This window comes from Urocitellus parryii, chromosome 5 (assembly GCF_045843805.1).
Source record: "Urocitellus parryii isolate mUroPar1 chromosome 5, mUroPar1.hap1, whole genome shotgun sequence".
Taxonomy (NCBI): Eukaryota; Metazoa; Chordata; class Mammalia; order Rodentia; family Sciuridae; genus Urocitellus; species Urocitellus parryii.
The window spans coordinates 29,940,284-30,084,462 of record NC_135535.1 but is presented as its reverse complement, the minus strand read 5'-3'; the positions used below and the strand labels follow the sequence as shown (position 1 = coordinate 30,084,462).

The 144,179-nt window shown below is 38.2% G+C and overlaps 2 protein-coding genes and 2 pseudogenes across 2 annotated transcripts; 3 read left to right on the top strand and 1 right to left on the bottom strand.

The window, feature by feature from the left end:
- Positions 1 to 34,373: 34,373 nt before the first annotated feature.
- On the bottom strand, positions 34,374 to 116,728 carry Poc1b (POC1 centriolar protein B). Its single transcript, XM_026397263.2, has 12 exons — positions 116,663 to 116,728; positions 115,916 to 116,000; positions 94,886 to 95,057; positions 90,806 to 90,985; positions 74,965 to 75,072; positions 74,462 to 74,577; positions 72,978 to 73,111; positions 70,958 to 71,026; positions 69,843 to 69,995; positions 63,819 to 63,899; positions 39,748 to 39,966; positions 34,374 to 35,774 (listed from the first exon to the last, which is right to left on the bottom strand). Exons 1-12 carry the CDS (start codon positions 116,675 to 116,677, stop codon positions 35,670 to 35,672), a joined length of 1,437 nt encoding a protein of 478 aa, XP_026253048.2. The 5' UTR covers positions 116,678 to 116,728; the 3' UTR covers positions 34,374 to 35,669.
- Positions 81,520 to 82,571, top strand: LOC113188794 (nocturnin pseudogene; annotated as a pseudogene).
- On the top strand, positions 103,350 to 103,477 carry LOC113190031 (U4 spliceosomal RNA; annotated as a pseudogene).
- Positions 115,911 to 117,409, top strand: LOC113188797 (uncharacterized). The gene is made up of 2 exons (XM_077798669.1): positions 115,911 to 116,584; positions 117,278 to 117,409. The coding sequence occupies exon 1, from the start codon at positions 116,133 to 116,135 to the stop codon at positions 116,559 to 116,561; it is 429 nt and encodes a 142-aa protein (XP_077654795.1). The 5' UTR covers positions 115,911 to 116,132; the 3' UTR covers positions 116,562 to 116,584; positions 117,278 to 117,409.
- The last annotated feature ends 26,770 nt before the right edge of the window (positions 117,410 to 144,179 follow it).

Genomic DNA, 144,179 nt, shown 5'->3' with positions numbered 1-144,179 from the left:
TTGATGGACCTTGATTTTATTCATATATTTATATGTAGTGCTGAGAATCGAACTCAGTGCCTCACACTTGCTAGCCAAATGCTCTACCACTGAGCCACAATCCCAGCCCCTCTCTTGTACTTTTATATAAAGCAGACTCTAGCTTCTTCTTCTGCTCTGTGACTCTAGAACCTTTCAATACTTTTGTTTGCTTAACATATCCAGAGTCTGCTTCTGTTACTCACATTCCAGAATTCTCTTCTCACGTGCTTCTGGCTCCAATGTGCAAGGCTAAAGGTCAAAGTTCAGGGGTGGGGAGAGGAGTGAAACATTAACTAATGCACCAGACTCAATTTTTCTCCAGCCATTTGTCTCTCCAATGTTGGCTTTACCATGTGCTTTACAGAGTGGTGGCCGCACAAACCTGGGAAGAAAAAGGAACCCCTGAGCTAATTTTCCTGGGAATAATTCAGTTGTAATAGCCAGATTTCCTGGTTCTGCCAATTCAATTATAATGAGACCCATATTCTGGAACAATATCAGTGATCAGTCCCCTAGGTAGGTAAGTTTCAATAAGTCTTGTAAGAGGCAGTGACAAAGTTACACAGTATTTATAGAACCAATTATGATGGAGAATCAACCACTGTAGTCAGACCAACAGACATTTAAAAAAAATCACTGCATAGGAAAATTTCAGATTTCAACCCTCCATGAGGTTTCTACATGTTCCTGAAGATCCTCATCCCTTCATTTAGGTGGCAGTTTTTTGTTTGGGGCAGCAGTTTTTAAAGTCAACTAAAATTACCGTCTTTGTCAAAGCAACCAAAAAAAAAAAAAATTAGAATGTTTTTTACTTTTATTTTAAGCAGCAGCTCAAGGTTGTACTACTTTGTATTCCTAGAATGTCACTGTCTTTGGAAGTTATTTTCAGTTTTGCTTTGAAAAGTATCCTAAATCAGCAATCTCCAGCCCTCTCCCCATGGAGTTTGGGGAATAAATGGGAGAGGGGAAGGCACACACAGGAATGGATGTCCCCCAAGCATTCGTTAGAATTTTCCTTCATCTTTGACATTCCTTCTTCTTCCTCTTCTTTGTTTTTGCTGTGAGCACCACTCTAGCTTTCTGATGGGGAAGACACCTGTGTATAATTTCACTCAACAAACATTTATTGAATGCTTATTAAAGGGCGGGCACCATCTCTTGTGCCAGGCACTGGTAACCTAAGCAGGCAAAGTCCTCGCCTTCGAGGAGCTTCCATTCCAAGCAAGGGAGACAGAAAGATCATGATTATAGATCTGCTCATCCCACAGGCGGCCCCTGGGCCTAACCCACGGGCAGGGGATTCTGACATTCTTACTTTCCAGGTAGAAATGTTTGTTTGTATACAATAGCAACTAGACACATGCTTCAGACAAGGAGAAATCAAATCAGGAAATTGCAAATTTCAAGTAAGTTCACAGAAAGAATATCTTTTATGGAAAATTTCATTTCTGTGGACTTCAGTATTTCTTTCCTCTTCTCACTTGGAATTTTTAATGAATAGCTTGCATTTGTGCAATACTCTTGAAAGGGTAAAGTTTCTAAGCTGGAAAGCTTGAATGTAAAAGATTAGGTATTATTAAGTTCCTCTGTTACACCCAGAACCTGAAATTCCTGAGATAGTTAAAACAACGCCCTACTGGCCATTTAGCCTAGGGCCCTGTGCAGTTCGTCACAGGGCCCGGACCAATCAGTTTGAATGTGTAACCCGCTTACGAATGACCAATCACCCCCTCCCGACCTGTTCCCGCCAATGAATGTGCCAATCACGTCTCAGAGTTGTTGTTCAATTTCCCCGAGCCTCATGATGATTTGTTCTGATGTATGCAAAGCCCACCGCCCTCTCCAAAAAGTGTACTTAAGCTCTGCTTGACCTTTGCTCTGGGCTCTGGGCTGCTCTCCCTTCTTGAGTAAGCACGGAGCCCCAGTGCGCTGGAATGGATCCCCAATAAATCCCCTTTTGCCAATTGCATGGAGCCAGTCTCTTGTGTGGTCTCTCCCTCCTACGCTCCGCCGGACCCCCCTTACACTCTATGATTTCGGAAGGCCCCTTCCTGCACATAATCTTATCTGGTCCGGTGAGAAGGTCTGAGTAGGTATTATCCTCATTTGACGGAGGAGAAAAAAAGACTCAAATGACTGGTTCAAATGCACTCAGCTGCCTTAGTATAACTAGAAGCTCTTTCCACTTACTTCTTCTCCATCTTTTTCATCTATAATTAAGTGCTCTGCTGCTATGAATTTGATTGGTATTAGTTATCATATTTTGCATTTTGTAATTTTTTACAATGTTAGGGATCAAACCCACGGCCTTGTGCACACTAAGCAAGTTCTCTACCCTGAGCTATATCCCCAGTCCCCATAATATTTTGATTAGGAAACAAATAGACATACACATACCTATACAAACTACACATGCGTGACATTTTCTACCATCATTTTTCAGAGATTATTATTTGTAAGAGAAAAATTACTGGTGAAACTGGGGCTTGAAACCAGGACTATCTGATCGCAGAATCCTCTTTCCTATTCATTTTCATATTAGAGTCAAACTTTGTTATTTTTAGATATACATGACAGTAGAGTGTGTTTTGACATATTATACATACATGAAGTATAACTGCCCATTCTTGTGGTTGTATGTGGTATGGAGTTTCACTGGTCATGTATTCATATATGAACATAGGAAAGTTATGTCCAATTCATTCTATTGTCTTTTCTATTCCCATTCCTTTATTCTCCTTTGTCTAATCCACTGAATTTCTATTCTTCCCTCCCTTCCCTCCTCCCTCTTATTGTGTGTTAGCCTCTGCACATCAGAGAGAACATTTGGCCTTTGTTTTGTTGGGGAATTGGCTTATTTCACTTAGTCTCCAGTTCCATCCACTTACTGGAAAATGCCATAATTTTATTCTTCTTTATGGCTGAGTAATGTTCTATTGTGTATACGTATCATATTTTCTTTATCCATGTATCTGTTGAAGGGCACCTAGGTTGGTTCCATAGCTTAGCTATTGTGAATTGAGCTTCTATAAACATTGATGTGGCTCTATCACTGTAGTATACTGATTTTAAGTCCTTTGGGTATAACCAAGGAATGGGTCAAATGGTGGCCCCATTCCAAATTTTCTGAGAAATCATTCTGCTTTCCAGATTGGTTGCACCAATTTGCAATGTATGATTGTACTTTTGTCCCATATCCTCACCAGCATTTATTGTTATTTGTATTCTTGATAATTGCCATTCTGTAGGGTCAAACTTTAGTTTGAATCCCTATTTTATACACTACAGAGCAGAGGAACTAGCTAGTGGGTAAAAGGTCTACTTAAAGTCACATGATATATCTTAATCACCAAAGAAAGACTGGCTTCTACATTACCTCTCCCAACCAGAGGGAAGCTACAATGGGTCTTTTGGTTATTTGCCTGTAAATGTACAGAGGAATATTTTCTGAGAATTTGAGTAGAGAATGTAGAGTAGAATCTTGACCAACTTGTACTCACAAACTCAATTATGAGGTTATCTATTTAATCCTAGGAAACATTTCCAAAGGACTAAAAACTGGCCATATTCCAGTAGAAGCTTCCAATTCCACCTGGGCCTGTTCTGATAAGAGCAAACTTGGAGAACGATTATCTGTTTCATAATAGTGTATTTATCTCAAGCTTTCAGGGGAGTCATCGTTGAAAAACTCATAAGCAGGAAGTTAACTGCTGTAATAAGCTGATGGGGATAATTCAGGTTTTTATTACTTTTGTTTTGATTGTTTTTTTTCCCCTTTTCTTCTTTTTTTAACAGCTCAATAAACCACACTGAATGTTAACAATCCATTAGCTCTGAAGGAAACATTTTTAGCCCCAAGAAAATTCCTGTATGTTTTCAAATCTGAATCTGTCAGCACAAAAGGTCTTGTATGGGTTTTCCCACAAGATTAACCCTATTGATCGGAAGCACCTATCCTTCTAGAAACGAAGGACATTGTCAATTTTTACCATTTGTTCAGAAGCTGTGCTTGGACTAATGTTGTTTATCCAGCTGGGTATCCTGACTAGGACAGAGAAGATCAAAGTAGTTGGTGATTGTGTAACATCTAAGATAGGCCCTGATAACCAACCAAGCCTGGACCTGATTACAAACTGCTATCTTATAAATTCTTTTTGGATATTGAGTGGAGGACAGTGTTGTCTGTAATGGCCATAGTACACTTCAAGGATTCCTGGAACTTCTGTTTAGGTCATTCAGTTGTTAAGCTTGATTTTCCAGAAAGTGAGCACACAGACAGCATGAGATGGAATCCTTGCTGGGCACGGTGGCACATACCTGTAATCCCAGTGATTAAAATTGCAATATAGCGAGACCCTGTCGCAAAATTAAAAAATAAATAAATAAATAAATAAATAAGAGCTGGGGATGTGGCTCAGTGGCAAAGCACACCTGGGTTAACAACAACAATAATAAAAACCCGTAATGCAAAATTTGCATCAGTAAGTCCTGTGGAGTTGTTAAAAGAACAAATTCAAAAGGATGTGATAGAAGGCCTGCAGAACTGTGTGTGCCTCCCCTTGATGGGACTGTTCAGCCCTCTCCAGGAAGGCTGCCCCACCACATGCCAGCTCCTGTCCTTTTTTCCCTGCACTTATTCCCGTGGCTGGAGGACAGCAGAAAGCACACAAAAAGACACTCCTTAGGGAAACGGCTCTTTCAGTCTCAATGTTTAAAACTGAACATTCAGTGAAAGGACTGGGGGTAGGAGAGAGAGAGAGAGAATAGGAAGACGGGGGAAAAATACAAGGTGGTTTAGCCAAAAAGCAAAAATAGAAAACAGCCTCCCTAAAATGGAAACATAAAAATAAAAGACGAGACAAAATACCATGGGCTGCATTTACCTGGGAAACAAGAAAGTAAAGGAAGCAATTTAAACTAGGAGGGTATAAAAGTGGCAGGCGGTCCAGGGAGCCCCCATCACTTTCCCCAGTGGGGCTGCAAGCGTGGGAGGATCCATTCATACCAGGCACCTCCAGGCCTGGCGAAGAACTGCTCTCTCAATGACGTCTGGCCCAGCTGCTTGGAAAGGAACTTGTGTGAAGGTAGGAGGGAAAGGATTCAGAGAACCTGCTGGCATGCCTCTTCCCTCTGAGTTGGAATGCTTCTTAGAAAACTTTAAAGGCTGACAGCTAAATTTAATCAGGGTTAAATCACTGAAATGAAGATGATGTTCTTATGCAACAAATGGAAAGCAATTCTGCCAGTGCTTTCCCTACAAGGTAATGAATGGTGCAGGCTCCTAGGAGCAGCCCAGCCGTTTGGAAATGTTATGAATTCAGGGGAGGCAGGAAATGTGAAAGTCTGGTTCATTGCTAAGATTGTCTTCCGGGGATTTGGGGCCTGTAGGTTGAACAGGCAGGGTTCCACAGCTGGTATTGTGCAATGACTGAGCATTCGTTCCCTCTCGGTTCAGTAAAATTCTTCATACATGGCCTCCTAACTACATTCTATATTTAAGACAGCCGTTTTCTCTAAGGAACTCCAAATGTTTTCGGTAAAAGAAGTTTGCATCAACCTTACAACCAGGGACTTGGACTAAATGAAACACGGGTTGTTTCAAGATAGTTGGGCAATCTGATTTTGTGCCAGTTCAATTATTGGAGAAAATGTACAGATCCAGTTCTGGCTCAGACTGGTTTGCTCCCATGATTTTTTTTTTTTTAATAAATGTTAAATCAACAGTGATAAGAATATACACTTGATAGGATGTGATTAGAAGGTCACTTTTCCTCTGTAGTTGTCCTTCCAAAAACCTATAACCCCTGTCTAACTGTGAGGAAAAACATCTGATAAACCCATATGGGAAAACATTCTACCAATTACCTCACCCGGGTTCCTCAAGGTCACCCAAAACAAAGGAAGTCTGAAAAACTGTCACAGTCCTGAGGCGCTTTAAGGGCCTGACAATTGAGTGTAATGTGCAGTCCTGGATTCGATCCTGGAACAGAAAAGGACACTAAGGAAATCTGAATAAAATATGGGCTGTCATCTTTAATAGTGTGTCAGTTTGGGTTCTTTAGTGGTGTCAAATGCACATATACTCATAAGAGGTTAGCGATAGGCAGATTGGACGTGGAGATATGGAAGCCTTCAGTGCCAGCTACACAACTTTTCTGTGAAATCTGAGGATTCTAAATTAGGTGTTTATTTAGTAATAAGTGCCCAAGTTGGTTTGCCTCAAGGTTCTACAAAACCAATAATTTGGGCTCATTTCAGGTTTCAATTTATGGTCGGTTAATGCTCCTGTTCCTGATGTCTCATTATTATTGTATTTTATCAAGAGGAAAATTGAATCATTAAGTTCGGCCTCAATACAAGGTGGAGAATCTCTTTTCTAGAACTCACTCCCCTGGTTCCCCACTCAAACACCTGGGCTATAGTCACCCAACTGTCTTCTGCCAAGTCTCTGGGTGGAAAAGAAGTTTCCAGTATTTCCTTTTAAAGGGTTTATGTGTTTCAACAGGCTATTTTGAAAAGGGAAAAGTGGGTGCTCAGGAATGATTTTTAATGATGGAATTTCCAATAGAGACACAGTTAGGGATAGAGAACAGTGCCATTGGTCCTCAAGCCCCTTCTACTCCTGGGGGCCAGTCCCTACTCACACTACAGGGGCTCGGCCAGTAAGGACTAAGGCAGAGGCCATAAATTCTGATTCTTAACCTTATGACTTCCTGGAATCAATCAGGGATGACAAACCTTTTCCTCCCAGGTGTATGAGATACGGTTGGGGAGGGGGTGGAATCCGGAGGCTATGAGAGCAGGAACCAACCTCTGAGAAATAACCTGGACCTCATTTTTTGACGTTTTATAGCCTGAGATGTTGCTGTCAGCTATCTAACGAAGCTCAGCAACTGCTGTCATGAAAGACCATGAAAGACTTTGGACTCATAAAGTCCCGAGTTCAAGTCCTCACTTCCAGGTGTGCCATTTCCTGCCTGTGTGGCCCAGGTCAGTCCACTTAATCTCAAGGATCTTTACATTTTCCATCAGGAAACACAAGGGCTAATCATAATACTGCCTCGAGGGATTGCAGGGAGAATTAACTTCCTGAAGAATGTGAGAGCCCCTGGCCCAATGTCTGGAATGCAGTGGGTGCCCAGTGAGTGTTCTTCCCCCTCCCCCTTCCTTGCTCTCAGAGCCAGGACACTGGGACCAGGCACAGCCTGGCAGCTTAGCTCTTTTCCTAAATGGTTCTCTCTGTTCTCACGAGATTAGCATTTCTGGTAGGATCAGGAATTCTTCTAATTCATTGATTATTAATCCTAAAGTTTGCAAATAATCTTCTCTGTTTTGTGCGGAATCAAGAACTTAATGCTCTTTTTGGGTATACCCTTCTTATTATTCTGTTATTATTCAGTGGAAAAGTTCCATTTTATCCCACTAGAAATGATCTGGGTGGATTTCTTGCCAGAAAAATTAAGGTTAATTGAACCCAGGAACTATGCAAAGTAGACACTTAAAGAGGATTGTTTAAAACAAGACAGGAACTGTCTGCTCACAGGAGGCCCTGCAGTAAAGGATGCCAATGGATCTCAGGAGAATTGTGGGAAACAACCAAGCAAGAAGCAAGGCGCCTATGAAGTCTAAAAGTGGTGGGGAGACAGAAACAGAGGGAAAAGCAAGTGACCAGGCAGGGCAAACAGGAGTGCCCTTCACTTCAGAGGTGGTCAGGAGGTGAAAAAGCTAGAAAAGTTCCATAGGGAACCCTGAGTGGAGACTTTCGACAGCTGCCTTCATGCTAAATGTTTTACTGTTAATTCTAAGTAGATCAAATTTAGCTGTTAGGTCTAACACTGTGGCCTGGATTGTACAGCTTACAACAAACAGATGTAAGAAAGCTTCTGCCTCCTATAAGCCAAACCAGCATTAGAATTAAATAACTATACTTTATTGTTGCTTTAATTATTCACAGTCTGTCCTGCCTCGTAACCTAACAATGATACCTGTCAAATAATCCATCATTTGGACCAAGCAAGATCTTGAGCAATTCCATAGAGAACTTTCTATATTTGACTCAAAGGATCTTCTAAACCATGAGGGTGTGGTGGTGGTGGGGAGACATTAAATTTATTTACTTATTTATTGTAGTGCTGGGGATTGAACTTAGAATGCCATCCATGCTAGGCTAATGCTCCACCATTGAGCCACATCCTGGTCCAAGATGTGAATTTTAATGGTTCTACTGCCAAGTGTTCTTTGCTCTGCTATTTTAGAAAATTTTGGGTTTTTTCCTTTTCTTTTTTTCAGTGCTGCATATTGAACCTAGCCTATGCATGCTAAGCATGCACTCCTCCCCTGAGCTACCAGCCCTTTTGAAAATGGAAAATGGAAAATGTGGAAAGGAGGAAGAAGAAGAAGAAGAAAAAAAGTCTTCTCTTTAACCACTATCAAATTTGGGCATATTTTTCCCCTCAGGTTATATTTCCATCTCTATGAATAATATTCCTTCTATTTTATAGTGTTGTGGTTTGAATCTGAAATGTCCCCCAAAGACCATGTGCTGAAGGCTGGGTGGCCAGCCTGTGGGGCTGTTAGGAGATGGCGTAACCTTTAGGAAGTGAGTCTGGCTAGAGGAAGTAAGTTGAGAGGATTGGGCCTTTGAAGGGTATAGTTTCATCCCCAGTCCCTTCCTCTCTTTCTCTCTCTGCTTCCCCACAGTCATGAGGTAAGCAATTCTGTTCTGCCATGTACTCCCCACCATGATTCTGCCTCACCATAGGCCCACAGCAAGAGGGCCAAGCGTCCATGAACTGAGACCTCTGAAGCTATAAGCAAAAATAAATTCTCCTGTAAGTTGTTCTTCTCAGGTATTTTGTTGCAGTGACAGAAGGCTGACTACCACAAAAAAAAAAAAAAAAATGGGACAAGGTGTGGGGCCATTATTATGAATATATATAACCATGTGGTTCATTAGCCTTTGGAACTGGTTTGCAGAAGAATTTGGAAATTTTTAGAAGCTAGAAAAAGTTTAAAATGCTGCAAGCAAAGCTTAATGGGCAATTCTGGTGGAAACTCAAAAGATCACAATCCTGATAGGAATATAAACAGTAATGACTGTGTGGATGAGGTTTCAGAGGGAAAGGAGGACTCTTTGGGTAATTGTACTAGAGGCCACATATGTTACATTTTGACAAAGTACTTGTCTATATTTTGTCCATGTCCTGAGATTTTGTGCAGGACTGGTTTTAAAGGTGATGGACTAGTTTACAGGGCAGATGACATTTCAAGGCAGCACAGCATTCAAGAAGTGGCCTGGATATTGCTGACTGCTTTTTACCAGTTTCACAATGCAAATCATGAGCAAAAAGCATTTTTGCTTCAAAAATTTGCCGTTTGGTCAGAAAAAGAAAAAAAAAAAGAAAAGAAAAGCATATTTAAAGTTGCAGTCAAGGAGCGTGTAGTTGCTGAAGAGATTAGCACCCGTAAAAAGAAGCCAAGTTCTTTGCACTGGGTGAATAGCAAAAATACCTTGAGGGCATCCCAGGAATTTTCCAGAACCCACCCTTTTGCAGTCTCAAGGGAGTAAAAGTGTAAACTCATTTAAAAGAGATTCTTTGAGAAGAGAACTTGCAGGTTACCTGCTCCCTCAGAGCACCTTAGAATTTGTTTCCCCAGGATTTGTTTTACTATGCTCAACCACCTAAGTACTCAGAGGTTGCTGCAGCCATGGTCCAAGAAGACCTAGATCCTGTTCACATTGGCAACAGACCTTAGCATTGTCCACACGAGGCCGGTTTGAGTTGAGGGGTTACAGGAGATTCTACGCAGAGTTTCAAAGGAAGGCCTGGGTGACCAGGCAGTGTGTGGGAGATTTGGAATCTCTGTAGGCAGAATTAGAGTCTCTGTGGACATCCCCCAAGAGAGTAGGACATAAAGATGTGGAAGTGAAGTCAAAGCTGCCATAGAGACCCCAGGAAGTTGGAGATGACTGGAATGCAAAGTGTCTGCCAAGGAAGGCTGCAGGCAACGAGAAGAAGCAACTGAAGAGAGTGGCCATGTGAGCTGTGGCCTGCAAGGCCAGAGGAATGGGGCTGCCTAAGACCTTTGAAGATCACATCTCACCACCATATGCCCTGGATGTTGGGCAGGGAAATACAAGATTTAATCTTTGCCCTGCTGTTTTCTATCCAGTTCTTCCTTGGTATCCTCCTATTCCTTCCTTTTATAATGGGAACGTTTACCCTGTGCTATTGAATGTTGGAAGTATATAACTTGGTTTTTGGTTTTATAAAGGATCACAGTTAAGGGTTTGCCTTGAATCTTAGAGGAAACTTTGGACTTGGACTTTTTGGCAATCCTTGAACTGTTGACACTTTGGGGACTCTTGGAGATGTATTAAATGAATTTTGCATTATAAAGTGGACATGAGCCTTTGAGGGCCAGGGGTAGAATGCTATGGTTTGTATCTGTAATATCCTCTAAATTCCAGGTGCTAAAGGCTTGGTTGCTGCCTGAAGCACTAGTAGGAGCTGGTGCAACCTCTTGGAAGTTGGGCCTATTTGAAAGAAGAAGGTCACTGGGGACAGGCCTTTGAAGGGCATATTTTTTTATATAGTCTCTTACTCCTTACTCCCCCCCCCCATATCCTTTCTCTCTGCTTCTTGGCAGCCATAAGTTGAGTAGTTCTCCTTTGCCAGATGTTCCTTATCATGATGTCTGCCTCATCATAGGCCTATAGCAATGGGGCCAAGTGATCATAGACTGAAACCATGGGTTAAAATAAATCTTTTCTCCTTTAGGTTGTTTTTCTCAGATGTTTTGTCACAGCCACAGAAAGCTATCACACATGGTTGCAAACAAACTGTATATACAATATATTATTAGAAAACACTGTTACAAGGTCTTTCAAGGTTACAAATTTTCTCTTTAAAAACCTTCATTGTTAGCTTCAAACTAATATCACATTGAGTAGTTATATTGTTGCTTATGCCAAACTGTTCCCCTATAGTTGGAATTTATTTTGTGTCTAGATTTTGCTATTAGAAATAACTCTGAGTCAATAGTTCTACCACTGTAAACTTTATTTAAGATCCTGGAATTGCTATGATTTTGTTATCTCAAGTTGTTTCTATTTATATAACATATTTATGGAGCACCTGACAGATATAAAGTGCTGAGATAACTAAATGAATGAGATATAGGCCCTGTGAGACAGATGTTTATACAATGTATTTTGAGTCACCTTGAGAAGTGCTATAATAGAAGTATTAGATCCTATGAGCTAATGTACAAAAGTCATTTGAACTGTACTTGACACTTTAGTAAGAAACAAAATAACATTATAATAATAATATGATAAAGAAATGATAATAATGATGATGATTGCAGACATTAAATTTTTGATAGAATTATTTAAATCCATTCTCTATGGTTCATATTTATGGAAAAACAAAATCAAGAGAGCAACAAAATTTTTGCCACAAACTAAAAAATCAGTGATACTTCATATATATCTAGGCTATGCCAGGAAAGAGACTATCAATTTCCTTCTAATCAGTAACACAAAGTTCCTTCTAGGACAGAAACTCCTCCTATAGTGATGTTCTAATGGTGTGATATCATCCCAGCTCAAATGCTGTCAGATAGAATGACTGCTTTTCTGATCATGGAGATGGGTCAGATAGAGCTATTTTCAGATAAGAGATATGTCAATTTAGCTATACTTATATTTAAAAAAAATACCACTTTGGGAACAGTGCAGAGAAGGAAACTCTAAAATTTTCCATAGGTAGGACTTTTGGCATATCATTCCAAATACCCACCATTGCCTTTGCAGCCAGGTCCACAGACTTGAACAATGGTTAATGTTTAAAAAGGTACAGCATGTTCTGGTTAAGGACTCTGCTCATTTCCTCTTCCTGATGGTGCTGCTGTGCTTGTAGGACTCAAGAAAAAGCTTTTCATTACACATGAATGCATGAAAACGATGCTCAACTCAAAATAAATGTGAGATTAAAGTCACTTGGAGATAAGGAAGTTGCAGCCTTAAGGAAAACCCAGAGTTTGCTTGGACTTCTGTGGGAGGAGGTTTACTGTAGTTCATGGAAGTAACCCACATCCATGTGTACAGATTTCAGACAGGGAATGAAGGAAATACTGTGTTAAATTGAAAGCACAGTGGGATTTAAATAAGCTGAATATAGACTCTCTGGTGAGAATTGGATCATGGCGCTGCTGGCATGGGCTCACCATCTCATCTACAGTAGTAGAAAGAATTACATGGTCTGCCTATCAAATCCAGAATTCAATACACTTTCAGTGCTCAGCTACTCTCCTTCCTCTTTTATTAATTCCATTTCTCATTAATCCCCTGTAGGATGTTCTGTGCAAGCCAAATCCAAGCAGCTACTTACATTTCCCATAAATGATGTACTTGATCTTCTTCCTACCAATCCAATTAATTTCACTTCCTTCCAACCTTACTCCAAACTCCACTCATCTGAAGCTTTGCCTGATGACCTTACAGTCATTTCTTGTCATTGCCAACCCTCTGCAGTTATTTGTGGATTGATTTGTTCACTATGACTGTGCTTGTACTTGTGCCTGACATTGGGCTTGGTGTTGGGGCCACACCAATGAGTCACCTGTAGTCACTGCCCTGATGGAGGTCACAGTTCACATGGAAAGACATCCTAATAAATATGATAAGAGGAATGGATTCATCTTCTGGGGAGTCAGGAGGCTTCCTGGAAAAGCTGAATTTTCTGGGAAGAGTAAAAGTTGGGGAGGTAGAGGAAAGTTGGGCAGGCAAAGAGGGTACTTGGGGTAGGTCGTACTGGCTAGAAACAGATGAGATAGGTCTTTGTCCCATGTTATGCTTGGGCATGTGAATAATTTTCTCTTGATGAGAAGTTCTCTGAATTTGGGTTCTTTTCCTCTGATTGGATTGGAAGCTCTTCCAGGGACCATTTTTTTTTTTTTTTTTTTTTTTACTTATTTTGCCTTCTTCCCCATGGATCTATTATAGTTCTCAGCAACTTTTACAAGAGTGTGTTTCATCATCCTGGGAAATGCATTACCAATGTCACTGCTCATCTCCTAGCCGCACTGGCCACCAGTGCCAGTGAGACTCTGAAGCCATGCTCTCAGCTGCACACCTTTTATCAGCTGTCAGGATGGACCCAGGACAACATGCAGGTCCTATGTGAAGCAGTCATTTGAAACATGCACTCAGAAATCCCACAAGTCCCCATCACATACCATATTTCTACTATTTCATATTCTTTTAGCCTTGTTGTGATAACTTAAATTTTGTATTCAAAAAAAATCTGTACCACTATTTCCACTAAGATTTCATTGGGCTGAGTGCAGTGGCACATGCCTGTAATCCCAGCAGCTCAGGAGGCTAAGGCAGGAGGATTGCAAGTTCAAAGCTAGCCTCAGCAACTTAGCAAGACACTAAGTAACTCAGAGAGACCTTGTCTTCAAATAAAATACAAATAGGGCTGGGGATATGGCTCTGTGGTCTAATGCCCCTGAGTTTAATCCCCAGCATGCCCCACCAAATAAATAAGTAAAAAATAATAATAAATAAACAAATAAATAAATAAATATATTTATTGAATAATTTCAAGATGTCAGTATGCAAGTATGGAATGGAAGTTCTAGCCATCTTAAAGAAACAAATTAATCGTTTTTAAAAATTAAGATCTTTAGCTGGGCATCGTGGCATATGCTTATAATACCAGTGATTTGGGAAGCTGAAGCAGGAGGATCAAAAGTTTGAGACCAGCCTCAGCAATTTAGTGAGACTCTAAGCAACTCAATGAGACCCTGTCTACAAATAAAAAATAAAAGGAGCTGGGAGTGTAGCTCAGTGTTTAAGTGCCCCTGGTTTCAATTCCCTGTACAAAAAAAAAAAAAAAAAAAAAAAAAGATTTAAAATTGATGTGGTTGGTACTTTATATTAACGTGGTGGTTACCTCAAAAGTTGCCAATGCTGGGTGATTAGTGATCTTTCCTTATTTTTATCTGACTTTGCAGGGGGAAATACTTAATAGGCAAGAGGCCAATGCCTCATGACTTTGAGAGCTTTGAGTCCTATGCTTCACAATGAGAAGGTTGAATCCCTGAGATGGAGGTGGAGGGTGGATATTTGGCCCCTAATTAAACAGACCTCCACATTCCAAGGCTGCCAAATTGCCATCTTTCATGCCTGGATAAATCCCAATCTCCCACTGCCTGGGGTCAGGGGTGCAGGGCAGGGGGAGGAGAGATAGAACAACAACAACAGGGTAAATTCGAACAGAAAAAAAGCACTGAGCAAGTTTTTCAGGCTTTGCTACTCCAAAGCTGTCATTTCAAGGTTATGGATTTAAAATAACAGAAGGCAACTTTCCACCTGCGCCCTCCTTAATGGAAACAGCCAGGCTCCAGCCTGCCTCTGGAACGAAGAAAACCTTGGAGCCTAAAGCTACGTGGGGAACTGTGATCCTTGGGCCCAAAGCTTTTAGAATTACCAAATAAAGGATGTGGGAGCTTTGCTTCTAATGACCCAAAGGAAGGGCCTAAATAATATTTTGGTGTGAAAATGAAATTATTGACTTGTTTTCAATTTCTTCAGCTAGTATTGCCAAACCCCGGCAGTATCCTAATAAGCAAACAACCCTGATGAGATGGTTAAATAAAAGCCACTTAAACCCAAGGCTGCGTCACTGAGGATGAAAAAGGGCAAGCAATATTTCGTTATTTGGTTAAGTTTCACAGCGCCCCAGTCGAGTGATCAGTTTCAAACATCTTAGAAGAACTTGGATGCAAATACTTTGGGAAAGCAAATAGTACTTTCTGAGTGACTTGTACTCTAAGCCTCTGTGTCCTCTTAATCTGAGATATTAATAATTAACTCCAAAGGTAACTAGAAAGATTATTCAAGCCAAGCACAGTGGCATGCCTGTATTCTCAGTAACTCAGGAGGCTAAGACAGAAGGATGGTGAGTTCAAAGCCAGCTTCAGCAACTTAGTGAGGCCCTAAGCAACTTAGTGAGTCCCTATCTCAAAATAAAAAATAAAAAAGAAGGGTTGGGGATGTGGCCTAGCAGTTAAGCACCCCTGGGTTCAATCCTTGGTACTGAAAAAAAAAAAAAAAAAAAAAAAACCCTCAAGAGAAGATTCTCAAGTCCTCACACAGTAGACACCTGAAGGTAATTTCATTTCTCCTATGCGGACTCCTTATCCCCACCATCTTGGAAGCTGACTATATAACCTACTTGTGGTGCCTCTTTACTCATCTTTTTGCTTCTGGCAGCATCCTGAAAACTCACTTATGACGGAAACTGTCTCCTATGCTGCTGTTCCCATGGAGAGCCACACACAGGTGGACAGTGGGTGCTTCATGGACACCTGTTTCTGTACCTGCAAGGAATGCTCCACTCTTGTCTGACTTCTCTTCTCCCTCCTCCATATACAAGGGATGTTGGGAAAGCCTGAAATGCTTTCCCAGATTTCAATGGCCTTTTCCCACCTTTGAAGACAATAGACCACCACAAATGGAATTCCAAGCAATGATGGTATTTCTTAACATATGTTTAGATAATTAAAAGACAATGCCTGAATTTCTCAATCAGGACAGGATTACTAGTGAGATTATCCCCTAAATGGCTTTTGAAGTACAGTCCCAGCAAAAAGCAATTATCTGGCCAAGAGTGCATTTTACAGATAACTCCGTAGTTTTATTGTATGTAGTTCTCTGATCTGTTGCAAAATACCAGCACCTTGCACGGGCCTTGTTGATACCATCAACCACCAGGCAGGGAACTTTTATAGATGTATGAATTCCATAGAGAGAAAAAAAGGCATTGAAGATTTCCCAGTCTCATTTCACAGATGAGCAAGCAAAAGTCAGAACTTTAATCTGCCAAAGGTCACATGGCTAGGTGGAAATTGAGTCAGCTGAATGGATCCACATTTAATGGCTTCTAGTCTGATCCATTTATTTTCTTAAAAGGAGTGTATTAAATGTCTGTTACATGCTTAGTGTGTTTGAGATATAAAGATGAGTCTGACATGGTCCTTTCACTCAGGAACCATACATTCTAAGAAGGAATGAAAAATGAGCAATAATCATTTATATAGCAATGTAAGGTGATGAATTTAGAGGACACCGTGAGGGCCAGGACTAGGGTAAGGAGGGTGAGGCACCTACAGTGAGCCCAGAATTTGAAGGGACACCAAAACTCAACAATCAAAATAAAGAATATTATCCCAACAAAGACAAAATCAGCATTACTGAAATTTTCCTGTTGGCTCAGGCTCTCATCTGGCTCAGCAAGATACTAGTTCCAATACTGCCTTTTATTTAACATTTTAATATTTCATTCTGATTGCTTAAAATAGTGCAGTATTCTTTATTTTCACCTGAGGTAGGTTTTTTTTTTTTTTTTTTTTGGTTGTTGTTGTTTGTTTTGTTTGGTTCCTCAAAACTTTGTGACTTAGGCCAGAGCCTCCCTCTCATCTCCAGGAGAACCTAACAGAGGCTGGGGTGAAGCTGGAGGAAAGTGAAGAGGTGCCAAGTTTCAGGTTCTGTTTCTAAGAGGCCTAAGAGCAGCTCAGCCTTGACTTATGTGTTAACATTTTGTGTAAGGGTTTGTTATGTTCCTTGCTTGCAAGAATGAGGTTCTCAAGTTTAAAAAATATTTGAAAAATTCTTCTAGTCATGAGAAAAGATCGGATTCAAATACACAAGGCCATCATATGCAGCATGGAGTTCAAGTGTGCAAGCTGAGAGAATGATTACATGAAGTAGGCGAGGCATAAGTGTCTGAAGGGGTGTACTTGATGCTGACTGTCCCGCCAAAGACGTGACAGATTTCAGAGCTCAGCTGTTTGCTTTCCTTCCAAGCTTTCTCTGCAGAACTGTCAGCAAACTCATTTGAGAGATATATTTGGACATTTTACTGGACCAAATGACTTCCTTGTGTCCCCTCTTTGTTCACCACAGAGGAGAACAAAAAGGAGAATTTTTAAAATTTGACTATCACAATAGTCTGTTTTCCTTCGACAAATGCTTAATAAACCAGGAGGGAGAAGAACAGAGTCAGAGAAAGAAAATATCTTAGAAAAGATTCCTAAAATTGAATTAATCCAGTCAGACATTTCTGGGGACTGCCACATCGAACAACTCCAGGGGGTAGCCTAGGTAAACAGTATCCCTTGGAATCATGGAATACACAACCAGTTGCTGGCAGGTGGCAACAAATCTTATGATAGCCCTGTAGGTATCTAGCAGCAAATACTAGCTTGTGTTCAGATTTGGCCGATTGACAGATCCTAATTCAAACCATTAGGATTGCTTATTTTTAACAAGCTGTCTTCTCAAATTTGGGAAACTGGCAGTTTTTTGAGAAAGAGAGAGGTTTTTCATTCCTTGAATCCTTGCCTTTGTTAGCAGAGAAGGAGATGCATGTGTATATTGATAAGTGATTAACGTGACAGGGGAATTTGGAAAGATGCCCAGAAAGTAAAGTCAGCTAACAAAGATTTCAAGATCAAATTCAAACATAATATTAGTTAGATTATATACAGAACAAATCTCATAAGACCAAGTTTTGTGAAGAAGATGCAAAAATTTACTCTCATTCAGTGTCAGCAAGAAGTAACATGGAATTTTTGAAAGGCTATTTGGAGAGTGGGGTATGGATTCAAAGTCTAAATTATGTTTGTATCAAAAAAATGTAAATAGGGTTTAAAACTATGTATACAGTGGTTCCACCTAAATACATATGAATGTAGGAAAAAGAACGGCAGAGAAGGAGGCTGGCCTGGAGAGTATGTCAACACATCTATGATATTAAAGTCACGAACCCAGAGGAGATAACTAAAATACATAGCTTAACAGTGAAATGGTGTCAAAACCTCCCCTGGGGTGTTCTGGAGTTAAACCATGGAGTTGAGGAGGAGCCAGCAAGGAATGCTGAGAAGGACAACCACAAACTCATGGTGTTATGCTGCTTAGTGGGGAAAAAAAAAAAAAAATCAAGGAAGAAGAATTGAAAGCCCTAAGTCGGCTGCTGATTGACCCCCCCCCTTTTTTTTTTTAACAAATGTGAGGGTTTTATTCCGAATGTACAGGTCTATTCCTTTAATCCACCTATTTTTTTTAACATTGCTTTAGTTGTTAATAGACCTTTATTTGATTTATTTATATGCAGTGCTGAGAATTGAACAGTGCCTCACACATGCCAGGAAAGTACACTACCACTGAGCCCCAGCCCCAGCCCCTGCTGATTGACTCTTCAAGATCAGACTGAAGGTCATCTGTTAGCTATAGGAACTAGGAGGTCACTGGTGACCTCTACAAAAACAGGTGACCATCTAATTGGAATGTGTGTAACAAAGAGTGGGAGGAAGCGGAAACAGCAAATGAAGACTCCTAGTTTTGTTGCAAAAAAAATAAAAAAAAAATAAAAAGAGAGAGAGAGAGAGAGAGAGAGAGAGAGAGAGAGAGAGAGAGAAATGAACCTGTAGCTCAAAGTGGAAATGGGGCCAAGTGAAGGGTCCTATCTATTTATTTATAAAGATGGGAAAATAAGAGTTGTTCGTATGCTGGTGAGAAGGATCTACAGGAAAGAGACTAAAAAAGTGATAGTTTGGAGAAGAGAAAAGAGACTTGCTGGAGCAATGTCCTTGTATAAGCAAGGGAGATGCATTGGAGCCAGGGAGAAGGGGGAAGCCAGTTCCTTCCACCTCCAGAGGAGGGAGGTGGGGTGTACAGTGGCAGACACTGGAAGGTGGGCAGGAGCCCTGGTGGGGATTGTGGAAATTTCCATTGACGTCAATTTTTCTCACAGAAATATGAAGCAATGCCATCAGCTGAGCGTGGGAAGCCCGAAAGAAATGGAAGAATGAATCCACTGGGGAAATGTGATGTGATTACTGGGAAGTCCGAAGGAGTCGATCAGGTATTACCTAAGGACAAGGAAAGAAAAAGATGCAAGAACTTTCACTTGGCAACACAGCATCGGGGAATTTTTCTTAAAGAAATAATTAAGGAACTTTGTCCTGTTCACTGGCAGGACATTTTGTAAAAGCAAGAATTAGAAACATTTGGCTAATCAATTTATTAACCAGTGCAACCTTTCCATTGTATTTAGTACACACATTGATATTGAAAGCTATTGGTCATACATTTGGAAGAAAAAGTCCCTGTGTTTGTTAAAAAAAAATGAATATTTATATTTATTCGTAAGTATCTACATGTTTAAAACAACTAATTTTGTCAGGATGGATTACAGATTGTCCATTCTTTCTATTAATTATATTTTTTGATTTTTCTATAATAAGCAGAATGAGAAATCTGTTACGAGAAAACAACATTATGAACCTGCTCAGGGTTCTGTGCTGCAGGCTTCATTAGGTTTCGGTGATCCTCAGATGTGCTGTGGCCTGCCTTGTGCACTGCCTAACTGGTAATGCCCTGGTAATGCCAAGATGCCACACCATTACTGCTAAAACCACCTTGGCAAAAATAATTCCATATTTTACCTGTGTGATTATTTATTTTAAAATGCTGTAGAATACCTGGTTATAAAGTGTAGGCATTGCTGAGCTCGGTGACCCTCGCCTGTAATCTCAGCAGCTCAGGAGGCTGAGGCAGGAAGATCACAAGTTCAAAGTCAGCTTCTTAGAAAGACTCTATCTTAAAATTAAAACAACAACAAAAACCATAAAGATAGGGCTAGGGCTGTGGCCCAGTGGTTGAGGGCCTCTGGGTTACATTTCTGGAACCAATAAATAAATAAATAAATAAATAAAGGGTAGGCATTAACTCTAATCAACAACTCAAGGTGTAATTAATTAGCGTATAAAGTGACAAAATAGAAATCAACTTCTTACACTTGACTATTTTACATATGGAATACTCTTACGTAAATCAACACTTGAGAGTAGTTAGTTAGCATCAAGAAATATTAGAAACAGGCCAAGTGCAGTGATGCATGCCTGTAATCCTGGCTACTTGGGAGGCTGAGGCAGGAAGATGAGAAGTTCAAGGCCAGTCTCAAAACCCTATATCAATTTTTTTTTTTTTTTTTTAAGGAGACTAGGGATGGTGCTCAGTGGCAGAGTGCCTCTGAGTTGAATCCCTGGTACCACACACATGCACACACACAAAAGAAATGTTAGAAATCTTTTCTGGGTGAGTTAGCAATGATGAGATAGGACTCTACTGCCCTTTCTTGGGCAAGGGCACAGACTGGCTAATTTCAACAGCCCGTACCCACTCAGGTCTGGGGTCTCTTAGGTCTGGGTGCCTCCACTCTGGAGGTACTCCTTGCTTGATCCAACTCATATGGTCTACAAAATCCTGCTGGGAGTACATGAACTAGTCTGCCTCTGGCTGTGTCTTTCCTGTAAGGTGCTTACACAGCAGGAGAGGGAACTGTCTAGAATCATAATGTGTGCCTGTGCCCACCTGCTTGCCGACAACCTTCATAGGTTGGACGTATCTGATCTGAGACTTGTGTGGATCATGACACATCCAAGTGGTTTAGATCAAATAACACCTACTGGCCTAGTAGAGGGACCTTCCAAAAGTTACGAGAAAGAACCTCATGACTGTCTGTTGACCAGACGGGTTTAGCCCATTTACTGCAAATAAAACAATGATATTCTTTAATATGTGTAATTGACAATGTCTTAGTGGTCTGTAAGTGGAGGTAAAATTATATTCAGAGAATTTTGCTACTTTTATTGGCATGTTATATATTATTTACATTTCAATGGTGTGCCACCTATGACATAGTTTTTAGACAGTCCTTGGCCATCTCTCCTATAACCAGATTGATGCCCCAGGTCCCTGCTGTATAGTCTCTGGCACTGCCCGTCCCACAGGGATTCTGAGTGTTCTGCAGAAGGCCATCTGCCTTGTTTCCATAATGTGCCACTTCCCTTTGAAACAGCTTCTCCAGAATTCAGATTTCCAGCATTACATTGGCATTTCTCGGATCCACTTGCTGCTTATGCACTATTAATGTTTGGATTGCACCAGATAAACTTGGAGGTTAAAATTGATTCATGTGTATGGATATCTGAGTAAGAAGTGGACATGACCTAGAGTAAACCCATGGTTTGATATTGCATAAACATGTTTTATAATCTGTTTAACAGCAAACTCGATACTTCCTGAATGTGTTGACCATAGCACACCCTTTTCTATTAGATGAGAAAAAAAATCTTATTTTTCTTCCTATTCATAAACAAGGAAATTATTAAACTGAGAAAAGCTGGTTGCCCACAGTAAGGTTCTTTCTTGGACTGTTCTTTTCACCCTCCATTTTTTTTTTTCATCTTCTTGTGCAGGGCTGGAGAAAAACAACTTTCATATTTGGAATGGTGGCATTTAACCTTCAGTTTATTGTGTTACGTATACCTGCCTGATTCTGACCAGAGATCAAAGTGAAAAATCAGCAATAAGGGAACAAATCGACATTATATGTTCTCTGATATAACACCCGAGAGGAACATGGCACAGATTCTCTATGATTCCTGGACAAATACACATATCCATCATAAAGAAACTTCACACAAACCCAAACTGAGGGAGATTTCTAAACAAAATAACTGGCATGGACAAAAATATTGAGGTCATAGAAGTCAAAGAAAGATTGATGAATCATTTCAGGTTGAAGAGAAATCAAAAGTAAATGCAACACATGATCTTGGATTAGATCCAAAAACAACAATAAATTTTTTTTCTTCCTGTACATGTTGGAACAACAGGTGAATTTGAATGGATGTGTGGATTAGATGGTGACAGTAGATGGTGATACTGTAAATGTCAGTTTCCTGCTTTTGATGGCTGAACTGTAGTTATGTAGGAAAATGCCCTTGTTTTTTAGGAAAGGTCTAGAGTATCAGGTCTACAACCTTCAATTATTTCTGGAAGAGGAATAATACTTAGGTAGGTAGGTAGGTAGGTAGATTATAATAGAGCAAACATGGCAGAATGTTAACAACTGGGGAACCTGGGTAAAATGTATATGACGGTTCTTTGTATCATATTTTAAATATTTTCTGTGTGCTTGAAATTATTTCAAAATAAAGAGTGAAAAATAGAGAACTTTCATGTGTTTCTTGGAAGAATCATTAGATGACTAAAACGAAAATGCTCATGACCGCCATTAAAAAATTGCAATTATCTATGTCTATAGATAGTAGATATCAATAAATATATGATATAGATAGGTGTATTATATAGATAACTTATTTATCTACATCTGATATACGTGTATTCATATACTTTGTGTGATCCTGCAGACTTGCTGAACTAGAATGTGGCTGAGCTCCTGGAAGTCCCAGAGGTGATTTGGTTCACAGCCAGCGTGACAAACAGCCCTTTAAACCAGGCCTCTGGGTTCCAGAACTCTCTAGTAGAACTGGAAGAGAGGAAATTCTGCTTCTTGGCCTTGTTTCCCTCTCACATTCCATGCCCACCGTGTACTATCTTTTCTGTCTTGATGCTTCGCACACTAAAGTGTAAAATACCTGATAATGATTCAGGGTAGCTTCCCAACCTGTGTCCCTCAAAATACTAATGTGTCACCAGAAAACAAATGAAAACAAAAACAAAAGTGCTCAGGTGGTTCTTGGATTGACTAAGTCTGTCTAATACTTCCCATGGTAGCTCCTAGGGGGGAATCTGTAACACACATTAGTTTATAAATGGCTCTGAAATAGCCTGTTTTATCTTGCTTCATTCAGTACTTTGCAAACAAAATTTTTGACCATGGAACACTTTCCCCAGTTAACACCCGTCACATAACTCCCAGTGACACTTTTGTTCTCCAGGGTTACATCCCCCAGAAGGCTGCAGGGATCATGTAGCACAGGCAAGGGAACCACCTTAAAGGGGATCAGGCCTCCGGTGAACTCTGCCAGGGGCCCCTGTTTGAGTCTCCTTTCAGTGTCAGCTCTGTTTACGGAGCGACTTCCCTATTGAGATTTCAGGATGCTGTGAGCAATGACAGTGTCTAAGGCTTCACCCTTCACAGCCAGGGGTGGTGGGTGGGGGGGGGTAGGTGTTTGTATTGCACCCACTCTGGTCAGACGACTCCTCAGAAGACCACGGCCTCAAGGGAAACAGGACTACCCTGCTGGCTTGCGCTCATCTGGGCTCCTCCCGATGGCTTCTAGGTTCCCTCCCAACATGGTGGCTACATAACAGGGAGAGGTGGAGTGGTGATCCGAGTGCAGTGGTGATCAGAATGTCTTCCACCAGATGACACTGAAACTGGCCGGGCATCATGCTCTTTTCTATCTCACTGGTTATCTGTCTTGGAGCAAGGAAGGACTCCTGAGTAGAGTCCCTTCCTCTTCTGTGGGAATATAGAGGATGAGGGCAGAGGTGTGGGCAGAGTACCAAGGAGGACACAAATGGCAGTACACTGGGATGAGGTGGAGCTCAGGAATAGGACATTTGCCTGCCACGTGTGAGGCCCTAGGTTCAATCTCTAGCATTGCAAAAAAAAAAAAAAAAATAAAATAAAATAAAAATGGAGAATACCAGTGTACTAAGTTATTTATATGTTATATATAAAATATATAAAAATATTTTAAATTCTGGTGTTTTTCTCATAACTGGCCTTTTCTTTTTCTTTAACCCCACCCAGATTTCCGGTAAGCCCTGGCTGTGTAGCACACTGGTCACTTTGACCTACATTCAGGACACTTACGAAATGAACAAAGATTACTCACCAATTCCTTCACTGGAACTTGCATTCCAAAGGTTATTTTCTTATCTTTCTTTTTTCTTTTCTCTCTCATTTTTTTTTTTTTTTTTGTATTACTGGGGGTTGAACCCAGGGGAACTTTTCCCACTGAGCTGCATAGTCCCTTTTTTATTTTAAGACAGGGTCTCACTAAGTTGCTGAGCTTGCTGCTAGGTTGTGGAGGCTGGCCTCTTATTTGTAATCCTCCTTCCTTAGCCTCTTTAGTTGCTGGGATTACAGGTATACACCACCATACCTGGTCCAGAGATTCTTTTCTTTAAAACTTTTGCCTTGTACTTCTATAGTTAAATCCTTCTCAACAGGTCCTTTCAAAGTGCTAAGAACTGAATGATGCACCATAAAGACACTTGCAGTAATTTCCAAATGGCACTGGTGAATATTTGAATATTTGTAAGTAACTTTGCATGGGTCAGCCACACGGTAAGAAAACTACAACTTTAGATTAACACTGGAGCTTTAGGTTGATCGAATGTAAACAATAAGCGGAAATTAATGCAAGTCGAATGTTCCCTCTTTTCCTGTGAAATGGTTAATGTCAATGTCACATGTATGGTGCTCTCACAGGACCACAGCGGTCCCTGAACATGGGTCATCACTCATCCATCACCCAAAGTAGATGTGAGATTCTTAGAGCTCAGTTGCTTACTATAGGAAACCTTAAAAAGCACTAGCTCCTGTCCTAGAGCAGATGTCCACTTAGGGTCCTCTCTCTCCTTCTTTCTCTTCTTGTTTTTCACTTTCTTTCATTCCCTCAAAGCACTGCCCCAGAGGAGAAGATCCAAGCCACTGCTGACGAGTGTAACTAATTATTCCTTGTAACTACTCTCCAATTGCCCTTCTTGAAACCATCAGCCCTGGTTATTAGGTTACTGTCTCATTCATTTGATAAATTATGTGAGAAGGCGTGTTCTCTCTCTCTCTCATGAAGATATGGGGTGTTTGACACCTTCATTCAAACAGTGACAAACACTGAGAATTGCTACTCTTTTCAATTAACCCTAGAGAGGAATCGGGTTTGAAATGTTAGCAAGTCCTTCTGAAGTGCTAGTGACCCTCCAAGCCTACCTTCGAACAAATATCTGCCTCGGGGAAGAGTCAGACCCTGACATCTCTTGGAGTTTATTGAGGTTCAATATTCTTCGGTGCCATTGTCAACTTGTGAGTCTCCTCTGGTCCTAGAATTCCTTCTACCTTTACCAGTTGAGAAGATGTAAGTCTCAGGCTCCCAGAGGTAGAAGATGATCACAAATATATATTTTTTAAAATTTATATACGACAGTGGAAGACATTACAATTCTCATTACACATATAGAGCACAATTTTTCATATCTCTGGTTGTATACACAGTATATTCACACCAATTTGTGTCTTCATACCTGTACTTTGGATAATAATGATCATCACATTCCACCATCATTAATAACCCCATACTCCCTCCCTTCCCCTCCAACCCCTCTGCCCTATCTAGAGTTCATCTATTCCTCCCATGCTCCCACTCCCTATCCCACTATGAACCAGCCTCCTTATATCAAAGAAAACAACGACATTTAGTTATTTGGGATTGGCTAACTTCACTTAGCATTATCTTCTCTAAGTCCATCCATTTACCTGCAAATGCCATGATTTTATTCTCCTTTATTGCTGAGTAATATTCCATTGTGAACTGATCACAAATATTCTATCTTCTCTTCCACATCATAATTTTCCTGCCAGGTAGCAATCTAGCCTTCTCCCAAATCATCTCCAGGAATGAACTGCCCTTGGCCTCTAAAGAGGTCCATTCTGCTTTCAGATAATACTAAATGCTTGAACGTCTTCATTAGGTTTGGTTAAAGTCTTCATTTCTATAACCTCTACCCCCCTTCTGCCTACTGAAACAGTATTTTTCCATTTCCAGAGTTTCTACATGGCAGCCTTTCAAATACCTACGTCAACTATTTCCTGTACAGGAATTTTACAGTTGAGCAGGTGGGATGCCACGCAGGTCCTTGTCCCTAAGTGGCCATGTTCCATGTGCTCCTTCCTGCTCGATGTGGGCTGTTGCCTATGGGGACACTCAGCACAAGTGTTTGCCTTGTGAGGGATGATGGTTACTAAATTCATTATGAGATTCTTTTCCTCAAGAATTTGGTCTGGAAAAATGGAGAGAGGTCAGTTAGATAGGCATGTTAGCACAGTAGGGGCAAAAAGAGCCAGGCCGTGCTGATGACGCAGCACGAGGAGCAGAGTTCTGCTGCTGAGCATATGGAGTAGGAACCATGTGACCTGTATTTTTGATGGACTCTGTAATAATTTTCAGTGGCTTCTGGTGTTGGATCTGAGTTCCAGGCTCAGTTGGGCCCACTTAGACCACAACGCACAACTTTCCCACAAGTTTCCATCGCTGTTCCTGGGTTGCCACAATCAAGATCTTGCCTTCCTTATTTTTATGTATATTCTTCTAAAACTTTCTCCTTCACCCAAAGTACACCAAATGGACCCCTGATCCTTGAACCCTTGAATCCTTGATCCTTGAATCTAACTAATAGTTCTCATATTCTCTGCATCTTCTATTCTTCATGATGAAGCTCTCCAACCTTTAGACCAGGGTCTTAAGGTGGTTTCCAGCATCTGCACCTTCTCTCTCTCTCTCTCTCTCTCTCTCTCTCCCCTATGCTCTCTAAATTTCTGTATTACCTCTTTTCCCCCAATAATCAGCATGACCCATGAAGCAGAGCAAATACCAACCTGAACGGAAAACTTCTTTGAAATCAGACATGTATCTTTCTGTTTTGTGAATGATCAGAGTAAAATCTTCTTTTCCTAATCAGATTTATGGAACTCAAGAATTGTTAGGACAAGACTTATGAAAATAGATAACCACTGGTGTGTTCTTGGAGGGATATGATGTGATCATCTACTGATCGCTTCACTAGCCTCCCTCCTTGGACAAAATAATCAAAAGTACCGACTCTGATTTCAAGTTACAGAGGTAGTACTAGAAACAGAATGAAAGGAAAATTCCAAACTTGTGATAATGTAATTAAATGTATTATCTGAATGAAAATGTAGATATTCTTATGTATATTCTTTTTTTAGGGGGGGTGCAAGTCATAGAAAACAATGATTTCTTAAATCATAGGGATAATGTTTAATGAGGTATCTGGAAATGGGTACAAGTTTCATGTTTTGTTCTTCACTTGAGGTTAGAATCTGTAACTCTGCCTCCAGAATTCTGCTTGTCATTTTCACACAACTATGTTTAAGACTGAAAGTCCTGGAAATCTTCTTGAGCCACCAAAAGACTTCCCCTTCTGTTTCAGCCCGGGTGCAGGCACATGGCCAATCTGAGCCACAAGGGTGGCAGAGAAGTACAGATCTGGCAGAGGGAAGTGGGACTGTCATGACTGGGCAAAGTCTGTAGCAGCCTACAGTGTGTTTGGGACTTAAAAAAAATAAAGTTCTATTTTATCATAAAAGTTAATGCATAATTATTAATGTTTGGAAAATAGAAGAAAAGGATTCCCTAAGGCCACTACCCAAAGACGTTCTTGATGCATTAACACCGTTCTAATCATATTGCACGTAGGTGATTTTTCTTTTTCCATTTGACTACTTAAGGCTCTGTGGTTTTTGAAATAGATTTAGAATTTTGAAATAAAATATGGACTAAGGGAGGCAACATGGAGAGCAGACTGGCCAGAGAGTGAGAGTTGGTACTTGCAGCCTAGGTTCTGCACAAACCCATCACTGTATTTCCATTTCCTCAAAATAAAAAAAAGGAAGCTAAAATAAGAGGTAAGTTTCCTTGAGTCTTTCTCAAGTCTGCAAGATGTTGAGATCTGTGCCTTTGGGATGCTCCAGTCCCACTATTCAGTCACTGACTCAACACTGCAGGGCAGGGCCACAAAGACAAGCAGGCTGGGAGGACTGTAGGCAGTGGCCATGTGAAATTGGATGCCCAATATGTAATAATAGATAAAATATGATACATGATGCTGGATCCTGCAATGTTTTAGAAATCTAGATTTTCATGTGAAATTGTTTGATTTTCAAAATTTAGAATCTAACTTGAAAACCAAAGCAAAATGAAATAGTGCAGAGGCCAAACAAAACTTGTCTAGTTAGAATCAGTTTGTCACTCCAGCTAAAGCAGCAACCGAATTATTTTAATGAGTCTAAACCATCTAATGCTTATATTAATGGTGAATAAACGCAGTCTAGGGTTTGATCATCTCTTCTTTTTCACATTGACAGTATAATTATTTCTCTTGTGGATTCCAAAATGCCCCTGGGACCGAGCTAGCTAAGCTTTGATGTGCTCTCTTGGATAAGTATGTACTGTATTGGAAACAATGAAGTCAGGATCCTCCTAGGCCTCAGCTCCTTTTATATATATTTTTCATGACCACATCTGGATCCATATCAAATCCTACGTCTTCTGCCTTAATCACTCAGTTTAAGCTGAAAATAAAAACGAAAACGATGAAAGTCTCAGACAGGTGTTCCCTTGAGTGAGAACTGCCACCTCAAGCAGTTTACTCTTTTCCTCCTCCTCTTTAATCTCTTCAGACAAAGAATCATCAACATCACCAGATACCAGATTCTGACTCACTTGCTGAAAGCGCTGCAGAGAGGGGATTTAACAACTTTGAACTTCTCCTGTGATTTTCGCCTTTGACATAGATGTTATTAGGGTTCTGAAGAAGCAGCCCCCTGTAAGAACACAGGTTGCTAAATGATTCATCTCACAGACCTTGATATTCAATCCAGGTGTAGGAATAAACAGCAGAGCCCTCGGGCTCTATCCTGGGGCTTGGAAAGGCTTCAGTGAAATTCTATAGCAAGAGGCCAGGAGCTTCCCTTTCTCTTTGTTCTACTAACGTTTTTTTATCTCTGAAAAGCAAAGGGATTTCCTCAGAGGATTAAGCAGAGGAAACAACCTGAGGTAGGGATAGTGTTTCATTAGAATTAAGAGTCACAAAAGTATCCCCAAGCCTGAAGAAGTCCTTTTTTTGTGACCTAGCTTCCAGAGTCACAAATCCTTGCCCTTTCTCCTGGCTGCAGGGGGTACCCCTGGCATGCAATCCTGGTTTCTTCCTCTCTCCCTTCCTCCTTCCCTCATCCCTCTCTTTGTCCCTCCCTCCTTTCTTTCTGAGGATAGAGCCCAGGGCCTCCAGTATGTCAGGTGTCAGGCACTCTACTACCAAGCTGCATCCCTAACCCTTTTCTTTTTTTAAATTTTGAGACAGGGTCTCACTGAATTTCCCAGGTTGGACTCACACTTGGGATCCTCCTGCCTCAGCCTCCTGCTAGTAGCTGGGATTACAGGTATGTGTGCCACTGTACCTGGCAGTAGTGATTTCTAAAGCAAGGCATGAAGGTGTCTCATCTAAAAGTGAAACATGCTTATTTTTCTTCTTTGTATTTTGCAAAAGTTTTTACATGCATTACTTTGTTAAACACTATATATAGTTTTGAAATAATTTAAAAAATCAATAGATGACTCTTCTCAATCCTGCCATGTCTTAGTTCCAGGGCAATGAAAGGATAAGAGGGTAGACACAGATGATTAATTTTCTTAATGATAACTCTTAGATGCTATCGAACAAAGAATGAGAAAAGAGCAGGCAGTCTCCTGTTTACAGATGGCTTCTGGGTTTTCAAGATGCCCAAAGTGCTTTTCTATAAATTTGTCTACTCATACTTTTTATTGCAAACCAGGAGTCTTCAGAAGGATTCAGTATTATGCTAAAGAATAAGAACTTACATGAAAGCAGCTCCACTAAAGGCATTCTGACACATTCATCTCCTGTCAACGTAAGACTCGATAAAAGGTACATATTTAGCTACCACTCAAAAGTCACTACAAATTCTTGGAATAACATAAATCACATTTTTATTAAATTAGTTTTTCAAATTTTTTTTTATCTTGCCATTTGTGGCTATATACTTTAAAAACTTCAGTGATAACCTGAATGACCCATTTCTAAAGTACCCATGCTTTTAGTCACTTTCAAAGTGAAACAAGGTTTTTATTGACTTTTGATAAATGATTAACGTTAACATTTTCAGAGTCCATTATTTCCCCACATTTTTTATTGTAGCATTGTTATATTTTATTATAATCATTCTACATTTTAATAATCACTCTACATTTTTAGAGAGATGCTTGTTAATACATTTTTGCTCTGGCAGTATCCTATTTAATTTGATATGCTGTGTTTACATGTTTGAGATTTGACCCAAAGGAAAATACAACTGTTGTACTTTACAGTGAAAAAAAAGTAGCGGTGCACACACCCTCCCCATACACCCTCCTCATTAACCTCGGCCTCTTGGCAAGACATTGACCTATTTTCCTAGTAAGTCCAGGCTCCAATTGTGTTACCTGGCTGAGTCACAGTTGGGGCTTATGGAGGACAACCTGGCAATTACACTGTGTTCCTGGAGTCAATGTGCATTCATAAATCCTCTGGTGCCTGAAGTCTAAAACCTTTTGACCTGCTCACTGATTCTAAGCCATGAGGCAAAAATGAAACCTATAATGTATTTGTGGTACCATTTTACCTAAAAATCTATTATAGACCCATCTGTTTTAGTTATTAAATTTGCTCATGACTTAATCACAATTATTGGTCAATCACCTCCACATATTCAAATCACTTTTTTTCTCTCCGCAGCTAAATATTTCTATCCAGGGACAGATGGTTTATCTTCCAATCCTCTTAGATGCATATAAGAATCTCCAAGTGTGCTTCATACATGAATGAAACAGTAAGTGAGGATACAGGCTGTTTTGTCTTTAGAGAAAAGGCAGTAAAGCAAATTATATTTGTTCTCCAAATGGTCAAAAGGCCAGGAGTGTGTGAGTTCTGTGCAAGACTTTTTCTTAATGACACTTACTTGATTCACATTCCACTCCCCTCCCACACACTTCCCCTGCTTGCCTAGCCTTTGTTTAGGATAATCATGGCATTAGTATTCTTGGGTAGAATCCTCAGAAGTTGCTCAATGGCCTGCATTTGGCCAGAACCCTGAGGTTTTCTGTGTATGAAAAACTAATTTCTATCATGTAATTATCCCTTTTGCTAAAAAATTTTTAATGTAAGATTAATTTTGTATTAAATATCACACTTTCATCTGCTACTACTTAATACTAGCTTCTGCATGCCATTCACAGTTATAATTGAAATCATCTTACTTAGTAATGCAGTCCAGACACACAAAATGATTAATAAATTGCAATGATAGCCACAATTTATCCAGCATTTACTCTGTGACAGCTATTGAGATGATCATTTCACAAATCATTCACAGGATTATTTTTACTTTTTATCATTAAAGAAACTAAGCTTTGTGAATGCCTTCTCTAAAGGTCATAGTACCAGACAATGCATAGGCAGAATTTACACCTAAGTTTTTTTTGGTTTCAAGGATTATGCAGGGAGCTACTGAGCTACACAACAAATACCAGGCCACGGTAATGAACACTCAGTCCAAATATCACACATCTAGATTTTTACCCAGGCTCATCAAGTCTGCTCATCCTAGTTTTAACTGCTTTGGGGTCTAAATGAAGTGAAGAGCCATGTTTTAAAAACACTTGAAAAAATGAAAATGTTCTTTTATGCAACACTTGGTTGAGCTTCTCCTGTGAAAGAGGCACTATGCTTCTCGGAGGTGGTAATCTAAAGGTGACTGTGCCTGCCTTTTGAGTTTAAATTAGAGTAGAAGAGGAAGAACTGAAGCTGTATTGCAATCTATGTTGTAGCAGAGATGAGCATAGAAAACCACGGAAGCATGGCGGGAAAAGCACGCAGTGACACACTAGGTACCTTTTAAGGGGAAAAGAGGGGTTTTCCAGGCAGAGAAGAAATAGGTTGGGTGACAGGAACAATATGCTCACTGTGAGCGGAGGTGGGCAGAGGGATGACATGTTTTATCCCAATAATGTTGAAAAGTTCAGCAGAGCCAAGGTTAGGATGCACCATGATGGGACAGGAGGTAAAGAATGTTCAGAAAAAGGCATGCAGTGAGAAAGAGCCTCTGAAAGGTGTGATTGGGGACAGAACGTGACAGCCTGAGAACATTATGCAAAAGACCCTAATATCTAAAGGATCATGAGTAATGTACTGTGGAGAAGGGTGAAGACAGCAGAGGAGGGGTATGTCTGCCCCACAAGGGGAACTCTCTCTGCAGCTCTTGGACATTGATGCTGTGGAAGAATGCAGGCCCAACATTTGTAGATCTTCTGATTTGCCAAGACAAGCCAGAGATCTAAATCCCCAATTTTTAAATATCAGGAGTTAACTCAAAAATAAAAAAATTAAAAAATCAGTGACTTCAGCAAAACAACTTAGCAGCTGGATTTGAGTTCTTCTCATAGACAAGAGCCTTGTTGTGTCTCTGAAGGCAACCAGTAGCTCATTTATCATTAAATTCCAAATCCTTGGTAAAATCTAGAGATACTATCATGTAAATAATCTTGTATAATTAGGAAGGTAATACATAAATTTACCTTCTTTACGGTGTAGTTTTTAAGTGTACTGTAAACAATATTTATTGAGCAAATAAAAGTCTTTCCTCAGACCATGTTTCACCAAGTTCACTAATTGAACTTCCTATTTTCTTTTGTATCACTTTAAAAAACAATGTTCTAGAGTAACATAAGAAATAATCCATTTGTAAATGAGATGCAAACTAAATTTTGGTGTGTTAAAATTATTAGTTGGGATGCCATTCAACTAAGGCAGTTCTAGCACCCTGAGAGTCTCTGATAAACAACTGAGAGGGGAACCCTAACTCTGAGTAGAGGATCATGCAGGGAAACCTAATTTAAGCTTAATTACTATCAAACTACCCTCTAACTGCTAACCAGGCACTTCACAATTACTATTCCACTTTAATCAAATATTTTCCATTTGTTTCCTCATCTACCTTGTAAGTGTCCCCTTGTGCTCCTTGGTGAAGCCCAGACAACTTGTAGTTTAACAATGTCTGATTCTTGAATTGCTGTCAGCTTGAAAGAAATAATAAATGCTTAAGGTAAAAGATGTGTTAATTACTCTGATTTGACATCACACATTGTATATTCATATTGAATTATCACTGAACCCCATAAATATGTACAATTACATGTTAATTTAAAAATAGTCACAACTTTCAGAGGCTCTTTCCCACTGCATGCCTCTTTCTGAACATTTTTTAATGTTCCTGGTTTATCTTTTAACAGATACATCAGACTAATGAGAAGTTACTTTTTAAAAAGGCCTGCGAAAACTTTAACATCTACTTTGCAACCTGAGTAAGTCCAAGGGAAATTTTTATGTGCATGAAAAACAAATCCTGTCTGCAGCAGCTAGGAAGGCAGGCTTTGAGAAACTCTACTGGATTGGGTTATATTCTGTTGGTGTGTGTGGGTTACCACTTCTTACAGGGGAGTCGGGGAGGACACCTCTGAAAAGGCAGGGAGCAGTGTTGACAATGTCAGGGAGAGGGCAATAAGGAGGTCCCTATGACCAGAGGGCAATGAGTGAGAGTGACCTGCAGGGAAGATCTAAGAGCAGGGCAGGGGTAGGGAGACAGATGATGTGTAGACAGATGATATTGGAGCCATTTGCTCCAAGTGAGGTGGGAGGTCCTGAACCATGGTTCTGTGATGGGGAGCCATAGAACCACAGGCTTTGACCCAGGCTTTTCAAGAACCACTCTGGCCTGCTGTGCAAGGGTGGCAGAGGGAGACCAGTTAGGAGGCACCTGTGGTCAGCCAGGCAAGAGATGATGATGGCTTGAACCATGGTGGGAAGAGGGAATGGTGAGAAGTGGTTGCGCATTTCATAGCTTCTGAAAAGATTTGAAGGAGTGAACTGTGGGTTTTGAGAGTGGGGTGTTCAAGGATGTCTCCAGGTCTTCACTTGAGCAACTGGAAAGAAGGTTGCCATTTTTTTTTTTTTTTTTTGAGATGGGGAAGACTAGGACAGGAAGTGCTGCTGATGCTGGTGGCTGAGGCAGCAGAATTAATTTTGGACATATTTAGAGATGTATATTAGGCTTCTAAGTAGAGACATTAACCAGACAGTTGGATATTCAAGTTAGGAAAGAACATCTGGGGTGTGATGATGACCAAGGAGAATCCTCAAAAGCTAGGAGAAAGGGGTGTGGGGGGTGGTATACAATGACCCTCTTGAAAAAGTTTCAGGTATTTTCATTTGTATCATGATTATAAAGTTCTGTGATGACTGTAAAAGTATGTGGTAAGAAGTGGCTAAAGATTCTTTAAATAATTAATAATCCTGTGATTCCTACAGTGTGGACCTCGGCCCAAGAGCAGCAGCACCACAGATGAGCTTGTTAGAGATGTGAGTGAAGGGGCCTCCGACCTGGGAGGTCATAAACTTGAGGTAAGGCCCAGGAAATGGTGTGGACAAGCTCTCCCACAGATTATTATGTTCACTGAAGCCTGAGTGGGCTATATGATCAGCAAACTAGTTACTTTTGGGTTTTAAATATTAAGAAAAAAAATGAATTTTTTTTTAGAAAAAACATCTTTATTATTTGATGCATAAAAAAGAGTAAACAAAAATTATATGACATTTCATTCCTTAGTCTTCTCAATAAAGTTATAAAAATACAATGTCACTTGGTCTTTGTAAGCTCTTGAGAATGTCTAGAGGATCAAAAGGCACAACACACAATGAGATGGTAAAAAATAAAACCTGCTCACAGGTACTATTGAGGAAAGTTTCTAAAAATAGGCTCGCACATAAATAGGGCTTTATTTTTTCTTCCTTCCCAAAACCCAGATAGCATCTCCCCCATCTTATAGATCTTACACATGTGACCTGCCTTCTCCCACCTTAGCTCTTAATGCAGGTTAACAGAAAAGCCAGCTACAATTGATTTGCCTGCTTTTTTTCATTTTAATTTCCAATTTGTTTAAGGTAAAACAGGATTCTTAAATGGTGCTCAAGATCTTTTAGAATGTCTGGCTCATTTTCATTTTATTTCAAATCACAATTCATTAAAAATAGATGATGATGCAAATTTTTTTTATATAAAAAAGGACTTATTATTCATTTGCTATATATGTCTATATTTTTAAATACAGCTGTTGCATCTTTGGCTTTTTAGTATGTTGAAATCATACTAACATGATCTTTGTGAATCGTGACCATAGGTTCAGTACAACCCAAACCATTCATTGCATTTACCTGTGATAGGTGCTTTAACTCTTCATTTTCCTTAGGTTGGCCAAACGAAACACAATGTCCATCATAAATCAAATAAAAACCCACTACTGTGTATGTCATATATGTTCTATTGCTAACAAAAATAAGTGTATTCTTGCTGTGGAAATTCTGTGGCCTGGGAATTTTTATTAGATCATCTTTTCAAGACATTGAGGATTCTTCTTTTTAACTGAAAGAAATGCAAGTCAGATCAATAATTCATCCTCTCCATTTAGGACGCTGTTTTAGAGGCAAGTGAATCATTTCACCTCAAGAATGTCCACTAAAGAAATACATTCATTACTTTAAGGAGTTGCCTAAACATGGTCAATCTGAAATGATTTAGCAATGAAATTCAGAATTTGATTATTTTCCTGGCAGGATTTGTACTATAAATGAAAACTGACATTTAAAATAACATGTGGGAAAATACAGAGTCACTTGGATGCTTCCACTTTATTACTGCAATCATAACTAGTAGTGATTTAAATTAGTCCTTGACATTGATTTGTGTGTTTAAATTAGTCCTTAAATATGCCTTTTTGCCTTTTGTTCTGTTGCTCACCCTTTGAAGAATGCCATGATAATCAGTGCATGGTGTGTTGTGCCGAGCACCCTGCACGGCCTTCTTGAGGACGCGTCCGCTGATTGTGCCTTGCTCACACATTCCTATTCAGCTTTTCTGTTGGACGACACTGATAAGCTTGTGTTGATTTTCAAGGCAGTCTTTCAGCTTATCCTCTGTCAAAGTCAGTCGCTGCTCCAAAATGGAAACTGTCTACAAAAGGGAGGACAGAATAATCAATGCCCAACGGTAACCTGGAAGGTAACCTGGAGATAGGAGGACAGTGGACCTCTGCACAGGAGATCCTTTTATGAAGCCTCAAAGCCAGGGAGGAGGCCCCATACAGCATTCCAAGTGGAGTCACGGACCATGCCTGGTCCCGGTAGGTGCTTTTCAATCATCATTTTCATCATTCTGTCATGATCCAATCCATGATGCATCATACCCATCACACCCCAGAGAGATGGACAACTGGAAGACTTTGAAAGTACCATGATTGCCATCAGTCCCTCACGCAGTACAACAGAAGCTCACAGCGTGGCTGGAAGCATTGAGTAAAGACACATGTGTGCAGTGGGTAGGCAAGTGCTGGGCATGCAGGACCCGGGCCTTGGCTATCCCTCCTCCTTTGGGGAATGATGCATATGTTCCATTTAGAACAGACATACATGTGTAGGTTACACTTAGGACATCTAATTTCTCTGTGATATTGACTATTTTCAATCTTTTTTTTTATATAAAAAACTTCCTTAGAAGCTAAAATAGACTATTCAGGAAACCACATAAAACACATGTGTCACTAAATGAATGCATATTAAACAATGCCCTCCTAGCTATTACTCAATAACTAGAACTTTGCCAGCTAGCCCAGAGTGCCTTCCGTGAGCCTCCTACAATTACCAACCACCCCTCCCTCCCTCTGTAACAGCTACTACCCTTGACCTTCATAATCACTGTTATGTATTTCCTTATGGCTTTATTTCCCTGATACACACTTCTAGACAGTGTAATTTCTCCTTTTCAAGATCTGATACATGACTTTCAATCGGCAGGTGCCCACTTTCTCCCTTTCTTTTCTTGACAGTTTGTCTGCTGACAAGCTCGGACACTCTAATGTGTGGAGTTTCCACCAAGTCTGGATTTTAGGGATTGTGTGTTCAGCCTGTTCTTCCATCCTCTGTATATTCTAAAAATCGGCAGCTGGATCCTAAGGCTTGATCAGGGTAGATCCCTTGCTAAGACTTCGTGTGGTAGTTTATTCTTTTTTTAGAGGACATGTTAAAAATGTTTGGTTGTTTCCCTTTCAGTAATGTTATAGTAACAACTCAGTGCCTAGATCTATTAATTTGTGGGGAATGTAAATGGTAATACTGTAATTCTATCACTTAAAAAAGTTTATTAGCCTGGGCAACTTAGTGAGCCCTATCTAAAAATAAAAAATATAAAAGTTCTGAGGATGTAGCTCAGAGGTAGAATGCCACCGGGCTCAATCCCTAATATGGCAAGAAAAAAAATTATAAATAATTTATAATAAGAGTCAGTTTCATCATCTGCTAATTGGTTACCCAGTGGTAGAGTTCACATAGGAAAAGCAGGATAAATGCTTGGTTATTTTAGTCAACAAATTTCATGGAAAAAGTTGATTTCTCATCATACTTTGAAGGTAATCAGTATATCATTAGTTAAACCTTTTGCTTTCATATTCCACAGAACAGGTGGCAACTAACTAAAAATAATGATGCTGATAATACTTTCTCCTATTTCTTGAGTGTGTACGTACTATGTGCTAAACAATTTGCCAGATACTTTATGCATGCTATTGACATCTTTTAACATTGGTAAACTCTATCTGCTATATAACATATAATTTCATTTTTATTTATTTCTAATTATAGTTCAGTTATAAATACTCTGAACCTTAGGTGGTGTTAAGTCACCTGTAATTAAAGTGAATCAAAGCTTATTTGTTTGTTTGTTTGCTTATTTATTTTGTAGGGCTGGGAAACTCAGGTCCTTGCACATGCTAAGCAAATGCTCTACTGTTGAGCTATATCCCCAGCCCTAAAGGATATTTATTTTACTTGCTACTTGCCCACAAATTCACTGTTGCCCTTTTGTAAATGTGCCATCTACTTTTAATTTCTTTCATATGTAGAAGGAATAAAGCCCTTCAAAATTAAAAATCATAGAGAAATTTAATAATGCTTAAAATGATTCATTTAACTTTGAATCAAGTAAAAGGAGAAATGGGTCATGAAATGGGAATGGAAAGATTCATTTTGGAGAGATCCTAATGCTCATCTGACACTGATGATAGTTTAGATAGGGAAGTCATGGTAATGTGGGAAACAAACCAATTATAACTAAATTTGCAACAAAGCTGGCTTTTGAAAGGAAAGAAATGTCTGATAAATACAGGGAAAGTCACCTCCTTCCTAATATTATGAAATGAAAATGGGTGATTTTAATATGATTTTTTTGAAACTTCAAAATGGATAGTTTCATCAGAATTTTTTTCTTTCTTTTTTAATTTATTTCTTACATACATGAAAATAGTGGAGTGCATTACATTCATAATATGATTTTCATTGAGCAAATCCTACAATGACTCCCAAGTTTTCACATGACTCTTTCCCAGAGTCTGTCAGGACTCTGAACCTACAGATATGCTTCTTAAATTCAAAGCCCCTGAGATGGTATACCCAGGACTGAAATACTCATTTAATTAGTGGTTCCACACATTGGCTGTAAGAGAGAATCATATCAGGTGCTTATATGACTGATGCCAGGGTCCCATTCCAGTCTGGAGGTAAGACCTATGATAGCAGCCCCAGTAACAGAATGCTTGGCCAGATTTGAGAACAGACTCAGGTAATTTCTATGAAATAGTTATTTCAACTTGAAATACTTATTCTGAACATCTCTCTAATTGACATCTCTCTAGTTCATACTTTAGTCTCTCTTATAACTTGGGACAATGTCCACTCTGACAAATATTGCAACAGATATTGTACATATCAAGGAGGAACAACAGAAGCCTTCTCCAACAGAAACATGGTATTAGCAGAGCTGTAGGAAACCTCTGGAATATCCATTAGGTTCTCCTTATATCACATCTATGGTTCTTGATAAAGGGTTGAAAGACTTTGGTACATCATTTAAGGCCCTCTGTATTCCTTTTCTGTAAAGATGAATTAGCCTGAAAATACTGGTTAAGATTCCAAAATGGGAATGCAAAGCTAACACCCTGGAAAGAAAAACTGTATTCAAATAAGTAGCTTTGGAATGAGAGACTGCCCCATAGGACAGACAGAATGTTTTCAGAGTGAAAAACTGTAAACTGGCAATATTTCATATTAACCATTAATGTTTGTTCCAATTCATTTTTCTTATGGCCCTAAATATTTCTTTATGAGTGGCTCAACGTGAACAAACTGCATCACAAATTCTAAGGGCAAAAGATTACTGCCTATGGACTGGGGATGTGGCTCAAGCGGTAGCGCGCTCACCTGGCATGCGTGCGGCCCAGGTTCGATCCTCAGCACCACATACAAAGATGTTGTGTCCGCCAAAAACTAAAAAATAAATATTAAAAATTCTCTCTCTCTCTAAAAAAAAAAAAAAAAAAAAAAACCAGCACAATGATTCACTAAAAACATATCATTAAAAAAAAAAAAAAGATTAATGCCTAAAACCAAACACACTCATAGGCTCATAGCCTGAAGTACTGTTATTGTTCTTAATAACACACACTGCTTTTCTGGCCTCAGTATGTTTATGTATACATGTGTGTATGTGTTTGCACACACACATGCATTCATGCACATGATCTCTGAGCTTCTCCACATGATCTTACTTGTTACATGATTGCCACCTTGGGTATGCTTGCTAGTAAAAATTTCCTCCTGTTCCATTTTTTCTTTTTTTTTTTTTTTGCGGGAGGAGGGTAGCAGGCATTGAACTTGGGGGCACTCAACCACTGAGCCACATCCTCAGCCCTCTTTTGTATTTTATTTAGAGACAGGATATCCCTGAGTTCCTTAGCATCTTGATGTTATTGAGGCTGGCTTTAAACTCGTGATCCTCCTGCCTCAGCCTCCGATGTGCTATTCCATTGGTTTTGCAATCTGCTCTGACCAGGATTGCTTGGTGTATCTTACCTCTGAGGCAAAGCATGCCAACCCACCTGTGTCAAGACATTGAGCTGTTCCATGATGTGTTCTAAAGCGTCTGTCACAGCAAGCGGTATGCTTCTTTGGCTCTCGGAGGGAAAGTCACTAAATTCTTCTGTTTTATTTTTCACAGCTATTGCTGAACAGTCTGCTGACATTAAGGAAGGGTTCAAGAAATATCCACAGATATCTTCACCCTTGTCTGGCAGATTTCGACCACTATTTTCTGTTATCTTTAATGTCATAGAAAAGATAGGAAGAGTTATTTTTCCAAACTTTAAAATGATATCTGTATACAAAAGTTTTAAATATTCTTCCTTTAAAATTTCCAAGCTTAGGTTTAATAATTTATCCTCAATTATAATAAATTAAAGAAACTACAACAAGGATACAATGCTAACAGTGAACAGAAATATCACATCTTTCCTTGTCATTGAAAGACACTGTACATATGTCTGTCTGAAAGATCAAGTGTTATGCCATTAAAAAAAAAAAAAAAAAAAAAAAAACTGCTGCAAACTTGGGATTCAGCTCAATAGTAGAGTGCTTGCCAGCATGAGTCCCTCAGTTCAATCTCCAGTACCACAGTGGGGCAAAAAAATCTAAAATACCTGAGAGAGAATGACTTTTAGGGTATGAATAAATTCCATACCCTTTAAGCAATCCCATTATTATCATTTTGAACTACTCAACTTCATATGATAAAGAAAAGCTAAAACTGTACTGAAAATGTCCAGAAGAAAACCTGGTAGTCACAGATGCAAGAACAAGTTACTGTAGAGGACTTTTAATGCTATTCATTATCTGTACTCACAAGCATCTATGACCTACCATCTATTCATACCCTGAGCAGTGGATCTGGGAAGAGACATACAGCCCTTATGTTTATGTACATGGGCCCCCAGCCCCTGGGCTGGCAGCAAAGACTGGGATGAAAGCCATAGCAATGTAAAGGTAAGTATAGAAACACAAAGGACTCACCAGGAATTCCTCTCTCATGATCATAGCCTACAATCCTGATCCTAGGAAAGCACCTTATTCACTGGGGACAATATATGGTTGCCCATGCACACACTTTCTCACCCCAAAGTAAATAATTTCTGCTGAAAGAACAAACTTTTCTTTCTTCCTTGCTTCTTCTCTGTCTGCAATGAACATCTCTGGTACCCTAGCATGGCTGAGCCCTTTGCAGCCTCCATATCTCAGCATAATTGTCACATTTTCAGAAAAGTAATCTTGTCTACTCTAATAAAGCTGGACTATCTGTTTGCTAGCTGGGCATCCTGATGATTTCCTCAGTAACCGATCAGAGTTTACATTTATATATCTGTTCCTTGTTTACTGTCTTTTACAGTAGGATGTACCATGTCTACTACTCTCACAACTGTATCCCTTGGAGCTAGTATCATGTCTAGTACTTAAAAGAAACTTGAATGTCTTTTACATGCAGATTTTATCACTGTTCTCACAGATAAAAACCAAATTCTCTATAACCAAAGAGTTTTATTTACTTTTTAACACATATCACAATATACCTAAGTACATACACACATGGCCACAAATATCATGGGTCATACTGAAATCACAGCTCCAGCCCTTTGTGGAAAAAGGACTCAACCTAATTAACAAATCAATCTTCAATCTCTGGTGGTTTGTAGTCAAGGTGGTTAGTGAAGAAAGGGCAAAATGAAAATGGGGGCAAATGACTTAAGACCATAGACTGTCTAAACGATAAAAGAGCTCTAACGGCCTAAACAATAAACTTCTTGTTTGGAATCAGCCAGCAAATACATTGCTATCAAATGACTTATGGAGATGAACAAAAGATAGAGAACGGTAAAGGCTGAAAAAACCAGTACCAGATCTCCAACTGACAGTATCAGTCAGCCGACATATTTGTCTTTCTGTCTCTCAAAGGTACTGGGACCTGCATGTAAGCAGATTCTTTCCCACCAACTAACCCTGCCTTTGCATTGTTTGTACAGGGGAAGAGTGAGAGGCATGACTTGGGGAAGTTTCATTATTCTAATAAAATTAAGCCACTATATCACTATATTATAGTGATATCACTACACTCATAAAAAAGTTACTGGTGTTTAATTAACACTTTGGGCTGACAGAATTCCAGCAAATGAGTTGGTCCTATTTTAAAGTTGCTAGTATTCATTTTTTTTTCTCTTTTTGAGTACACATTCACTGAGCACCTACTTCACAGAGAGCACCTACCAGTTGTACCTGTGAGTGTGGTATCTTGCCTGCCCTCAAAGGATTCTCTACTGTGGGAGAGAACCAAGATAGAACAGAGCTAGATTCCCTCCCAGCACCTGCCACATCTCTGTCACTGCTGAGCAAGCAAAACAGACAATTGATGACTGGGCTACAATGAAGATTTGCAGTCCAAACTATTATTACTTATGTAATTAGCAAAGGAACATTCAACATATTGTGGCACTCAATTACTTCTCTGTATTCTCAAAATTCACCCATTATATATTTATTCCTTTTTCTCCTCTCTTCCTTCTAACCTTCCCACCCACCCACTGTCTGGACCAGTAAGTCAGAATTAATCACTGGTGCGACTTCACTTTGTTCATGCCATGAGTAGAACGTTTGTCACTTCTTGATGTATTTGTGTCTACATGTTGGCATTTCCTAGCAGATTGTGAACCCCTTTTGAGGGACAGAGTCATAACTTTATCATCTTTGCTCTCAGGTGTCTAGCACAGTATATGAGACAGTTCAGTTCACAGCATTTGTTGAACTGAATTCAATTGACTGTCCTACATGCGCTGAGCCATCCACATACAAAAAAAAAATATTAATAACATAGTATTTGGAGAGAAGTATAAACCCAAGGTAAAGCCAATGCTACTCTCTGCTAGAAATTCCTATCCTTAATGGCTTAGAGCACAATGATAGAGCAATGCATGCATCTATTACCTAATTACAAATCACTTCATGATTTTTGACTGCTAATAGCATATTTGATGGCTTCTGGTGGAATAACACAATGATTTTTCCAACAAATGTGAAGGCAAAAGAAAGCATTTCACTTGTAAAGACAACCAGTGACTTAACTTCAGATATATCTTTAATAAACTAATTAGAATATATCAGTTTTGTTTACAATCAACATTTCTAGATTTGCTTTCATTCTGTAAGTAGAGAACAAAACAGACAAAAGGCAGACGAGTCTATCTAAGAGTGGTCTTGACCCTTCTACTCAAAGTGAGTTTCCCATCATGGATGATTTTAATAGCCTAGGGATGGTCACTTGTCAGGGATATTGTGAGAAAAACACAAACATCAGATCAGGAAATTCAACTGAATGTCTTTTTGAGTCTACACCTAAGGAGCTGATTTTGCTTTCATTAGAACTTTACATAAAATCATATTATAGTAGAACCTTTTGGTATTTCCTTTTAATTGACATTGTTATATTTATCCCACGGTGATGCATGGGATTCTAGTTTACTTACTTATATTGCCAAAATAGTATTCTTCTGAATACTCCACAAACTATCCCTTCTACTGTTAATTAACAATGACTGCTATAGTGAGCACTTTTGTAAATGTCTTGGTATAAGACTTCTTGCTAGTGTGGTGCTGCAGTCTGGCTGGGCACAAATCACGAGCCACTGAAGCAGGAACAAACTCTGTTTCTGAACTCCACCAGCACACTCCACACACGCTCCCTGGGAACCCTCCCAAACGCCACTCGGCTCCTCCAGGAACCACCAACCGGAAATCCCTCCTCTGGTACGTCCCCAACCAATGAGAACTCTTCAGGAATCCCTGCGAGAGCTCAACCGGAACTCTTCAAGAACTCAAAAGTCATCATCTTAATGGCTTGCTGGGGTCACCTCTCAACCACTACTTCTGGCAAAAATGCCATGCGTCATCCCGACTTGGCTGTGGCCCTCAACAGTGTGGAATACCTAAATCATAGTTTTTATAATTATTGCTCAAATACTAGAATTAACCTCCTACTAGCAGAAGTCACTTTTATCTACAAAGTCAGAAATAATTGAGTATTATTACACATCAAATTTTAAAAAATTATGGGCAGAAAATCCCACCTAATGGCTTGAATTTCATTGTGCATTTCTTAGATTACCAGTAACTTGAACATATTTTATGTGCATATTGGTAACTATACTGTAAATTGCCTACTTAAATCTCCCACCCATGTTTCAACTGCTCTATTTCTCTCATTTCTAATTTGAGAGTTCTCTATATATTCTAGACAATGATACTTGTTCTTTATGTGTATGATACATTCCCTCCTCTGTGGTTTGTTTTCACTGTTATTTATGAAATTTTAAAGTACAAGTTTTGTTTTTAATGTAGCCAAACTTATCAAACATTTTCTTTATGATTTGTGTAATTTGTATTTCTTTTAAAAGAAACTTTTGCATACCCAGAATTCACATTGCCCCTTTTTTTTTTTTTTTGAGACTTTAAAGTATTACTTTTCACATTTAAGGCTTTAACCTATCAGGTATTGATTTTTTGTTTCTGGCTAAAAGTACCGCAAAGAATAGAATTTTAATTGATTATTATTTTTAAATGGATGATTGTCACAGCAACAATCAAGGAAGAGTGCATTTGGTCTTTCTCTACGGATCTGCAGTCACCTTCCACACAGCGACTGTCCACACCTGTGTGGTTCTGTTATATGCCTTCAGTCATGGATTCTTACTTTCTCTTTGCAATATCATACCTGGAGCTTAAGAAGTCTTCAACCTTCAGAACTACCCTGGACATTTTTTTTTTGGTTGTTGTTCTTTGCTTTGTCAAGTAAGTTATACAATTAACTTTTTAAGTTTTAAGTTTCATTAAACATATTACTGAGATGCTTATTGGTATTTTCTCAAATTTATAGACTTCTAAGAAGTAACACTTTTATGATGCCAAGCCTCTTTATAAAAACAGCTCCAAAAACATTGACTACTTGATAAATTTCATGTTATCCTGACACTCTGGTATCTTCTATATCTCAATTTTAATACGTGTGCTGCAAAATCAAACATTATATCACTAGCTTTTTATGCTAGAAAGTCAACCAAGTGAATAGTCAAAGAATGTCCTCCATAACTATCAGGTTTTTTTTTTTTTTTTTTTTTTTGGTACTAGGAATTGAACCTAGGAGCACTTTACTACTGAGCTACATTCCCAGCCCTTTTTATTATGAGACAAAAATCTCACTAAGTTGCCTAGGCTGACCTCGAACTTGAGATCCTCAGCCTCCTGAGCTGAGATTACAGGTTTGTCCCACCACACATGGCTCAAAATTTGTATTTCAAAAGGGTGCTGTGTTGCTGCAAAGGCTTTTTTATTTTTTCCTTTAGTACCTAGGGATTGAACTCAGAGACACTTAAACACTGAGCCACATCCCCAGTCCTTTTTATTTTGAGACAGGATCTCACTAAGTTGCTTAGGGCTTCACTAATTTGCTGTGGCTGGCCTCAAACTTATGATCCTCCTGCTCGATCTCCTGAGTTGCTAGAATTACAGGCAGCAACACTGCACCCAGCTCATTGCAAAGGCTTTCTGACTGAAGAATGACTTCAGACCCCTGAACTTTTAGCCTCGTAAACAGAACCAACCAATCACTTAAGAGCTTGCCCAAGCCAGACTACCCTATTAACCCAGAATTTTCCTACCTTGAGCAGAATGTGCAGGAGGTAGAAGTACTAAAGGACAATCACAGGAGGGAGGGGATGTTCTTTCTCTCCACCATCCACCTGTCTTCATTTTTATGAGACATAAACTTACCACAGAATCAGAAGTGTTACTTAGAATACATTTTTGAAAATTATTTTCCATGCTTGCTTATTCTTTAATATTATTACTTAGTCTTTCTTAAAGGTCCTATTTTCTGTTCCTCAAAACTCTTCAAGTGCCAAGTTCAAAAGAAGAGAGCTATGTGTTAAAGGTCATGATTTAATTTTTAAAAATTATATGGAGAAAGTAAATCATGCTTTGCTTGCTTAAGACTTCAACTTCCTTCTTGTACTTATTTTAATACTACAAAGAGGCAACTTTAAGGCATAAATTTATCCAACAAAGATACATTCAAAAAGCTGGCAAGCTGTATAGATCATCCTTTAGAGGACAAACATAACATTTGTTTATTGTTCTGTTCATCATCATGCATAATGTGAACATTCTAGCAGGATTAATGATAACTGTGGTTATGGAGTAACAGTAAAGTGCATTCACAGCTTGGTATCGAGTCAGTCTTCTGTCTATTTTTCATTAAGTCATTTAAAAACCAAAGAGCCAAAGCTTTCTGTGTGGATTCATTATACACACTTTATATTATGTTAGTTGACTTCAATTTATATCTATAAAACAATGATGTCTTTATTCATCTTTATAAAATAAATGAAATTTACCCCTCCTCCAAATCTCTATTACAATTCAATTTTGCTTGTTAAAGCAAATATTAATTCTTACTTGCATTTCTGTTATGATTATCTGTATAAATAGCATGATTATCTGTGACATTATATAATATGAAGGTTGTATAAATGGGATATCAAGTCACTCAGACTTGGCTTAAACCCTTTCTCTTTGGTGTATTAAGAGTACAACCTGGGACACATTACTTGACCTAAGCTTCAGTTTCCTTTTTGCAAAATGGAGATAATAATATTGGGTTACACTGCATGATTGTTTTCAGAAGGTAGGTAATGATTGAATCTACAATTGGCTTTCATTACCCATCATCATCAACATCAGTATCATCACATCTTGTCCTCCTTCCCCTGCACTGAAAGTCAAAATACTTTGACCTGTTGAGAGTCATAACTTCGGACATGCTGATGACATGCTAAGTATCTACATAAAGCTTACACACAGTGTAGTAAATAAAACTCTTGCTTTAAAGATGTTTCTATATCTATTAGGTTCCACATTTTAAAAATCTTTCATATATATATATTTTTTAAAGGGGGGCAAATTATTATTATTACTTTGAAATTTGATTACAAACAATTTTGTTGGCAGTAAAATTAGAGTAATTTTAAATTTGAATAATGGCTTATGTACCAAAACTCAGAAATTAAGTTTGGCAAAAATGGGAATAGTTTTCCAGTAATTACAGATCAGAAGGCAAAAATCAATTTTGGGGGGCTGGGGATATGGCTCAAGCGGTAGCGCGCTCGCCTGGCATGCCTGCGGCCCGGGTTCGATCCTCAGCACCACATACCAACAAAGATGTTGTGTCCGCCGAGAACTAAAAATAAATATTAAAAAAAAAATCAATTTTGGGAAACAGACAAAACCCATGTTTACAATGATTGTGCCACAGATTTAAACTTCAGTAGTGCATTAGATTTGAGAGTTGTTTCTTGGAAAAAAAAAAAATCTCAGTACTTTGTGCAAATAAATCAGTTTTCCATGTGCCTTAGCACACACTTAAAATTTCTCCACTGTATGTGTGTGTGTGTATATATATATATATATACACACACAAAACACTGACCACATTGGCAGGTCAAAATACATTTCTTGAATTAAATACTAAGCTATTTAAAGGCAGATAGGAATTTAATTAAATAGAACTATACTTAATAAATTCTGAGACATAAATAGTATTCTAAGTATACGTTTAAAATGAAAACTGCTGTTAACAAACCCCAAACAACAAGAAGAAAAAGAGTAAATGATTTCAATTTCTAGGCAGCTAACTAAAAAAATGTTTATAACACTTTGGAAAAAGAAACTTAGCAGGCAAAATTCAGATATTTATATAGAAATTTTGGTTCCATCATCTTAATGAATGAAAAATGATTTTCTGATAATTGCAAAGAAAGTCAATCTATCATTGAGCAGTTAGATATATAAATTTTATCTCAAATGTTTAATCCTTTGATAAAGACTAAAGATCATATAACAGGACACAGTTGAAAAACTATGGCATAAAAGTCTCCAGAAAAAAAACAGAATTCTTAAATGGCTCATGAGTAGAGTATCATCATATAACTGAAAATCAAATAATAACACTATGCTGCTTAATAGAGAGAGATTTTCCCTCCATACTTTATGTGTATGTTTGGAGGGGTGGGGGTACTGGATAATGAACACTGGGCCTCAAACATACCATGCAAGTATTCTCCTACTAAACTTTACATTCTATTTTGAGACCGTGTCTAAGTCGCTTAGGTTGGCCTTGAACTTGGGATTCTCCTGCCTCAAAAGCTTTTTGTATGTAAAAGGATGTGTTCTTTTCCTTTCTTATTTTGCTGGTGAAACCAAAGACAATAAAAATAATGACTTTGGCTATTTTTTAAAAAGACTATTTTCTTAACAATTACCATGGGGGAAAACAGCTCAGGGAAAAATGACATTTAAATACTAAATATAAACCTCAAAGAATTCTTTTCACAGATGCCAGGAGTCAGAAAGAATACGAACAGGAAAGCTATAGAATTATGACAATTTATCTTCATGCTCAAACTCAGATGAGTAAGCAGGAAGTTTCAACGAGGAAGTCACGACACAACCCAAAGCATGTTCATTATGCACAGCCGGTTGTAAACATAAGGAATTTCTTTCTATTTCATATTTCAGTCCCACGATTTACCAAGTTATCAGTATTATTCAAATAAGCAGTCGTATAATGATCTTCCTGATAAATAAGATGCAAATAATGTTTATCATAATCATCTCATTTACTGTGGAGTTTAGGAGTCATCATTTGGGATCCAATGGCCTGACTGATCATATAAAGATTCTTAACTCTCTAATGTCCAACTAGAAGCTCATATCCAAGCCTCATCTTTATCTCTTTCTTTCTTTTTGGGGGGTACCTGAAACTGAACTCAGGGGTGCTTAGCCACTAAACCACATTCCTAGCCTTTTTAAAAATATATTTTATTTTCAGAGAGGGTCTTGTTAAGTCGCTGAGGTTGGCTTTGAACTTGTGATCCCCCTGCCTCAGCCTCCCAATCTGCTGGCATTATAGGTGTGTGCCACTATGCCCGGCTCACTCTGTGTTAGCAAATTGTGCCATTATCTACTAGCAGCCCCAAATTTTGGGCATCTTCTAGACTCTTACTTCTCCTCCCATGTGTAATCAGAAAACAACTTTATGAACTTTCTCTTCATTATCTCATTTCCTATGTTATACTCTAGATCAGGCACTTACTACTTTGTATCTAGATTACTACCACAATATTCTAACTCTCTACTTCTCTGGTCTCCTTCCTTCAAACCCTTCTTTTTCACTAGAGTAATTGTTCAGAAATCCAAATTTCCTTGTCATGTTCCTGGTTTAAAATCCTTCTCAGGTTTTCCCAAAGTTCTTAAGGTAAATCCAAACACCTTCAAATGGTATTCAAGATATTCATGTTTCATCTTCATCTTCTCTCTCCTGTCTCATCTCTTGCTATTCCTTAACTCCACTGAGTGCTGGGGCCAACAGGAAATGTCCACGGTTCTCTGCGTTCATTCCCCTCTCTTTGTCTTTGCACTTTCTGAATGCTTTCTGTTCCCCTCATTACAGGCAAATTCTTACAGAATCAGCTTTTGTATCAGACCAGTGAGGTCTGGGATGCTTTCTGTCCCTCACCCTCATTCTCCAGAGCTCATGCATGTACCCCCAAACACATCACACCTTTTCCTTATTTAATTACTCCACTAATTAGTCTCATAGCAATTTAAGCATATATCACTATTATTGGATTTATTTATTCTAGCTGATTCCTTAGCTCACCCCTTCTCCCTTCAAAAGGTTACCAATAGGGCAGAGTTTTTAGCTCGGTGGTAGAGTGCTCATTTAGCAAGCATGAGGCACTGGATTTGATCCTCAGCACCACATAGAAATAAAATAAATATATTGTGTTCACTTGAAAGTAAAAAAAAAATTTCTTTTTCTTTTTTTTTTTTTAAGATTACCAATAGCTAATGCTGGGGATACTTGCCTATAATCCCAGCTATTCCCAAGGCTGAAGAAGGAGGATCATAAGTTCACAGTAAGCTTGGACAACTTAAAGAGTCCCTGTCTCAAAACAAAATAAACATCTGGGGATGTAGTCCATAAGTAGAATGCTCCTGAGTTCAATCTCTAGTACTGTGCCAGAAACAAACAAACAAAAAGTTACTAATAATCTTGGCTAAATTCAACAAGAGTTTTTCAATCCTTCTCTGGACTTTGAATCATGTTGACTTTTACCATTTCTTCTCCCTTGGCTGCCATGACACCATGCTCTCTGGTTTCCCAGCTTCTTCCTATCCTTTCTCTGACTCCTTTGAAAACTTATCCTGTTTTATCATACTGTTTAATTTAAATTCCTCCAGGTCCAATCCTAAATATTTTTTAAAAATAATTTTATTAATACACATATTTTTAGATGACACATAGCAAATCACACATTTGTGTAGCATTTCAATGCATGTATACAATGTACAGTCAGATTGAAGTTAATTGTATCTATTTCATGAGACATATATCATTTATGTTGCTAAACCCTCTTTCTTACCCTGTACTCTCAATCTCATCTAAGCCTGGTGCTTTCATTACCACATACCTGCAGAATACTCTCATTTTTTTTTTTTCCAGTCTAGATCTTTCCCTTAAGCTCCAGATATGTGTGCATTGTGACATACCTACTATGTACTCCTGGATATTTCAAAGACATATACAACTCAACATGGTCCAAATTGAAACTCATGATGGGAAATTTTGGAAACCACCTACATTGATGTGAATGGTACATCACTGTCCAAGGTAGAAATTTAAGAATTATCCTTAATAATCCTCCTTTCCCTCCAATTCACTACAAATCTTATTATACCACACACACACACACATATATATATATATAAATATATATATATATCTGTTAAATGAATTCCATTCTCTTGATCTCCACTAAAATAATCCTAATTCCAGTTATCTTCAGTTTTTGTCTGGACTACTGACTTTAATTCTGAACTGGTTTCCACTAGTCTATTTTGTTGCTGGGAAGATATTTTCAAGCTGAAAAGAACCAAATGGTTAAAAGGCCTGTATGCCTGGTCGCTACAAGCTTTTCCAGGCTGGCTCACTATAATGTCCTGTCCATCCCTGGGCCCAATTCCTAGACCATGCCAAGCAGTACAGCCTTTGCATGCCTGTCTTCTCTAATGAGAACTTTCTAATACTTCCAATCCTCTTATTTCAACACTATGGAAGCTTGAGATTAGCACTTCTCCTAACTTTAATATACATGAATCACCTGGGGAATCTTACTAAAATGCAGGTATCTTGTGGTTGGGTCTGGTGTGGGACTTGAAAATCTACATTTTTTACTAAGTTTCCAGGTGGTGCTCTAGCAAACAGGTCACATTTGGAGTAGCAAGGTTTTAGATCTCAGCTGTATCCCCCCTCACAGGGAACCTTTTTCGGAGCCCACCTGATGCACTCTAGTGATTATTAGTCAGTCCTTCAATTTATATTCTCCATATACCAGATGAGCCTTCATGATGGCTTTTGCAAATTACATCAGCCCACTCACAGTCTCCCCACCCCCACTCTGACCTAGAGTCTGGCACGTTTGTTTTTCACAAGTGAGCAGTGTCCACTGAGCTGGCCCCTGACTTAGGCTGAGTCACTTTCCTTCATGATGCTGACACCACAAAGTCCATGTCCTGAGCTTTGCTCCTACAGAAACCCAGATCATCTCTTGGTAGCATTCTGAGTGTATTTCTTTTTTTGCCAAGATACACTTTTTGGGGTTGAAAGTGTAATGGGCAGAAGAGTAATTGATTCCCTATGTACAGTCTTTCCAGTCTAACCAGCTGGTTGGCCTCAATCTCCATGTAGCAGTCTATGAGTACTCTAGATTCTCTTGTGCTAGGTATATAAGAAACAGAGGAAATAAGCAAATGCCAACTATTGTGGTCAAATACAAATCTCCTCCCCTGAGGTGGAAAACAGTTCAGGAAAGAATGGCGGCAAGAGGGGATATACAAATTTTTAGTACATCATTTTTTCCCCCTTTAAAAAACTGTTTAAATCCTTAAAAATTATCATTTTCCTTACATTCAGGGAAATCTGACTAAAAATACAGTAAAAAAATTACCTGAGTTAATGGTTGGACATAATAGCAAGAGCGATTGTATGAAAGATATAATGGGTAGTAGTGGGGAGATAGAACGAAAGAGCAATTAAGCACAAACCACACGACAGGCAGAAGCAATATTACTGTTGCCAAGAGAACCGCCTGGAAAGAGTGCTAAAGTAGAAACTAAAAATAAGCAAATATATTCACAAACATGGTCATAGGGATGTAAAACCTGTGACTGTCATTTCCTTTGACTAATAAATACATAAAAATAATCATAGCACTTAGCAGAGATAAACATATCTTAACAATTAAATATTCATAATATAATATCTGTTCTCTAAATCAACAGTTTCAAGTACTCTTGTTGTGAGTAACAGTTTATTTTAAAATTAAAACTTTTTTCCCTAGTCTATGTGGTAAACCTGTCCACATACTCAATTAAAACAAATTTTAAAGACAATCATATGCTTAAATTTTCTTATGTCATTGAATTGTATATGAGACATAGATTGCTTTTCCCACAGGCGAGTTGAGAAGGCTAGGATCCTTAATACATCAGTGCCACAAATGTATAAACAGCCATGTATTTATTACTGTTGTAATTCACAAAACACTTTATAGAAATAATTTCTATAAAAGGAAAGAACAAAATAAAATTAAAATAGTGTTAACATCTTAAATTTCTTTTAGTAATTTTATCAGCTACTCAAATGTACAAAAATTATATAGAATTTTCTAAAAGTACAAACAGGAAGAGCACATTTCTTAAATTTCTCAGACTTCAACTGATATTCCAAAGCACACAATTGTCTTCCCTTAATCTTAATAAAAAATTTACAATTCTATTTAAAAACAAAGAATTATTTTAATTATGTAACATTCTGAAATTTTATTAAATCATTATCTTCAGAATGTATATTTCTAAATTTAGAATATCATGGCACTTCGCCTGATGCTGGATTTAAAATAAGTTTAAATTTTATAGCAATATTACCCTTAGAGAATGGGAAAAGTAGGTTAAAAATTATTTCACTGAACCTGAAGTTTCAAATAGAAGAACTGCCCAAGTGAACTACAAAATTTCTTTCAAAGTTCCAAATAGGACAAGGCATTACACTGTAACACACACAGTTCTGCCACATAATCAGTCCAAGACATGTAAACTGAGACTGAGAAGCTGTGAACATGGAGCCTGGGTCCATTGGAAAAATGGCCACTCATGCTCTGACCAATAGAAACAGCCAGGAAGAGAAAGGCTGGAATAAATAGCCTGAATTCTGCAAACAGTTACATAATTGTAAAAGCACTTCAAATCACTAGGGGAAAAAACCCAAAACAAAAACAACCAAAATATTATGGGTTTAGGCATGCTTTTGAGTCCTGCCCACAAGATTTCCAAAACAATAAGCTGGGGATATTTACCAAGAAAACATACCTCTGTTTAAAAATAAAAACCAATGGAAAATAGGGTTAACTTTATAAAAATCACACTAACTAAATCTGATGTAAACTAATATTTTCATCTACTCCATACAGGAAATATACCTGCACCCACCAGAACTTACAGCAATAACACCACCAAATAAAACTTAAATACACACACGTTCCTGCCACATAGAATTTCCTCTTCTAAAAACTGAACAAACAAAAATGAAACGCCGAATGTCTTCTCTGATATAAGGAGAAGACTCAAAATGGGGTAGGGAGGAAGAGCATGAGAAGAAGATTACCACTAAATAGGGAAGAGAGGTGGGAGGGAATGGGAGGGAGAAGGGGAATTGCATGGATGATGGAAAGAGACCCTCATTGTTATATAAAATACATGTATGATGTTGTGAGGGGAAAAAATAAATGTGTCACATTAGATTGGGTAGAGAAAAGTGATGGGAGGGGAGGGGAAAGGAAGGAGGGATAGGAAGGGCAGCAGAATAAAACAGACACTAGTATTGCTGTATGTATATACGTGTCTGTATGACCAATGCGATTCTGCAACCTGTACATTTGGAAAAATGAGAAATTATACCCCATTTGATTCAAAATGTATGATATGTCAAGACCATTGTATTTTCATGCGCAACTAATAAAAAAATAAATAAAATAAAATTAGTGATGGACAGGGGTGGGAAGCCAGGGGAACTACTAGAAGAGTAACAAATAAGCCTGCCAACATAGGTAAAGTCATTTTATCATTATGATATAGATTAAAGATGTGATCAATTAAATAATTATTCATATCAGGAAGCTATATCCATGTATCTGGCTTGAGTACCTGTAAGAAACATGCCAAATGGCACATCTTGCGGAATATCAATAAGAGACAATATCTTATACACAGTTGTTTTTTTTTTTTTTTTTTTTTTAATGAGAATTTTAACACTATGCTAAAGATCTGTGCCCACTAAAGTACAGTGCATGTCTAGGGCTTACCTACTTGGCAAATGGGAGTAGGCAAAATGTAAAATCTCAAGCCTCAAGACAAATAACTTACTAGCGATGACTTTGGGGCTGGTTTCCCCACTTGTCTCCTCACTAGAAGTCCTTAGCACTCCTTCTTTCTTTCTTTTTCTCCTGTACTGTGCATGCCTCTTTAGCCACTGTACTATAGTGAAGAAATATTTACTTGGGTTAAACCACATTGACCAGGGCAAATGACAAGGGCAAGTGGCAAGGCATGTATGCAGACTGGGTGTCTTTACCTGTTTGGTGGGGACCGTCAGTTAACCTTGATGCTAGTCAGATCCAGGCCTTGCTTGCCTTCCTTACTTCCTCACTTCTGGAAAGGGTGCCCAACCTCTTGAAGGCTAAATTATAGAGTGAGAGAATCTGCGTGCATGTTCAAGTGAGGAGGTAAAATGCTAAGTAGAATATGAAAAATGGTGGCTATTTCTATGGGAACCACAGGTATGTGATGAGAATGTTCCTAAATCTGATGCAGTAAAACTTAAAAAGACTGATCTATATGCTACATTCCTGGATGAGCAACTCAAGATGGTAAACTGGGCAGTTATCCTTAAATTATTTTATAAGTCTAATGACAAGCCAATCAATATTTCAATGGAATGTTTTTTGAGAATGGAATATTTCTCAAGTTCACATAGATAAATAAAGGGCAAAAATATTTTAAAATTGAAGGCAAAACTGCATATTTTAAAGAAATATTCTAAAGCTACAACAATTAACAATGTCTAAGAATGGATCAAGGACAAACAGAATAATAAGATGGCAGACAGTCTCCAATAGTATATAATGTATAATGAAGGTAATTCACATTGGAATTTAAGATTTTATTGTGGGCTGGGGATGTGGCTCAAGCGGTAGCACGCTCGCCTGGCATGTGCGGGGCGCTGGGTTCGATCCTCAGCACCACATAAAAATAAAATAAAGATGTTGTATCCACCAAAAACTAAAAAATAAATATTAAAAAATTCTCTCTCTCTCTCTCTTAAAAAAAAGATTTTATTGTTAAAAGTAAATTCTTAAAAAGAATACCTAAGGTATGTTTGGGATTTAGGAAGGGACTTTCTTTGCATAGAAACAAAATATATTGTTTTCAAATAGTTAATGCAGATAAATCTATCAATGTTCAGAAACAAAATTCAAATAGAAATGACAAACAAGAAAAACATATTTGTAGAATATGGCCAACGGTTAATGCTTTGAATTAAAATGACTTGAAGATCAAATCTTTAAATGCACAATGCAATAGGAAAATGAGAAAAGTTAAAATTGCCAAGTAACTAAAAAAAATGGGATTCACTTGATACTATTTCTTACTAAGCTTTTGAAACTTTTAAAGTACATTTAATAATAAAAATTAAATACAATGCCTAGTATATTTAAAAGTGTAGGAAATAGAAAATTTCATGTGGTACTAGTAGGAATCAATATTTATTTGCTCATTCTAAAGTGGAGTTTGCCTTATAAAGCTTTTTAAAAAAATGCCTACCTGTAATACAGAATATGTCTCTTGACTCCAAATTTACTCTACCAGTCTCTGTTCTGTGTCACAGAGACTTCTCCTGTCATTTGGTTTCCTATCAGAATCTGCCAATGGGAGGTATGAGATGGAGACCAGAGGCCAGAGAAGAGAGGGGAGATTTGCTTCTCCCTGTCTGATTGCTGTTTCCCTCAGCCCCTTCCTGCAGCAGCTCTTAACACCCTGGATATTCCAGCATTACCTGGCTGCTGCCCCTTGTACATTTGGTTTCAGTTCCATAGAGTCTGAGTTTGTGGGACCAGAGGACAAGGCCTCTTGTCCTAGTTTCTAGACTCTAATAACCCCCACCTCTTCCTGGAAGACTACATTTCAAAAGTTAATAATGGTTGTCTCCTGACAATACTTTTTTTTTTTTTTCATTTTGTAAGAGGATATGTGTATGTGTTCTCATTTTTAAAATTAGCATTTATTCTTTGTAGAATTAAGGAAGTTACTTCCTCAGAAACATAACACACAGTAGTTAAAAGCACATATTCCAAAAACAAATAGAGTTCAAAACCCAGCACTGTTACTTATTGGCTAGATGAATTTGGACAAATTCCAATGCCCGGGTAGTAGAGGAATTCCACTGAATGATTAAACACACTTTCTCTTTAGAAAATTGTTATATACTTTTTTTTTCATATGATGGTATATATATTCATATGTATGGGGTATTTTTACCTGTGACATAGGGAAATACAGTTTTTGTTTTCTTTAATTTTTGATTTTGAAATAATTGCCTATCTAGGTAATTTTTTTTTTCCTGAATCTTTTGAGAAGTTGCAGACACCATGCCCATTAACCTCATATACTACAGTGGGTATGTGCTCAGGACCAGACCATTCCCTTACATAATCATGGTATGATTATGAAAATAAGGAAATTTAATATGATACTACTCTTCCATCTATATTAACTTTTTTGCCACTTATTTGGATAATATCCTGCAAAACATTTTTTCCATTAGTCCAGAGTCAATTTCCAATGCATTTAGTTGTCTTTAAACAAAGAATGAGGTATACACTATTCCATCTGTTACTATTACTTACTAATAAGTAATAAGCTTAGAAGTTTGTAAAAACAGGGAGAAGAGATAGTAAATGCATGAAACAAGTACCTCCCTGGGGCCAGGAAACTAAACAAAAAGGTTGGAGGGCCCTTGCTGAACTGAAATGGTTTGTTCACAAGGAGGAAAGAGGAATGTTCATTAAAAAGACATTCTGAAAAGGAAAAGGAAATGCCTGGCATTCCTTCTTCATCTCCTCTTCAATTTAAAACAAACAAGGAACTCTTATGTGCTCTAGCAAAATACTCCAAAGAAATACATAAAAAGCAAAAGAATTTTGTCATCATAAACACTGAAACCTACACCAAAATTCTATAGTGGTTCAGAAAAGCATATGATTCCCAACTGCTATGTATAAAGCTCTAATAAAAAAGAGTACATATGGGCTGGGGATGTGGCTCAAGCGGTAGCGCGCTCGCCTTGCATGCGTGCGACCCCGGGTTCGATCCTCAGCACCACATACCAACAAAGATGTTGTGTCCGCCGAGAACTAAAAAATAAATATTAAAAATTCTCTCTCTCTCTCTCTCTCTCTCTCTCTCCTCTCTCACTCTCTCTTTAAAAAAAAAAAAAAAAAGAGTACATATGATTATAAAACCTGAGTTTTCTAGTGGTCACATCATCTTAAGTGAATGAAAATCAAAATACTGTTGGAATTAGGAAAAAATAGGAAATTAAGTTATTTTAAAACATTCATTAAATGTAAAAGTCACTTTGAGTCAACCTAAATTTTGTTAAAATTTTAACATAGTTTTATTTGTGTTTGAGAATGTATGATGTTTTCATAGTATGATGGCTTCTACTGATGTCTGACTGTCTTAGAAAGCAAAAGAAAGGAAATTGAAAAAGACAGAAGGGCTGAGGCAAGGACCAGCACTGGGCCTTAAGAGCCAATTAACCAAGATGATAAAGTTTTAATTTCTCTGAAGCCCTAATATATTTTACATAACTTGACTTCATAAAGCACAAAGAACTGACTGAAAGTTTGTTTAGTAGAATTGCGGAGTATTTCTACCAGATAATTTAATTTACTCTCAAGTGGCCAAATGAAAAAGGAGCAGCCAATCCGCTTCACCATCTACACAGTACCAAACAATTAAAAACCAGCCGGGCAAAGAACACAAGAGCTGAAAGCTAAGTTCACACCTTTTCCTGAAACTCCAACAGCCCACAAATGGCATTTGACTCCCTAGTGAACTGTGCTCTGGGTCAGCAGGAAGCTCTTGCGCTGATGGTCCGGGAGACAGCACTTTCCAGAGTGCCACCCTCATAATTTCCTGTGTGAAAAGCTCACTGCTGTTCTTGCATTCCTCAGGTTGCATTTCTTCTCATCTCAGAGGATGTTGCTCTTCCACAGGAAGAGGAAGGAACCAGTTGTTGCTGGATGTGTGGGCTGAGAGCTGTCGGGCATTTTCAGCATGCCTCAGTCTCAGCTGTGGGAACCCGGGATGTGGCTTAGATTCCCAGGCCTGGAACCCTCACTATTGCTGAGGCAGTCAAGAGTTACAGTTTAGAAATATAGGGTGTCTCAGGAAGTTGGAAGGCAGAAATACTACCCGAAACTTCAACACCTCCAGTTCTCAGATGTGTGCTAATTTTCTAAAGGAAATTGAAAAAAGTATTTATTCTGTTGGACTTCCAAATAACAGGTTTATAAAATCCTTTTGGATAGTTTCTTTCTTTTCTTTTCTTTTTTTTTAAAAAAAACACCTTTCATATAGAGAAGCTTAAGTTCTAAATCATTTTTGTCAGCAGGAATGAGGACCAGTCCCACTACATAAAGTATTTGTTAACTAGATAATTTTTAAAAATTGAATTCATATAAAATTTTTGGTAAATTCATAAGTTTTCTTTCCCTGTGACTCTGAAACTTAAAGGGAAAGAAACTCAAATTAGTAAATGTTTCAGTGAATCTTAATTAAACATTTAGGACTTAGTTATTGTCATCACTTTTATTAAAGAGCACATTTAATTTGGAGGAAAAAAAAGAAAGCCTCTGATCCATTGCTTATTTCTGTTTCGGTATCACTAACTTTATAAATTTTACAGCTAGCCTCAGCTACACACATCTCTTTGAAAAAAGGTGCCATGTTCCTTTAATGAATTTGACAATTTTAGTTGTTATTGTTGAAATTTCAAGCATGTTTTTTTTTTTAAAGGTCAGCCTTGCATTCACAACTGTTGGTAGTTTTTATAATATATGTGCTTCAAAAGCAAGGATCTAACCCATCCCTAATATTTTATTTCATCTATTTTAAAGATTGTACCTGAGGAAATATTAAATGTGTTTTCTATTTCCAAATGGCAGGAGAGCTATGAAATGTATTTTTCCTTACTTACTTCTGTTAATGTCATGTATATTCTAATTTTTAAATGCCTTTGACAATTACTTCATATCTTTTAATTTCAAAAGGCCATATTTTTAGACTATTTCTTAAATCTTCTAAGAATTCCTTTATCCCGTCAAGTATCTTAGTACATAACATTTAACTTTTTGAACTAATGCATAAAAAATTAATGGCATATTTACTATCATTTGAAGTTATAAAACTAACATTCCCTTAGTGAAAGAGGATAAATTGAGGGAGGCACCAACTAGTGAGTCCAAAGGCCTGGATCTTACAAATGCCTAACCCACACAGTAACAGGGGCAGGAGAAAGATAGTACAGGACCACTGACCCAATGCTTGAAGATACCATAAAAATGCCTGTTTCCCAAAGCTTACTAAGTGGCCACAGAGTTACAAACATACTTAGTTTTAGAATTCATTGTGCACTAAATTTATAAATCAGTGTAGCCTTATAAGCTGTTACAATGTTTAAAAACTTTAAAAAGAATCTTATCTACCTCAAATTTAAATGTCTCTATGTAAATTCAGGAAAGTTAGCATATGGAAAAGTATAGAATTCAGGAGGTTTGTATAGCATGATTTTTATGAACTTTCCTAGAAAAATAAAGGGGAAATCTAGGGACGATAAATTGCATATCATATGCCATTTTATACTTTTAAAGTTATAAATTTTAGTTTTGAGACATTTAAGTTTGCATACACTGTGTTCTTTCAAGTAAGTATTTCCAAATCTTTGCTTACATAAGCAGTTAGGAACTGAAATAACTGAACTAGTTACGCAATGTTGTCTGGTAACCAGGATGCACTGTTGCCACAACATCCATGGACGGATTCTCTCTGTATCTGCAAGTCTGCTCTTTGTGTGTCCATACAGTTTGTCGATACATTAATATTTTTCAGGCAGCATATACCACACAATGATCTCCATGAAAGTGAATGACCTTTTCTCCCTAAAAAATAGGCCACTGCCAAAATCTTTCCAAAATAGAAATTTTGCTGAAAAATGTAAATCTAAATGTCATTTAGGAAGGGGTGTATATCCCGAAGTCACGGAAAAGGCAGAATGTCTCTTGCACCGACTTAGTTGATTGCTTTTCCTGATCCTACAACTGAGGACAGGAAAACCACGATTCTTTCTCTCCCAGCAGCCTCTTTGCCAAAACGAAGCAGAGCCAGGAGATATTCTCAGCTACCCTGAGATTACTTAGGGCTACACCTTGCTGTCCTTGCGGAAAGGAGATAGGGAATCCCACAACCGACAACCAATCTGTCAGGAAATCCTCTTGGCTCTGCCTTCAAAATATATCCCGAATCAGATCCTTTATCACCACCTCCTCTCTGCAACCACTCTGGGTCAAGCTGCTTTGGCTTCTTGTCTGATTATTCTATTAACTTCTTCATGAGTCACCTATCCCTCCATCACCACCTGCAGCCTCCTGTTCTCACACAGCAGCCATAGTGAACCTGTTAAGGTATAAGTCAAATATGTTTCTCTTCTACAGAAAACCCTCTGGTAGCTCCTGTATCACTCTAGGTCTGGCCTTCTATCATTGTTCCCGCTCACCTGGAGTGCTGTTCCCAGATACCCACTCTACTCACTCTCTTCATGCCTGTAGTTCTTTACTTAAATGTCACCTGTCATATACATCCTGGCCTGCCCATGCTTCTGAAACTGCAGTCCTCTTCCCATCTGCCTTTAGTACGTTTTTTACCTTTATGTTTTTCTGGTCCACTATATTTATAAAGTTTGTTTGTTTATTTATTTTTTGATTAGTAAACTGCTTCTTTCCTGACTAGAACTCTAGGGCAGGTATCTTTGTTTTGTTCCTTTCTTTAAAGAACAGAACTGTTACTTAATAAATATTTATTGATAAGTGTAGATGTACATGAATGGGTATCCTTCCTGGGTTTTACCACATCTGCCATTTGTTGAGGTAGCAACATAAAGACCCCAAACTGGACTGACACACCTTTATGACCATGGTACATATTTTCATTTTCTTTGGAGGCATCTACTTTTAATGAATGAGTCAGGTCAGGGACTTACCACAATTTTCTTCTATAAAAGTCCTCCCATTTCCTCTAGTCCAATAATGACCTCTTCTGAATACTCCCACAGCAATCATTCTCTGACAATCATGTACTGTTGGCACCAAGTGTCTTGAAAGTGACTTATTTCCTACATGATTATTTCTACCTGGCTAGGTTGCATGCTTCTTGAGTTCAGGCAACCATCTTAACACTTTCCTTAGCATCTCAGGTAATGTCTTCATGCAGTACGTTTTTATTTTGATAATGGAATAACAATGCATTGTAGATCATTGAATTTTTCATTCTATAATGTAGGACTCCAATGTATTATAAATAATCAATTGGACCTGAAATACTATTCCTAATTCTAAAGAAAAGTATATACATTACATTCACACTCTGCACAGCTGCCGGGATAGAGATAAGAACACTGTGTCAGCTCTTTAAGAACAGTCTGGTGCTTTGACAATCAAAGGAAGAGTAAGATTATCAACTTCATTTTGCTCATTTGTATGACAAACTATTAAAATTAATACATCAAAACTTAGAAAACAATTTACCCAAAGCTAACAAATTGCAATAGTCCTAGAGTATTTCCAAATAATTTACAGTAAGTTAAAAAAGAACCGCCACAACTTCTCTTGGGCCAGGATTGTAGCTGTGTGCTTAATCCCCAGCAGCATAAAAAATAAACAAAAAATAAAAAAACAAAACTACTTCATTTTCATCCATTTTGGGAGAGAATAAAGAAGGAGCCTGGGATATTCCATGAAGTCAAATCAATGCTAATGCTAAATGCCCCAGTATAATTTGTGTGTGTGTGTGTGTGGGGGGGTGTCCTGGGATTGAACCCAGGACCCTGTATTTTCTAGACATACTCTGCCACCCAGCTACATTCCTACTCATTTTATCTTTTATTTTGAGACAGGATCTTGCTAAGTCACCCAGTCTGGCCTTGATTTTGTAATCCTCCTGCCTCGGCCTCCTGAGTAGCTGGGGATCACAGGTGTGTGCCTCCAGGTCCAGCTAAAGATTACCTTTTTATGTCCTATCTTAATGAAATGAACTTCTAAGGAAAATTTTCCAGTCTACAAAAACCAAACAAACCCTCAAAAGAAATAGTAATCACAACAACAAAAACTATCTATAGACACTGTTTTTATTGTTGTTTGTTTTTTTGGTTTCCAATATTTCTCTGGATTTTTAAATTAAATCACATACCAAGTTTATGCCAAAAATATTTAGTACAATTGTGCTCCATGTGAAAGCAGAAAAAAAAAATTCTTTTATAGATATGTCTGATTTGTTTTTCAGAAGCAAAAGAAAAACAGTCAATGGATACAGAACACTACAGATCAAGAATTACTTCTAGTACATTAATGGGAAGGCAAACATTTAAAAAATTAATCTCACTTGTCAATTTATGTGTCTTTCAGTGAAATTCACATATGTACGGTAATATTATCCCTTCTGTGGATAATCACACTCTGTTTTATAAGAGAACTTCTAAACTTGTCATGTGCTTGTTATTCAAACTAGTCTTCTCAAAGTCTCACATATACCACATTCCCTGAGTTAGGGTACTAAGATGTAGACTAGTTGACTTTGGCACTGTTTATTTCCGGGTGGCAGTTTTGCCCACCTCCCTAGCACACTGCCTATCAAGAACATCTGCATTCCTCGGGTCCTGAGGACCTGCAAAGCTGAAAGAGTACTTAGAAGACCCTTGAATGATTAGAATGTTTTCTGGTATAAGATAGAGTCTATAAAATGGATTGGTAATCCAAAGAATTCCTCTACAGAAATGACCATTCTTGAGATCTACTGGAGAGTTTGCCATGCTATAGTGTCAGGAATTTCTGTTTGTTTACTTGTTTAGTCTTGTTTCCTCTTTTGGCCACACACTGAAAATTTATCCCAAATATTTAACAACATTGACATCATAACAGCAGTGTCACCAAAGGCCATGCTGCTTTTCCCATTTGTTCTTAACACCAGTTTTGTACTAACTAGCAGGATTGACTGTGGCAATAATTTGCCTCAAAAAGATTAAGCTGACTTCTAAATTGAAAGGCTCAAACTTTCAATCTTTGGAGCCTTTGGACAAAATGAATAAGTTCCAAGAATTAGATATATTTAGTTTCTGGATAATACAACGAGAGATTAATAAAACAAAATGACTGCTATTCCTATAGCTTCTAAGGAAAAGTCTAGAAGTAAGTTTAGCACATCTGGAAACAAAGTGGGGGATATGTTCTGCCACAGCAAGTGAAATGTCACCTTAATAGGTAACTATGCAGGTACCTGTTACTATGCAGTAATAAGTAACTGCATGGTTCCTTAATAGGTAACCAACTAGACAGAGCACAAGGCCTTTGAGGTAAAAGCTATTCTGAAAATTGGCACTTCTCCCCCTTGTGGCTGTTGAGATACATTGTACATGTGACTTTTTGTACAAAACTGTTCTAGGTTAAAATGTTAGGCTACTTAGCCCACATTTTATCCTCTCCCTTATATACTTTTTAAGGATACAGATTGTGTCAAATGATTAAATTCCACTTAACTGTAAAACAAACAGACAAATAAACAAAAAACTTACTGTGGTAGAATCAAAAGAAAGGACGTCCACAACAGGGGGAGTAGAAATCTGCAAATCGATTACCTCAAGCTTTGGATTAATCTGTGCATATACATAAAAAAGTTAATATGAATTTTTTTGATACCACAAGAAACTGGATGCTATTTGTACAGAAACTGGATACATACAACGTTTGTAAAATAGTAGTCTACCAAATCTATCCATTAAAAAAAGACTATTAAAAAGTTGAATTTATCTCAGGAACACAAGGTAATTTTTACATTAGAAATCAATGTAATTCACCTATAAGGGAATATTAAAAGTAAAATAAAATGACCCACCTCAAAAAGATGCAGAAAAAATCCTAGTCTGTTCATTATGATAAGAAATGAAATAAAATATTAAGATATAAGAATTTTAAAAGATTAAATAAATTTTCACTGATATATAAAATTACTACCTAGGAAGAAATCCCAAAAGAATCTATTGCTAAATCATTGAAACTAGTAAGAGAATTTTACAAAACCACTAGTCCCCAAATCATGATACAAAGATCAGCTGCATTTCTGCATTCAAGCATACAATTAGAAAACATGACATTTAAAAAGACACCATTTATGATAACATAAACATTTTAAAATATATCAGAATAAATATTCAAAAATATAAGACCTTATGGGGGAAAAATGAATAAAACTTATATTGACATTAAAGAAGAGTCAAATAAATACAAAGCTATGCTATAAAGAGTTTAGAAATATATATGGGAAATAAATTTAGTGAGAGACAATTGGGAATATAAGAGAGGACAGAGGATTTATACTTGAGAAAAACAGGTCACTGTATGAATCCCTAAGTAATACTACTATAAAGGCAGGCAGTGAATAAATCAGAAAACTAATTGTTATGCTAAAGCTATAAAACAAGTAAAAAAATATTTTTGTAAAGACAGGCTGAGAAAATCATCTTAAAAACTGAAAAAGCAAAACCATAAAGAAAAAAATGGATGTGGTTATATAAAAAATCAGGATTTCTGCTTAACAATGGACACCACAAAGTTAACAATCAGATAATAAAGGAGGAGATATTATGATGCCTAAAATGGAAAAAGGATAAATATCCAAAATACACAAATCTACAAACAAATCAATGTGAAAAATGGCTATACCCTAAGAAAAAATATCGAAGTAAAAATGTAACAGTTAATCAGCATATGAAGAGATGCTCAGAAATATTAGTAATGAGAAAATTAAAGAAAAATAAAATTAAAGGAAAATACCAGTTAACACCTATCAGATTACAAAAACTAGAAAATTCAATGATATCAACTTTGTTTTTAATATTGTTTAAATGTCTTAAACCCAAAAAACTAGAAATACCTCAAATGTCTGTTAATAGTAAAATAGATTATGGGGATTACTATTGTGGCAAACTAACTGCAAGACTACACAGCAAAAAATGAATGAAAAAAACTCTGTACAACATCTGAAAATATAAATTCAGAATTCATATATATAAATCTAAAAATCTTAATATTAAATGAAAAGGCAAGTTACAGAAATAAATATTCAATATGCTTTCATCGATATGAAGTCCAAAAACATTTATAGGTGAATAACATATTTTAAACATATATAGAAAAAAACACAAAGAAAAACAAGGGAATGATTACCTACAATGATGACTACCTTTGAGGAAAGTTATTTCAAAATCCAAACAGACCAAAAACAAACAAAAATTCAAACAACATTAATACAAAGAAATAAACAAAGGAAAAGACAGATGCAGAACTTTATGTCAAATGAATGGTCCTAACAGGAAGGCACTAAAGAACCTCCCAGAAGAATCTGTTGCCCAAGTGCTTAGACAGTGAGAGCTGCTTCCGATGGAGGAAATGCGGCTGAATGCGGCCTTAAAAAGGCTTAGAAGACAAAACCAGAGAGATGAGTTAAAGAGCATTTCTCAGCACAGTGGCAGAAAGCTGACAGTACTTTTTGCACGGGGTAGAAAAAAGAGACAATTAGAGAGGTTGGCAAGGGTCAAATTATAAAGGGTGAAGGGATTTGGCAAAGCAGAAAAAGTTGATATCTAAAGTATACTTTAGAAAGGTTAATCTGGGAGGGATGTGTAGAATATAAAGAATAAGTTGGTGTAGCAGTGGAGACACTACTGTGGTAGTCCAACACTGCTGCAAGGAAGGCTGAGCTGGCAGTTAGAAGACTAGAATGATTTTTAAGACACTTATCAGTCTTGATGGGTATACATGTCGTTTCAGAAACAGAACATTTTATAATTATCCAGCCAAACGGTGCTAGGCATGGAGTTGCATGTGTCCAGTAATTGCCTTGTTACAGTAAAGGAGGGAAAAATCTGTGTAGGATGAGCATGAGGGACTACTGTCCAGCCAGCCGGCACTCTGCTTCTTTCTGGCTGTTCCATAAAGCAGAAAGCAACCAAGCCTCCAGCTGTAAACTGAGTCTGCATCGAAGGCAAAGACAAGTAACCTGGGGGTGACTTATTTTCTTTTCAGTCTTAGTTCAGTTGTCCAGAGATTGCTTTCAGACATTTTATTCTCTTCTATCTACTGCCACCTAGTGTAAATAGTAAGATGTTTACCAATGAAAATACAATTTGGTCTAACCATTTGAAATTGGAATTGCTCAAAAAAATTAAATCAGACCCTGGGTTCGATCCTCAGCACCACATAAAAATAAATAAGTGAAATAAAGATGTCGTGTCCAACTGCAACTAAAAAATAAAATTTAAAAAAATTAAATCACATGAAAAGAGGAAGCACCTCATAGTAAAAACCTTGACCTTCTACAAGCACTATAGTTTATTAATCATAAATTGACACTGCACAGTTTCTATCCTGATTCATACTCTTTCATTCTAAGTGAAAGTTTTAAATTAAATAGATTTTTGGCTCTGGAGATTTCCATATGCCTTAATTTGAAGTAAAGTGTTTAAAAAAACAATTTGAGTTGGGCAGTAGTGCATGCCTGTAATCTTAGCTACTCAGAAGGCTTGAGACCCTATTTCAAAAATAAAATAAAATAAAATTTTAAAAAGGCTTTGGATGGGCTCAGGGCAGACTGCCCTGGGTTCAATCCCCAGTACCATTCCCCCAACCCCCTATCCGCACACACACAGCGAAAAGGAAAATAAATAATAGATAGAAAACCACAAAGTAAAAGAAAAAAAATTAGCAATTAATAATTTTATCATAATATTATAATTATATAATATATATATATAATTATATAATTATTATCCTCTGCTTTATTATGAAATTTTTATCAAAAACACAAACACAAACAAAAAACCCTGAACAATTAGATGTTCATATGCAGACTCTTACTATTTCCTTGGCAAGTCATATCATAGGATTTACAAAACTAAGCCATATACTTAAATTCAAGCAGTAATGAGAGTGTGAAGATAATTTAAACTGTATATATAAGGTTGACTTCCTTAAGGTAAAACAAAAAGAACAATAACAAAACCCCTCAATCACAATGCTCTTTCTGTAGTACAAGTGAACTCTAATTCCAGAATGAAAAGTCAGTTTTTAATAGAATTTTTAAGTTTACATTTGAAAAATACAGTTGAGAGAGGCTTTGCGTGGCCTGGGTCATCCTGACCTCGAAATACTAAACAACCCAGGTGGATTTTTCAGCTTTCTGGCTGTACAGTCAGGTCAGAGCTACTCAGACAACTTACTGACATTTTAAAGAAAGTCTAGCTTTCTTAAGTGGACATGGGCTGCCAGTAAATCACAGAGAAAATGGCTTGCATCTCTATGTTGAGATAGCACTGTGTCATGAAAATACTGAATAGGAGTGAGGAGATCTAGGCCTGGCCTCACTACTCTGGTGAGGTGGCTAAGTAGATGATAGGGGAATAGGGTATCTCTTTCCTGATCATGCCCAGCCAAGCCACAGAAATGCTAAGATATCAAAAGTCAATACAATCAGCCTTAGTAACATAAGGAAACTCAAGTTAAATTAAAATATAGCTCACCTTTATTTTATATAAACATATGTAATTGCAGGGATCAATAAACATACCTACAGCTGAAGACATTGAATAAAAAATGAGATGAACAATAAGCAAATTATATTCTTTCTTTCAAAAAACAGAAGAAAAAATGATATAAGAAGTAGCATAAAGAAGTAATGAAGGGCTGGGGATGTGGCTCAAGCGGTAGCACGCTTGCCTGGCATACGCAGGGTGCTGGGTTTGATCCTCAGCACCACATAAAAAATAAAATAAAGATATTGTGTCCACCAAAAACTAAAAATAAATAAATAAATATTTAAAAATTCTGTCTCTGTCTCTCTCTTTAAAAAAAAGAAGAAGTAATGAAGCACAATGGCTAATTCTTTAGAAGAACAGAAAGACTGTCAGAAAAAAAAGAGGAAGAAAATTATAGCAAATAATTGAAAATCAATACAATCAAGGAAAAATTATGACAGAAATCCAAAGATATAAATGGATTAAACAAAATTTAAAAAATAGTTTAAAAAATTATGAAAGAAAAAAACATATATACACTTGTACAACTGAGGCCAACAGAAATGCCTGAGGTAACAGAGAGGATCAAGACTAAGGAAATCAAAATTTAAGAAAGTAATTGATGAGACTGGGGTTGTGGCTCAGTGGTAGAGTGCCTACATAGCACAAGTGAGGCACTGGGTTTGATCCTCAGTACCTCATAAAAATAGATGAATAAAATAAAGTTATTATATCCATCTACAATTTAAAAATATTAAAAATAAAAAGAAGAGGAGAAGGAGGGGGAAGAGGGAAGGAGGAGGAGGAAGAGAAGGAGAAAGAGAAGAAGGATGAGGAGGAGGAAGAAGAGGAGGAAGAAAGAAAGAGGAAGAAGTAGAAGAGGAGGAGAAGGAGGAGGGAAGAAGAAGGAGGAGAAGGAGGAGGAGGATAAAAGGGAGAAGGAGGAGGAAGAGAAGGAGGAGGAGGAGGAAGAGAGGAAGAGGAGAAAGAGGAAGAGGAAGAAGAGGAGGAGGGAGAAGAAATTGATGTGGAAGACCACAGAGCTGAGAACAAAGCCTGAAATAGTGACAGGCTACTGTGTATTGCCACTCAGGAACAAGTTTCAGAACTCAAAATACCCACTCTAAATGCAAAGAAAATCTCTTAAATGGTTTAAAAAAAGAAAAAGAATCAGATAAAAAGATAAACAGGCAATAGTGATTTCTGATACTAGCTCTTGGAAAAGAAAAGAGATTAAGAAGAATTATACAAAATGGCAATCAGCAGGCTAACACCAGCTAAATATCCAGCGAAGAATTTCTCTTTGATGAGAGCATATGTAAATCTATATGACCTAAGGGAACACATAAACAAAACTAAGGTAAAGGGATCAGGTGAAGTTCAGTGGCAGGTAGAGTGTTTGCCTAGCATGTGCAAGGCCCTGATTTCAACCCCCAGTACTGAGAAAAACAAAACAAACAACACAAAACTAGAGTTAAATAATTACATATCCAAAAATATATGAAGGCAAGTAATAAAATGGTTTTAGTTATTAGGCTTATGCTTAACTCTCTTCTTTTTCTGGTCATAAGATTTTCTTTTCTTTCTTTCCTTCTTTCTTTCTTTCTTTTCTTTTTTTTTTTTTTAACTACAGAAGGGTTTTAAGATACCTATTTCAACAACTGTAATGAAAATTTGTACCCTTTATTCCCAGTCCCTTGACATACTTCATATGATGACCTCCCTAAAAATGTCTTGAATATGAGGCCAGCCAGACCACTCAGTCACCTGAGGCCTTAGATTTCATTTCTTATATTATTGTCACACAATTTTTAGCTTTATTTCAAGGCCTTCAAGAAGTGAATAAAAAAGGCTTTCACATTATTATACACTACCACATGCATATAGTTTTATTAGTGAAAACAATAGACTTTCTCAAAGTGGTGCTATTTTAGGGCAGGACTAGGTTTTATATAACTAAATATAATTTCAAACACCTACTTGAGTAAAACCTCCAAACTGTAGGACAAATATGCACAAAATACTCACTTCAACAGTCTCTAATTTTCTTTCATGAGTATGTGGTGTTCTTGGGTAAATATCAAGCAGGTGTGGTGGTGAATCAAAATGCAGTCTTTTGAGATTTCTTTTATTAATATCTTTACAATGCAATTCATCAAAGTTAGTCCTCCACAATAAGACCTATAAAAAAGTCAATAATGTTGGTAGTTATTTGTTTGCAATGTATAAACAACATAAATGACTTATTTATAAGAAGCCAAATATACAGAATTGTCCCTCAAATTAGTCAAAAAGGATATATATCTATCTCCATACACACATACACATGCATGTATATTTCAGCAGTGTTACTGTTTCTCCATACTTTTTTAGACATAGTGGGGAGAGAAATTTAGTATTTCAAGTTGCTTTCATGTCTGCCTTAAAATTCATAATAAGATAATATTATATTAACTTAAAATTCTCTTGTTTTCCCAAAAGTCCAAACCATGCTTTTGATTAGGTCATCTACTTTATTTAATAAATCTGACTATAAATAATTTTGGCCATTTCAAATAAATGCAAATAAGCTTCATAAATGATTAATACTTATCACCCTCAAGAAGCTTAACATTTGTTTTCCACAAAAACAAGATATATAGAAAAAGATTTTGGGGGCCTGGGGATGTGGCTCAAGCGGTAGCGCACTCGCCTGGCATGCGTGCGGCCCGGGTTCGATCCTCAGCACCACATACCAACAAAGATGTTGTGTCCGCCGAGAACTAAAAAATAAATATTAAAAATTCTCTCTCTCTCTCCCCTCTCTCCTCTCTCTCTCTTTAAAAAAAAAAAAAAATTTGGAAATAATCCAAGCAAAAGCACTATACCATAAAACTACACATTCCGTGTCAGTTACATGCATAATTAAGTGTGAAATCAGCAAAAGAAAATAACTGCTGAATTCCAAAAACTATTATAATTGGAACTGTTTCAGCTATGAGATAGCAGACTTCCTGTCACTAAATTGAAATATAAACCCATGGCTAATCATCTTAACATACACAAACTAGCTGGCCATAAAAATCCCAACAGAGGTCAAAGATTGCTTTATTCAAATCAAATTACTCTATCCCATCAAAGAGAGATCGGAAAGATGTACAAACCTGTGTGTCTGCACCTCCTGATGTAAATTGCTCTCCACTTCTGGAAAATGAAACAGTAAATACAGGTCCCTGAGACATAAAGGGAGACAAAAGAAACACTGGTAATGCTTCCTGATGGCAAAGAAGACTGTGAGTACCAATTTTTCATCACAATTTATATAGAGTACTTATGCAGTAAGTCTGACAGAACATATCTAGTTTCTAGCAACTAATACTTACAGAGGAAAGACAAAGAACCAACTCAATTAAAACCCAATTAAATAATACTAAACAAAAAAGGAATGCTAACAATTAATAAAAAAAATAATCTCCTTTAAAGACAAGTTTGTACATGTGTAAGTTAATCAGAATTTCTGCTAAGATCTTCTGCCTTTATATTCTGTAGTCAACTAACTGAGTACTTAGCAGAAATTGAATGATAAATCTGTAGGGGATGGGAAGGAGCCTACATAAACAAAGGTCATTTCCTGAACACAATGGGAAATGAGTTCTCCCTTCTGAAGTAGGCAGTTGTGAGCTACTAAAAGCAGGGCATAGATAGGAGAGATGTGACTCTGAAAATCAATAGCACAACTGTGATAATGAAGAACTGGAGCAAGAGTGAATGACTGGAAGCCAGTGTGGCAGTTACTGCCACCACCTAGGTGAGGAATAAGGGATTCACAAGTGAGGGATGCATTCAGCACCGCATTCAGCATAGCCGTCAGATGCATGGCCTCCAGGTCAGTCTTCAGTCAAGATAAGAGGGATTATTTTCTCCTCTCAAATATTAATATGTTCTGTTCATTTTAATATGCCTTTAACCTATATAAGACAAGTTTGGGGAAAAAACATCTGGTATTTTTCAATAGACCAATCCAGACTTAAGAATATTAAAGCTTCATCAACATCCTCATCTTCAGATTATGAAAAATTCCATCTTCATGTATAGTGTTTTTCTCTTAAATAGTTTATCTTTTTAGTTATTTTGTACTTCTTTCATGAATATTTAAGTCCTTGTCCACTTTTATGGGTTGTGTTTATTCAGCTTAAGTTTATATGTATGCATATATCTGAGCTGGTTAGTCTACTTATGCTTCCCCTTAACAGAACAAACGATAAAGCAAAGCAAGGCAGGAAATACAATGGTGGAAAGAACCCCATAAAGTTCACTCTATTTTTTTTTACCTAAACAGCCTATACTTGGTTAAAAGGAAGTATCTAGTATAATAAAAAAAAAAAAGAGAGAGAGAATGTTATTAAAAAATCAGAGAAGTCTGAATATTTACCTATAAAGGAGGAATACTTTATATACTTCTAAAAATCCTTAATTCCTCTTCCCTACTTGGTTCTAAGCACATTGAGAAATAAGAAATAAATGAGGCACATGGGAGGAAAAATATTACCTTTTTAAAAAGGAAAGAAAAAAAAAAACCTAACAAAAGCTTATAGAAAGAGAATGTGGCTTTTATGCAAGGCTTTCTAGAACTGATGCCCACAATGAGCCAGGTTTGACTGAGTCACAGGCAACACTGGATAAGGACAACTCTCTCCTAAGAAGTATCACAGAAAAACAGTGAAGTCAGGCTCACTACTAAGGCTGGAGAGTGAAAATGCTGGGCTACCTTACCAGGGTTCTCCTGCTAAACTCACCAATCAGAGGAAGCAAGGGAGGCTATTAAAGCTAGTGAAAAAGGCTCCACATGATAGAAAGATCAGAAGTAATAAATAAACTTACCCACCACCATTTAACTAACCACCATTTAACTAATCACACTGTGCTACATTCTGATGAGGACAGTGCCATTTACTTAATGGTCATTGAAAGATATTGATTTTGACAAGAATTACAATAAATGGTGTTTCTAAGAGTTATTTCTAGAGCAAAAAAACATAGTCTTGGAAATAAATTTTTTTTTTTTTTTGGTTTGGTGATAATGGCAAAGTATGCTACAACCTAGAAAAACAATAAAGGCATATAATAAAATGGATCAAGATTTTAAAATACATATTATTTAAAAAGCAAAAATCTTAATAATACCGTATGTCCTTGAAGTGTATATATGAGTCTTCCTTCTAAGAGATCCAGAATCTTAAGTGTACCATCTGAAGAGGCAGTGATCAGATAGTTACCCGAAGGATGGAATGATATACTATTAACTCCACAGCTGTGAACTAATTTGTAGAAAATCAAAGCAAAAATTCAGTTAACAATTATTTTTTATTATGTCATATGATCTTTAATAACTTCATAGTTGCATTTCAATACAATTTATTTTTACTTATAATAATTATACATATGGACTATAACATACATAATTATATGTATGTTACAAGGCAAAAGAAGGACCTTTTTACCTTATATCAATTTTAGTTTGAAAACAAGAATCAATTACAGGCCATTTTCCCATAACACCAACATTTTTTATACCTAAGATAAATATTTTGACCATACCCAACATTAAGCTTCCAGTTGAGACAGAATAACTTTGTGTGAGAAGTCAGGTATAGAAATTGACATTGAATTCTGAATCTCAAAAGAGTTATATGAGTCCAACTAGATATCATAACTGGTAGAAAACGATTTCCTACCGTGCCTATGTATTGAAACTAAAAGAGAAGTGAGTTATAAAGATAATCTTATTGACCACATAACTGTAAAGTCTTTGGCTATATCACCTATATAATTAAGAATTAATTGCAAACAGCTCATATAAGGTATATAACCTAGCCTCAGATTAAATTTAATAACCAATTAGGGGTTTGGGATTAAGGGTACAGAGTGTAGAGATATATGTGAAAGGCAAAATCCTGCCACTGAGTCTGAGAATTCATTTCTAGATACCATCCTTCCAATAGGAGGCAGTACAATGCAGTGATCAAAACTTGGTTCTTCCTTGCACTTTGTCAGCAGAAAGACCTAAGACAGTTATAGCAATTATTTAAGAAAGTTACTGTCTTTAAGACTCAATTTCCTTATCTTTAAAATGGAGGAAATATGATACCTATTAGGAATACTGAGGACTTAGCACAGTGTCTGCTACATAGTGAACAATGAGTAAGCAATAGCTATTATTATACTCAGGTGCAATAACATTGTGGATTTATATAATTCTAATATAAGCCAAGAAAACTCACTCACTTCTCTTTTAGTTTCAATACATAGGCACAATAGGAAATTGCTTTCTACCAGTTATGATATCTAGTTGGACTCATATAACTCTTTTGAGATTCAGAATTCAATGTCAGTTTCTATACCTGACTTCTCACACAAAGTAGCTAACTAGAGTTTGAAAACCCCACAGTAACTTCTTCTTTTTAAATAGCCCTAATATTATTTTTTAAAATCCCTTTACCTCCCTCTTCCCTCTTGCTTCTACTATTGATGGGAGCTACTACACAGTTTATGGCCAATTCAAAGGCAGCCCCTGACGCCCATGTAGAGAGCCAAACTACACCAAAGAGGGGAATGGGTGCTTCCCAGTGCAGCATTCAGAACCTGCATGCTTTTGTTAGCTGACTTACCTTGATAATGCTGGAGTAACTTGTTCACTCTGATATCCCAGATCCTTACACTATGATCAGAACCTGCTGAAGCTATGCATGTACCATTAGGATTAAAGTCCACAAAATTTGCAAATCTAAGAGGAAAGATTAAGATGGACCAATATTTTGATTTCTTTTTTTTATTTGTTGTTTTTAGATATACATGAAGTAGGGCATATTTTGACATATTATACGTACATGATGGGGTGCAACCCATTACAATTTTGATCCCATTCTTGTGGCTGAACATAATGTGGAGTTTCACTGGTTGTGTATTCATATGAGTATAGAAACGTTATGTCCAATTAATTCTATTATCTTTCCTATTCCTATTACTCCTCCCTTCCCTTTATTCTCCTTTGTCTAATCTAATGAGCTTCTATACTTCCCTTCCCTATCCTCATTTCTTTTTAAAAATGCTACAATGACATGTCTCCTTAGCAAACTGATCCATACAAACATGTACAAAGGATGAGACTTACCCTACAGAATCTGAGAGGTTATTAACACACTGCTTATTTGTGGTATCCCATATTTTAATAGTTTTATCCTCACTGCATGATACAATTAATCTTCCATCAGGTGAAAATCTAGAAAGCAGAGGAAATAAGATTCTGTTTGTAAAAAGCTCCCAACAGTTACCACCCTACACTGCCACAGCATATGCAAGTCACGCTGTACATATGGCACACCAGGCTACTTTTACCACACCATGGGCCAAGTCATATTTTGCAACCAGCATCTTTCTAACCAAATATCATATGATGAACAATATTAACAAACCCTGAAAGGTCAAAATATGCTATGTAGACTAACGAATTTTCTTTTTATTCTTTTATTCAAATAATTTAGTTTTATGGTATTTAGTTTTTTATTCAACTCTGCACAGCTTCCAAGCCAACTACCTTGTATTTTTAAAGTACTGTATTTCTTTCTTCTTTTTCTGTCATTTTTCAATATTATCCATATGACTCAAGAGAGCCTTTTCTACTCATCCTACCAATCTTCAGCAAAGCTTTTTGTAAGAAAGGGATTGGTGAGAATTAAATTAAGTGACATCAACCAAAAAAGAAACTAACTCCTCAAGCCTATAACTTCCAGGATGTGGGGAGGCCAGAGAGCTCCAGTGGACTGAAAGTAGGACAGCTCGTGTAGACAGGAGAGAAGCTCGTCCATGGACAAACCTATCCCCACAGGCTCTATTAGCAAACACAAGGAAGATCTCAGACACCTCCTCTACTGCTTACTGCTTTTCAGCTGTCTGTTTTTCTCAGATCCTTTTTTTTTTTTTTTTTAAAGAGGGCCAAACAGAAAATGAAAGAAATTTTTGACTATTAGGAAACTATGAATAGGTATGTTTACTTTTAACATTCAGCAATACCAAAAAACAAAAAACAGATTTAAGCCATAGGCTTATCACGTTTCAATTTCCTTTATAGTTTCCTTCTACACCCAGAGTCCAGATTATTGTAAGTCATTAATTAAGGGTGTGGAACATAATTGGAAGTTTCTTCTCGCACCAACACCCCCATCCCACTCTTAAGGTTGACCTAAAAATAATTCTTCCTGAGAGAAACTTTGAATCTGGCATTTATGATTCACCATGTAAGAAGAAGGATTAAAAAAAAATAAATATAATTAAGTTCTATGTGAAATAATCTTTCAAAAGTCATGAAAATAGTCTTGTAAGTTAATCTTCCATGCTGTATAAAATCCATCTTATTTTATAACTGATAGTATTTTATTAATCTTTTTCTCCAGAAAATGTATAAGAAAATAAAAATAAAAGAAATATAGAGAATAGTATTATAGAAATGCACTAACTAGAGGAAACTTACAGAAACTGGGGAAGAAAAATCTACTCAGTAGCCACATGAAAATAAACTTAGTATAATAACTATAAATAACTAATGCAGGAATCAAATTGTCTCTTCTTTTTAAAAAATGACAATGTGAATAGCTGAATCATAAAAATATTTCTAAATGATGCCATTTTGAGAAAACAATAAAGAAAAATGTCTAATAAAATGGAATGATTATATAATAACAAAGTATAGAAATTTCAGAGAAAATCCTACCTCTATCATCACATTATTATCCTACTCACATTTATTGAGCACATGTTCTAGAATGGCTCTTAATATTTTACCTATAGCAACTAATTTACTTTTCAAAATAATCCTATAAAACAAGGTGCTATTGCTTGCCTTGATTTACATTTGAATAAACTTGGCACATAAAGTTTAGGGAACTGCCAGTCATGTGGTCAGTAAGGAGAGTTTGAACCAGGTTTGAACCAGGCTGTTTCCATAGCCCAACTTCAGAACTAATTTGCTAAAGTCTCTGACAAAAAAACAAAAAAAAAAAGTGTTTTCTACTGCCCAAATTATCTAGAACACTGAAAGTTCTAGGTGGCTTCTGTGGAAACCATAGATTGTTCTAAAGTAGATGGATATGGTAAGGCAGTGAGCTTAAGAGGGCCCAAACCATACTTTAATAAAAGTGCATGTGTGCTGCCACAAGCTGTAAGGAGAACAAGCATGGTTCCTGTCCTTGAGGAGTTTTAGAGGGGAGATATTCATTCACTGAGTCATTCAAAGATTTACTATGCACCTGCCAGTAGCCAGCACCGGCAGGACCCTGGATAACAGAAATATAGTTGTGAATAAGATTAATAAGCTCCCTGCTCACATGAAGCTTTCATTCTAGGGAGGTAGAAGGACATATAAAAGATATAATTTAGATAGTGATACAAGAAATGTACCAAGCCAGGCATGGTGGCGCATGCCTGTAATCTCAGCAACTTAGGAGGCTGAGGCAGGAGGATCACAAGTTCAAACCCAGCCTCAGCAACTTATCGAGGGCCTAAGCAACTTAACAAGACCCTATCTCAAAATGAAAAATAAAAAGAACTTGGGAATGTGGTTCAGATCTAGGATCAATCCCCAGTTTAAAAACAAGCAAACAAACAAACAAACAAAACCCACAAAAAAACCAAAAATACCAAAAAAAAAAAAAAAGTTGTAATTTGTCAACAGAAGCCTCTCTGAAGAAACAGAATTTTAAAGAAACTTGTGAATAAGGAAAAGCAGGTGATCTTGATTAGCTAAAAAATCATTCTGAGCAGAAGGGTTCAAAGTCTGGGAGTAATTTCCACACACTAAAGAGATAAGTGGGGGCCAGGCATGGTGGTGCACCCTTGTAATCCCAGCAGTTTGTGAGGCTGAGGTAGGAGGATAATGAGTTCAAAGCCAGCTTCAGCAACTTAGCAAAACCCCGTCTCAAAATAAAAAATAAAAAAGGGCTGGGGATGTGGCTCAATGGTAAAGCATCCCTGGGTTTGATCCAACCCAGAGACAGATGAGAATGAGATGAGTGGAGGTGGAGGCTGAGAGAAACCCGTACCAGAGGGAGTGAGTTTCCATGTTCAACATAATACACCCACAGCGGGTGTCAGGGTTAAGGCCTTTGCCCTTCTCTATATACTACAATTCCTGCATCTGTTTCTTAACCTTTGGAGGGGTTGAAAGTAAAAATGGTGGTTTCTATCTCCTCTTCCCTTTTATTTTTAATCAGAGACATCAAAAATAGATTAGCATAAAAAACAGCAACAACAAAAACCAGGCCTCTCATAGAGCTGCTAATTTCAAGAATGTTAAGATATAAAATTTCTATTAAGAATTAGCAGATTTCTGACTATCCAATTCAGTACCACCCAGACGCCTTTAAAACTTCCTGAGTGTGTGTCACCGACATGGATATTAGTCAATGGTGACTAATGGATCAGCAGACAGGGACTGTCTGAAAGGCACCTGTGAAGTCAACTGAACTAATCCTTCAAGAAATTAGGACAATCTTGTACTTTTTTTCTAGAAAAACTGGTTCACATGTCCTTGAGAGTATCCCAAATTATATAACACAAGTTCTTTAACTTGGAGTCTATGAAGTTCCTGAAACAGCATATAAAATATTGCCTATGTGCATAGACTAGAGCTCTTAACACTGAGCTACAGTCCCAATTCTGCTTCGGAAATTTATTATCATTAATATAAATTTTCTATGAAAACATATTTCCAGGCTTCAGGATTCTAAGATGAAACAAGGCAGTTACTGTTCCATGTCTCATAAGAAACAAATCATGAGCATGAAGAACTCTGAAGCCAACAGGTTTTCAATAGGAAGAGAAACAGTCAAAGGTAGTAAAATAAGATGGCCCAGTAAGCAGAGTCCTGAATTCTAGGGCTAGAACTACAACCAGCCAACTATTAAATCTTGTGAATCTCACAAACATATAGGCATAATGAGGGAGTTTGGATTGTACTCAGACCTAAAATTTTCATATATGCATTAAAAAAATTGGCAGTCTCAAAGTCTGCTTTAACAGAATTTGGTGTTTACTTATGGAAGGTGAAATTCAAGGTAATCAACAAAGTGATTTTTTTTTTTTTAAGTGTTGGTCAGTATTAGAAGAGAAACCATCTGTTGAATATAGTTAACAGGATTAATTACTACAACAGCTAAAGGACAAAAAAGCAAATGAAAATGATATAAAAAGAACAAATGTACCATGAAACATGCTAATAGGTTGTTGGGTCATTTACTGTTTATGTGCAAAGACTTCTTTCTTGGGATCTCTAGCCATGAGTACAACTGACCCCTGGGCATCTCCTCTCAGGTATCCTGCAGGTGCTTCCAACACTGAACTAGCCAATCAGTCCTAATCTTCCTACCCCTCTGCTCCTTCAGTATTCTCTTTCTCAGTGAATGGGTTTCTCAATTCAGAAACTTAGGAGGAGTTCTGTTTGTTTCTTCTTTTCCTTCCAATTCCCCACATCACAGTCCATTATCAGGTCTCGACTCCTTTTACCATAAGTGGCCCTTCAGTCTTCTGATCTCCACAGCAACAAAAGTGATCTTTAGGGCTGGGGATGTGGCTCAAGCGGCAGCACGCTCACCTGGCATGCGTGCAGCCCGGGTTCGATCCTCAGCACCACATACAAACAAAGATGTTGTGTCTGCTGAGAACTAACTAACTAAATAAATAAATAAAAAATCTTAAAAAAAAAAAGTGATCTTTAAATCTAAAACTGGGTCACTTTTCTGCTTAAACCCTTCAATGGTTTCATATCTGCCTTGAGCAAAAGTCTGACATCCTTCCCTTGACTTGCAGTAGGTCCTCCTCCTCTTGTCTCATCTTCATTGCCCTACTCTTCCTGGCACTGTGCCATCTTCTCTTAGGTCCTCACATGCTGTTCCTGGTGCCTCAAACCCTGTTCCTCATTCTTTATATAGTTTAAAATACACAATAGGATTTTATATATCCTTCAGTGTCACTTCTTCAGAAGCTTTCCTCAGTACTACCACCTGCCCCAAATAGGTTAGCTCTCCAGGATGTGGTCTCACAGTGGCCCAGATTCACATTTACATCACACTCGCCACTGAGTGTCTGTTTGCTTCCTTCAACAGAAGACGGAGAGGCCATACCTGCTTCATTCATAGTTATATTCCAACACAGTGCCTGGCACTGAAAAGTTCCTTGGTAAATATTTAGGGAATTAAAAATTATTTTAAAAGAATAGAGGCTAATTTAATATTATATATAGCCAATGAAAGCTAATGTTTAAAATATTTTTAATTTGTTGGATACAACAATGTGAATACACTTAATGCCATAGAACTGTATGCATAAAAATGGTTAAAATGGTAGATGGTAATGGTTATATAGATGGTCCTTAACTTATGATGGCTGGATTTATGATTTTTCAACTATACAATAGTGTGAAGGCCATGCATTCAGCAGAAATGATTCTTCAAATTTTGACCTCTTTCCAGGCTAGAAATATGAGGTACAAACTGTCTCTATGCTTGGCAGCAGCAGTTCACTGGAGCTCCTAGGCATCGATGCAGTGACCAGGGGAACAACAACTGACAATCTACAACATATTGTGCTGTGATGCTAGGGTGTGCAGTAGGTTAGATGTATTACAGACATATTCATCTTAATGTTTTCAGCTTATGTTGAGTTATTGGGATGTAATTCCATCAAAACAGAGAAGCATCTCTATATATTTACCATAATAAAAAAAATCTTTGTAATTCAGAAGGTCAAAAGCTCACTTGTAATACTACCAAATGAAAATCAAAAGCCCATCTCCTTCCCCCTAAAATTAATACAGGATAAGCAATAATGTTGGAAAAGTTCTCTCATCATTAATTTCTACTTGTTTTTCTCTAAGGACATCATAAAGAAACATGTATGTCACAATATACACCACTTAAAAAATATAGGGCTACAGGGCTGGGGATGTGGCTCAAGCGGTAGTGCACTCGCCTGGCATGCGTGCGGCTCGGGTTCGATCCTCAGCACCACATACAAACAAAGATGTGTCCGCCGAAAACTAAAAAATAAATATTAAAATTCTCTCTCTCTCTCTCTCTTTAAAAAAAATATAGGGCTACAGTAATTTAAACTTTGAGAATAGTTCTAATGCAACTAAAAGAAGATAATTTTTGTACCTATAATATATTTAAAATCATAAATGTCTTAATTAAAGAAAAATCATTTTAAAAAAACTGGTAAATATTAAAAAGTCTAAAAGTTCAGATATATATATCTGAGAGAGAAGAGAGAGAAGTTTTTAATATTTATTTTTCAGTTTCAGTTTTTGGTGGACAAAACATCTTTATTTTATTTTTATGTGGTGCTGAGGATTGAACCCAGCACCCTGCGCATGCCAGGCAAGTGCATTACTGCTTGAGCCACATCCCCAGCCCTACACTAATATATATTTTTAAAGTGTGAGTATATTTCCCAGTAGGACAACTATTTTTAAACACTTATTTAAATTAAGATACATGGTCATAAACAATGGTTAGTCCAGAAAACTCAACTATTCATTTCTTCTGGCACTAATGGCTGCTGTCTCTGTAGCCACGTATAATAACTTCATAGAAAGTACTGGGGTTCCCCCACCCGTGATTGTCCCGCTCCCAAGACCCTTGGCACTGAGAGGTCATGTTCCCAGACAGCATGTTCGATGGGAAACGGCACAAGCAGACTCTTCAGTGCTCTCACCAAGACACTGAACAGCAGCACTGCTTCTCAGCACTTAGAGTATTTGGTGTCACCTGACTCAGAACATCTGGAGCCCATTGATCCTAAAGAGCTAGGAGTGCAGGGCTGTACTTATCTTCCCAGTTCCAGAGGGACTTTGTGGATCTGATGACAGAATGCCCCAATAGCCACTCACCCATTAGGGTCATGCAATGGAACATCCTCACCCAAGCTCTTGGAGAAGGCAAGGACAACTCTGTACAATGCCCTGCTGAAGCTCTCAAGTGGGAAGAGAGGAACTATCTTAGACTGGAGGAAATCCTTGCTTACCAGCCCGATATACTGTGCCTACAAGAGGTAGACCACTATTTTGACACTTTCATCTGCTCCTCAGTCCACTGGGCTATCAAGGTACCTTTTTCCTGAAGCCCTAGTCACCTTGTCTAGATGTCAAACACAACAATGGACCAGAGGGATGTGCCTTATTTTTACTCCAAAACAGATTCAAACTAGTCAACAGTGCCAATCAGGCTGACAGCCACGATGCTGAAAACCAATCAGGTGGCCATTGCTCAGACCCTAGAGTGCAAGGAATCAGGAGCACAGTTCTGCATTGCTGTCACCTAATGTAAAGCATGCACTGCCTGGGAGCGGTTTCAATCCGCTCAGGGCTGTGACCTTCTCCGTAACCTGCAGAACATCACCCAAGGTGCCAAGATTCCCCTGATAGTTTATGGGGACTTCAACACAGAGCCAACCAAAAAGGTCTACAAACACTTTGCTTCTTCCATCCTCAATCTGAACGGCGCCTACAAGCTGCTAAGTGCCTCTGTACATGACCTGAAGATCTGGACCTGAGGGGAATGCAGGCATGCCCTGTATTGCATCTGGTATTCCGAACTTGCTCTGAGCCTGCAGTCGGCTCTCACTGAAGAACAGTGACCCAACTGGCTTCCATCATTCAATTACCCCTCAGACCACCTTTCTCAAGTATATAACTTTAGCTTTAATGAGGAACCTGGCAGACTTTTCTAAAAGCTGATCTGGTCTTTTTAATCACAGGAGTCTTACCCAGGGATGTTTCAGGAAACTGAAATATAGGAAGTTGCCTAAGGAAGGGTTCCCAGGTTCTGTCATGTCCCTTCCTGCATTTCCAGCATGCCCTTGGGAAAGGATCCTGTTAGTTCACAAACCTTTTCAAAGAAAACCTGTAGCGAAAAAGATGTTTGCACTCCAGTTTTAGCTTATATTATTCTCCCTCCCTTATCATTACATTTTCAATCTGCCATTTAAGACATTCAGCTGGGCTTGTTTTGAAGCTTTTTCAGTTTGTCGACACTTTAAAAACCTGTGGACTTGCTTGAGTCCTCCGTAGCTAACAGTAAGTATGTAGAAAAATTTCCCTAGATCGAATTTCAAGTTATTTGTGAGTTTTTAAAATGTCACCAAGGTATGCATGGCAATATTTATTATTTTTATATCTTCATGTAAAACTAAATTATAGCATTATGAACATTTTTGAACCATACAAAACACAAGCTATAAAGTAATTTATAGTAATTTTCTTAAAGCTTTAAAAAGTTTTCATCTGGTGGTCTAACAATGTGTACAAAGCAGCTGTTCAGCCTGGAGGGGGTTTTGTTATTTAAGACTACATATAAGAACTCTGACAAATTCTTCATCAATACTCCTCACTCTGCCTCCATGTTTCCCATTATCATGTTTCTTGAAGAAATACTAGTTAGTGTTCCATTATATAATCATTGCTACGTATTGTACTTTTTCCATGGGATAATATTGGCATACATTTGAAAGTTACTCAGTGTCATTATCACTTGTGTTGGAATGTGCTTTTCACAATAATTATTTAGGAGCTGTTATGTGGCAATGGCTAACAAAGCCAGGAACTTCTTTTCAGAGATGTGAAGGTTGTTTTTTGTTTTGTTTTTTTTGGTAGTGGGGATTGAGCTCAAGTGCTTTACCACTGAGCTACATCCTTAGCCCTTTTTCTTTTTTTGTTTTGAGACAGGGTCTTCCTGAGTTGCCCAGGCTGGCCTCAAACTTGTGATACTGTTGCCTCAGCCTACTGAGCTGCTGGGATTACAGGCACCACCACCCTCAGCCAGAGATGGAAAACTTTATAGAAAGCCTGTATTTGGGCTGTCATAGAAAGTTTCTAAGAAAGCCAATGACTGTGGTTTAAATTATCTACAAAAAAGACTGTACGAAGTTAAAAAATAACCTGTAATTCTCAACCATCAGAAATAAAAGTGATAAAGGTAACAGGTGAATCCTCTTCCAAACAACATAATCCATGAGTAATAAACTGGTAAATATTTTATTGTATGAATTGTAAATATTTAAGATTAATAAATGGCCTTTTAAAGCTAGATGAAGAAGAGGAGGAGGAGGAGGAGGGGGAGGGTAAGTACTGGGCACACAGACAGACACAGAAATTTAATTATGTAAGCCCATGGCACACATTTAAAATCCTCAAACTAAATGAAGAAATGATCCTCTACATTCATTTAGATACCCTGAACATTCCCTGGGAGTGGTATCACTTAGCCAATTTTTAATGTTTGCTTGTTTAATTCATATACAGTTTTGTAAAATACATGGTATGAAATAAACACCCAACTTTATATTTTTCCAAATAGAAATCTAGTTATCTTCATTACATATTAAGGGTTGGGGATGTAGCTCCGTGGTAGAGAGTTTGCCTAGCATGTGCAAAGCTCAGGTTCAATCCCCAGCACTGAAGAAAACAAAACAAAACAAAACAAAACAAAAAAACATATTAAATAGTCTGTAGACTCCCTCACTAATTAGAAGTGTCATCTTTATCTAAAACAAGTTCCCATATACACATGAGTCTGCTTCTGAGCTTTCCATGACCTATTTTTTAAAATTCTGTACCATTACGACAATATTTTAATTACTATAATTTTATAGTATGTTTTAAGAACTGGTTGGACAAGTTTCTTTTAAATTTTTGTTCTTGTCAATATTTTTCATGGCTAATCTTACACACTTATATATTACATCCATGTAAACTTGAAATTAGCAAATTAGTTTCCACTAATTTCCTTTAAGAGAACTTCCAGTTCTGGCCATGGTGGGGAGAGCAATGGTTATCAGACTTGCTCCTCAATGATAAACAATCATACAACTGGGCAAAATACATGAAGTAACTATTTTTAAGCACTGGGAAGAGATTTAGACCTGTGAATCTTGAAAGACAGGAAATGTGTGAAATGAGCATAAAATCCATTTCATACCAGATTTCTTCCTTGGGAGTACTTTCTAAACTATGGTACATGGAAGTAGAGCCCAAGAAAATAGCAGTCTTACTGGGCAGAGAAACAGAAATCAGAATTCAAAACTCCCAAATTCATTCATTCTTTTCTCTATCATGGTGCTGGTGATCACACTCAAGGCCTCATACATGTTAGGCAAGTGCTGTATGGAAGAACTACATCTCCGCTCTGATGCTCAAGTTCTATCCACAGTTTGCTGACCACCAGGCGTTCAGTTGAGACCCTAGAAAGTTCAATGGCACTATACCCCACAAATAAAAGCTACTCTAAATCCTTCCTACAAAAGCTCAATGATCCATGTTTCAGCAGAATCTAGCTGGGTCAACAGAAAGTTAGTTCCTTATCATAACAAAACAATACTTTTTAGACAATGACAGCAGAATATGTATTCTCAAACATTTAACAATGTTTGGGAACACAATAAAAAAAATCACAGGACATACAAAAAAGGAAATTTTCACTTGGAAACTACATAGATGTTAGAATTAGCAGATGAGGATGTAAAATAATTTTTGCAAATATGTACAAGAATTTAAGGGAAAAGATGGGCATCATGAATGAATATATTGGGAACCTCACCAGAGAAATTAATGAATAAGCTTAACAGCAGACTGAACACTACATAAGAAAGGACCAGTGAACTTGAAGAGAGGTGAAAGAAACTATGCACAGGGAAAAAAAAAAGTTTGAAAAAAATGAACAAGTCCCAATAAACTATGGGATGATGACAAGTGGCCAAATATGCGAATTTGGAATCTCAAAAAGTGGTAACAAATTAAGGAAGAAAAATATATGAATAAAATATAAAAATATTTCCAAATATGATGAAAAAATAACAATTTTTAGATCCAAATAGTTCAATAAACTGCAAGAAAATAATTCCTAGGTCCATCGTGGTCAAATTACTAAAAACAAAAGATCTTAGAGCAGCAGAATAAAAAGATACATATACATTACAGTAAACATGACTGTTGCCCTCACAAAAAAAGATAATACAAAGCGGAAGAGAATAGAACAAAGTCTTAGTCCATTTGGGCTGTATAACAAAATACCACTTGGGCTTATGAACAACATAAATTTATTTCTCACAGCTCTGGAGGCCAGGAAATCCAAGCTCAAGGGGCTGGCAGGCTTATTTTTTGGTGAATTTATTTTTTGAAATATTATATATAAAATATCACAAAATTAATTTAAGAGTAGACTGTGATAAGAAAGCATACTATAACCTCTAGAGGTTACCACTGAACACAAAAATAGGACAAAGAAAAAAGCTAAAAAGTCAGTAGAGGAGATAAAATGGGATACAAAGAAATACTCAGTACAAAAGGAAGATAAAGAAACAACAACCAAATGGAATAGAAAACAGTAAGATGGTAGACTTATGTCTAATCATAGTTACATACATTTAAATGACTATGAACTCAAATTAAATAGCAGAGATTGCAGATCCAACTACTTACTAATAAAGTTACCCTCTGGCAATCAAATACATAAAGTGCATTCAACAGGTGATAGTAGCTACTGACAGTAGCAAATTCCCAAAACTAGGTGAAAATGTGTGAAATGACTTGAATACCACCTACAAGGAACTACAAAATCTCTATCAGGAAGAACTGAAACATGAGAGCAGCTAATAGTTAACATTAATTGACTCTTCATTAACTTTAATCTTCAAAATGACTACATGATGAAAGTACCTATGTGGGAAGCCATTTCTGACACGTGTTTGGGTGGCTCCTGTTAAGGGTCTGAGGCGTTCTGGCTATGTCGGAACTTTCCCGGCCCTTTCCTGATGAGAGAGCCCATCCGTGTGGGGGTGTGCCTGACCACTGACCCCAGGGTCCCAATCACTGACCCTGACCTTGGAGTGCAGTCCCCCCTCAACCTTCATTGGATGGAATTCTCCCCTGAATCTCTTGTTCCCCAATAAAAGGCTACTCCCAGGCGTGTTCAAACTCTCTCTCTCCTGCTAGCCCTGAGTAATCCTTGCTGCCCTGCTGGGCGGTTAGAGGAGGGAACCAGAGAGGGGAGCCGTCTCGGACCTGGCAATAGAAATAAGGTAACTGAGTCTGTGTGTTTTATTTCGATCTCTTCTAACTAACTTTATGCCTAGAACCTCATTAATGAAACCATTGTGCTGGCCACATGGTGGATACCTCCTCATACCTATTTTATAAGGGAGCAGACTAAGGCCTAGAGAGGTTAGCTAAGTGGCCAGAATCACATGACAGTGATACTGAATCCATGGAAGATACTATATCCACAGAAAGGAGGTGTCCAGCAATAGCAGGAGGCAGAGTCAGTGGGCAGGTCTCCCTTCTGTCCACTGGATTGTACCTGACCAGCAGAAACAGTCATGCATCATCCTAGCAGGTGTGGGGGAAAGATGGGCCCATCTCACTTTTGAACATGAGGAAACTATCCATCAAGATTTTTTCAACAAACTCCTCTTGCTTTATAGTTCCAGGCCTCATTAAATAACCTCTAATTACATCTGACTCTGTTGGCAAAGTAAGAAGGCCCTAATTAAGGTATGCAAAAGTTCTAGGCCCTCTTGCAGTTACCATTATCATTAAATAAGTAAACTGGTGAAGCCAGATTTAAAGTTAGGTAGTCAGTGTAGTTAGGTAAATCGGGTCTAATATCGAGTGAAATCTAAAATGGAGGCCATGCTGGGAATGACTCAGGGAAAACACAGGACAATTCATGGAATGTTAATGAAGTCCCGAAAAGGCCCTAGGCCAAAGTCCACCTCAAAGAAGTATTAATGAACAGCACCCAACAGATTTGGAGATAGCCCATCCCAGAGAAGTGATAAGCCCATCCCAAAAGTCCTTCCTGCCCTTTTGGCCCACCAGTGTCCCACCCCTCGGGCCCTCCAACCTACATTCCATCACCAAACCTATAAAAAGGGGAACACATTTGCCCGTCAACTGGATTCCACCTCTTGGGTCCCCTTCTTCCTCCGGGAGAAGTCTTTTCTGCTGTCCTTTAATAAACTTCTAATTTCTACTCTGACCTTGCCTTGGCGTGCTTCTTTGGTGTTATTCTTCAACATTGGGGAAGCAAGAACTCGTCACGGGTCAACAGCGGTAACACTGGCATCTGGTTTGTTTCAGAGTTGCTAAATTTATTAAGCATGACTCAGTTCTTGCTGAGTTTTCTCACCTCTGGATGCAGTCTGAAAAAAGGACTTTAAGTCTTGTAGATTTTTAGAAGAAAGTCCTGGATTAGGATGATTTCATCAAGGTTAAATTCTCACAGGAAGATGAATAAATAGTCTGGGGGCCTGAGTGGTCACTTGGGCCAACTAGTCATTCATCTGTACTGTCCTGTCCTAACTACAATAAGAGGAGTCAAGAAGAAAGATTATAATAAACATATAAGAAAGAATTCAAGAATGCTGTAGGGCACATATATAAAGTGGTCAAAAAGATGAAATCCTTAATCATTAAATTTAACCAAATTATTTACCAAAGAACATTCCTCCAGGGAGGCTGCTTCATTTCCCCATTTCTTCCAATGACTGATATATACATAGATCTGAGAGTTATCATAAACTAAACCACCTTCATTCTTTCTGGAAGGAATATACTTGATAAATAGCACCTATTATTAGAGTGTAAATGAAACATTCTGTTTGCTTAGTTAAGTCAATATTCAATGTTTTTCCTTATTGCCAAGAACTTGGGTGAGGGACATAAGTCATGATCAACTCAAGTTACATAATGTCTTTAAAAACTCAGGAAGATGTCCAGTGATAGTGATGAGAGAGATGGCTAAGAGTTGTGTAGTGACCAGCATGTGGGAGGCACTATTCTAGGTGCTATCTCTATATTTAAATATCTTAACAACCTATGTGGTAGGTTACTGTTATCATCATCCTAATTGAAGAAAAATTAAGGGAAGAAAACTGAGACACTAAGAAGTTAGGTGATTTCCCCAAAGGTCACATGGCTGATAAGTGGTAGGCCTGGGTTTTGACTTATATATTGAGGTCCAGAATCCATGTTCTTAACCACATGCTTTTATATGTTATATATAAAAATAACACTGAGATTGCCAGAGCCAAAAAGTGGGTGAGATCTTTAGGGAAAAAAAAATCTACTGACTAACAGTATGCTTTTCTATCTCAGCTCATTATCCTAAGTTATAATCAACACCTCCTGAGCAACAATGTCCCACTGAGACCAAAACAACAGAGGAGAGTATAGGCTGTAAGAACAGATAGCCAGCTGGACTTGGACTCCCACTCTACTGCTTCCTACCTGGGGACACTTGGCATGCTATTTCACATAGCAGGCACAAGCAGGGAGGGTGAAGGGTGAAATCCTCCCCCCACACTCCCAGTGACCATGCCTATGAAGCACCCCTTCTCTGAAGACTGTCCTTTATCCCAACACCCAGAGTTTACAGTGGGTACGACACTGCTTCTGGCCAAGGAAACTGGCCCAGTCAGGCAGTGGGGATGAATTGAGGAAACCTCAGCATCTCAGTGCCAGGTGGAGGGATGGGCACAACACGCCACCTGAGCCCAGTCACCAGGGCCCTTTTCTAGCAGAAGCAGAGAGGATGGGCTTTTCTTCTCTAGTTACAAAGCTATGAGGATTTGGAGCTAGCTGTGGCCTCAGTACTGGTGTGATTGACAGAATGAAGCCTCCATATGGAGAGGCCAAGAGATAGGATACAAAGTCCCTGGTTCTAGTCTTTCCTTCCCCACTCTGAGATTATCAAACACATTAGCCAATTAATTAACCACCTTGGGAAGAGAAACTGAATTTATCTGGGTTTCTATTATTTTCAACTAGATGATTACAAAATTTAACTTTGAAACTCACGTTCCTCATCTGCAAAGTGGGGTAAATAAAAGAGCCCTTCCTGCCCAGGAAGTTCTGATAAGGAAATGAGATGGGTGTGTGAAATACTTTGGCAGTGTACCTTTATGCACAGGAAGGGCTTCATGGCCATTAGCAGACAGCTAACAATAATGCCTACAGTAGCATTTGTTTATCATCAGACTGTTGCCAAAGATCCTGGAGTCCTTCTTGCCTCTGTCACATTAATGTCATAGCAAGTACTGTTGGTTGTAACTTCAAACTATTTACAAACCAGCCACTTCTCATAATCTCCACTACCCCCAAAAGGATTCAGGTAGGGACTTGTACTGCAACAGTTCCCTAACAATATCTCTCTTCTTTTGACAGTCTGTTATTCACGTAGCTGTCAGGATGATCCCGTCCCATGAAAGTAGAAGTCTGAGAAAGGAATATGCTACAGTGGCATCTCTTCTCACTAAGGTACATGTCAGAGCTGTCCTTGTGCAGGGCTTTCCTACTCCACTTCCATGCTCCCAGCTCCTTGATTTTCCTCCAACAAACACCAGGTTCCCCCTTCCTTTCACAAAATTCTTCAGGCTTCACCCCCTCCCTTCCCCTAGCTTTGTGAGGCCACCACTGAACACCTATTTAAAACTTCACATCCACTTCCATACCAGCTCTGTTTCCCTCTATGTTATATACCACCATCTGACATACAGTATCTATTGTCCTAATGTTTTAATTGTCTGTCTAGAATGAAGTTCCATGAGAGCAAGTGATTTTTTTTTTAAAGAGAGAGAGAGAGAGAGAAAGAATTTTTAATATTTATTTTTTAGTTTTCGGTGGACACAACATCTTTGTTTGTATGTGGTACTGAGGATTGAACCCGGGCCACACGCATGCCAGGCGAGCGTGCTACCACTTGAGCCACATCTCCAGCCCCAGAGAGCACGTGATTTTGAGTGCTTTGTTTACTATTGGTCTCAGCACATAGCTGTCACACAGTAAATATTTGCTGAGTGACTGAATGAATGTAGCTTCAATCCTCTTTCTCAAGGTTAAGAAGCAAACATGGGCTGCAGCAGAAAAAGGTGGGGAGTAGAAGTCTTATTATGAAACTTTTTGTACTTACTTGGCACAGCGTACCCAGTGTGTATGTCGGTACAAGGAATATAAGAAGCGCTGGCGGAACATGTTCCATACTTTGATGGATTTATCTTCAGAAGCTGTAACTAGAAACTGGCCATCAGATGAAAAGTCCACACTTCTAACTGGAGCTGTATGAGCTCTAAATTCTGAAGATTTCCCTTTTCTAGAAAGAGACCATTTAATATTAATAACTCATTCAACTTAATTATAATAAATATTTAATCGGTGTATAGACTTTGAAACATACAAAACAGATTAACTCTTGTAAAAAAACATAACAGAAGTATGAGAAAATTATGTTGTGCTGTATTCTTCATAAATATTATCTAATATTGATGAGGTAACACAACTTGCAGACCCAGTATATACCTAAGGCCTTGCTTACCTTGTAGGAGCAATCTTACATGCACGAGCAAAACAAAAGGATAACAGCAAAAATCTACATCAACACTCTGAAATTTCAGATTTTTTTTTTCCTGGTCTAGGGAGGCAAAAAGATAATAAATGGAAGAAGTATTTTAAGGCATTTGAAAAGAAGCATAAAAATAGTTTAAAAGGAACATAGTGTTGGAATTATAGGTTTGGGAAATAATACTTTGTGTCAGTGTTCCTAAATTCTCAAGCCATCTTCAGATGACACTATATCCAGGACTTAACAATTTTTCCATTTAGAAAATCATATTTGTATTAATGATACATGATGGGAATATTTCCATAACTGTTTGAAAAAGATCGGGCAACAGAATTTAGTCAGACATATACATCTGTCTCGAATTTTCAAATGTTCACCTTGATGTCCCATCATCTGAACTTCACCCTGTATTTTTCTACTTTGGCTGATTAGAGCAACATCCGCCTATTTCCAAGCCAGAGGCCTGGAAGTCACCCTCAACTCCTGCCACTCCCCACTTCCTCCTATACCCAGTAAGTCAATAAATATTATCGTTAATTACCACTTCCTAAATATCCTCTGAATACCCTCTGCTTTATATCCTGGCCCTACTTGCCTTCAGGTACATATATATCCTCAATACCCTTCATCTAGATTATTGCAAAAGCCTCTTAACTGGCCTCTCTGCTCTAATCTTCTATCCCCTCCTCCAGTCACCTACATACTGTGCTTATTACCTTGCTAAAAGTGCCACTCTCCAAGCAAATAAATCCTAGTGTAAACATGTCACTGGCTCCCTCCATCATAAAATGCAACACCGAGCTCTTTGGCAAGGCATCCTACCATTGCACTGAACTTTGTACTCAGAATGGTCACAGTGCTTCAAACACACCTCTGCCTTCTCAGGCAAGACTCTTTCCCTGTCCCCAGACCTCCTTGACCAAGCTGCACAGGTTCAGTTGCTCCCCATCTGCTGTAACTATTATACCTACACTATATGGAGACTTCTAAAAAATCGACCTGTTTCTGTTTACTAAGCAGTAGGTTTTTTGAGGACAAAAATGATGATCTATTTATCTCCTTAAGACCAGCACCTAGCACAATGTGGGACATTGAAAAGAACTCAATACTTTTGTTGAATTCCACTGGGAAGAATCAATACTTAAAGGTTCTTAGATTTAACCTGGCTTGCTCGTCTAGTGCCCTATAGAAGGCAAAGGTGACTTAATTATTAATCTCTATCACCCAACATCTGATAATCCATCAGGAGTAACTGAAATCAGTATAAACAAAAATTAGGAGGGAGGGCTGGGGTTGTGGCTTAGTGGTAGAGTGCTTGTCTCACATGTGTGAGGCTCTGGGCTCAATCCTCAGCACCACATAAAAATAAATAAAATAAAATAAAGGTATTGTGACCATCTACAACTAAAAAAAGAAAAAAAAAAAAGAGGGAGCATTCAGAGACTAGTTCAGTGAGGTCTCAAGTAGATTTCCATGAACAGAAATCGAAAGTATAGTTTGGCCTGAATTCAAGCATAAATCCTGGAGATAACAAAGACAAGACTTGGCATCTGCAACGATGAGAAGTTATGAGATGGCCAGCTAGTACCATCAAAATCTCCCCCTACTCTAGCAGCCCATCTGCTGGCCGTCCTTCTGAAGGGCCTCTTTCTGAAGGCCCTCCTCTATGCTGCAGGCTGACCTGACCACTGCATCTTGTCTCAACAGTAAGCAAATGAGAAACAAAGATAGAAGTGCTGTGATCACAGCTGTTTTTCCTCCCTGTAAATCTGGGCTGGAGTTATGACTTACTAGGAGCAAGAAAATAGGGCAGAGGTGACACTGTGTGCTTCAGGCCTGCCTTGAAAAGTCTGCAGCTTCTCCCTTTATTCTCTAGGAACTCACCTGTCATTTATAATAAATTTGAGGTCCTCCTGCTGGAGGGGGAGAACCCAAGGCACCCAAGCCAAAAGCAGACACCAAGCCCAAAGGCCTGAGGCCCATGAGGGAGGCCTTAGACCCATCTAACCCTATTTCCAGGTTAACAAGGCTGTGTGAGTAATCTCAACATACTTCAAATGGGGCAGAAGAACCACCCAATAACCAATGAAATTGTGAGAAATGATAGTTCTTGTATATTAAGCTACTAGGCTTTAGGGATTGTTATGCAGATATAGACAACTGATCATTGATACATCAACTTTCTTCTTGTTGCCATGATCCACCATTACTCTAACCCCACTGCAACATCATTTAGACATCTACACAAACATAATAACTGTACTTAGATTAGGTACTCCAAACTAATGATTCAGTGTGCTTTTATCTCATTTATCTATATACAGTTTGTTTAGTTTTCCTTGAATTAGCAATAGGAAATTGAGGCTATGCTGTACTGGAGATTTAAATAAAGAAGAATAAGAAAAGGCATTGAGGATATAGCTCTGTGGTAGGGCAAGGTGTATACAAGGCCCTGGGTTCAATCCCCAACATAGTAAAAAAAACCAACAACAACAACAACAAAAAAACAACAACAAATAAACAAAAACAAATAGCAACAATTAAACTAGTCCTAAATCCCCAAAGTTAAGGATTTGGAACATGCTTCTCCTTTAGGACTTCAAGTCAGTCTCTCCCTCTTCTACAGTATCGTCCACATTATCATTTCATCATGTCACTTCTCTTTGATACTTTTTACTACCATCAGATTTCTCAGCATGGTGTTTCCCTTAGGTGGTGGCAGAAAAATGTGCCCACTGGCAAGGGAAAGCCCTGTGAGCTTTCCTTCATTTGGTAGTACCTAGGCCTGTTCAGTCACATGCTACAAATCAAATTCTATCACAAAAGGGTCAAGGAAAGTCCTCAAATTCTTATCCTCTAACATATTTATGGAGGGAAGTGATATGATGTGTGAGATTTGTTCTAAAAATACTTCAGAAAAAGTGGGGGGAGATGAAACAAGCTTGGCAGATAACTGTTGAAGCTGGCTGATGAGTATGGTGGGAAAGTTATGCTATTTATTTTTTCCTGTATTTTTGAAAATTTTCAAACCTAAAAATTTGAAACTTAAAAAAAAATCATGGCTTCATAATTGTTTAAAATAACTGGGCAATCAGCTATGGCTTTAAAAGTTTCTTACAGAGAGATTCGGCATAACAGGATATGACCTTAGCAAACACAATTGACACTTTTGTTAGAAATGTTTTTTAATTAAAAAATTCTGGAGCCCCAAAATAAATGATACTGATTAAAGAATAGTCCTGGCACAGAGATCCAAGACCTGAAGGGTTCATGAATGGGCATTAGGAAGTTCAAAAAACATGAACTTTTGACATACGCTGATGTATAGCTTTCTGGGGAGATAATCGAAAACTTACATCAGATTTACAAAGAGATTGCTAACAACCACCACCACCCCCAAAACACTTGAAACATATTATGCATATTTCCATATTAGAAACAATTTTCAAAAAGAAGACATGAACTAAAGAGGAAACACTTGTATGAAATAGTTTGACTTTGAAACCAGGGCAGCACACCTAGTATGTGACCAGATTCAGTGCAAGTAGCTGGGAGTGGAGGCCTTCCCAAAGAGTGCACTGGGAGCAGCCAGGTTCCAGCCTTCTTTCACATTCCTAAATCCAAAGTATATCAAGCATTTGTTTCTCTTACTTATCAGGAATCCAAAGTCTCACGGTTCTGTCCCTTGAGGCAGATGCAAGTAGGTTTCCAAGGGGAGAAAACTGCACACTGGTTACAACATCCTTATGACCCACATATCTGAAAGCTCTAGCTTGCGGCTTCAAATTCCATAGCATGAGAAACGTATCCCAAGAAGCAGTAACTATCAAGAAACAGAAGAACAAAACCACTGTTTGTTAAAATGCAAACATAGGCAGATCTCATTACAATGGGAGGCACATCTAATAACAAGGTGTCCTGGTAACAGTGGGGGGGGGGGGCAGGCTGCAGGGCTGACCAGGTAACAGCAAAACTATTTTTTAAAGATACTCAAAGCTACATCACGACTATGCAAAACTGGCTGTGTCCTGTGTTACCACACAACAGAATAACTGTGCCCAGGATTAAATAAGAGCTTAGAAACTATTTACTAGAGGAAGACAGCACAACAGAACAGAGTGCTCAACACTGAGGGTCAGCTCTGTCTCTTACCCTCTGAGTAACTGGGAAGCTACCTGATCTTCCTGTTGAGGGCTGCATATGGTTTTGGTTGTTGTTTGTTTGTTTTGTTTTGTTTCTGAGAGGGTGAGATAATTTAAAAAACTATTTATTTAGAAATAATGTCACACACAGTTTATAAGAATAACAAGTAACATAAAAAATCCCCTTATCCAAATACTTTTGTTAAATTTTACCCTATTTTGCTTATAATTTTCCCCTTTCTCTTTGTACATGAACACTTATATGCACACACAGACCAAAAAAAAACCATATACATTTTTTCATGAACTATTTGGGAGTAAGTTATATAAATAATGACACCTTGATTCCTCAATGGTTTTGTGTTTTCCTAAGAATAAGGACCTATTCTTGCCTACCCATAGAACAACTGTCAGTTTAAAAAATTAATCATAGATGCAATACTTTAATCTACCAACTGTATCCTATTTCTGTCAATCAATCCAGAAAGCTTTTATATCTGGACAAGGTGATGTTAAAAGTCTTTTTCTACTCTGAAATTTTATGACATTTCATATTTAATAAAGAATCAATGTCACATATTAGCTCTAAGAAATTCAGAAGAAGAAATACAATTGATCAATAAATATGTGAAAAAATGTTCAATATCTCTAGCAATTAGAGAAATGCCAATCAAAACTACACTGATTAGATTGGGTAGAGAGATGTGATGGGAGGGGAAGGGAGGGGAAGGGGGGATAAGAAGGGCAGCAGAATAAAATAGACATTATTATTGCTGTATGTATATAGGTGACTGTATGACCAATGTGATTCTGCAACCTATACAATCAGAAAAATAAGAAACTATACCCCATTTGATTCAAATGTATGAATTGTCAAGATCATTGTACTGTCATGTGTAACTAATAAAAAAAATAGAATAAAAGAAAAAAGAAAAAAAAATAAAGTTATGAATCAGGCCAGACTGAAATGTTTCAAAATCAAGCTAATACTCTAATTATAACCATGAATTTCCCTAACAAGTTGAAATTTTGATTTAAAATGCAGTAATCTTGAATTCTAGCCCAATCCTTATCTTCTAGAGAAAGCACATTCATTTAGCGTAATTGTTCAACATAGAATTTATCAAGTTCTATGTCTTCCTGCTCTTAGTTGGATGTGTTCTTTTGGTGTTCTGAATTCCACTTAGATTTGATTCTCCATTTGTACAGGTTGTTGTTGTTGTTGTTGTTGTTGTTGTTATTATTATTATTATTATTAATGTTGGCAAGTAATATGTTTAATCCCCTTGAGCAGCATAGGATGGGCATGGAACATGTAACATTTTAATAAATGCATAAGTTTTAAATAAATAAATGGGAATTAAAAAAAAACTACACTGAGATTCCATCTCACTCCAGTCAGAAGAGTAATTATCAAGAACATAAGCAATAATAAATGCTGGTGAGGATGTGGGGAAAACGGTACACTCATACATTGCTGGTGGGACTGCAAATTGGTGCAACCACTAAGAAAAGCAATATGAAGATTCCTCAGAAAACTTGGAATGGAACCACCATTTGACCCAGCTATTTCACTCCTTGGTTTATAACCAAAGGACTTAAAATCAGCATACTATAGTGACACAGCAACATCAATGTTTATAGCAACACAATTCACAATAGCTAAACTGTGGAACCAACCTAGATGCCCTTCAACAGATGAATGGATAAAGAAATTATGGTATATATACATAATGGAATATTACTAAGCCTTAAGGAAGAATGAAATCATGGCAGTTGCTGGTAAATGGTAGGAACTGGAGAATATCATGCTAAGCTCAATAAGCCAATCCCAAAGAACCAAAGGCCAAATGTTTTTACTGATATGCAGATGCTAATTCACAATAAAGGAGGGGCGAGGCTAGGGAAGAATTTTAGAGATACTTTAGACTAGACAGAGGGAGGGGGTATAGGGATAGGAATGATAGTAGAATGAATAGGACATTATTACCCTATGTGCATATATGATTACATGACCTGTGTAATTCTACATCATGTACAACCAGAAGAATGAGAAGTTAAACTCCATTTATGTATGATGTGTCAAAATGCATTCTACTGTCATGTATAACTAATTAGAACAAATTTTAAAAATTTAAAAAATACATGATGTATACATTCTGCATTGGTTTGTTTCTGAACTACACAAACACACATGTATCAAAAAAATTAAAAAGCTCTTAAGAGAAGGAAAATGAATGTGATCAATGGTGAAAATAAAAGCCTTAGCAAGGAATGAGCAAATAAACAAATGAAAGACAGATCTATATATGATATGCATATAATCCCCCAAAAGTCCCAATAATAGGAATCAGACAATGAGAATCACTAAGTCTATAGAATGCTGAGAAACTTTGTAAACTACAATTAGCATCACTATTAGAGGAGAAACAGGGTCTGGCTTTATAAGGCTACTGAAGCCCTATAAGTTTGTTAGTCAACATGTAAAGTTCACATGGACTTAGCTTAAACTTATTTCCATGTAAACAGTTAACATGAGTTTATAAATTTTAAACTACAATGCCACTTAGCAACCTTTAAAAAAAAAACACAAAAAGTTGATGTTCCATTATAGCTCATCCAAATTATAAAATATTCAAACCAGGGTCTAAATTATCTGGGACTAATGTAGACAAAACAGGGAAACAATGAGTTATCATATGTGTCATGCTTAGTACTCTACTGAGTTTTAAGTATCATGCAGCAACAAGATATACACAAGCAAAGAATCGCAATATAGTAGGGGAGACATCGCTAATATCATACACATTCAGAGGACTTTTATGTATTATTTAGTCTTGAATAGTGGATGAGGTGATTTAAGTGGTCCTTTCTAAGGAAAGTACATCTCTGTCAAGAGCTGAGTGAAATGAAGAATGATCCCATGTGGAAAACTGAAGACAATAATGAACTTGGGAGAATGAGGAATGGTAAGGAGGCCAGAGTACCATGGTGGAAGGGAAGGGGAGAGAATAGTGGAAGGGAAGTAGCTATATATTCTAAGTTTAATGAGAAAGTGAATTATTTTATTCTAAGTGCAATGGGAAACCATTGTATGATACAGTTTGAAAATATTTTCATTCTGCTATTAGGAAGAGAGAGTCTTTTCAAAAAATCATGTGGGGTAAACTAGATTTTAAGAAGAAAATGGATCTTGACTTTATATTATAAATAAAAATTACATACAGAATTTAACTTTGCATATTATATACAAAAAATCAGCTCTAGGCAGCTTATAGATCAAAATGTGGTAAGTTGGGCTGGGGATGTGGCTCAAGTGGTAGCGCGCTCGCCTGGCATGCGTGCGGTCCGGGTTCCATCCCCAGCACCACATACAAACAAAGATGTTATGTCTGCTGAAAACTGAAAAATAAATATTGAAGTTCGTTCTCTCTCTCTCTCTCTCTCTGTCTCTTAAAAAAATGTGGTAGGTAAAACAATAAACTTTTAGAAGAGAACAAGTTATCTTCATGACCTTAGGTTAGGCAAAGACTGCTTAAGAAGAACATGAAAATTACTAATCATAGTGAAGAAAATAACAATTTGTAGTATACTAAAATAACTAAAATTATTCATTGAAAGAACTACTAACCAAGTGAAAAAGAAAGCCACAGAGTAGAGATGATATATTCATCCAACATATAATAAAGTGTGGTTAGACAGAATCTACCAATCTATAAAAAAGTACATGATCCAATTGAAAAATAGGCAAAGGGCTTAAAACAGGCCTTCATAAAAAGAGGCTATCCAAACAGCCAATAAACATATGAAAAGGTGCTCAGTTCCACTGGTGATCAATAAAACACAAAATCACAATGATATATTGCTACATGCTCACTCAGAATGGTCATAGTGAAAAAGATCAAAAGTAGCCATTTTATTCCTAGTTTAATGAGAAAGTGATCCTCAAACCTTGGTGGGGATGCAGAATGACTAGTACTCTCATATGACTCAACAGTTACATTTCTAGATACATAAGCAGCAGAAATTCATGTTTGGCAAAAGGCATGCACAATAACATCGGTGGCAGCACTATTCAAAACAGATCAAAACTAGAAACCAACTGTCCATCAAAACAAACTGCCTACACTCATGCTGTATAACTCCCGTATGATTAAATTTCATTTGCATGCTGTTTAAGAAGAAGCAAAACTAACCTATGAAGTCAGAAGTAAATAAAGAGATTATTTGGACTTCTATAATGTTGCAATTTGGATAAGTGTCCCCTAAAGGCCCACATGTTAAAGGCTTGGGCACCAGCCTGTGGTACTATAGTGCAGTGATGGCACTTTTAAGATGTGGAGCCTAGGGGAGGAAAGTTAGGTTATCTGGATATAACCTTGAGGAGATATTGGGACCTCAACCCCTTCCTGTCTCTCTTTGCTTCCCAGCAGCCACAAGGTGAGCAGTTCCCACCACGAAATGCTGCCTCACCACAAGTCTGAAAGTGACAGGGTCAACCAAGAATGGACGAAAACCTCTGAAGCTTATGAGCCAAAATAAATTTATCCTCCTTAAAGGTTGCTTATCATAGTAACACAAAGCTAACGCATGGCAATATTGGTAATGCTATTTTCTTGTTTCAGGTATTGTTAAATGGGCACGTCACACTGTGAAAATTTATCCAGCTATATACTTATGATTTGTGCAAATCTTAGGCACATATCTATTTTTCAAAAAAAAGTTAGAAAAGATATAAAAATGATCACTCTAGCTATTGTGTGGAGAATATAGTGAGGACAGGGAGACAGAACTGAAGGAGGAAATCAATTCAGAGGTTTTACAATAATCTAGTCAGTGTAAGGTAGCAATCTGTGTTAATCAGGTTTGTGTTACTGTGACTGTAAGAAATACCTGATGAGAACTACTTATAGGAAGAAAAGTTTATTTTGGCTCACAGTTTCAGAGATTTAGTCCATAGGGAGCTGACTTCATTGCTCTGGGCCCAAGGTAAGGGAGAACATCACAGTGGAGGGGCATGGTGGAGGGAAGCTGTTCTGTTCAGGAGGCAGAGAGAGAAAAGAGAGGCGGCTGCAGAGAAGACGCACCCTTCCAAGGCACGCCCTCCCCCCCAGTGACCCACCTCCTCCAGCCACACCCCACCTGCCTACAGTTAGTACCCAGGTAGTCCATTTGAACTAGAACATTCTGATCAGGTTACAGCTCTCACAATCCAATCATTTCACCTCCAAACATTACTGCAGTAACAAAAGAGCTTTCGGGGGACACTACATATCCAAATCATAATAGAGTCCAAACTAAGTTTGAGGACATGGAAATGGGAGAGACAGTTAAAAGCAAGACACATTGCAGAAGTAGAGTCTAGGGGCTTGTTATCGAATTAGTAGTGAGGGAGAGAAAAAGAGAAGCAGCAAAAGTGCCAGGCTTTTGGAAGGAACACCCAGAAAAATCCTAAAGCCATTTAATGAAACAGGAAGGGCCAGAAGAGAAAGGGGTCTGGAATGAAGCGGGATGGTGTAAAAATCAAGAGTTTTAGACATAGTAAGTTTGAGATGTCAACCAGACATACAAGTAGAAACATCAAGTAGGAAGATGGATATACCCACCTGGGGCTCAGAGAGAGGTTTTGACTGTACAGTATGGTAATTAAAAGGACAAACTATAGAATTAGACTTAGGTAAGGTGGCATTTCAGAGACCTACTAAATATGAGACACCTGAAACAAAAATGTCCCAGTTACAAAAGTGTAGCCCAGGGCACACTCTATATTTTCTTCTAAATTACAGGAACACTGAAGGGGGGAAAAAAAGACTACTAATATATAAGAACTCCATGAAGCATTCTTACTGAAAATTATGAAGGACCAACGCTGAATTTTCCTACTTAGTTCCTTAACCTTCTCTCTTTTAAAAGAATTACCCTACCAAACTCAATACCATTATGATAAAAGGTATTTGATTTCTGATGTGAATGGTGTACCGTGTCAACGTGGCATTTCCTTTCATGTTTCCATGGAACCACACCCTATATAAACATTACCACATAACTTAAAATGTCAAAGCTTGTAGCATTCATCACTCAACTGGCCTATTTTGAGGTAAAATGTCAAAAGAAGGAAGTTAAGAAAAAGATTAGCAAGAAAACCTACCAATCTAAAAAAAAAAAAAACCTTTATATTTTCTTTGTATATGCTTATACATTCTTGAAACAATAGTGCATTATTTCAAGAAATCCTTATTAGGACATCTGAAAGAACAAATCCCATGTTCTCCTGGCCTACTGCTTTGGTGCTGGAAGTGACAACACAGAACATACTAATGAGAACCATGATTCTATCCATGCTGTCCCCAAAGTTTTGTGTTATCTTGAATAGCAATAAATTTAGTTAACCCAAGCTCTCTCATTCCTTGATTTAACTGAAACCAACTGCAATTACTTAGAAGTTTGCTTTGTCTGGAGTACTATTTTCTAAAAAAGAAATAGTACTGCCTTCAGTTTTTGTGAGTTTTGTTAAATAACTTATTTGTCTTTTCAAATGGTAAAACATGCACCTGATACAGAACTCCAGTATTACAAAAGCGTACTTATTGAAACCCCTTTCCACCCCATGGTCATCACCTGAGAGGCAACCCACATTACCATTCTGGCATTACCATTTCCTTGGGAATCTCTCTGAGCTTATAAGAATGGGTGTGTCCATTCTTATGTACTCTTTACACAAATGACAGTAAACTGTACTTGCTCTTTTGCATTTAGCCTTTCAATTCTCCCCTCCCTCTGCCGGCTTAGTACCACTTATATTTTGGAGATCATGTTTCGTTAGTACAACTCCCTTATTCTGTTCTTCCTCTATTTTTGGTAAATTTTTTATTTTGATAATTTTGATAATTTCAAGCATACATAATAAAAATTACAAGGTAGTACAAAAAACTTCCACACAATTTCTACCTAGATTTTGCCATGTTTTACATTTTGTCCATTTTCTTTATCATTTTCTCCCTACATAAGTACTTTTACATATGTGTATTTTTTAATAACAATTTTCAATGAAACTAGAAACATAACACCATTTACTACTAAGTGATTTGTGCCTACCAAAACTCATGCTGTGGTTTGGTGCCTAACATGAGAGTGTTAAAGAGGTAGTAGGTCCTTGAAGAGCATCTGGGATGATGAGTGATTTGAAGACTGTGAAAGCTTCCTTCCCTACACACGTGGGCATACATGTGTGTGCTCACATACATACTTCTGTGGCTGCTTCTCAGGAATCCTGCCATACAAATTTCAGCCTCATCAGTTGTCCCAGAACTCTGAAGTCTGCCTCCTCAGCTCAGCTAGGCTGTCACTGCTTCAGTTTTATTTTCTCTACTGTGTTGCTGGAAAAGTGTCCCTCTAAAAAAAAAGTCAAGGTGATCCAGAGACTCACCTGGTATGTTCGTCTTCTTGCAAGGATCATCATTTTGTACTTTCTGAAGCTCAATGCCTGAAAACAGCTGTCTCATATATTTTGCCTAGTTTTACAGTTGTTTCATATACCAATTACTGCCGTGGCTGGAGGCATAAATCTGACTCACTCCTCCTAATAGCTGTATAGTGTTCTATGTGTAGCTATGCCTTAAATTATTTAACCAGTTCGCCATACTTAGGTTGTTTGCAATCTTGAGCTTTTTCCAAATGATGCTGCAATGTGCAAGTGTGATTTCCAATGTATAAATATATCATTATGACAAGTTTCTAGAATAATTATTGCTGGGGCTGAGTCCAAGAGCATATACATTAGAATTTGCTGAAAAGGTTCATGTCCATAATGAAGTACTTTACATAACTTCACAAATTTGAATTCTATTCCTTCTCAGGCCTTTTCATTCAATAGAATCCTGATAATTCCACTACCGTCAGAGAGAAATCCTTGGGTGTTTCTAGGATATCAGAAGTCTTCTTATATGTTTTATTTTTCCATTCTTGCTACTATAAGCTTTGTGCAGTGGCAGTATCGTAGCCAATGAGGTTTATCCCAGGCATGACTATTGCTAATTGAAAACTTTTCCCATTACATTCTACTATAAAATCCACTATTGGAATGAAACTCAGCTTTCTAGTTTAGAGGCGTATACTTTCTGGTGCATTTCCAGCTTCCTGCTGGTCTTTGGGTTACAAAAGAGATGCTGGACTGCCTTTTGCAGGGACAAATACATGAGGAATTCTAAGGAAATCAGTGGAAAGGAGATCTCTATAAACACTTTAAGAAAAGAAAAATAAAATGTAATCCCCAGGCAAACACCTTTATAAACCAGGATGGAACTAAGAAAGAGGGTTGCACAATAAAATGACAATACTCCAGTCTGAACTAGATAAACTTTAACACTCTAATACTGTCAGAATTAGTTTGTGCTATCCATGTACTGTATAACAATTTAGTGGTGGCATTAATTTACAATTAATGTACCCTGAATGAGGAAATAAAATGCATGTTTTCTTTCTAGCTAATACTTTATAATTAGCTTGTTAGTGTTAAGTAGGATTAAGGGAAACCGCGGGCACTCTAAAAATAATCTTTAGTAATGACAATCTAGAGAAAATGAATTTAATTTATTCAAGCTCCACATGTCTTTGCAGACTCGCATACAGAACTTCACTGAGTTATTATTATAGGCCTGGTACTTTTAAATACTTCATGTGCATTCTTTTATTTAATCCTCACAACAAGGCAGGTAAATATCATTATTCCTATTTATAGATAAAGAAAGGATCTTAGTGAGGTTACGTATCTTTAGATGGAGAGTGGTAGAGCTCAACTTTCAACCCACTCCTATCAGACTCCAAAGCCTGGGCTTTCACCCAAGAAGCCAATACTTCTCAAAGTACAGAGGATTTATGGATTATCTTGACTAGAATTACTAAGGACCTTGTTAACAATGTGCATTTCTAGGAAAGTCAGACATTCTTCAAAGTGAAAACCAGGAATATAAATTTTTGACAAGTTTCTCACTTCTGATGCACATTGAAATATGAGAAATACTGCACTCTGTGTTATGGTTTGGATGTGCGGTAGCCCCTAAAAGCTCTTGTGTGAAACAGTGCAAGAAGGCCTGAAAGTGAAATGAGTGGTAACTGAAGGCAGGTAGGGTATGGCATTGGGGGTGAACCTTTGGAGTTTACATTTGGTACCTGGTGAGTGGAGTCTTTTTCTGCTTACTGATCATCATGTGAGCTGCTTCCCTCCACCACATCCTTCTGCCTTGATGTTCAGCTCCACCTCAAATCCTGAGGAATGGAGCTAGTCACTTATGGACTGAGACCTCTAAAACTGTAAGCCCCCAAATAAACTTTTCCTCTGATTGTTCTTGCCAGGTCTTTTGGTCATAGAAGCACAAAATCTGACTGAAATACTTTGAGATTGCTTCTCACTGTGTGATTTTCTTTAGCACCTAAATGTAATTATTAAAGCTAAAACAGAAGCTCAACAAAGCTATTACACAGATAGGCTACCTTCAAGAACCATAAAGAAAGAGAATTTCAGGAAACTTTCAGTATGGTTTCACAGTAGGGAAAATAACTTTTAAAATCCCAAATCTGACTCAGCTGCTATTCAGTGAAAAAAAGGAGAGACTGACTTGTTCTTTACCATCATTCTTTCTACAAACATCCCACATGGTAAAGCAAAGATTGAGTCAATGATGATGAAACTTGAAGGAGAAAAGGGGAAAAAGTGACAAAGTCAATATTAAAATTATATATTTTAAATGGAAACTTTCAAAGTCCAGCTCAGATTCTGCAAACCATGTGAAAATCTTTTAATGTTTGTTTAAACTTGAATGTGGCTCTCTGGGAAAGAGAAGAGTATGACACTAGAATCAGACTCTGAACCATACATAACCCACCTCTACTTGTTATTCTATATAATTTGGGGCAAATTACTAAATTTTCAATTTCTGCATCCATAAAAAGTGATGACCATATCTCCATAAACAGTTGTTTCTCCCATTTCTTCCTTTTCATCATGTCCCTCCCCAGCCTATGAAACCCAAGATCCCACACTTTTTCCAAGAGGCCAAGGAGAGGCAGGGGTCACCATGTTCCACACTCCATTTCCCACAGTTATGGACAGAAGTTTGAGTTTTCTGTCTCTGTGGTCATAATCATTGTGCAAACTTGCACTCCCATATTCCCTTAGCATGTTTTCTGTTCTTCCCAAAAGCTACCACTGCGCCAGAGGAACCCCCACGTGGATGACCTCCCTTATAGCCAACATATTCCTCTCTGAAAGTTCCTCCTCTTTCTTAGCTATTCACATCTTGACTCTGACTCTGCTTGGGGACATCAAGTTTCCTGAACTTCTCTCAAGCAACAATAATTTTCTCTTCCACATTTCACCTACTTCAGGTCACAGTCTTTCTCTCTGTTCCATCTGCTAGCATTATTAGTTCTTTCAACAGATATCTGACGTTTTTGACATGTGGGGGAAGGGCATAATGCTCAGTATCAAATCTCCAAATAAGGAGCTAAGATTCAAGTGGAGAACCAGGCAAATAGATCATATATAAGTAGGGAAAATATATAAATATAAATTATAAATATATAATTTTATTTTTTCAAAATATACTTTTAAAATTGACACATATAATTGTAAATACTTGCAGACATGTATACAATGTGCAATGATCAGATCAGGGTCATTGGCATATCTATCAACTCAGATATATTATTTCTTTGTGTTAGGAACATTCAAAGTCCTCTTTTTTAGTTACTTTGAAGTATTCAATTTAAATTTTTAAATTGTATCAAGGGAACTGGAAGATAAAGCAGGAAGTCATAATGAGAATTTTGTGTGGGAGTGGAATACTTAATGTAGCTACAGTGATCAGGGGTACTTTAGGGGGAGGCATGAAGGATAAGGAGCAAAAGGTGGGGTGGTGAACAGTTGGAACAGAGAAACATTAACTCTCCAGAGACTTTATTTCATGCCTACTCAGCAACCTTACCTTGTCACCAGCAGCACCTGAACACTTTGCAAATCACTAATCAAAACTCCCAATTACAACTTGCTTTCCTTTTCCATAGCTTCCATAGAATTCCAATCCAAAGACCTGTATTCTCCTTCAAGGCTCCTTCAAGGCTCCCTTCTCACCAACTTCATTCATCTCACTATTCACTTTACAGCCCATCTCTTACACATAACCTTCAGTACCTTGATTCTCCCTTCTTCAAATTCCCCTGGCAAAATCCCAATCACTCTACTTTTTCTGAGACAGACTGTTCCAATAAGAATTTGCTGAACACTTCTCATTTGACAGATTGGAAACACTGTAAACTCACAATCACTCATTTCACAAAGATCTTCTATAAGGCAAAGTGTGTGCAATTCTCTATAAATTTCCTGCCCCACTCTCTAATAACTAATACCTTTTCCTATTTATTCAGCATTTCTACCCCACTCTAGACTTTGACTTTCAAAGATCCTGTGAAATGTCTTTCCCTCCTATCTGATTATTTTTTTAGATTCTCTTGCTATTTCCTTTTCTGATCTGAAAGTTGTATCTATTTAGGACTTAGACATGGGCCATTTGCTGTTAATGTTCTATTTTTTCTTGAGTGATCCCATCCCTTCCCATGACTTTAAATATCATCTATATGCTTGTTTTAGTCATTTTTTTTGCCACTATGATCAAAAGACCCGAAAGAACAATTTTAGAGGAGAACCTCAATTTTAGAGGTTCATACACTGCATGCCTCATTGCTCTAAGGCCTAAGGTGAAGCAGAACATCATGACAGAAGTGCCTGGTTGGGGGGAAGTAGTTCAGGATGTGACAATTTGGAAGCAGAGAGAGCTTCACTCACCAGGGACAAAATATATACCCCAGAGGTACACCCCCCCAGTAACCTCCCTCTTCTAATCACACCCTACCAGCCTACAGTTACCACCCAGTTAATCCCTATGAGGGGATTAATGCACTGATTAGTTTAATACTCTTGTAACACAATCATTTCACCTTTAATCTTTCTTGAATCGTCTCACATGAGTTTTTGAGGGACACCTCATATCTAAACTATAACAATGCTTAGAACCCCCAAATCTCTCTCTTGCCCCAAGACGACCATTCTAGTTTGAGGGCCACCAAGCTAGTGTGAATCATTGTTATCTCTTGTTGATATTACTATAAAAGTTCCTAGAAGATTTCTCTACTAATAGTTCAGTCTCTACTAGTAGCCAGGGTGCCCTTTCTGAGGTCTAAATGAGATCCTGTCATTCCCTTACTTAAAACACTTCAACAATTCCCACAACTCTCAGAACAAAATTCTCAAATATGTCCCAGTGTCCTATAGCTGCCATAACAAATTTAGAGGTTTAAATCAACAGAAATTTATTCTCTCACAGTTCTGGAAGTCCCAAGTGAAGGTGTTAGCAGAGAGGCACTCCCTCCAACAGCCCTAGAGTAGATTCCCCTCCCTCTTCCAGCTTCTGGTGACTTCAGGCAATGGTGGCTCTGTGGCTGCATCACTATCTCCTGGCTGGCCTCACTTGGTCTCCCTTATCTCCTCTGTGGTTCTCTTTTAAGAGCACTTGTCCATTGAATTTAGGGTCTACCACATAATTCAGGATAATCTCATCTCAAGATCCTTAATTACAAGTACCAAATAAATATTTTTCCCAAATAAACTCACATCACAGGTTCCAGGGATTGGGATATGCATACATCATTTGGAGGGCCACCATTTAACCCAGTGCAGCCTCTGTGGCCCTGCCCAAGCTGCCTCTGCAATTCATCCTTCATCAGGCTCTGCATCTTTCTGGCATCCTTTTTCTTCCTTGATCTAGGATAAGCTCTCTTCTACCCTTGGTCTTTGCTTATGTTACTCTCCCTTCAGTCTTCAAGCCTTCAGTTAAACCTAACTTCTGCAGAGAATTATTCCTTGACCTCAATCATTTAAGAATGTCTTCACTGTATTAACTCCTCAATACATCCTTTTTCTCTTTACTTCACAACATTTGATTGTTTGATTTTTTTTTGTTCCATCAAATTGCACTTAATACATGGATTTACAGATTTGTTTGCTAATATTTGCCTGCATGACTGGACCATGAACTCTACATGTCATTTTAGGAAGCACATCTGTTTTGTTCACCTCTGTATGTAGACCCAGAGTAGAGAATAGTATCTGGTACCCAGTAGCAGTAACTTAGTAAAGGAGAACTGAGAAAAAAAAAAAAAAAACAAAACAAAACCCTTCACCTCTTTTGAAAAGGATAAGATAAATGTGAATAAATGAACAAGAATAGTGACCAGACAGCTGAGGAGGACATCACCAGCTTGCAGTGCTTAATCTCTCGGGTGAAGGCTTGGTACCAAGGGAAAAAAGTATACCCAATTATTAGCAAATCAGAAAGACTTCTCTATTCTTTCATTATGTCATGAACAACTACACAATTCAGGAACTCACTTCACCTTTTATAATAGTCTCTCTCCTGTCCAAACATTTTGACTGAAGTTTCTGAGAAATTTTAGGAAAAACTCCAATAAATTGATTCCATGCTCCACTTAAAACTAAGCTGAAGAGTACACACACATATCAAACTTTCTTAATTCTGAAAACTACAAACTGATTCAAGTATTATTAATAATAAAGCCCACTGGCTGTTCTAAACATGCTAGTCACGCATGGTGGCACATGCCTACATGCCTACAATCCCAGCGACTTGGGAGACTGAGGCAGAAAGATCACAAGTTCAAAGCCAGCTTCATAAACCTAGCGAGACTCTCAGAAACTTAGTGAGAACCTATCTCAAAATAAAAAATAAAAAGGACTTGGGATGTGGTTCAGTGTTAAGTGCCCCCTGGGTTCAATCCCTGGTAGCAAAATGTAAATCAAAAGAAGAAAAACAATAAATAAAGTAAAACATGAAGAGAAAAATTTCTTTTGGGACACAAGAAACTTCTCAGCATCTTTTTTATTTTCCTGAAGAATTTTTAAAAATTGAAATATAATTTGCACACCATCAAATTTACCCTTGTAAACTTGTAAATTCAGCGAGGTGCAGTGGCACATGCCTATATTTCCAGTGGCTTGGGAGCTCAGGCAGGAGAATTGTATGTTCAAAGCCAGCCTTGGCAACTTAGCAAGGCCCTAAGTAACTCAGCAAGACCCTGTCTCTAAATAAAATTAAAAAGGACTGGGGAGGTAGCTCAGTGATTAAGTACCTCTGAGTTCAATCCCCAGTATAAATAAATAGCAAAGTATTTTTACAAAAATAAACAAAGTATTTTTGGTTCAGTGTTTTGCACAAAGCTGTGCACCTACTATCACTAATTCCAGAACACTGTCATTGACTCCCATTAAAACAACAACAACAAAAAAACATTCGCACTAGCAATTGCTCTTTATTTCTCCCTCCCCTAAGCCATGAACACCACAAATAGATTATCTCTTTTGATTTTCCAGTCTTTTTTCATGGAACTGAAACACAGAGAGAGGTAATTTTGCATAGGGTTGCAAGTCACTTAGTAAGAAAGCAGAGTTATGGCACACCTAATTACAATACTTCTAAGTGTATAAAAACAAAGTGAAAATGTTTATTGTACCTATACATATCTAGAATATGAAGACATCTGATAAAAGCAGAGTTCTTACAACAGCCATTCTTAGTTATTGTCTCGCTAGGGACAGGCAAAGATGTTAGACAAGAATAAAAAGAAAGAGAGAGCCTACTGGGCGAAGGGAATTGTACTTATGAACAGGGAAAGTGTGAGGTTATGTGATTTAAGGCAGACATTTGTCTTTTCAAACCAGGGTTTTGAAATTAGTGCTCCTATAAATGCACATAAGAAAAACAAACGAATTAAAACTCATTCTAAAGTTAAAAATAGAGAGAGAGATGAAGAAATTAGTGGTCCTATGCCCAGGAGTCCATTTACTATTTGTTTCCTTATACAGTTGCCCCACAGGGTCTTATAGATCTTTAGATTGTTTCTAGTTTGTTCATGAAGAGTTAATGCAATAAGAGTACTAAAACCACTTCAAAATACTTACTGGTTAATGACACCTTGAAAAAAAAAAAAAAGGAACCTTGAATTTTAATATTCTGTCTGCATTTTCAGGTAAGTAAAAAAAACTAACAGCTTAACGTACCTCTCTTGTCATTATAAATGTGTACACAGGAGCAGTAATACCATAGACTAAAGTCATCAGAATCCATTTGCAAAAATAATTAGGCACACGTTTTATTTTATGTCTTAATCAACATTACAAATACCATTTAACAAAGGAAAAAAGGATGAAAACTTCTCATCACACAGAAAAAAAATTCATCATTCAAAAGAGATTAATCTGAACCTCAATATTATCTGTGCTCATTCAAAAAATATTATTCAAACAGCCATTCAAATAGAAAAGTCAAAACTAAATATTTTATTAATTATAATTGAGTCCCCCAAACAACTAAGATTATACAACTTAGAAATAAATCTCTTGTTTTTAATCTAGAAAATTCTGATTTACTAACAAAAATGTATATGCAAAAGCCTACTATTGGGTGAGTAAACAAATTTTCTTTTACAAACAAGTTATTCTAAGTTACAGAGATCCTTCTAAGGACTACATTATCATTTTCTTAAAAATAAAAATGACTGCTGAAAAGCTTACTTAGCCAATCTATTCCTAGAATTGGTCACTAATAGAGTGAACATTTAAAGTGGAAATTCCTTGCCCACTAAGTAGTTTCACAATATTATTACTATGTATGCAAATTAACTTAAAAGTCAACTCTTAAATTCTCTATAGTGAGAATGCTTTGGTACCAATAAATTAGAATTAGGGAGTCAAAATGTATTTTATATATAGTATTAGAGTGTATTTTTGGAATTAAATTGAAACATACCAACATATAAAAAAAATCAAAGTCTTATTTCTCTGTTACATATAATATTTTGAGGAATAAACAGGCTAACTCTTTTGAATTATTGGTATAAATAAAGGATCAGCCCAAATTTTCCTACCAAAAGATCACAATTTAGGGTAAAAGGTAAACAAAGAATTAAGTAAAATACTCTTTCTCCCTTTTGATATGAGCATCAGGATACTGAAATAAAATAATTTCAATAAGTACTTCCAGAATATAACCATTTTAGTTCTCCCATATTATAGGATGATAAAAAGAACCACACAAAATAAAAAGAGAAAAAAATTTAAAATAAGTTTAAAAAAAAAGAAAATTATTTTTAAAAAGAGACTGGGCAAGGGGAGAGGGTAGGTTTAGGGAGAAACTTGAAAAATTCAGAGCATTATTATAAATTCTTCTTAAATTAAACCCAAGGTGGAACACATTGCATATGGGATCTAGACAATTTTTTGATTAAGTTTAAGATTGTTGGATAATGCACATAAACTATCAACACATTTTCACTTTAACAGGCAAAAGAGAAACAAAATAGTCACAATTACACAACAATTATAATTTTTTATATGGTCATCCTAAATAATTTTCTTAAATTCAGATTTTGCAAAGTTCCTACTTGACAAGTCATCAAACACTAAAAACAACATCATCTATGAATATTGTGGACTAATTATTTATGGAACGTCATGCATTTTTTTTTAATAATTCTAGACCAAAGTGAAGTAAATTTAGATTTAATTCTAAATTCTGTCTGTGATGTCTAGATACAACACTGGTACAAAATCAGTGAAAAATACTTTTACAAATGTATGTTTAATTCTGAAGTAATTTAGTTTGGAAAATGTTATTAGTTAAAAGATTACATTTAGACCTTAAAAGATTTAAAAACAAAATTGGTTCAACAACTGTCAAAATGAAATGACTACAAACTCAAACTACAACAACTTTATATCCACAAAAATATACTATTTCAGGAGAGTTCAGTTCACTTTAAAAAATTTTTCTTTTGTCCAGGCTCACTCCTGGACTGAACATTGCTCAACTGTTCAACATTACCTATGTTAAGCGAAGACATAAGAAGTATTGTAGAAATTGCACAGTGACTTGAGTCTGAGAAAGGGAGAATGTACAATCAACATCTCAGAGCTGGAAGGGATCATCAAGCTCCAGTTCAGTACTCACAGATGAGGAAACTGAAGCCCAAGCATGTTAAATGACTTGATCAAAGTTACGTGCATTGGCTGAGCCATTCATTCATTCGGTCACTCATTTACTCACTTACTAAAAGATACCTAAGTGCCAGGCTGCTAGGTGCTGAAAATGAGAAGGCAACATTCATAATTGCCAAGACAGTCTTTTTAACCTGTGATCTTAAGACAAATTCTTTAGTTTTCAGATCAGCAAGAGATCGTAGAGGCTTTTGCAGAACCTGGCTTGCTTTCAGTTTCACACATTTCAGTAAACACACTCGGGTTTAATTTCAGAGAGGCCTCAACTGTGTTTGCTTTACATGATTAAGCATTAACAAAGGAGAACACAGTATTCTGAATGAGTCCCTTTCTAGTACATTCATAACTTAAGGAAGTGCAATCAGAAAACGCCCTAGACTCACAAACAAATTCACAGAAAGGACAGCTTACAAAACTAATGATTCGAGGTATAGGTCAGTTAAGTCCAACAGCTCAAGTTTACAAATAGAGGAATGTAAATATCTCCCCTTTCATTCAGATGTGGGTATGGTTTTCTGAGATGCTGTATGCTAAAAAGACTTCCAAATTCACATTCTGATGCCCTCTTCCAATGACAATATATCTAAACTAGACCTTTTTCTTCTTATGATCAACTTTCTTTGATTTCTACTTGACTAAAGGAAAATTAGTTTAAACAATAAACAAAACCTAAAATTTAACGTGATGGCTGAAAGAAATTAAAATTCTATGCAATCAAAATAGCAATAGCTCAAACTGCACATTTATGAGTTTTTAGGGGAAAAAAATGCAATGTGCAGTGAATTTACCCATCAACATAAATCATACCCAATTTTGCTTGGACTTTTACATTCTGTAATGTTAAGTCTGGCACTTAAGTGTTCTGTATATGTCAATTCACAGTCAATTTAAGGAGAAGAGACCATATAGACAAATCTCTTAAGTAAAACAACTCATAAGTAAGGCACTTTGAAATATTAAACAGCAGCACTTTGTGTACTCAGTTTCAGTGTAATACCCCAAAATGAGCCACAGAATTTCTAGTGCTCTCACAGATGTCTGTTGGGTGACTTCTGATAAAATATAATCTTCACTGAGGCTACTGTCAGCTCAAGATAAAAGTGCTGTTGTGCTCTTCTATTTTTCAAAACGCCAAAGCTGATTATTATCTAGGGCATCACAAGTCCTCATTTGTACCTTAGGTAGGCCCTCAGGTGTCCGATAAGCACTAAGACATAGTCCTGAGTGTGGATGAAAAATGGTTCCATCGTCTTTAAAATGCCAAATAATGTTTACTGGAACAGGGAACCCATCTTTAGGACAATTTTGCATTCCTACATAGTTTTTTTGCTCAGGAACCTCTGCACATAACTCAGTCACAGAATTAAACCGTATTTCTTTGTTTGAAGTATATTCAAAGAATTGATTGCCTCCTTGACCATGGCATCCAAACAATGAAAGGTTAGCACCTGTTGGGTTGTTGTCAGGAGAATTATAATCTAGACATTCCGAGGAGATGCCTATACTGCGAATAGCCCCATGCCACCCTGCTCTATCCTCTGGTATGTGTAAATTAGAAAACACATTTTTCAAATACCAGTCAAAGCTCTTGCATCTAAGTCGTTCTCGTAGTAATTTTCTTTCAGAAATATCTCCATAAGCTTCTTTCCTTGCTGGAGGGTTTCGATTGTAGAAATGTTCTTTGTATTCATCCATCCACACTTCCGCTGCCCGGGCAGTATTCTGTAGGAAATTGGGGCGAGCATATGGTGCCCGCTTAGGGAACACATGGCCCACGTGAGAACACGGGTGGATCTCCAATTTACCACCACACTGCCACACCCTAAATGACAGCTCGAGGTTTTCACCTCCCCAAACTTCCATTCCAGTGTCATAGGTTCCTAGGTACTGAAAATACTTTTTGCTGACAGCAAATAGTCCTCCGGCCATGGTAGGTGATCTGATGGGGTCAATTCTTGATTGCCGCCTGTCCCTTTCATGCTTGGGGACAGAATGCCACTGAAAAGTTAAACGCCAATCAAACCCACCAATCATGGGCTCCCCAGTCTGCATATAGAATTCAAAAGTATTCCAATCAATAGTGTCTATAACAGGACAAACAATTGCTGTTTCATCTGTATCAATCCTTTCCAAAAGTGGTTCCAGCCAACCAGAATTACACTCGCAGTGACAATCCAAGAAAGTGAGGACTTGCCCAGTGGCAAAAGTGGCCCCAATTAGGCGGGCCCTAACCAGTCCCTCTCGCTTATTGGTTCTAATCAAGCGAACTCTATCAAGCTTACTGATGTAAGTTTCAAGTTGTGCCTTCAAATACACTCTGTCACTCAAGTCATCAACCAAGATGATCTCCTTCAAAAGGACTGCAGGGGAAGTTTCTAAAACACTGTGAATGGTGCGAAGCAAAGTCGACCAGGCTTCATTATAGAAAGCGATGATAACAGAGGTGGTGGGAAGCTTCCTATAGTTGAACTTCTTGGATTTACACTCATACATTCTTTTATCCTCTATGTGGCGATGCAGAGAGATCCTGTCACTGAGATAAATATTGATAGCATATCTCTCAATGAGTTCTTCTTGCTTCTTCAGTTCCTCCTCATTGAGTTGGAGTTTGCTGGCTCTTCCCCACTCCCCAAGGGCATGGGAATCTGCAGGAGGCTTTTCATAAAGAGGTCGAGACAAATCCTCAGTCTCTTCCGCAAAGTTTGAGTGCCTTCTAGACCCCCGTTGCCTGGCAAGGCCGGCTCCTGAGGAAGCGTGGAAGGTAGTGACCGAGAGCTCCACCAGGATATAAGCCACTGTTAAGAGCGCCAGCAGCAGGCAGCTCTTGCCTGCCCACGTCCACCTCACAGCCATCCGGATCCTCCAAGGCTAGGACGTAGACCCGGCCACCAAGCCACCACGCAGAAGCGCTGCGAAACCCGCAACTTGAATGCCCGGCTCAGGTAGGGGTGAGTTTCCCAGCAGGTCCTTCTTTTCATGCAGGCGCTCGGCTTCTTTCCAGCCACCGAGAGTTTCCCAGAGGCCACCTGAGACCCTTGGGTCCTTAGCCTCCGGCACGGCGCAACTCTTCTTTCCCACTTCCTCCTGCTGCTCTCAGAACTTTTCACAAACTCTCCAGCCAACACCCCACCCTCTCCGGGCCGAGGACAAACCCCTCCCCTTCCCACTCACTCCTCCTGGTGGTTACTTGGCGAAAAGTCGTCTGCTAGGCCCAGCCAGCAGGCGGCTCTTGGCCCGACCCAAGTGGGGTGACCCAAGAGTCTCCTGCTGCCCCAGGCTCCCCAATCTCCGGCCCTTCTTATCCCCCATACAGGTTCTCAGTGGTTCTCCTGGGGGCCAATCTGGACAAAAGGAAAAGTTTATGGCCAACGGAAATGTTGTTTCATCACGAAAAGAAAAAAAAGAAAGAAAACTTACCAAGTTGTTTGCCGTTGGGGCTGAAGTTCACAGAGGTGATTGCAGCTTTGTGGCCTTTAAAATAACGCTCCAGAACGGGGTCCTCCTAGGAAGGAAAGTTGTCAAGTTCAGAAAGCAGGTGCTAATCGGAAACTCTGGGGGTCGGGGAACCTAGGCGGCCCCTCCCGGGGGCGGGGGGGTCGGATCGGGAACCGCCGCGTAGAGGGCGGACCGCAGAATGGGAGCGCTCGGGCGCGGCACCCAGCACCCCGACGGGGAGACGCTGGGCGCCGGCTGCCCCGGCAAAGCTGGCAAAATCCTCCATCCGCGCTTCCCAGACTGGAGAGCATCCGAGGGAGGACCACCTGAAGGCTCATTCGAAACGCGCGTTCCCCGGCCCCGCCCTCCGGCGCGGAATCCGCAGGTGCGTGTCGGCGCCCCGGCTCCCGCGCTCTCCGACACCTCCCAGGTGATTCTGACGCAGGCGCTCCACCGAGACCCTCCGAGAATTCTAGGGGGCCATGGGCCGGCCGGTCTCTGCCCAGAGCTTCGGGACGCGGGGAGGAGCGTCGGGCAGCCCGCCCTGGAGCTCGGCATTCCCGCCGCTCAGCCGCCGCGAGACGCCGACGCCCCAGGGCGAGGGGCCAGCGGCAGAGCCGGCTGCTGACACCTGCCTCCATCTCCCGCCAGGTGTGGGCATGTTCCCGACCTGGCCCCCGCAGCCCGCGGGGACGACTCGGGGAAAGTGCCTGGCCAGCCGGTCCTTACCGGAGCGGAGGCCATGGGTGTAGCAGTTAGCTCCGGATTCCTGCCGGAGTGGGGAATCGGGGGAGGGGAAGGGGTAGGAGAGGAGGGGGGGGACCGTGCGGCGCCCGGAACCGTCTGCCTTGAGCGGCAGCGCCTCCCGGTCACTACAACAACGGCGGCCCAATCAAACCCCGCGCTCCAGGCGTGGCCAGACGAGCCCCGAGACTCTGTCCGCGCCGAGGACTGCGGGCCCCCTGTCGCCGGGCGGGCCGCTCCGGGACCGAGTGCTGCCACACACTAAAGCCAACGTTTATTAGCCAACCACGTTTATTAACGCCAGCGTTCTCCCGGGTTTGATGCTAGGAAGGGGATAGTAACCAGGTCCGGAATGAGAGCGACCGAAAAAGGAAAGGGGCTGCGAGCCTTCTATCGATGCAATCAGTGTTCTATTACACGTTAAAGAGACCGCGCGCGCCCACGGGTTTCCAACTCGTCCCCTACAGCTTGTTATGACAGGAGAGAGAGCTTTGATACGAAGAGGAGCAGCTTGCTAGGTATTAGTATAGTATGGTATAGAGTATCTAAATCCCTGGAGGACAGATTTGAAGTAGTTTAATCACATTTCTCCACCCGCAGTGCCCTACGAGAGATACCGAAACCGGACACCTGTGGTGTTCATCCATTTTAGTGTTTTCCTGCTGTTTGTGTCTATTCTCATCTGCTCGTTTGTGTATGTTTAGAATAATAAAATTACACATATTTAAAGTCTTTAATGACTTAGTAGCGTGTTTTTTGGTTTCAGTTACTAGACCACATAGTAACTTTTCTACAGTAAGTTTTCTTACACATAGTATCATTTGTACTTCAGCAACATTATGAAGTCGGCACAGTTACCAAATGTTACCAATGTTAGCAAATTTCAAACTTTATTCTTAGATATTGATCTTATAGGCCATACGGAGATAGCTCTTAGTACGTACCTTTAAAAAAAAAAAAAAAAGGCTGGGGATGTGGCTCAAGCGGTAGCGCGCTCACCTGGCATGCGTGCGGCCCGGGTTCGATCCTCAGCACCACATACCAACAAAGATGTTGTGTCCGCCGAGAACTAAAAAATAAAATATTAAAATTCTCTCTCTCTCTCTCTCTCTCTCTCTCTCTCTCTCTCTCTCTCTCTCAGTACCACATACAAAGATGTTATGTCCGCCGAAAACTGAAAAATAAATATTGAGATTCTCTCTCTCAAAAAATAAATAAATAAATAAATAAATAAATAAACCCTGCCTCAAAGGATGAAGGGTACAGCTGAAAATTATAGAACAAAGATTCTTGGCAAAAAAAAAAAAAAATGGCATGATAGACCATGATAAGGTACATATTCTGTGTAAGCAAAAGGCATGCTACATGCTTTAATTACAGTTCTCTTAACTGGTTGCGTGGTGACTGAGTTTAGCGATTAAACAGGTAGAAAATGGCTTTAGATTGCAATACAGTACTAGTTTAATTCGTTTGTTCAACCTTGAGGGATACTAGTATGACTGAAATATTTTCCCTGACCTAAAAAACTCAACAGTCCAGGTTGATGAATCTCACTCATATTTTAGTATGTGTAATGCTGATATAGGGCTCTATTGTCAGAGATGCTGATTGAGCATATATGGTGTGAAATCTAGGGCTCTGCACATGTAACAAGCTCCCTAGATTATTGCTGTGTTAGTGTCAGCTATAATGGTAAGAAACATTAATCTTAGAGATGATGTGGCATGTGCCAGAGAGCATTGATACAGAGAACACTTGCTTAGCATATACAATGCCCTGGGTTTGATCACCAGTACCAAAAGAAAAAAGAAAAAAAAAAAGAAAGAAAAAAGAAAGAAAGAAAGAAAAGAAAAAGAAAGCAAAGTGACTTGATATCAGCAACCTGTCAGTTGGCAGGACTCTAAGCATTGCTGCTTATTCCAGTCTAGTTTTAAAAAAAAATACCTGATATGCTTAAAAAGGTTAGACGCTGTCAGGAATGTAAAATAACATAGAACTGTGGAAAACTGAATTTGAAAGTTCCTCAAAAAGTTAATCATATTATGCACAACTGTAATCCCAGCCACTGGGAGACTGAAGCAGAAAGATCACAAGTTGACCAGCTTCAGCGACTTAGTGAGATCCTGTCTCAAAATTTTAAAAATGTAAAAAGAACTGGGGATATAATTCAGTATTAAAGAACCCTTGGGTTTAACCCCCAGTTAAAAAAAAAGTCAATGAAAGAATTATTTATGATCCAGCAATTTCACTGGTAGTATATCCCATAAGTATTCAAAGCAGGGGATCCAACAAATAGTTTGTAAACTAATGTCTGTGGCAGCATTTTAAAATGATAACACCAAAGGAAAAATCACTAAGTAGTATCCAACAGATGAATGGGTAAACAAAATGTGATATATACTTATGGGAAATATTATTCAGCCATAAAATGAAGTTCTGATATATATTATCACAATTGGTGAACCTTAAAAACATGTTAAATAAGCCAGACACCAAGGAACATATATGATTCCATTTAATAAGTTCCCCTAGAATATACGGTTTCATAGAGGCAAAAAAAAAAAAAAAATAGAACAGAGGTTACCAGGGATTAGGAGTAAAGAAGAATTAGGAGTTACTTTTTTAATGGTGTAGGTTTCTGTTTGGGATAATGAAGTTTTTGAAACAGTGAAGATGTTTGCACACTGTAAGTGTGCTTAATGCTAGCAAATTGTACACTTAAAATGATTAGAATGTTAAGTTATATTTCATGCATGTTTCACCATGATAAAAGAATAGCAATGCTGGAAACTGAAGAGTAATCAAGACCTCAGGATTTCTCACAGCCATGATATGTTTACCACTGGGCACAACAGAGTAAGAGAAAAAGGAAGAAACAATTGAAATTATCTGAGAGAGAGAGACAGAGATAGAGAAATAGAGATAGATAGATAGAGAGAATTTAAGAATATATATTTCTCTAAATGTTTTTTTTAATTAAAAAAATAAATGTTTCTTTTTAAGATAGTAAATAATGAAGAAGAGATAGAACATATGAAAGAACATTTACATATTCATTGTAAAACATCTGTATATCCACTGTAGTTATTCAACGTTTTTTTGTTGTTGTTGTTGAGTCCGTTATATCAGTTATCTACTGCTACAATAATGCTAACAAACAACCATAAGATCTCAGTGGTATATAACAATAAATCATCTTTAGTTCATTAGTAAAGCAAAGCAAAGCATATGTTTTTAGTTGAACAGACGAGAAGGAAGGAATTACTTATTGTCCTATCACTTAGAGTTAACCTTAAAAAGTTTATCATATACCTATGATGTCCATGGTACATACTTTTCTAAGTATCTCATACATACATTCCACACAATTATCTCATTGGAGGGGTGCTGTTATTACAATTTTCATTTTACAGGTGAGAAAATTCATATGCAGAAACATTAAGTTACTTAGCATACAACTAAGAAGTGGCAGCATTGACAATTTTAGACACTTAGCAATTTGTCCCCCAAATCTACTCTTTTTTTTAATGGTGCTTTTTGCATGATTGCAAGTGTATTGTAAATATGACAAGTTTTGTATACTAGCCAAGATGTTAATAATATTTTTTAAAATAAAAGGAATGTATCCTTTATTTTCATTCCACAGTCCTCATTTAATACTCCAAATTGCCCCTCCTGTAGTTCTTTTTCATGTTTGATTTTGTTCTTTTCTGCCATTCCTTATGTTTTCAAACAGCAATAACTCAGAAGTGCACATTTGGAAATGTGATCAAAATTGAAGTATTTTCTAACCTCAAATTTACTTGAATTAATTTAATTCCACTTGCTACAATAATTATTTGGGACTTCACAAAATTGCAAAACTGTCATTCATCTGAGCACAGCCATAAGCAAGATCAATATTTGAAAATCTACAAGGTATTATTGCAGGTCATGTAGTAGATAAGGAAAAATGACATTTAATTAGCCCCTCTTTTACAGGCCTCCTTCAAACCACAAGTTGAATTTAATTACTGGATCCCCTTTCTAGTTTTAAGCTCTGATCCTTCCCAGGTTAGTAGTCTTTACATTTAAAAATTCAGGCATAGCACAAAAGTGCCACCTACTGTTCATATTATTGTATGGCACTTGGATTAAACATACTGTGCAGCTTGGTTATAAAAAGTGGAACTCTCTTCTTGGTGCAATTGCTCCAAAGTATAAGAAAGTACATAGAAGGGGAATTGATTTGAATCATTAAAGCAATAACATTTTTTAAATGGCATGATTTATTTTAACCAAAAAACTTTCTCTAAATCCTATTGATTAAATCTTCATGGTACATTTTTAATCTTTCTATGTTTCTGCTCTTGTGGCTCTTGCCACTCTTTAGGCACTCTTCTTCTGTGTCTGAGATTATTTTAGTTACCTTTACTTTGCTTTCTTGCTTCAAGACTCTCTCCCTGCCTGTCTATCCTGCTCACTGTCAACAAATATGTAAGAATCACTAGAGCAGCTTGTTAAAATTACAGATTTGGGGGCCCCAACTCCAGAGGTTTTGATTTAGAAAGTCTGGTGTGAATACTAGAAATCTGAGTTTTCAAACAAGATGTCTAGGTGATTATAAAATACATCAATATTTGGGAACCACTGGACATATCATGCATTTAAAGTGCTTTCAAAATGCACTTTAAGTGTACTTTAAAATACCTCAAACCAAGTCTTATTTCCTGTCTACCCAGACATCTCCCCTGGGCCAGTACTTAAGCAATCAGAGTTAACAATGCACAGCCATACTTTGGAGGCACTGCCAGAACTGTTCCTGTAGTTGTGAATGTTGTGCTACTCACTCCCTCCCACTACCACACAAAGAAACCTATCTCTGAACTTGGAAAGATACCCTTACTTCAAACTATCTTCCTCTGAACATGTTTCACTATTACAAAAACATAACCTAATATTTCTTCCTTTGGGTCCCTATAGTGTGTTCCTTAGTGTTCTACTTGGCAGTATTTTGTATTGCTGCATTACATCTGTTATGCTTATGTGTCTACCAGTCCTCATTGAAGAAAGATTGGCAAAGTCAAGAACCGCGACATATTCATTTTGGTATCATTCTTCAGCCATTATAATCGCAGACAGGTTATGATTACAGCAGAGGCACAATAAATGTTTTCTGTGTTGATTGAGGATCTACAGTGTTGATAGCAAACTCCGTACTCACTGAAAAGACCTATAAAAGAAATAAAAACATGATATTGTCCTCAATAGTTTAAATTATTTTAATTTTTTTAGTGGTTGATGGACTTTTATCTTTATTTATTTATATGTGGTGCTGAGAATTGAACTTGGTGCCTCACACGTGCTAGGTAAGCACTCTACCACTGAGCCACAACCCCAGCCCTCAATAGTTTAAATTCTAATTGGGGAGACAGGATTCACTACATGAAACAATGAAAACCAATCAATGGAAAAACTAAGCTATGTAAAGCAGGAAGTCCATAGGAATGATGTAGATATCTACAGCAATAACATTATTGTATTTAATCCATTCAAGTGCAGATTTCTGGGTTCTACTCCGAGTTTCTGTTTCAGTAGGATTCAAAAATTGGCACTTAAAACAAGTACAAGTTATGAAAAGTACAAGTACCTTGGTTCTAGATGCTTATGCTACTGGTAAACCATCCTGGGATACCAATCAAAAGCAGGGAGGAGAAAAAACAAACTAGTATTTTTCAGGGGATGGGGGAATGAAGGTTATTGCTTAATGGGTATGAAGCTTCAGTTTGTGAAGATGAAAAAATTTTGTAGGTAGATGGTGGTGGTTGTAAAAAGTGTGAATATATTTAATGTCTTGGAAGTATACTCATAAAATGGTTAAATGGTAAGTGCTGTGTTATGTGTATTTTACTATCATAAAATAGGGGAGGTATTGAAAGGGACGACAGCACATGAATAAAACTGGTATTTATGGGACAAATTCAGTACAACGAAGTACACTGGAGGAATGAAGGAGCCTAGCATTGTTGGAGCAGTGGCAGTAGAAAAGTAAAGAAAGAGATATTTATGCAGGTGTGAAATAATTAAAATGGGGGGCGGGCAGAAAAACTAGGATGCTGTCCTTGGTCCTGAATCAATAATTCTTGTTAGCAAATGGTTATCTTACCTATCCTAAAAAATTGGTAACTCCTCTTCTAAGGGTTAGAGCTTAATTCTTAACCTTTTTAGAAAAATTTTCTGTGACTATTACTATCTCATAAAAATAAAATGATAGTAATTCACAGTTTACATAGCAAATTCCATGTATTTTGGCAATTGTAATAGGCTTCCACTTTTAGAAATTTTTCTCTCTTTTCTTACTAGGAAAGCTTACTTGCCTGTCTTCCCTTTGATTCCTAGTCATATGATTGTCACTGGAAGATCAGTTAATGTGAAGCAACCCTAGGACTTTACAAGTGACTGCATAAAAGAGATGGTGGTGAAAATGAAATTGATAATGTCTAGCAGGTCTTTGCTAAATGTCAGTCCACAAAGAGACTTCCTTAGACCACCCTATATACTGGGGTTCCTCCTTTCAACCACTCCCTAGTCTATTACCACATTTAATTTTCCTTTAAAAAAATTATACACACACACACATGCCTTTATTTTTATTTATTTTTATGAGGTGCTGAGGATCAAACCCAGGGCCTCTCACATGCTAGGCAAGTGCTCTGCCACTGAGCCACAGCCCCAGCCCCCAATTAATTTTCTTTATAGCTCTTGCTATTCCCTTTATCTTCAGTGATATTCAAAATCTTTGCATAACTCAGTTCATTTGCTTCACCAAGTTCTCACTCCTTTTCTAAAATTAGTTTCCCTTTTATTCTCTATCGGACTATACCTTTATTTATCTTTAAATGCATGTCTCTTTCAACTAAAAAAATAGACAAAAATGATTTGGATAGATGTTTCATCAAAGAAGATACATAAAGGTTCAGTAAACATACAAAAAGATGCCCAACATCATTAGTCACCAGGAAAATGTAAATCAAAACCACAAGATACTATTTCATAACCACTATGATAGCTATCATCAAAAAGACAGATCATAATAACTTTGATGAGGATGTTAAGAAGCTAAAGTCTTCTAAGTTGCTGGTAGGAATATAAAATGCTACAGTTACCTTTTACCTAGGAATAAATAAAATTACCCTATAGTCATTCTATTTTCAACTTTTTTTCAGAACAGTCTATAAATCCACAAACATGTTTTTGTTGGCTACTAAAGTGTTCAAACATTTTTCAAACAATAGAGTTACCATCTAAGCTAGCAATTCTACTCCTAAGTATGTATCTAAAATAACTAGATACATATGTCCACACAAAAATGTGGACACAAATGTTCATAACAGTGTTACTCAAAGTATCCAGAAATGGAAACAAATCAAAAGTCTATGAAATGATTATGAATAAACAAAGTCTGGTGCATCTATATAGTGGAATATTATCTAATAATAAAAAGAATGAAGAATGGTACAATGTGGATGAAACTTTAAAGCTTATGCTAAGTAAAAAAAAAACAGACATAATGTATGTTTCCTTCCATATGCAATATCTAATACAGGCAAATTCATAGAGACAGAAAGTAGATTACTGTTTGTCTGAGACTGGGGGAAGGAAAGAATGGGGAGTGGCTACTAATGAGAAAGGTACTTTGTTGGGTTGAAGAGAATATCCTGGAGTTAGATAGTGGTGATAGTTTTACACCTTGATGAATATATTAAGAACCACTGATTCTGACACTTAAAAAGGATTTTTTTTAAAGAAACCAACACAAATAACAACCTAGCTCTCACCAGAATATAAACTCCTGGCTATAGTTTGGATCTGTAATGTCCCCCAGAGACACATGTATTCATAGCTTTGTTCCCAGCCCATGGCACCATTGGGAGGTGGTAGACCTTAAGAGTTAGGGCCTAGTAGAGCATCTTAAGTCACGTGGGAGGGTGCCCTCAAACCTAGTCTCCCTGGTCTCCTCCTTTCTCTTTAATTCCAGACCATGAGGTAAGGGGTTTGCTCCACTATGCACTTCCAGCCATAATATGCTGCCTTGCCATAGGCCCCAAAGCAACAGGACTGAACTTCCAAACTTGTGAGCCAAAATAAGCCTTTTCTCTTTATGAGCTGATTTTCTCAGGTATTTGTTACAGTAACAAACCTAAGAAACTTTCAGTAAATCTCATGGAAATATGCCATACTGTCAGAAGCAGTATGGAGAGTCACTGTGAGAGATCATCATTGGGGTGTAAACTTCATAAAGGCAAAGACATTATTTTCTTTTTAATTTTTTTATCTTTTAAAAAATTGTTCTAATTAATTATACATGGCAGTAGAATGCATTCCGACACATCATACATAAATGGAATACAACTTCTCATTCTTCGGGTTGTACATGATGTAAGATCACACCAGTCATGTAGTCATATATGCACATAGGGCATTAATGTCTGATTAATTCTACTATCCTTTCTACCCCCATACTCCTCCCATCCCTTTATTCTCCTCTGCCTAATCCAAAGTGCCTTTATTCTTCCCTAGCCATGCCTCCACCTTATCGTGAATTAGTATCCACATATTAGAGAAAACATTCAGCCTTTGGTTTTGGGGGAACTGGTTTATCTCGCTTAGCATGATATTCTCCAGCTCTATCTGTTTACCAGCAAATGCCATACTTTTATTCTTCTTTAAGGCTGAGTAATGTTCCATTGTGTGTAAGTACCACATTTTCTTTATCCATTCATCTGTTAACGAGCACCTAGGTGGGTTCCATAGTCTAGCTATTGTGAGTTGATCTGCTATAAACATTGATGTGGCTGCATCACTGTAGTATGCTGCTTTTAAGTCATTTGGGTATAAACCAAAGAGTGGAACAGCTAGGTCAAATAATGCTTCCATTTCCAGTTTTCTGAGGACTCTCCATACTGCTTTCCATATGATTGCACCAATTTGCTGTCCCACCAGCAATGTATGAGTATACCTTTTCCCTCACATCCTCACCAACATTTATTGTTGCTTGTATTCTTGATAATTGCCATCTGACTAGAATGAGATGAAATCTTAGAGTAGTTTTGATTTGTATTTCTCTAATTGCTAGAGATGTTGAACATTTTTTCATATATTTGTTGATCAATTGTATTTCTTCTATGAAGTGTCTGTTTAGTTCCTTAGCCCATTTATTGATTATTTTATTTGATTTTTGTTTGTTTGTTTGTTTGAACTCTTTATTTATCCTGGAGATTAATGCTTCATCTGAGGTGCATGTGGTATAGATTTTCTCCCATTCATTAGGCTCTCTCAAAGGCATTTTCTTGTTAATATACTGCTATAGCTTGAATGTCCTTACTAAAACTCTAGTTGAAATTTAATCCCCATTGTGAGGTATTAAGAAGGTAGAAATTTAACTCAACTACAATATTTGGAGTAGGGCCTTTGACAGGTAGTTATGGTTAAATGAGGGCCATAAGGAAGGCCTTAGCTCTACAGAAGAAGAGGGAGCTGAGCTAGAAATTTCCATCTCACCATGTTCCACCTTGTGCTGCCAAGGAGCTTTGCAGGTTCCTACCAACAAGATGCCAAATGCAGCCACCCACAGTCCCTAGCCTTCAGAACTAAAAGCCAAAAAAAAAAAACTTTTACTCTTTCTAATTCCTCAGTCTGTAGTAAGAGTATCAGCAACAGAAAATGGATTGAGAAATCCACTAGATGCCAGAACAATGTCTAAGACATAGTGAGGACCCAATACAAATTTGTGACTTCGTGAAGAAATGAAAGGAAGAGAGGTTTCTGCATAGAAATGTTAGGGAGTTGTTTTTGAAAATTCAGTCTTAACTGTGTTTAATAGAGTTGGAATTTTCACAGAAGGAAACTAGGTTCTTTTGAGACTTGTTTCTTCTATATAAAGGAAAACCACAAATCGGAACCATTTCTAATGTATTTTAGAAATATATTTCAAACTTGGTCATCCTAGATTTCTTACTAATTATAAAAATTACTGCAGTTTAGTCAAAAATCTTATAGCAGGATCATTGTCATTATACTCAGGTTCTGGTAAAAAACAAACATTTTTATTCTATATCCTTGATTACTAGTTGGTAGCCCACTTTTCTGAAGCAAGCTCACAAGATGTGTTTTGTTTGGATACTTAAGTATTCAAACATTTTTTAAAAAAGTGAACCAAAACGTTCAGTTTGACTCAATATGCATCCCTGTTATTGCTGGGCATGTCCTGTTTCACACATTTAAATGATATTTCTGACTCTTTGCATCACTCACAAAGGCCTAAGTTATGCTGTTGTGACAAATAAACCCAAACATTTCAGTGACTTAAAATAAAAATGTTTATTTTTTGTTCATATCACATCTCCATTGGAGGTCAGCTAGAGGCTCACTTCTCACGTCCTTACCTTCCTCACTCCAGAAAACAGGCTGTCAGGGAAGTCACTGTCAGGAACATTTTTGGAAGCTGAGATCTGGAAAAGACTGCAGGTGGTGGCCACAGTGGCTTTCTAAGGTTTCGTCAACTAAAGAAAGTCTCATGTCTTGCAGAGAAGTAAAATTCTCTTTCAAAGAGAAATTGGTGAGTTATATGTTCTAACACAGGCTTGGAGCAATTTACATTGAATATTGTATGCAAAAAATAAATGTGTTTTATTAACTTGACAATATCAAAACGTCTCCGACATAAAAATTAAGAAATATGTTTGTCAGTTCCTCCACCATTTTTATAAACCAACACACTTTCAGATTAATAGACTTGAAACTTTGGTTCTCAGTTGAGGCCACTCACCCCTGGATGAGGCAGGAGATGAGTCATAATCTTTGTTTTATTTTATTTTATTTTGGGGGTGGGGGTGGGGAATGGAGCCAGGAAACAGGCTTGAGGTTTTGTCTTTGCATAGAAGAACCACAGGTGATTCTGGCATACTGCTGCTGGGTGTTTTATCCCTGTGGCCACATTGATTCCTGACTCAGAGGCTGAGAACACACAGACTCAGACAAATAACTAAAGATCAGAATTGGAACATTCCAACCAAGATGTAAGGGATTAATAAAGGACTTGCTATGTTTGTTGTACAAGTGCATTTTCAAGTCTAGATGAGTAAGTAATTGAGAAAAGAAAAGTCGTGAAGAATAGCATGAAAATTTCCATTTCCTTCCCTAAAATAAATTTAACACCATCGAGATAATATGGGTATCATTACAGTCTCCTTCCTGGAAGATCATGTTTAATAAAAGTTATATCTTTATCCCTCCATCTGCCTCCCATCCTAAGGTTTAGGTAAACACTCTTATCAGAGGGAGGAGAAGGAAGGCCAGTCAGAGAACAGGCTTCTGATGTCATGGCTTTCCCAGCCCAAGGGACTCACTCTGGGTCTCTTGGAGAGAGGAGACACAGGAAAAGCAGCGGAAGTTATTTTATGATCAAGTCAGTGAGACATCTGGGAACAGGCTACATTGGTTTGGTCCCCTGGAGGCAAATTAGAAAATAGTGACTAAGGAAGCATCTCCCTTCATAGTCCACAGTGTGGTATTGACACAGCGAAGCCTGCAGAGATTCTATTTTGCTGGGTATTGTGAATTTTCCAGGTCAGAGTTCTTAACTAGGACTAATCCTCACCTCACCCCAACTCTTGGGACATTTGGCAATGCCTAGAGAAAGTCATGGTTATCACAGAGATATGGATGCTGTGGCATCAGTGGGTAGAGATCACTGATACTGCTGAACCATGCTGAGATGCAGAGGACAGCTCCCCAGCAAAGAACTGTCCAACCCCAGATGACAACAGTGCAGAGGCCGAGATTCCCTGATTGAGATGAAAGCACTGTGCTAACATGTGTTATATTGTTGAAATTGTTAAATATGTTAACATTTGTTAAATGCTCAATAAATGTTGATTCACCATGGGTTGGTCTCCCAGTGTCCATAAGGTTTTAAGTAATTGGCACTTCTCTCCGACTCACCACATATACCAAGATTTTTTTTCCATTATAACTAACACACACACACACACACACACACACACACACACACACACACACATATATATATATATATATATATATATATATATATATATATATAAATGGTACCGGGGATTGAATCCATGGGCATTTTACTACTAAATCACATCATCCAAGGTCTTTTTTTTTTTAATACATGACAACAGTGGAATGCCTTACACATATAGAGCATAATTTTTCATATTTCTGTATATAAAGTATGTTCACATCAATTTATGCCATTATACATATACTTTTTTTGCATTACAATTCTTTAAGGTCTTTTTAATTTTCATTTTGAGACAGGATCTTGCTAAACTGCCCAGGCTGGTCTCAAATTTGCAATTATCCTATTTTAGCTTCCCGAGTCTCTTGGATTATAGGTGTGCATCACTACACCCAGTTGAAGACACACTTCTTGAAAATAGTGGGGTTTTTTGTTTGTTTTTTGAAGGCCTTGCATGTGATAATTTGTGTAGCTTTCTCCTAAGAAGCTGTTATCAAGTCAAGGTGCTTATATTTGATGGTATCTTTTTCTGACCTTCTTTCTCCCCATCCCTCCTTCTTTCCTCCCTTTCTTTCTTTCTTCTTCTTCTTCTTCTTCTTCTTCTTTTTTTTTTTTTGAAATGGGATCTTGCTGTGTTGCCCAGGCTGGTCTTGATCTCCTGGGCCCAAGTGATCCTCCTGCCTCAGCATCCTGAGTGCTGGGATGACAGGCTCGCCATACTGTACCCCATGCCATCTTAAACTTCTCAAAAAGTATCATACTGCATACTCTTCTAAAATTTAAGGCTTCATTCTCTGAATTAAATCAGGAATTTTTGAAATATTGCCTGGGGATATGAAAAGTAACCTGTTCCTCTATGAGCTGATTTATTATCAGTTATATAATCATTAGTTGACTTTTCCAGCTGCTAATACTACTGTCAAATTTTGCATATGCTAATCTTTCTCTATGATGAATATTCAGAAAAAGAATTAAATAAAAAACATTAGCTTTGGTAAATTCCCTGGAGAACAAGCATTTCAATTCCCTCCAGTTAGTCATAGGAAACCAGAGGTTGGTGAAGGCTTTTTGACTTGTACAACTCTATTCAGCAAGTCAGCCACAGACCCAAGACTTCAAATTGAGGCTCCACAATTCCAGTTCAGGGCTGCCCCTCAAATAATCATAAATGTGCAATCTTTGCTGAAGATGTGCTCAGCAAGAAATTGCTACTTTTTATTCATCTTGTATAACTAGTGATATTCTGTATGGAATACAGATTTAGTCCTCAGGCTCCATTGATATATTCTTTCCACAAATGGGCCAAGAAGTGTATTAGGCATTGAACATATAAAATAAGTACAAATGGGTACAAAGGTAGAAAATTCACATTCAAAGCCCAAGTAGATAACAAAAATTAGTGAGGTAGGATTCTCATATACAATACCAGTATCTTAACTCAATTGTATGGATTTTACTGGACATGTTTTTACTAAAAAATGATAACAAAAGCACTGTTTATCTGAACTTCAAATTTAAACTAGGTATCTTGCATTTATATTTGCTAAATTCAGCAAATAATGGCTAATTGGAATAGGACAAAGCAGGGAAGTGCCTTCTTCATCTAAAGGGGCAGGTGCTTGTCAGTCCTAGAAATTATTACTTTAAGAAACACTATTTCACTATTTCACTATATTTCACTATATTTCACTATATTTCACTATTTCACTGATATGATTATGAGTGACTATCTTCATAGTTTTCAGAGATTACATGAAATACTAATTGCTTTTATGCTAATTGTTCACAAAAAAAAAGAAAAGATAAACCAAATGCTTTGTTGTCTTGTTTTTATTGTCTTAGCATGATCCCTGATGTATGCCTTGTCCAATCACCTGCCATCTGCCACTGTGAACCTCTAGATTGCTCTGATGCTGAATACCCTTATCTGTCCATGCCCCACCTGATAGAGTTCAAAGACTTTGGGTTACTTTCCCCAACTTTGCTCTCTTTTAGCAGGAAACAGCTTGGAGATGTCATCACCCATTTTTCCATAGAAATGGAATGTAGAAATCGACAGTAGGGAAATGTGATGGTGGTACACTTTATGCCTTGAAATATAGCCCTTGCAGCTCTGCCACAGCAATTTATTTTTAAAATGGACATTTCTTTCTCTTCCTCTCTCTCTCTTTGCCCCTCCCCAAACTTTCCTCCTCCCTAATCTCAGGGGAAACAGGATCATCTTTCTTCCCTATTTATGCAGAGTTATCTGTCATTGACTACACACCCACCATAGGAAGGAAGTAATCCAGACTTTGGGGATGGTACCAGGAGATCTCAGAATGACTATGTCTCCAAATTAACAATTCAGGACCGAGAACTTGTGGAATGTAGCTTTTGCATCACCTTTTTAAAAGCCCCCTGTTCTTGCTTGGTGGGCAGAATCACAGCCTCTGGGACAGGAAGCCTCTGTGTTTCTCCTTTGCTAGAAAAGCAATGAAACTTCTTTTTACTTTCTCCTCAAAAAACAATTTAAAAACCAAGAAATACAGCCCTAGTGTTAGCAAATTATTGAAATGATCACGATACATTGGAAATCCAGATTTTTAGTTAAAAAATCTCCCTAATTTTAAGTTACAATGTTATAAAAGAGCTTATGAACTTTAAATGAGCTTATCTTTTTTTTTTTTTTTTGTAAAAAACAAACAAATATGACCCTTTAAACTATTTGGGCCATGGTGGGGGACAGTGTAATGCCAGATTTGTGGGACCCCAATAGACCTCCAGGAGCCGAATCCAATGCAAGCACACAAGAGTCTTTATTGCAAGCTCGAGCCTGGACTCAACCGTTTCCGACTTAGTGGTCCCCAGGAGTGAGCCCCAACCCTTAGTTCAGTAAGGATTTATAGGTTTTGAGGGGTTACTGTATGTGTCACAACATCACACAGCAAATCATTTCACACCGCGGGAATATCAAACAACAACTCTTAACATTGATTAGCAGATTCATTGGCAGGAACAAGTCGGGTAAGGGTGATTGGTTAGTTCAAGTGCTGGATACTTTTGTACTGTTTGGTTAGGCCCTGAGGGGTTGCAACAGTGAATATGCTAAACTTGCAGGGTTGCCTAATCTTGTTATCAATCACCGAAACTAGTGGGAGGGTCACTTGGCATTTCAGATATTTTCCCTGTCTCACTCTGATAGGTTGTTGCTATGGTCTGAAATTAGGTCTTAAGCATTCTTTTGGTCTTTTCAGGAACTTGTATTTGCTGAGTCAAGGACATCTGGTACAGACAAATGACTCAGCAGGGTAGCTATGTGCCTAGGAATGGGTTTTCCAAGAACTAGGGTCACCCCTCCACACACACCCTTGGCCCTGCTCTGAGGCACAGGCTGGTTTTTCAAAAATGGAGTCACATCAGTTTCTCAACAGGAAATCATGTTTGTGAGTTGTGATGGTGTTCATGTAAGCCTCAAAATAAGACCTCTCTTTCCTATCCAAATGAAAAACCATTTGAATCACATAGATGTCAAGCAGATTGGAGATAAAATATCAGCTTTGATATTAATGTTGAAACAATAAAAGTATTTCAATAAGTGAACAATCAAATAAGCTTGCTAGTAGGCTCCTGAATTAACTAGTCTCCTCCCCAGTCCAGCCCTATATCCCAACAAAAGCAGAGTTTACCTTACAACTATGAGAGTAAACCAGATCTTCCCTGTTTGCAGATAGATGTGGGGAGAGGGGACCCCCAAAAGAACACCAGAGACCAAGATCGATGTAAGCAGCAAAGAAGTGTTTATTGCGAACTAGCTCTGTCCTCCGTGCATACACACAACAACTGGTGACGCTGAGAGGCCCCGAGCCCAAGTTTGCAGCAGTTTTATACACTCTTTGGGGAAGGCAGGGGCTTCACATACATCATAGCATTTCTTAGCAAATCATCACACACCGCAGGAAAATCAAACAACAACTCTAAAACATGATTAGCACATTCACTGGTGGAAACAAGTTGGGTAGGGGTGATTGGTTGTACAAGAGAGGGATTTGTTTGAACTGATTGGTTTAAGCCACAAGGGGTGTACGTGCTGAACTACATGGTTTCCCAACATGTTATCAACCACCATAAACTACTGGGAGGTCATCTGTCATCCCAGGTATTTTCCCTGTCTCATGCTGATTGGTGGTTGCTAGGGGGTTGCTATGGGTCCTCACCTAGCCTGACTGAGTCAGGGACAGCTGGCTCCGCAGATCTCTCCAGTTATTTGTAGATAAACAACTCAGCAGGGTAGGTATGTGCCTAGGAGGGCTCTGTGGGTCTTTCCAAGGACAAGGGTCACACCCTCTTCCTCGGACAGAGTTGAGCCCTGATCAATTAGGACAGGCTTTGCTCTGAGGTAGAGGCTGGTTTTTCAACTCGATATGGAAACGTGAGCAATATAATTAGTTATTTGCCTCCCTAAACAGTTGGATTTGGCCCATGAGTCTCCAGTTTTGTTCATCTGACTCAGTGTGAAGAGAGAGGGTGGGGGTGAGGACATCCTAACCCACATAGGTACCTTACCCCTGCTTTAGAGAAAGTCTTTCAATGTTTATAGCTTAGTAGAGGAATAGATGCCATCAGCATCAAAACACTACCAGTACTTGAACCTCTCCATAGGATCCATCTCTAAAGCAGGGGTAAGGTACCTATGTGGGTTAGGATGTTACAGAGAAACTCTTCCTGCCCCTTCTGTCTCAATTTCTGCTGAGGCCTCAGACAATAGGTGCTCAGTTCTCTAGTTCTAATGGGAAGGACTCAAACATCCATACAGGGCTTTCAAGCAGGAAGCAGCATACCAGTTGCTTCCTGTGCCTGGAGCTGGGGGAGAGAAGAAGCTTTCATGTTGAAAGAATTCCAGGAGCTTGACTTAAACTGAGGGGGATTCTTTAATTGCTGAAATAAACGATTTTCTAATGAAAGGTGATTTGAAGACTTTTTTTTTTTTTTATTATCAGCAAAAGCTCAGAGAGAGCATGGAGCCTCTTGCTTGTACCCCAACAAGACTACATCCAGTAGCAGGGTAAAATGTCGTAGCTCTGGAGGTGAATTTGAATAGGCAGAAGAAAATAAGTTTCTAATTGTACCCTATGAATGTTGCTTTTTTATTAACCAACAGTGTTACATATATTTTTAGTTGATAATTTCAAGAACTTATCTCAAACCTGCATGACAGCTTTGATCAGGGCACAACTCTGTTTCCCAGTGAACCTCTTTACTCTGACCTCCCTCCTTGCTTGTCTTTTCCTCTCACTGACTTTCTTCTTGGGGCAAAGTGGCTGCCAGTGGTCGGTGCAAACATATGCTCCCTGCTCATTTTCGAAGGGGAGAGAGCCATAGAACATATTCAGTTTGAATATAGCCCTTGCTGCTATATATCCTCAGTTTCTTGCTGAGAAGAACACCTGCAAATTCCTATGACCAGGAAACATTGTATAGGGGTTGAATTAGACCTGTATTTTTAATTAGTTCAGTCAATGGAACATAATGAAACTACTCAAGATCCTCCATAGACATTTAGAGAAAAGGTAAAACCAATCCAAACACATGGCTGCTACCTAATAGGATAGAAATCACATAGATGTCAATAAAATGGGAAAAAATGTGTATCAAGGATCAGGAAGGACTGGATAAAAGACATGAGCTTTGAGCGGAAGCCTACCTGTGTGGGTGCTGAGGATCAAGCCCAGGGTCTTGCAGGTGATAGGCAAGTGCTCTACCACCAAGCTCCACCTTCAACCTGAAGCCTCTAAAGAGGATTGATATTGCGTGGAAGGTGAGTTGCAAAGGGATCGGTCATGGAACATGTCAGGCCCTGCAGATGGAAACTTCATAGATAATCCTGTGATTATACTGTGGAAACTGTAAGTAGTTGGTTTGTTAGAGCACAGGGTACTGGGAAGGTGGAAGAGAGATAAGACTGTTAAGTCAAGGAATTTGAACAGGGTATCAGTAGACCTGGCAGGAACCGGATGAGGCAACACAGGCAGACAGGGTAGTTGAGGAGAGGTTAATCAAAGGGCTATTTACAAAGGTGTGGCCAGGATTAAGAGAAATGAAGCTAGGTGCTATGGTATGGGGCTAGCAATTGCAGAAAGCCAGTTCCATTCTGAAGGGGCAATGTGGAAAGCCAACACCAGGAAACTGGATCTTAGAACCCGTGGTTCTGCACGGTAGGAGATGTGGCCTACCTGGTGGAGAGGGATTTCCTACTCTTATCAGCCCGACTGGAAGGAGTTTGGTGAAATAATATCCCAACTTCCCCCTCGGTTAGTACTGGTGGCTTTTACTGGTTAAAATCAAACTCTTAAGAATTGAGGGGGGAAAGAGCTCACCAAGGCAACCTCCACAGGTCAGCATCCTGGAGCCCAGAACAGAGTAGAAAAAACGTGGAAAGTGGATCCAGAGAGATAAACAGAAAACAGCCCAGAAAGAGGGACTAACATTTGGAGGAACAAACAGAAGATGCCAGAACATATCCTGTAGGTCTTGGGAGGTCATGGAAGGTTTGAGGGTCAGGAGCACTTCTGTCCTCTAGAGGGCGCTCAAGGATTTCGCTCCTTCCTTTCCCCAAAGAAGAGAAACAGGCTGCTGGTGAACCCCACTCAGGGAAAGAGCCCTTGGCTAGGGGATGGAACCAGGAAGAGTAAAGGGTTCCTTCTGGAATGGGAACTCGCCTCTGCACTTAAATGCACCAGTTTTTTTGTAATAATAACAAAGTAAACGAAGCTAACACTAAGTATTTACCATGGGCCAAGGTTCTTACCTCTCATTTAGCACAACTCTGAGGAGTATTATAAAGAGACTGAGGGAGCCTAGACTTAAACCGGCTTACATAGGACTGCTCTCTGCTCTGATTTAAGCTGTTGGCTTAGTCAGTGGGTCAAAGGTTGTGCTTGCTTAGAGGCCCTAACAAAACCTAGGCAGGGTCCATAAAGAAGGAAACAGACCAGAAAAGGGAGAAACTAGGAAGACAGGATTTGTCTTCTTGTAATAAGTTTGAGCACATATTTAGTAACCAAGCACTCACTACCTTCCAGGCTGTGATCTGGGTGCCAGGGATACAAAGGTGAACAGGTGAGGGGGCTGAAAGCCTGACTGGGTGGATTGGAGTCCTAGGTCTGTGGTATGCTACTTTGTGACCCAAGAAGACTCACTTAAGTCATTTTATTCCCTGCTTCCTTGTTCCTAAAACATAGATAATTTTAAAAATGTGAAGCTCTTAGAAGAATGCCTAGCAGATCATTCCTGTTAACTGTGTAAAGAGAGATTTTCAAACTGCCTATAGAACTAAGAATTCCATGAGAGATAAGTAAGGTCTGCCACTGACTGAGAATAAAGAAGAGGAGGCATATGGTTCCAGACCAGTGTTCTTTTACCTAGAATGTCCCTTCTGCAGCAGCAGCTAGACAGGACCCAGAGGTCCTAATTATAGTCACAGATTGAAATAACCAATATTCCAGCCTCAGGACTGTCTCAGGTTTAGCACTGAAAGTCCTGCACCTTAATTTTGGTGCATTCCAATCAGTTCCACAGGAACTAGGGGCAGTAGTTTTTTTTAAAAAACATAATTATGATGTCTGACCAGTAGAGATCATTTATTTTGTCTTGGCCAGTTTCAGCTTATAAAACCGTGTCTTATTCAGGCCTGTTGTAAATTACCCAGCCTTATATCCTCAAGATTTCCCCCACTTCACAATAGCTAGCATCCCTCCCTCCCTTCTTTCCCAGCCATTTTCCCTCCTGTATCCATTGAAGTCTTAGCAGGAAACAGATGGCACCCTCAAAAGAGCTTAGCTGAAAAGAATCTCATGAGGGGATTATTTACAGAGGTGTAGGCAGGGTTAATGGAACCAAAAAAGAGCCGAGGATATACTCAGGGATTAGTCCTCACAACTGGAGGTCTGCAGGGACAAGGGGAGGGAGTGCTGTTCCTGAAGAACTATCCAAGAAACCAACATGGCTGGCAGTTGGAGCTTTTGCCTAAATGTGGAGAGGCAGGAAGGACAGGGGAGGAGGGCATCAAAATTCTGGCCTTGTCCTCTTTCTACTCTGTCTTCTTGCCAGGATCTCACTGCAGAAGACAAGAAAAAGCAATTTAGACCACAGGTTTTATAGAGGTTGGTGTCCCAGGCCGCAAAGCATGCATCAGAGAACACAGGAAAGGGCAGAGAATACATCTAAGAATATCCATCCCAGGTCACCTGGTTGTCAGTCATATAGACACCAATACTTTTAATCAATGTCATGAATAGCCTGAAAGCTTCATGGATATTCTCCTTTTTCCTGGTGGAATCATCTCTCTCCATTTGGCAAATGAATCTCAAGTCTACCAGATGCAATGTTTCAGGAAGAGGGCAATATTCTTGATGTGGCTTATTAAGGGAAATAGTGAGAGAAGCTTCTTGTCCTCTCCTGGGCTCCTACGGCTGTCTATTCAGTACCTTGTGTTGGCCACGTGATCTGACCACTTCAAGGACAGCAGCACAACCTCTCAAGAGATTATTTCCCAGCAGGTGCCCTAAGTGAGCCTTCACTGGGTCACTCTATCATTCCATCAAGCTAGCTGCTTCCAGGAGATGTAAGGACAATGAGTTTCATGATGTGTAGCTAATACTATTGCTGTGAATGAGTTCCTTGAGCAGTAGAAAATGTGTGTGTGATACCATGGGGCGAATAAAGCAGGAAATCCACCACATATAATATTGCTGGCAGGAAAGGGAAGTTATTCTCCAGAATATGCACTTAGTCCCATGAAGACAAATTACTGCTCCTTTCATGATGAAGCAGTCTAATATAATTGGCCTCAATGGCTGATGTACCTAGGAAATGGTGCCAAATAAGGGCTCAGTATTGACTTTAGAAATTTGGGCACTCTGCAGTGGCAGTGGTTAGACCAGCCATGGTGAAAAGTAGTCCAGGCTTTTGATCCAGTATACTTCTATTCTGGTTCCCATGACCTCTTTGTACATGGGCCATTTGTCCAAGCATAGACAAGGCCAATGTCTTAGTCTCTTTGGACTGCTGTAACAAAATACCACAAACCAGGTGGCTTACAAACAAAAGTTTGTCTCTCACAGTTCTGGAGGCCAGGAAGTCTAAGATCAAGGTGCCGTCAGACTCTGCGTGTGGAGAAAGACTATTTCCATCGCTCATAGATGGTGCCTTGTGTTCTTGCATGGTAGAAGGGACAATCTCTCTGGGGCTAATTTTATAAAAGCACTCATTCTATTCATAACTTCCCAATGACCCCACCTCCTAATATATCACATTGGTGATTCGATTTCAACATATGAGTTTTGAGGGGATAAAAATATTCAAGACACAGAGGCCAAGGAAGGATACTCACTGACAACCCATGGAGAGGTCGCCATGGCCACCTCCCTATTTAGCCTTCTATGCAGTGTTCTCTGGGAGACATTTACATGGGACTCAGCTTCAAAGACTGTAGCCTGTCTTAGAAATGCACCATATAACTTCCCTTCAGGTGAACTTGGCACCAATCTTCCAGGTTATGTATAAGATGACCAGCCATCGGCCACTGCCTATACACTTGTGTATTTCAGAAAACCTCAGGTGATCTCATTTCATGTTAAATGGCCAACCAGATAGGTTGCCTAAGGTTCTGTCTACAGGGAGATTTTCCCTCTGACTGGCAGGGTTGCCTCATCCTTAAACCAGGCAGCGTCTCCTTCTTTCCCATCGATGGTTGCAGGAAATTCCCCATGACATCAGAAGCAGTTTGAGGGAAAGGCGGGAAGCAAGGAGAAGTCTGAGTCATCTGCCCATCATGCAGAGAAGTGCTGAAAATAGAGCTGGGGAGGTGAGGGGACCGAGAACAACAGCTCACCCACATATGTTAAAATGGTTCTTCAGCAAGCTTCTCTTACTTTCAGAAAAAATCCTGATAAATATAAAAGCATCACTATTACAAGCCAATGCATCAATCAAGGATTATCTTAGCACTTGACATATATTTCTGACAAATAGCATATGTCACAGTCTTTCCTAAATGTGCTTGAGGTGAAAGCAGATATGTCTAATCATCTATGCTTAATTGATTTTTGCCAGAGAGCCTATTTTGAAGTGTGAGCATCTGATAAATTCCTTCTGTTTACAATTTTTAAAATATTTCCAATTTTGTATTTCTTTGTCAATGAGAAGGGGAATTTGGACTATAAGTCAGTTTCATATAAACAGTAATGAAAATATTAGAATCCCAATATGGATTTAAAATAAAATGTGCTAGAACCTAATCTATAAAGTTAGAAGTCATGAAGGGAAGCGGGAGTGGGCGGCTGGGTGCTGGTAATATATTTCTTCCTCTGAGTATTGGCTACATGGTGACTTCATTTTGTGAACATAGGACAAGCTGTTCACTTATAATAGATGCAGTTTTCTATATATCTATTATACTCCTATAAGAAGAAAAAAATGAAATGTACTTGATTGATGATGACCTTTCTGCAAAAGTTTCCATGAACTAGAAACTAGATGAGAAACTTCATGAAGTACTGCACAATTAGTACATTCTTACAGCTAAAGAGGCTGCCAGAAACATTTATTAAGGCTTAGAATGCAAGGAATTATTTTAGACATAGCCATAGTATGCCAGAAAGGCTGCATATCTTACAATCAGTTGATGGACAAAGCAAATATTTACTGGGCACCTAGTGTTGTTGGACCATAGTCTAGATACTTGAGATTCCACAGGTGAGCAAAGCAAGCAGAACTCCTTGTCCCTGTGGAACTGATGCCTAGTCAGGAGTGACAGACAGTTAACAACAAGCTGAGTACATTACATTATGTGTTAGAAGTTACAAGTGCTACTCCAGAAAATAGAGCAGGTAAGGGAGATAATGAGTGTTGTGGAGAAGTTTGCAATTCTAGATAGGATGTTCAGGTAAGGCATCACTAAGAAGGTGGTACTTAAGCCAAGATGGGAAGAAGATATCAGCCATGTGTACAGCCAAGAAGAGCACCCAGGAAGAGGAAATGGTGAGGCAGGAGAGGATCCAATGAGTTCAAGGCAGGGAGGCAATTGTAATTAAGGAGAAGTGTGCAAAGAGGAAAGGAACTGATGTGAGGTCCGGGAACCCAGAGAAGGAAAGATCCGTGTGGCCTATTGTAAGATTTCAGGTTTTATGTTCAATATACTGGGGTGCCATTGCAGGAATTTGGACAAAGGAGTGGCATGAGCCAAATTTTGGTTTTAAGGTATGTTGAAACCATTTGGAGAATAGACTGCAGAGGAGCAAGAGTAGTAGCAGGAAAACCAGACAGGAGACTTTTGCAATAATCCAGGTGAATGGAATGGTGGCTTGGACTGGGCTGGTAGCAGCAAGAATATCAATAATAGAGTCTAAGTATATTTTAAAGATTGAGCCAACAGGATTTGTTGAAGGAGAGAAGTCAAGCATGATTTTGAGGTTCTGGTACTGAACAAAGGTAAAGCTGTCTACTCAGATAAAGAACACTGTGGGTGGAGAAGGATTGCAAGGAAGATTGGGAATTCAATGCTGGACGCGTTAGGTTTGAAATATTTATCAGCCTAATGGAGAAGACAAGTAGGCAGTCAAGTACATGAATTCAGAGGTCAGGATATGTGCGTATGCAAATGCAAGATTCATATTAATAAGCACAGGGACTGTACTTATCAGATTGGATGAAGATAACAAAGAAGAGAGTATAAAATAGGGAAGAAAACCAAGGATTGAGGCTTGGAGCATTCCACGAGAAGCACTCAGTAATGCAAAAAGAAGAATAGTCACTTCTGTCCTAGGGTATTTCAAACTTGCAACAGGTCTAGCTGACTTAATACCACTTACCAGTGTAGTAGTTACCTCCCAGGAAAGTAAGTCCAAGGACAATTTTTCTAGTTTTTTTTTCCAAGCCATAATCATGAGTAATCATACAGTACCTGGCACTTCCTAATTATTAAAAATTGTTAAATGAATTATTTTGGAGACAGGCCAAAATCTTGTATTGAATGAGCTCTTATTAAAGAGACCTGGTATCTGAAATACATTTAAGCTCCCTCCCCTTTGGGTCCTCCAGGAACACTGGGGACTGGATGAATCCAGGTGATTCCTATTTGCAACAGAGGTGGAAGTCCAAAAGCTACTTCATGCAGTTCAGCTGTTCCTCCTTTCCAATCAGCTCTATTTGGATCAACTCTCTTTGGTCCTTAACTATTTATCCTGTCTCAGAGCCTCACTGATTCTTCAGTCTGGATCATTTGCCCTTTGACTACCTCACTGCTTCTTTATACTGAAGCCTCTACCTAAGTCATCTCTTTGGAGAAGTTTACTATTACCATCTCGACTCAAATGACACCAGTCTTCCACCAATCAACCTCTTTATTTTTAAAAATTTTCTGTATTTTATTGGTGCATTATAATTGCACATAGTGATGGAATTCTTAATTACATGCATACATTATAACAATATAATTTGGCCAACTCATTGCCTAAGTATTTTCCCTTTCCCTCCCCACCCTTGCCATCTTCTTTACACCACTTACTACGTCCTGCCACCATGTTGTACTTCTCTGGTTGTTGGTTACCCCTTGACAATTCCACTAAAATGTAGTCTCCTTGTGGCAGGGACTTCTTTTGTTGTTTCTATTCCCAGTGTATAGATCTAGAACAAAGCCTTGTTGTACATAGCAGGAAACTCAATAAATGTTGGTTGATGAATGAATCAACTCTCAGGTCTGGTCAAAATACGACTTAAGTAATGCTCTGGATTTCCCATCACGAGAAAGAATTTGTGCTCAGTGTCAGTAAAAGTGAAGAAAGGGAGGTTCCCTGACACACACAGCGCCTGCATTCTTGTTGCTTTTGTTCAGGGCTGTTGGGTTGATAGCAATTCAGTTCCCAAAACTCAAAATTCGGTATCCTGCCAAGCTCCTGAGTGGAAGGGGACAGTGCTTTGAGTAATAACAACCCTTGTTTCGGCAGAGATTCCAGGATGTTTCCCTGGAGAGTCATCTCCAGGCAAATAGAGCAGATTTCAAAGTAAATGTAGTTTCTCATTTAGAATGAATAGTCTGTATTTTTGTCTTATAAATTGTACCCAGATATTCTCTTCTTATTCTCAGCCCTTGACAAGTGGAAGAAACAGTGTTTCTGACCTCACCACGAACAGGATGGGAGTCCATTACAAAGACACCTGTAGGAAAGGGAGGGGAGAAAAGCTAGATAATCAGAAGTCTCCCAGTTGAGGACCTTCTACTCTTAATTAAACTTTGATTTTGAAAATTTCCCAGCCACGCATGCCCACACGCGCGCGCACACACACACACACACACACACACACACCTACATACACCAACATTCACAGATTCAGACTGAAACCAGCTAACACAGTGGCACATTGTGTAGAGGTCGATCTCTATTGTGACTTAACCTCATGAACACAGAAATTCAAGAATCCACACTAGGTATTTGTGTGGATGAAAGGTAAGGATATCAAGGACACATACGACTATAAAAAATAACAAAGACAAGCAATAAAAAAGGCTTTCAGATCAGTTCTCATCTCTTAGCCCTATATTAGGAGGTAAAAGGGATTTATTTTGGTCTCAAGCATAGGCTTGGGCAAACCCAAACCTTGCTCTTTGTGGTGGGCTTCTGAGCAGGGTAAATGGAAAAAGGGAAATTCCTGGCAAGCCCTGGCTTGGAGATGGTACAAAACAACCTCAGTAAGTATAATGGGTTTCCTTCTTTCCTGAATCCATACGCACTTGCCCAGTAGAACTTTCTTTAGTCTTTTACTGATTCCAAAACTTATTTTAATTTTTGCCTTTCACTTCTTATTTCCTTTCCCACAGATGGTACTGGGTAAAATAGAAGCCTGTAAAAGTAAAGCTGAAAAGAGTTTCTTTCCTTTTTTTGGCTTTGGAATGTTTCACATGACTACATGATAGTTCCACCTCATCCACCCACACTTATATTTTTCCTTTTTCTAGCATTAATAAGACTAAGCTTTCAGTTAGGCAGGAAATTTAGAATAAAAAGAACTCATTTATCTTTGTCTTTTTTTTTTTTTTTTGCCGCTTAAAGGCGTTTATAAAAATTTGAAGAGGTCTGATTTCAGGTACAATGGAGTAAGTGTACTCCTACACCCTGTTTCTCCCACGGAACGAACCTCTAGAACTGGGCAGGATTGTGCGGAACATCTGAAGACTTGAAAAAGTAAATAGAGAAGACCAGAATGGTGAGTTTATCATTTTTCTCCCCACTCTGGTGTTCCTGGGCATGAACTCAAGGCTCCTGCAACCTAAAGTCGGTGCTGGAGTTTTACATAGAAGGAACCCAGGTTTTCTAATTCTGGCTCAAAGAATGGGAAAGAGAACTAAAGCTCAGAGAGCCTTGGGCAAACTATTGGCTTCATTTTTGCCCCCTTTTCTCTAGTGTTTCATTTACTTTAGCCACCAAGAAGAACTACAGAGGTGGCAGTAACATGTGCACTCAGGAGTCCAAATTCTACCTACCAGCGCTCAGAATTGCATCTCCTTAAAGTGGTTTATGAACTGCTGGGTTCATTTTCAATTTGTCCATGCATGGGCATGACTTTAGACCATGTGGACATTGAGAGCTGAACAGTGGTACTGACCACTGCTTATTAACCAGATCATTGATATTGGGTGGCATGCATTTGAGACAGGTCTGAATAGGGCCGCTAAACTTTAAAAATTGCACTGATATTGGAGTCACACCCCCAACAGGCTGGTTGGAATGTCAATTGCTGGCTTAAGCAAAAATATCAATATTCTCTGTAGAATTTAAACAAGACTTGCATCTCCTAACAATCGTAAAAATATCTAGAATATAATCTGAAAGCATGTGGCATACAAAGAACTAGGAAGGGCATGTCACATGTGGGAAAAGATAGTGACAAGACACAGAAACCATGATGACACAGACATTGGAATTACCTGATGACAGTTTGCTACTAGAACTTCTTGCTCATGACCCATGCAGACAAGATGAATTGAGTTTAAAAGACCTGGCTGCAACATTTAACTAAGAAAGGGGCAAAAAATCACATGACACAGTTGTAAGTTTTTCGAATCGAGGGCAGGATGGATCCGTGTCCTTAAGGGTCAGCTTTCACACTGGAAAGAGTGCTGGAAAGAGAGTGTGAGCCCGTGTTTCCTATATTTTATAGCAGGGATCATCAGAGGCAGGGATAAGGTTTCAAGGGTGGAGTCTTGCTTGGGGATGTCTTATGGTCAGAATATTGATTGACATCTTGGCAAGTCACACCTATCTCGGGTGCTGTGTGGGATCTTAGGCAGAGCTGGAGGGGGAGGCGCACCTGCATCATGGGATCACTCCCTGATGGGGAGCCTGCAGTGCCAGGCCTACTATGTGCAATAGTTCACACACAACCCATGGATGACTGGTGACTAGAGCTATTGTGGAAAATGCGCCATCAAGTAAGGAA

What these genes read in the sequence shown, in the direction of transcription:
- LOC113188797 (XM_077798669.1), top strand. Translation starts at nt 116,133, where the DNA reads ATGGGAGCGCTCGGGCGCGGCACCCAGCACCCCGACGGGGAGACGCTG.
- Poc1b (XM_026397263.2), bottom strand. An exon ending in CACTGGGTACGCTGTGCCAA is followed by an intron (nt 75,073 to 90,805) that starts GTAAGTACAAAA and finishes TCTGCTTTCTAG; the next exon opens with ATTTTCACCTGATGGAAGAT. An exon ending in AACCTCTCAGATTCTGTAGG is followed by an intron (nt 74,578 to 74,964) that starts GTAAGTCTCATC and finishes CTTTCCTCTTAG; the next exon opens with ATTTGCAAATTTTGTGGACT.